Here is a 144,179-nt window from a genome sequence, read left to right on the forward strand (position 1 = left end):
ATCAGGAGAGCAGTGCCATCCTGTTTAGAAATGTGAACACTTCTGTGGGTGTTTTGTATTTTGTTTCCCTGGAATTTTTTTCTTACTGTACTGATGTGGTCCAATCTGGTCATAAAGCTTGACACATATCCCCAGACAAGAGGATAAAATAGAAATTTTAAATAGGCAGAACCTGAGCTTAGTGATTAGCCATTAGGGTTAGGATTAGACATAACAAATATTTCTGTAATACATCTTTTATTGTCATCTAGTAACACAGCTTCAGGTTTATAATTTCAAATGAGTGGTGTGATTCAGCATCAAAAGATTTAAACTTTTGGAAGTTTCACCTTTTTAAAGGGAGAATAGTTTCTAAGGTGTCTAAGACTTATTAGAGTACTGACTACATACATAGTCATGTGAGCATGAAAGTGTTCAAAAAGGTGAATAGAGCATGAAAATAACTTGATAGAACACTTGGGGCTTACACTCAAGTAGAATGGGGAAGGGGACAATGCATAGAAAAAATGGACAACTCACATTGTGTATTTTGTGATTGCTTAGTCCACTTAAAATAATATTGGGGAATATTTAATTTTTCAAGATATAAATTATTCCTTTAATTCCATGAGTATTACATAGTACTCTTAAATATGACAAGCTTCAGAATACTAAAAAGATTGTGGCCCATATACCGATAATTTTGTGAATCTTTTCTTTCTGAGGAAGTGAGTGGTTGCTATAGAGTCTTTTTGGTAAAATATTTCCTTTCTCCTGTGAACATTAAAGAGAAATAGAAAATAATTACTACCTATGATAAATATCTATGAAGGGAATTCATAGCAAAACATAGTGTTTTGTGATGATCTCTTGGGGTATGTCTCATGATGAGACTGCATCTCCCAGTTCATTTTTTTTTTATTTAAGAGGAAACAGAGAAAAACACAAAACAAAACAAAGCAGTGTAAGGTTACATATAATACAGAACTACAAAAAAAACATAACAGTAAGAAATCACCTGTTAATAGATTACATATTATCATCTTGGAAATAGTTGCTCAAATCACAGTATCAAAGAATACAAACTGGACATTCAAACAGAGAGACTGCAAACAGCTGTGTTCAATGATCCAAAAACATTAATATAGTCAGCTATTTAACACCCCTAAACACACTTGCTGTTATATCCGTTAGAGCTCTTTTTTTCCCCCTCTGTTTTTTACAACAAAATTTACACATTTTGGAATTGATTACTCCTTAGTTCTTATTACTTTTTGGGGGGGGGAGAATAAAGTCAAATATGGGAGAACAAAGCTGTCAGTCAAAACCAAGGATAGACATAGCACATGATGTACAACAGAGTACACGGTTATTAACAATGGTTATCAACGTTGTCTCTTGTTTCCTTAAAAAGATTGTCTATCCCATTAGATATTATAAAGTTGGACAAAACAGTAGAGAACAAGACCAATAAAACTTAGACATTGTAAACATTACAGGACTTCCAAAGGAGACAATAGTCAAACCAGAATGGGCATCTTAGTGAATCTTATTGCCTTTCAAAGTAGTTGCCTATACCCTCAGACTTGATACTATCACACAGAATGGAACAGAGTCTAATCAGTCAAAACAAGATCGTGGGAGTATTACAGGACTTCAAAACAAGTTAATAGGAAATCGAAAAGAGTTACTAATATATATCCTAATTTTTAAAATTTTTCCCTTAATTAAAATAAACATAAGAAATAACTAAATAATTTTTTTAAAGAATAATAGTTACCATAGTGTCTGTCTTTTTCCTTGAAATATTTGGATAAAACTTCATATACTCTAGCTTCAAATATTTCCATATCAAGAAGCCCAGAATAAAGCCTTTCTAATTAATAAGTGAAAATATTATAAGGCTTCAAGGCCACATAATGGGGAATCATGATTGCCACATATTTTCATATATTTGAATCATTACTTACATTAGGGAAACTATTCGGTATTCATACATGCGAGATTGATTTATTTCACTTATGAGTATGGTCTCAAGCTGTGCCCATTTATAGATAAATATCTCAATGTGATCCTTCTTTATAGCTGAATAATACTCCATTGTATAGAAATACCACAACTTTTTTATCCATTCCTCAGTTGATGGACACTTGGGTTGTTTCCAAGATCTGGCGATTACAAATTGTGCTGCTATAAACATAGGTGCACATAAATCACTGTGGTATGATGCTTTCAGTTCTTCTGGGAATATGCCTAGAAGTGAAATAGCTGGAATAAATGGGATTTCCAATCCCAACTTTTTGAGAAACCTCCAGACAGACCTCCACAAAGGCTGTACCAGTCTACACTCGCACCAACAGTGCAGGAGAGTTCCTTTTTCCCCACAGCTTCTCCAGCATTTGTTGTTGTTGGTTTTCTTGATCCTGGCCATTCTTTCAGGAGTAAGATGGTATCTGAGTGTGGTTTTAATTTGCATTTCTCTAATGACCAATGATGATGAGCATTTTTTCATGTATTTATTTGCCATTTGCATTTCTTCATCTGAGAATTGCGTATTCATCTCAGATGCCCATTTTTGGATTGGATCTTTGAATTTTGGAGGTCTGAGTTTTTTAATTCTTTATATGTTTTAGACAAGAGTCCCTTGTCTGAGAGAGAGTTCACTAAAATCTTTTCCCAGTTTGTGGGTTTTCTTTTCACTATGCTGGAGATTTCTTTTGACATGCAGAAACTTTTTAATAAGAAGTGGTCCCAGTTATTGATTCTGGGAAGTATTTCCCGTGCGGTTTGAGTCCTGTTCATGAATTCTCTACCTACTCCTATATCTCCAGGGTTTCTACCCAATTTGTCTTCCAATAGATTTAGTGTTTCTGTTTTAATATTTAGATCTTTGACCCATTTAGATTTTAATTTAGTACATGGTGATAGACATGGGTCTAGCTTTAGTTTTCGCCAAATGGAGAGCCAGTTTTTCCAGCACCATTTATTAAAGAGACTGTCGTTCTTCCAGTGAACCTGCTTGGCTCCTTTATCAAAGATAAGGTGGTTGAGTGTGTTTGTAGTTGTGGTTGTATCTTCTAATCTATTCCATTGATCTTCGCCTCTGTTTTCATTCCAATACCATGTTGATTTTACTACTGTTGCTTTGTAGTATAATTTCAAGTCAGGGATTGTGATGCCTCCTGCTTTGCCTTTGCTGCTTAGAATTGCCTTTGCGATTTTAGGTCACTTCTGGTTCCAGATGAAATTTAGGAGTGATTTCTCTAGATCTATAAGGTATGTTGATGGCATTTCTATTGGGATTGCATTGAATCTGTATAAGAGTTTTGGGAGAATGGCCATCTTCACAATGTTTGTTCTTCCTATCCATGAGCAAGGGATGTCTTTCCATTTTCTGAGATCATCTTCAATTTCCTTTTTCAGTATATTATAGTTTTCACTGTATAAGTCTTTCACTTCTTTCGTAAGAGTAATTCCTAAATATTTCATTTTTTTTGCTTGCTAATGTGAATAGTCCAGGTTCTCTTATTTCCCTCTCTGTGAATTTGTTGTTCGTGTATAGGAATGCTATTGATTTCTGAGTATTGATTTTGTATCCAGCCACATTACTGAATTTATTTATTGTATCTAAGAGTCTTTCAATGGAGCTTAGGGGGTCTTCTATGTAGAGTATCATGTCGTCTGCAAACAATGATAATTTAACTTCTTCTTTTCCTATCTTTACCCCTTTTATTTCTCTTCCTTGCCTAATTGCTCTGGCTAGTACTTCCAGTACTATATTAAATAGGAGTGGTGATAAAGGACATCCTTGTCTTGTGCCTGATTTTAAAGTAAAGGCTTTCAATTTTTGGCCATTTCGTATGATGCTGGCTGTTGGTTTGTCATAAATGGCCTTTATTATATTGAGGTAAAGACCATCTATTCCAATTTTCTGTAGAGTTTTTATCATGAATAAATGTTGGACCTTATCGAAGGCTTTTTCTGCATCTATAGAAATGATCATGTGATTCTTATTTTTGGCTTTATTGATATGGTGGATTACATTTATTGATTTGCGTATGTTGAACCATCCTTGCATTCCTGGGATGAATCCCACTTGGTCATGGTGTACAATCTTCTTGATGATTTGCTGCATCCTATTTGCCAATATTTTATTGAGGATTTTTGCATCTGTGTTCATTAGGGAGATTGGTCTATAGTTCTCTTTTTTAGTTGGGTCTTTCTCAGGTTTTGGTACTAGAGTGATATTTGCTTCCAGGAATGACTTAGGAAGGATTGCTTCCCTTTCAATTTCATTGAATAGTTTGAGGAGTGTCGGCATTAGGTCTTCTTTGTATTTCTTGTAGAATTCTGCAGTGAATCCATCTGGGCCTGGGCTCTTCTTGGTGGGTAAGGACTTAATTACATTTTCAATTCCAGTAACAGAGATTGGGTTATTCAACAGTTTTACATCCTCTTGATCTAGCTTTGGCACTTCATATGCTTCTAAGAATCTGTCTATTTCTTCTGTGTTATCAAACTTTTGAGAGTAGAGGTTTTCGAAATAGGTGTTGATGATCTTCTGTATTTCTATTGGGTCTGTAGTGATTTCTCCTTTTTCATTTCTTATTGCATGAATTTGAGCTTTTTCTTCCCTTTTTTTAATAAGGTTGGCTAGGGGCTTATCGATTTTATTTATTCTTTCAAAGAACCAACTCTTTGATTTATTGATTCTTTGGATTGTTTTCTTAGTCTCTATTGCATTGATTTCTGCTCTGATTTTTATAATTTCCTCTCTTCTTTTGGCTTTGGGATTGACTTGCTCTTCTTTTTCTAGCTGTTTGAGGTGTAGCATCAAGTTATTTACTTATATTCGTTCTGTTTTCCTGATGTGGGAACTCAGTGCAATAAATTTTCCTCTCAGGACGGCTTTCATTGCATCCCACAGGTTCCGGTAAGTTGTATCTGTATTTTCATTTTCTTTTAGGTATTGTTTGATTTCTTCTTTAATTTCTTCTGTGACCCACTGACTACTCAAGAGTGTGTTATTCAGTTTCCATGTGTTTGTGGGATTTTTGCAGTATCTTTTATCATTAATTTCTGATTTCAGAGCGCTATGATCCGATAACATGCAAGGGATGATTTCAGCTCTTTTGCACTTGTTTAAATATGTTCTGTGAGCTAATATATGGTCTATTTTAGAAAATGATCCATGTACTGCTGAGAAGAATGTGTATTCTGATGTTGTTGGGTGGAACATTCTGTATATGTCTATCAAACCCATTTGTTCACAGGTGTGATTCAGTTCTGTTATTTCTTTGCTCATTTTCTGTCTGGTTGATCTGTCCCTTGGTGTCAATGGCGTATTAAGGTCTCCTGTTACAGTTGTGTTACTGATAATTTGAGTTTTCATTTCTGTTAATAATTGTTTTATATAACTAGGTGCTCTGGAGTTTGGTGCGTATATATTTAAGATAGTTATCTCTTCCTCTTGGAGTTTTCCCCTTACGAGTATGTAGTGACCTTCTTTGTCCTTTATTGTCATTGTTGGTTTAAAGTTCATGTTGTCTGCAAACAGAATGGCTACTCCTGCCTTTTTTTGGATTCCTGCTGCATGAAGAATTGTTTTCCATCCTTTGACTTTCAGTCTGTGAGTATCCTTCTGGGTTAGATGGGTTTCCTGTGAACAGCATATGGTTGGATTTTGTTTCTTGATCCATTCTGCTAGTCTGTTTCTTTTGATTGGTGCATTGAGACCATTTACATTAATGGTTATTACTGTTAAATGCTGGTAGGAATGTTATCTCTCTGCTGTTGCATCTTTATCTTTCGGTTCTGTTTAATTATTTGCTTTGCTTAGTGGTTTTTTCCTTTGTGTATCTAAACTGTCTTTCAATATTTTTTGCAGGGTCGGTTTGGTGTTCATGAAGTTCTTCAGCTGCTCTTTGTCATGGAAGTATCGTATTTCACCATCTATTTTGAATGATAGTTTTGCAGGATATATCAGTCTTGGTTGGAAATCATTTTGCTTTAGGATCTGGAATATTTCACTCCATGCTCTTCTTGACTTGATCGTTTGTGCTGAGAAGTCTGCTGTGATTCTGATAGGTTTTCCTTTATAAGTGATCTGCCTTTTCTCTCTGACAGCTTTTAATAATCTATTCTTATGTTGGATTTCTGGGATGGTGATTATTATATGTCTGGGTGTAGTTTTATTTTGGTTATGAGTGTTTGGAGTTCTATATGCTTCACTGATCCTGATGTCAGTTTCTGATCTCATGCTTGGGAAATTTTCAGCTATTACTTCTCTAAATATCCTCTTGACATCCTTTATGTTGTCTCCCTCTCTTTCATTAATCCCTATCATTCTTATGTTATTCTTCTTTGCATCGTCTTGCAGTTGTTGAATTGTTGTTTCCTGATTCCTTGTTATTTTCAAAAGATCTTTCCTTTCCTGTTCACTAGCTGCAATCCTGTCTTCAAGGTCTGAAATTCTATCTTCACTTTCATTAAGGCGGTTTTTACAACTTTCAATGGAGTTTTTTATTTCCTGTATATCTCTGTGCATCTGCATTATGTATTCTGTTTGTTTCTTATATTGCTCGTCTAGGGATTCTATCTTTTTGTTTAGTTCCTCCAATTTTTTATCTGTGTTTTCTTTAGATATATTTAGAATCTCTTTCATTTCTTTTATCATTTCTTCTTTTATCTGGGAGATTATTTCGAGTTTGAATTTCTTTAAAGCTTCCTGGAGTTGCTTGTCAACTTCAGTAGCTATTATGTCCGATATATGAGGTGGATGGGATATATTTTCTTCTATATACATCACTCCTAGGGTTTCCTGAGATGGGCTGGAGGTTTGAGATTGTAATTTGGTCTTTCATTTTGTCATTTTCTATATTTCTGTGTTTCAAGTGTTATTTGAAAGCTTCCTCCGGATCTGTTGAAAATCCCCTTCTATGTTTGGAGCTACTGAGACTCTGACACCGCGCTACCCCAAGCCATTGGGCCTACAGAACCAGTGGCCCTCCTCTGCCTGCTCAGAACTCCGCAGTTCCAGACAAGCTGGACCTCAGGGACACTGTGCGCCCACCTGGCCCTTGGAAGATCCACAGCTCTTCAATCGCAGCCGGGTTAGGGTGCTCACCACAGGCCGCAGTGCCTCAGGAGCCTGTGATCCCTCCCTGCTTGCAGAGATATCCACAGTCCTCCAGACAAAGGAAGGGACTTCTGCAGGCACTCCAGATCCGCCCAGCTCCTCCTCTGCATGCAGATGGCTAGGCGCGGCTGGGCTCAGGGGTTAGTGTAGGCCCGCCCATCCGTCGGAGCTCAGCAGAGCTCCAAGTGTAGCTGGGAGGGATGGGGAGGCGGCTGTAGTGGCCTCTAACCCACTGCTCCACTTCACTGCACCCAGAAGCCTGGGGGGTCCGGAACAGTCTGAGATTTGGGCAGACTGTGCTGGGCACTCACCACAGGCTGAGGTGCCTCAGGAACCTACGATCCCTCCCTGCTTGCAGAAATATTCAGTCTTTCAGACAAAGGAAGGGGCTTCTGCAGGCACCCCGGATCCGCCCAGCTCCTCCTCTGCAGGCAGATGGCTAGGCGCGGCTGGGCTCGGGGGTTAGTGTAGGCCCGCCCATCCGTCAGGAGCTCAGCAGACTTCCAAGTGTAGCCGGGAGGGATGGAGAGGCGGCTGTAGTGGCCTCTAACCCACTGCTCCACTTCACTGCACCCAGAAGCCTGGGGGGGTCCAGAACAGTCTGAGATTTGGGCAGACTGTGCTGGGCACTCACCACAGGCTGAGGTGCCTCAGGAACCTGTGATCCCTCCCTGCTTGCAGAAATATTCAGTCTCCCAGTTCAGTTTTAAAGTTCTGCACTTCTTTGTGGATAACTGGCTTACAGCACACAGCAAATGACTCACTTCCTATAGCTTGAAAACAGCCAATATGACCTGGGTGGCATAATAAGGGAAAAATAAGTCTCTTATTATTCTGTGCAGGAGCACAGATGTTTGTCATTGCCTTAGGATATTAGCTTCAGGTTTCTTCATGCTCTCAAAATCAAACCTTCAACCATGCAGTGGAGATTCTTCAGCAGAGAGAGAGCCTGAGAGGCAGGGGCCATGCCACATCAGGACCTTTCTTTCCTAATAACCCAAATGTCTTCAAACTCACAAAATATGACAGTAGAATTATAACCATCATAGGTGTCAAGTAGAATACTTTACTTTGGAAAAATTAGAAAGCCACAGTAGATTAACTTTCAAGCCTTGAGAAAGAAAAGGATACTATGGAAAATTTACCATGCTAAGTCCTTCCTTCCTCACAGTAAAGGGATTGAGGTTGGGGCTCCATGGAGCCCTCATTCTGTGCTCCTGCTAGAATTAGTTTTCATAAGTCAGGATTCCCTTGAGATGTAGGGGGAATTTCAGAGGACATTGTTTTTGAAATGTGTCATATAAAATTTGTGATTTGATCTCTCACTCTAAGAGTATCTTAAATTTTTTCTGCTTTCATTTATAATCTCATTCCAATATTGTATAAGACCCTGCTTTACATAACTTCCACTCCACTGACTGTTACATTCTGTATTGCTGCTTTGAACCTGGGCCACAAGTGTGAATATTTCATAGCTTGTTGTGAGGACAGTGTGCTATGTTTTTCTGAGAAAAAATGTTCAGTAGAATATATCTAATGTGTTCCTTTGAATAAATACCTTGTTGATTTTGTGTGTCAATTCATAGACTGCTCTGCCTCCTTGAGTGGTCTTTCACTGATGGAGTTTTTTATGAATTCTTAAATACATACTTATAAATGAATGATTTTCCCCTTCCAATCCTGTTTATGAATTTCATTGCTCTATGTAGTGGGATATGTGTTAAGAAATGATATTCATTTTTAAAGAACTGACGATTGTACATGTAGAATAAAGTCAAGCTTATTTAGCTCCAGTAGATTTTATTGAATCAGTGCCACCCAGGTATATCCCTTTACATAGCTTTCTATTTAATCTATCCTCATCAGTGTCCACATAATAACCACTTCTATCCTGGTGGTGAGATTATTTTCCCATTATTCAGGTTTCTAGCCATTAATTAGCTCTGACACCAGTTTTCTTATTCCCTTTTAGTCTGAACTGTTGTCCTGAAACATCACCTGATCTCAGGAGAGGCTGACCTGTTTTCCTTTTGGTGCACTTAGTATTTCAAGACTGTTAACTGAGGATTTCTTCCACTGATAATTTGCAGTTGTAGGTTGGTTATCACTATCTAATATGGAAACTGTTTCATCATTATATGTCTGAAAAAGATAAACAGATATAAATCAGTAAGTACCTGTATTGCAATTTATTGTTTTAATCCTTTAAAGAAAATCTTATTCTCAAAAGTTTTTTTGTTTAGATTTAATGATAACAATGAAATTCTCCCACATGTATTCAGAAGGTGTCACCACCGGGTCTTAGGCAAAGTGTGAAAATAACCAGTTGATAAATTTCCTTCAGCTCAGAAGGTATTATTTCATGATTGATGACAACTCTCCTTTGGAAATTTTCCACCATTTACAATGCCTGGTTTTCATGGAGACTGTTCTTTTAGCTTTTTCCTTTTAACTTTTCAAGAACTACAATAGAATTTGCAGAGAGAAATATTTTATGAGGTTGTGTGGTATTTCTCTATTTAGTAATTTCTTACCATTGTTCACAAGGGCTGGTATGTGAATTGAGGCCAATGTATTTTCTCATTTAGTCTTTTGATCAAAGTTTATGATTCTTTAATTTGACTTGAAGAGAATCATGGGTAATCCCAGGAATCATAGCATAAAAGTATTTTCTACACATTGAGTAAATTTCTTGTCTGTCGATTTTCATAAACTCCATAGTAAAAGAGGTTGTGGAATTTAGGAGCTGAGTATTGATTTAGTGAATCTAAGTATTTTATTCTTCCTCATTTCAATATTGTTTGGTGATTTTCACAAATGTGATTTAGATTTTCTTTTCTATACAATATTTCTCCCGAGTATAATAAATTCTGTTTATTTTTATATTTGTGCTCGTTGATCTTAACTCTTTATATAAAATCTTTGCATTGTGTTCCCAATAAATATTTTCTTGTTTAATTCCTATCTTCATAGATTTCAACTTTTTCTAATTTTCATGGCTACATGATTTTCCTCTGAGGAAAGTTTTTCATTAACTGAGAGTTTTTTAAACTGCACAGTCATTCGTGTTTCTCTTTCCCAGTTCAATAGTTCACCAAATCAGCTAGGCCAGGCAATTGTACAGTCCAAAATTTTAAGGACATACCTATCTCTCTCTGAATCTAATTCAAACATATGTTGCTTTCTTCAGGAGAAGCGTAACATCAGCTGAATCATGAAACTATATTCTACTTTCACATGGATGCATTGAGGTTGTCTTCCTTAGCTGAGATCCACCTATCATTATCATTCATCAAAGGATATAATATAAATGTTGAAATTTGATTGTTTTTCATGTTTATTATGCAAACTGTTTCCTTGCTCACAAGTACTGAATGTCTCTAGGCTTTCCCCCCATAACTTTCATCTATAATTGTTGAAGTAGTCAAAGGTGTGTTTCTTTTGTTTCTTTTTGGTATTGGAAATTCAACTCAGGACCTTGTAAATGTCAGCCTTGGAGATTTTACAACAGAGATATATCCATGGTACAAAGGTGTGATTTGTAAATGACTGTGAATGAATTTTAATTTTCATTTGGTGATGCAGTTTGATGAATGACTTCACTTTATATTCTGAGCTGTTCTTGTTGCATAGCCCATCCTGGACACTGTATGCATGGCAGCCCTGAAATTCCTCGTTATCCTCTTACCTCTCCAGTGCTGGGAAAACAGGGCTGTGCTACCCCACTGGTCTGAACTCTTCCTTTTGTGTATAGTAAACAGTTACTTTTCTGTGCCTTGATTTTCATTGCATTTAAAGCATTTTATGTATATTAGTTTCCATATTATTTTCCTTTACATCCTAGTAGAATTTCTAGTAATTAAGTAGAAGCAGATAATTTGGTATCTTGGACATGTAGGTTTATTGCTTAACTTTCCCTTATTTTCTGTCTATAATATGTGAAATAAACCTTTACTTTTATAAAATTTTAAAACTCATGAAACCTCCTGTCATATTCAACTAAATATTTATCTGTGAAACCAGTTTCAAGATTCTAAATGTTGTCTCAAAACAAAGATGAACTCAGTGTTATGAATAACTAGGTGACTTGTGAATGCTAAATGGCAGGCTTCCTCTTTGAGCTCTGCTTTAAGAGCAGTGAAAAACTACATTATGGTTGGCCCTGCAGGACAAGCCTTGCTACAGTTCCATGATTCTTCAGCAGTGTATTATAGTCTAACATCTGTGTTACTGAGTGACTATATTTGAATGTACTTGAGTTTTGAAAAATATGACATGCAGTCAATACTTGAAAGTATTGAAGAATGAACTTCAGTTAGACTGTAACAGGAGCTATGATATAACAGATTGTGTATGTCTGAGCTTCAGGACACTTGTCATTATTTAGGAGGCAGTGAAATTTGAGGATGTAGCTGTGAACTTCACCCCAGGAGAGTGGGATTTACTAACCCCATCCCAAAAGAAGCTATACAGAGGTGTGATGTGGGAAACTTATATGAATATTATTGAAACAGGTAAGAATGATATATTTTATTTATTTATACCAAAAGCATTAACTATTGCTCAGTGATATAGTTTAATATATTTGATAATTATAACATTTGACTGCATATCTCAGGCCTGATTATATTATATGATGAATATAACTGAAATCAGTGATGTTTTAATGTAATGTTGTAGTGAATTTTTTTATTTCTCTTTCTGTAACACAGGAAAAATATGGAATAACCAGCAAATTAAAGAAGAGGACAAAAATTGCTCAAGAAATCTAAGGTGATTAACACACACAAGAGAAAAGGAAAATCTCTTAAGTATCATTTTATGAGTATAAATATTACAACAAAGAACTTGAAGAAATGAGATCATATTACACTTTATTTAAACTGAGAAAAATATAAAGAGATACACTTGATTTTACTTTACATTATCTGAGAACCCAAAGAAAAGTGTCCGAATATAGGACTTAGAGGTAGTGTTGATTCTATGTGAAAAATGACACTATCTTAAAATTTGCCTCTATGATCAACATCATGGAAATATATGTACACTTAAATACTGTATTCAGATTGGTATGAAATGAACTAATTGTGAATTTTGAAAGAAACTCATCTTCAAAATATCCATTTATGTATATATGTGAAAACTAAGTTTCATGATTAACAACTTTTTCACGTAGAACCAATATTCAAAATGCAAATGAATGATACTCTTATAATAAGTACTATGAAAATATCCTCTAGAATTTTGGGCTTGTATGTTTAAAATTCCTCATGAATTGTTGATAGATACATCAAATGGAAACATGGTATTCAATATTCAGAGGTCTGAAAAGTAAAATGTTTCACATTGTTCTACATATACATCCATCAGTATACACTTCTGCTTATTTTATTTTACTTCAAACCATCATTTTATAGTATAGTTTGCATTGACTTTGAACTTACTATGTAGCCCATACTGGCCTAAAACTCAGAGAAATCTTCCTGTCCGTACCTTCTGACTGTGGATAACATTGTACTATGTCATTATGTGCAATGACTCAGTGTACTGTGAAATACATCAAAATCATCAAGTGTTACTGATCCACACAGTGCATTTTCAATGTTGCATTTACAATATCTAATACAAGAATCAATTCACAGTAGCTAAGCTCTGGGAAGAGCCCAGATTTCCATCACCGGATGCCTGGGTAAAGAATATGTGGAGTCAACTCACTATGGCATGTGTATTTTTGCAATCCAAGCACTCTAGAGTGTGAATCATCAGGGTGACAACTGTAAGTTCAGCCTGAGCAAGTTCAAGGTCAATATGAATCTCTCTCAAAAAACAAATAATAGATCAGCAAATGTAATTCAGTCAAAGACCTGTGTTTAACTCTCTGTACTAAAAAAAAATACTGTATTAGGAATCATGCTACCATTTTCCAAGAAACAAAATGAGTTGGATATTAAGTGAAATAAATTAGACACAAAATTGGAAAATCACATGTTTTCTCTTAAATGGCAAATTAAAAGCATATGTGAGATGTAAAAGAGATAATATGAGACCAGAAACCCTTACTTTCTGAAGATGAAAAAGATGATCAGAATAAACAAGGAGAACAAAGACCTGATGTGATGAAACAATGATCAATATTTCATAGTCATGGCCTGCATCGGCCTCTCCGTGTGTCTGGAGCACTGTGGATATCTCTGCAAGCAGGGAGGGATCGCAGGATACTGAGGCACCGCGGCCTGTGGTGAGTGCTCAGCACACTCTGCCCAAATCTCAGACTATTTTGGACCCTCCAGGCTTCCAGGTGCAGTGAAGTGGAGAAGTGAGTTTGAGGCCTCTACATCTGCCTCCCCATCCTGGCTGCACTTGGAGAACTGCTGCACTTCCGACAGGTGGGCGGGCCCACACTATCCCCGAAGCCCAGCCTGTTTTGCTGCCTTGCCTAGCCATCGGTGTGCAGAGAAGGGGCTGGGCAGATCTGGGGCGCCTGCATCAGCCTCTCCCTGTGTCTGGAGGTCTGTGGATATCTCTGCAACCAGAGAGGGATCGCAGGCTCCTGAGGCACTGCAGCCTGTGGTGAGTACCCTAACCCGGCTGCGATTGGAGAGTGGAGCTTCCAAGGGGCAGGTGGGCGCACAGTGTCCCTGAGGCCCAGCTTGTCTGGAACTGTGGAGTTCTGAGCAGGCAGAGGAGGGCCATTCATTCTGCAGGCCCAGTGGCTTGGGGTAGCGTGGTGCCAGAGTCTCAGTAGCTGCAAACATAGAAGGGCATTTTCAACAGATCCGGAGGAAGCTTTCAAATAACACTTGAAACACAGAAATATAGGAAAATGACAAAACAAAAGACCAAATTACAACCTCAAACCTCCAGCCCATCTCAAGAAACCCTAGGAGCAATGTATATAGAAGAAAATATATGCCATGCACGTCAAATATCAGACACAATAGCTACTGAAATTGACAAGCAACTCCAGGAAGCTTTAAAGAAATTCAAACTCTAAATAATCTCCCAGATAAAAGAAGAAATGATAAAAGAAATGAAAGAGATTCTGAATATATCTAAAGAAAACACAGATAAAAAATTGGAGGAACTAAACAAAAAGATAGAATCCCTAGACGAGCAATATAAGAAACAAACAGAATACATAATGCAGATGCACAGAGATATACAGGAAATAAAAAACTCCATTGAAAGTTGTAAAAACCGCCTTAATGAAAGTGAAGATAGAATTTCAGACCTTGAAGACAGGATTGCAGCTAGTGAACAGGAAAGGAAAGATCTTTTGAAAATAACAAGGAATCAGGAAACAACAATTCAACAACTGCAAGACGATGCAAAGAAGAATAACATAAGAATGATAGGGATTAATGAAAGAGAGGGAGACAACATGAAGGATGTCAGGAGGATATTTAGAGAAGTAATAGCTGAAAATTTCCCAAGCATGAGATCAGAAACTGACATCAGGATCAGTGAAGCATACAGACTCCAAATAGTCATAACCAAAATAAAACTACACCCAGACATATAATAATCACCATCCCAGAAATCCAACACAAGAATAGATTATTAAAAGCTGTCAGAGAGAAAAGGCAGATCACTTATAAAGGAAAACCTATCAGAATCACAGCAGACTTCTCAGCACAAACAATAAAGTCAAGAAGAGCATGGAGTGAAGTATTCCAGATCCTAAAGCAAAATGATTTCCAACCTAGACTGATATATCCTGCAAAACTATCATTCAAAATAGATGGTGAAATACGATACTTCCATGACAAAGAGCAGCTGAAGAACTTCATGAACACCAAACCGACCCTGCAAAAAATATTGAAAGACAGTTTAGATACACAAAGGAAAAAACCACTAAGCAAAGCAAATAATTAAACAGAACAGAAAGATAAAGATGCAACAGCAGAGAGATAACATTCCTACCAGCATTTAACAGTAATAACCATTAATGTAAATGGTCTCAATAAACCAATCAAAAGAAACAGACTAGCAGAATGGATCAAGAAACAAAATCCAACCATATGCTGTTCACAGGAAACCCATCTAACCCAGAAGGATACTCACAGACTGAAAGTCAAAGGATGGAAAACAATTCTTCATGCAGCAGGAATCCAAAAAAAGGCAGGAGTAGCCATTCTGTTTGCAGACAACATGAACTTTAAACCAACAATGACAATAAAGGACAAAGAAGGTCACTACATACTCGTAAGGGGAAAACTCCAAGAGGAAGAGATAACTATCTTAAATATATACGCACCAAACTCCAGAGCACCCAGTTATATAAAACAATTATTAACAGAAATGAAAACTCAAATTATCAGTAACACAATTGTAACAGGAGACCTTAATACGCCATTGACACCAAGGGACAGATCAACCAGACAGAAAATGAGCAAAGAAATAACAGAACTGAATCATACCTGTGAACAAATGGGTTTGATAGACATATACAGAATGTTCCACCCAACAACATCAGAATACACATTCTTCTCAGCAGTACATGGATCATTTTCTAAAATAGACCATGTATTAGCTCACACAACAAATTTAAACAAGTGCAAAAGAGCTGAAATCATCCCTTGCATGTTATCGGATCATAGCGCTCTGAAATTAGAAATTAATGATAAAAGATACTGCAAAAATCCCACAAACACATGGAAACTGAATAACACACTCTTGAGTAATCAGTGGGTCACAGAAGAAATTAAAGAAGAAATTAAACAATACCTAAAAGAAAATGAAAATGCAGATACAACTTACCAGAATCTGTGGGATGCAATAAAAGCCGTCCTGAGAGGAAAATTTAATGCACTGAGTTCCCACATCAGGAAAACAGAATGAATACAAATAAATAACTTGATGCTACACCTCAAACAGCTAGAAAAAGAAGAGCAAGTCAAGCCCAAAGCCAAAAGAAGAGAGGAAATTATAAAAATCAGAGCAGAAATCAATGCAATAGAGACTAAGAAAACAATCCAAAGAATCAATAAATCAAAGAGTTGGTTCTTTGAAAGAATAAATAAAATCAATAAGCCCCTAGCCAACCTTATTTAAAAAAGGGAAGAAAAAGCTCAAATTCATGCAATAAGAAATGAAAAAGGTGAAATCACTACAGACCCAATAGAAATACAGAAGATCATCAACACCTATTTCGAAAACCTCTACTCTCAAAAGTTTAACACAGAAAAAATAGACAGATTCTTAGAAGCATATGAAGTACCAAAGCTAGATCAAGAGGATGTAAAACTGTTGAATAACCCAATCTCTGTTACTGGAATTGAAAATGTAATTAAGTCCTTACCCACCAAGAAGAGCCCAGGCCCAGATGGATTCACTGCAGAATTCTACAAGAAATACAAAGAAGACCTAATGCCGACACTCCTCAAACTATTCAATGAAATTGAAAGGGAAGCAATCCTTCCTAAGTCATTCCTGGAAGCAAATATCACTCTAGTACCAAAACCTGAGAAAGACCCAACTAAAAAAGAGAACTATAGACCAATCTCCCTAATGAACACAGATGCAAAAATCCTCAATAAAATATTGGCAAATAGGATGCAGCAAATCATCAAGAAGATTGTACACCATGACCAAGTGGGATTCATCCCAGGAATGCAAGGATGGTTCAACATACGCAAATCAATAAATGTAATCCACCATATCAATAAAGCCAAAAATAAGAATCACATGATCATTGCTATAGATGCAGAAAAAGCCTTTGATAAGGTCCAACACTTATTCATGATAAGAACTTTACAGAAAATTGGAATAGATGGTCTTTATCTCAATATAATAAAGGCCATTTATGACAAACCAACAGCCAGCATCATACAAAATGGCCAAAAATTGAAAGCCTTTACTTTAAAATCAGGCACAAGACAAGGATGTCCTTTATCACCACTCCTATTTAATATAGTACTGGAAGTACTAGCCAGAGCAATTAGGCAAGGAAGAGAAATAAAAGGGGTAAAGATAGGAAAAGAAGAAGTTAAATTATCATTGTTTGCAGACGACATGATACTCTACATAGAAGACCCCCTAAGCTCCATTGAAAGACTCTTAGATACAATAAATAAATTCAGTAATGTGGCTGGATACAAAATCAATACTCAGAAATCAATAGCATTCCTATACACGAACAACAAATTCACAGAGAGGGAAATAAGAGAAACTGGACTATTCACATTAGCAAGCAAAAAAATGAAATATTTAGGAATTACTCTTACGAAAGAAGTGAAAGACTTATACAGTGAAAATTATAATACACTGAAAAAGGAAATTGAAGATGATCTCAGAAAATGGAAAGACACCCCTTGCTCATGGATAGGAAGAACAAACATTGTGAAGATGGCCATTTTCCCAAAACTCTTATACAGATTCAATGCAATCCCAATAGAAATACCATCAACATACCTTATAGATCTAGAGAAATCACTCCTAAATTTCATCTGGAACCAGAAGAGACCTAGAATCGCAAAGGCAATTCTAAGCAGCAAAGACAAAGCAGGAGGCATCACAATCCCTGACTTGAAGTTATACTACAAAGCAACAGTAGTAAAATCAACATGGTATTGGAATCAAAACAGAGCTGAAGATCAATGGAATAGATTAGAAGATACAACCACAACGACAAACACACTCAACCACCTTATCTTTGATAAAGGAGCCAAGCAGCTTCACTGGAAGAACGACAGTCTCTTTAATAAATGGTGCTAGAAAAACTGGCTCTCCATTTGCTGAAAACTAAAGCTAGACCCATGTCTATCACCATGTGCTAAATTAAAATCTAAATGGGTCAAAGATCTGAATGTTAAAACAGAAACACTAAATCTATTGGAAGACAAATTGGGTAGAAACCTTGGAGACATAGGAGTAGGTAGAGAATTCATGAACAGGGCTCAAACCGCACGGGAAATACTTCCCAGAATCAATAACTGGGACCACTTCTTATTAAAAAGTTTCTGCATGTCAAAAGAAATCTCCAGCATAGTGAAAAGAAAACCCACAAACTGGGAAAAGATTTTAGTGAACTCTCTCTCAGACAAGGGACTCTTGTCTAAAACATATAAAGAATTAAAAAAACTCAGACCTCCAAAATTCAAAGATCCAATCCAAAAATGGGCATCTGAGATGAATACGCAATTCTCAGATGAAGAAATGCAAATGGCAAATAAATACATGAAAAAATGCTCATCATCATTGGTCATTAGAGAAATGCAAATTAAAACCACACTGAGATACCATCTCACTCCTGAAAGAATGGCCAGGATCAAGAAAACCAACAACAAATGCTGGAGAAGCTGTGGAGAAAAAGGAACTCTCCTGCACTGTTGGTGCGAGTGTAGACTGGTCCAGCCTTTGTGGATGTCTGTCTGGAGATTTCTCAAAAAGTTGGGATTCGAAATCCCATTTATTCCAGCTATTCCACTTCTAGGCATATTCCCAGAAGAACTGAAATCATCATACCACAGTGATATATGTGCACCTATGTTTATAGCAGCACAATTTGTAATCGCCAGATCTTGGAAACAACCCAAGTGTCCATCAACTGAGGAATGGATAAAGAAGTTGTGGTATTTCTATACAATGGAGTATTATTCAGCTATAAAGAAGGATCACATTGAGATATTTATCAATAAATGGGCGCAGCTTGAGACCATACTCATAAGTGAAATAAATCAATCTCGCATGTGTGAATACTGAATAGTTTCCCTAATGTAAGTAATGATTCAAATATATAAAAATATGTGGTAATCATGATTCCCCATTATGTGGACTTGAAGCCTTATAAAGTTTTCACTCATTAATTAGAAAGGCTTTATTCTGGTCTTCTTGATATGGAAATATTTGAAGCTATAGTATATGAAGTTTTATCCAAATATTTCAAGGAAAAAGACAGACACTATGCTAACTACTATTAAATTGGGTTATTTGGTGGTGAAGCACGAGGTTGCTGAAACAGTCATGCTTTGACCTCTATTGTTATATTGTTATGTCCTGTTTTAACTCAATCTCTCCCTTACTCTTTAAAAAATTATTTAGTTATTTATGTTTGTTTTAATTAAGGGGAAAAATTTTAAAAATTAGGATATATAATAGTAACTCTTTTTGATTTCCTATTAACTTGTTTTGAAGTCCTGTAATACTCCCACAATCTTGTTTTGACTGATTAGACTCTGTTCCATTCTGTATGATAGTGTCAAGTTTGAGGGTATAGGCAACTACTTTGAAGGCAATAAGACTCACTAAGATGCCCATTCTGGTTTGACTATTGTCTCCTTTGGAAGTCCTGTAATGTTTACAATGCCTAAGTTTCATTGGTCTTGTTCTCTACTGTTTTGTCCAACTTTATAATATCTAATGAGATAGACAATTCTTTTTAAGGAAACAAGAGACAACGTTGATAACCATTATTGATAACCTTGTACTCTGTTCTACATCATGTGCTATGTCTATCCTTGGTTTTGACTGACAGCTCTGTTTTGCCATATTTGACTTTATTCTCTCCCCACCCCCAAAAAGTAATAAGAACTAAGGAGTAATAAATTCCAAAATGTGTAAATTTTGTTGTAAAAAACAGAGGGGGAAAAAAAGAGCTCTAATGGATATAACAGCAAGTGTGTTTAGGGGTGTTAAATAGCTGACTATATTAATGTTTTTGGATCATTGAACACAGCTGTTTGCAGTCTCTCTGTTTGAATGTCCAGTTTGTATTCTTTGATACTGTGATTTGAGCAACTATTTTCAAGATGATAATATGTAATCTATTAACAGGTGATTTCTTACTGTTATGTTTTTTTTTTGTAGTTCTGTATTATGTGTACCCTTACACCACTTTGTTTTGTTTTATGTTTTTCTCTTTTTCCTCTTAAATAAAAATTTAAAAAAAAGAAATGTAATTGGTGTAAGACACAGCATGTTTAACTTCTTTCTTTTGTCTTCTGTCTTCTCATTCTCTTTTTTTATTTTATTAATGGATTTTTAGTAGTACATCTTTGCAGGGTATAATGATTACATCTACTGTGACGTGTTTTACATGTACATGACACATATTCTCTTTATTTTATTTTATTATTTTAGTTTTTAGTCTTTCTGTGACACGAACTTGCTATGCAGCTCAGGCTGACCTTGGGCTCACTAAGTAGCCCAGATTGGCCTCAAACTCACAACAATCCTCCTGCCTCAGCCTCCTGAGTGCTGGGATTACAAGTGTGCACCACCATGCCTGCAATTAGTTTCATCTGAAGATGAATCTCTCAATAATGTGTTTGAGGAATGTTGCCTCTTAATGACGGAGCTGTCCGTTAATATCAAGTCCCACCTCTCAGAAGCAATAACCATTCTTTGAGGGGCTCTGCATGGCATGTGGTTTGCTCCTGTGCCCATGAAAGTGTGTCAGATGATTCATGGTTTAGCTTGCCAGCATTACTATAATCTTGCTGGGAAAGGCCTCACAGCAGTCTGCTGAGAAAATACCCTTTCGATGCGTGGTTAATCATTGTTAGACTAGATTTTTTAAGGATAAGAATTTTTAATCAAAAGGTCACTAGCCTCTTGCCTGATTTTAACTGAATGGTGGGTGATTCATTTTCGAGAATGAGTTCAACCCCCTTCAAGGTCATCAGAACAATTACTAAGCACTTTTTAGTATGTTGTTTGCAGTTTGTACAGTAGTACACGGTCAGCTTGGGAGTGGTTGTGTGTACATATTATGGCTTTTTCTTCTTTTTAATCCCCTTCTCTTCCCCTCCCCTTCCTTTCTCCCTACCCTCCTTTTCATATTTGTTGATATAATGTGTGTCAGCCTATAACATGTAGCATTTATATTAATTGGGCTTAGTAAGTTCCCATACATAGCTTACTTTTAGTCTTGTTTCCCCTTCCCCTCTTCCTCACCCCTCAACCTTGTTCCCTTGGACAACCTTGTTCCCTTTTGTAGGCGGTCTGTCCCTCGGTCCCTTTCTATCCACCCCATATCACTTTCCTCCTTTGTCCCTTGTCTCACTCAAAAGACAGATGTCACACAGTATTTAAGCTGGTGTGTCTCATCTATTTCACTCAACATTGTATTTTTCAGGTGCGTCCATTTTCCTACAAATTTGTCATTCTTTGTAGCTGAGTAGTATTCCATTATACTTAGACATTATACTTTAGAATCCCATTAGACTTACCCAATCATATATTGAGGGGCATATAGGGTGCTTCCAGGATTTAGCTATTACAAGTTGTGTTGCTATAAACATTAACATGCATGTATCACTTTAGTATGAAGATTTAGGCTCTTTAGGGGAGGTACCTTGCGGGGAATAGCTGAGTCTTGGAATTTCTAATTTCACTTCTTTGAGAAGTCCCCATAGTGATTTTCATGATGGTTGTACTGGTTCACACTCTCACTAGCCATGCAGAAGGGTTCTCTGTTCACCATGGCACTGCCAGTCTCTGCTATTGTTTGATTTCTTAGTGCTTGCCATTCTGTCCAGAGTAAGATGCAGTCTTAGGCTTGTTTTAGTCTGGAGTTTTCTGATGGTCCAAGTTGTTGGGCATTTTTTCATATATTGTTGGCCATCTATATTCTTTTTTTTCTGAAGTCTCTATTTCTTTTGCCCTTTTCTAGGTCTTCTATTTTTAGGTGGCTTAATTCTTTGGGAGTTGGAGATTGAGAAGAGATGGCGGATAGATAACAGCAGCTACAGAGGCTCTCTGAGATAGCCAGCTTAGATTCCAGGAATGGTGTGGTGTGGGGAATCCCAAGCAGAGGGAGATATACCCTGCCAACCCAGGAATGAACTAAGCTGAGAGAAACCAATTGGTAAAGGCAATCCTGGTACTACGACTGGAACAGCTAAAGTCTGAGTGCTGCCGCTAGAACTCATTGCTGCTGCTGCACCTGAATTGGCGCAGCTGGGATAGGGACATGAACGCTCTAAGAGCGGGAATTGACGAACCAAATTGAGAGCAGAGCTGGCAGGGAAACCTGCATCAACCTGCGGTGAGTGAGAGAAATAAAGACCCTTGCAGAGACAAAGAGGCTCCAACAGAGGACATTCTGGGACCAGGCAGACTGTCCAGAACAGTGACTTCAGTCACATATTCCCCTCTCAAGTGGGATTGGTGGGGAGTGCTTGACCTGGGTGACACCATGGACTGACACCCAATAAGCTAGCACAAACCGGGTCCCTGCACCTTGCAGTGCACCCTAACGCAGTGAAGCCTTCAGCAGGTTGACCTGGAGGGGTGGGCCCTTCATAGGCTGCACGGGTCTGTACCTCCTAGTACACTGCAGTGAGTGAGAACACCTACTCATCGCGCTTCAGACAAACTAAAACCAACAAAGAAAGAAACTGGGCCTCCTATATATGTCTGTATGGAGGGAACAAAAAGTATGAGAAGAGGAGGCAACAAGAAATGGTCCTCAGTCCCCAATCCTGAGAACACTGATCCAGGAAAGGTAAATGCAAAGGAGAATGAGGACAGCAAACATGCAATATCAGACACAGCACCAATAGACATAAAGCAATATCTCTGGGACCTCATAGACGAGTTCTAAAGTGAAATATTTAACCAAGTAAAGCAAGATGCAAGTAGAATAGTTAAAAAATGCTAAGCACCTCCCAAGGAAAAAGAGATGACAGAATAGAAGAACAAAAAAAGGGGGACAATTGTTTGATGGAGAAAATAGAGAAAACATAGAATACATAAAGCAGGCTCAAAGAGATTACCAGGAAACTAAAAACTCTATTGAAAGCTGGCATAACAGCTTGAAAGAAACTAAGGATAGATTAGCTGAAATGGAGGACAGATTTGTAAAGTGGGAGCATGAAATGAAAAATTTCTTAAAAACAACAAGGAAACAAACAGCAATAATACAAAGGCTAGAAGATGATAAGAGGATCTATAACTTAAGAATTAAGAACATAAAAGAAGAAGTAGGGACACAAACAAATGAACTACAAAGGCTATTCAGAGAAATAGTCCAGGAGAATTTCCCTAATTTAGCAAAAGGTAAAGATACTCAGATGTATGAGGCATACAGGACCCCAACCACCTACAACCCAAACAGAGCTACACCCAGGCATATAATAATAAAAATTCCAGAAATCCAATATAAGAACAGAATATTAAAAGCCATCAGAGACAAGAAACAGATCACTTACAAGGGAACACCCATCAGAATTACAGCAGACTTCTCGGCACAAACCATCAAATCACGAAGAGCGTGGGGGGAAATAATTCAAGCTTTGAAAGATAACCTCCAGCCAAGATTGATATGTCCTGCACAACTGTCCCTAGAAATTGATGGAAAAACAAGGTGCTTCCAGGATAAAGAGGAACTAGGGGAATTTGCAACCACCAATTCAATCCTACAGAGAATACTGCAGGATATTCTAAAAAAGAAAAATACCAAGATTCCAGAAACAGTGGCAGAGAGGCCACAATGAATGGAGCAGAAAGCAAAATGAAGAAGACAAACTGACAACTAATGACAGACAAAGAGCTCAACAGAAATGAGGCATAGAAGGTTGGATGGTAGGAACAGCTATTTTGGAGAAAACAAGACATGATAATAGCTAGTGCTGATTCAGTATCATCTTATTTTGAAGTCCCATCAAGCTTTTGTTCTTGTCTCCATTGGTCTTAACATGTTGTATCTTACTGGATTTTATTATATGTGATAATATAAACAAAAACTTTTATACACAAGATTATACAGAAACCATTGTTCATTTTCTGTTAGTTGATTCTAAAAACCCTGTAATACTGTCACTCTCTTGAATGGTTTTACATTGTCTTGATATGTTTGATGCTACAGTACACGAAGTTATACTCAAAGATTTCAAGGAAAGAGGCACTATGGTAACTACTTTTATGTTGGGATATCTTGTGGTGAAACACTATATTGCTTAAATGGTTATGTTTTGACCTGTGCTGTTTTGTTGTTATGCCCTCTTTTATCTCAGTCTCCTTTTTTTATTATTTACTTTTTTATTTTTATCTTTTTAAGGGAAAAATAAATAAAAATAGCAGAATATATTATAGTAACCCACTTTGATTTCCTACTAACCTGATTTGAAACCCTGTATTGCTCTCACCTTCTTGTTTTGACTGATTTTCCTCTATTCTGTTTTGCTTGATAGCACCAAATTTGAAAGTATAGGCAACAACTCTGAAGACAATAAGATTTATTATGATGCCCATTTGGTTGACTATTATTTTCTTTTGAAGTCCTGTAATGTCTCCAATGTTTTGGTTTTATTGGTTTTGTTCTTTACCTTTTTGTTCAATTTTATTATAACTGATGATATAGTTAATTCTTTTTAAGATAGCAAGAGGCATTATGGTAACCATTATTGATCACCTTGTATTTTGTTTTTACATTATGTACTATGTTCATCCTTTTGATTTAACTGACTCTGTTTTGTTATGTCACATTTGGTTTTATTCTCTTCAAAAAAAGTAATAAGAACCGTGGGAGTAATCAAACCCAAAATGTGTAATTCTCATTGTACAAAAGAGAGGAAAAGAAAGTGCTCTAAAGGATATAACTGCATGTATATTTAAGTGTATAAGGTAGATAACCATATTACTGAGTTTTGTTGGGTCATTGAACAGAACTGTTTGCAGTCTCACTGTTTGAATGTCTACTTTATATGCTTTAATTTTGTAACTTGAACAACTATTTCTAAGATGACAATGTGTAATCTATCAACTAGTGATTTCCTACTGTTTATTTTTTCTGAAATTCTGTATAACTTGTAACCTTTTTCTGTTTTTTTCTTTTTCTCCTTAAATAAAAATTTTTTTAATTTTATTTAAGGAGAAAAGAAAAAAAGTAGAGAAAGGGTACAAGTTATACAGATTTACAGAAAAAAATGAACAGTAGGAAATCACTAGTTAATGGATTACATATTGTCATCTTAGAAATAATTGTTCAAGTCACAAAATTAAATCTTGTAAAGTGGACATTCCAACAATGATACTGCAAACAGTTCTGTTCAATGATCCAATAAAACTCTGTGATATCGTTTTCTATCTTATACACTTAAATATACATGCAGTTATATAGTTTAGAGCACTTCTTTTCCTCTCTTTTGTACAATGACTATTACACATTTTGGGTTTCATTGCTCCCACGGTTCTTATTACTTTTTTGGAAGAGAGTAAAACCAAATGTGACATAACAGAACAGAATCGGTCAAGTCAAAAGGGTGGACATAATAGATAACGTAAAAACATAATACAAGGTGATCAACAATGGTTACCATAATGCCTCCCGCTATCTCTAATAGAATTGCCTATATCATTAGTTATAATACAATTGAACAAAACAGTAAAGAACAAAACCGACAAAACCAAAACATTGGAGACATTGTAGGTCTTCAAAAGTAGATAAAAGCCAACGAGAATGGGCGTTATAATGAATCTCATTATCTTCACAGCTGATGCCTAAACTTTCGAACCTGATACTATCCAGCAAAACAGAATAGGGGAACATCAGTCAAAAACAAGATGGTGAGAGTAATGCAGGGCTTCAAATCAAGATAATGGAAAGTCAAAGTGGGTTACTATAATATATCCTACTATTTTTTCCTTTAATTAAATGGATAAAAATTAAAAAGTAAATAATGGAGTGGAGATTAAGATAAAAGAGGGTATCACAGCGAAACAGTGCAGATCAAAACATAACCGTTTAAGCAGAATAGTGTTTCACCACCAGATAATCCCGACCCAAAAGTAGTTACCATATTGTCTCTTTCCTTGAAATCTTTGAGTACAACTTCATATACTGTAGCATTAAGTATATCAAAAAAATGTAAAACCATTTAAGAGAATGACAGCATTACAGGGTATTTAGAATTGACTAACAGAAAATGAACAATGGTTTCTGTATAATCTCCTTGTCTTTAAAAGGTTTTTGCTTATACTATCATACATAATAAACTCCAATAAGATACAACCTATTTAGACCATTGGAGACAAAAGAACAAAAGCTAGATGAGACTTCAAAACAAGATGATACTAAATCAGTATTACCTATTAAGATGTCATTTTCTCCAAAATAGCTGTTCCTATCATCCAATCTTCTCTGCCTCATTTCTGTTTAGCTCTTTTTCTGTCAGTAGCTGTCAGTTTGTCTTCTTCATTTTGTTCTCTGCTCCATTTGTTGTGGCCTCCCCGCCACTATTTCTGGATTCTTTGTATTTTTCTTTTTTTAGAATATCCTGCAATCCTCTCTGTAGAGTTGAATTGGTTGTTGCAAATTCCCCCAGTTCCTCTTTATCCTGGAAGCACCTTGTTTTGCCATCAATTTCCAGGGACAGTTGTGCAGGATATCTCAATCTTGGCTGGAGATTATTATCTTTCAAAGCTTGAATTATTTCCCCCCACGCTCTTCGTGATTTGATGGTTTGTACAGAGAAATCTGCTGTAATTCTGATGGGTGTTCCCTTGTAAGTGGTCTGTTTCTTGTCTCTGACAGATTTTAATATTCTGTTCTTGTATTAAATTTCTGGAATTTTTATTATTATATGCCTGGGTGTAGCTCTGTTTGGGTTGTAGGTGGTTGGGGTCCTGTATGCCTCATACATCTGACTATCTTTACCTTTTGCTAAATTAGGAAAATTCTCCTGGATTATTTCTGTGAGTAGCTTTTGTAGTTCACTAGTTTGTGTCCCTACTTCTTCTTTTATGTTCTTAATCCTTAAGTTATGGATCCTCTTATCATCTTCTTGTCTTTGTATTATTCCTGTTTGTTTCTTTGTTATTTTTAAGAAGTTTTTCATTTCATTCTCCCATATTACAAGTCTGCCCTCCAGTTCAGATAGTCTGTCCTTAGTTTCTTTCAAGCTGTTATGCCAGTCTTCAATAGACTTCTTAGTTTCTTGATAGTCCCTTTGAACCTGCTTCACGTATTCTATGCTTTCTCTGTTTTCTCCATCAAACAATTCTCCCCTCTTTTTCTGTTCTTTCATTCCACCATCTGTTTTTTCTTGGGTGGTGCTTAGCATTTCTCTAACTATTCTGCATACTTCTAGCTTCAGGTCGTTGATAACTTCATTCCTGAATTGGTCTATGAGGCTCTCTATATGGCGCTTTATGTCTATTGGTGCGGTGTCCACTATTGCCTGTTTCTCAGAATTGGGGGCCGAGGAGCCTTTCTTGTTGTTGCCTCTTCCCATATTCTCTGTTCCTTATATATGCAAGCTTATATAGGAGACCCAGTTTCTCTCCCTGTCAGCCACAGCCTGATCGAATTGCGCTGGTTAGGTGTTCCTACCCACCGCAGCGCACCAGGGAGTTATGGACCAGACAGCCTACCCGGGGGCCGCCCCTCCGGGCCACCGTCAGGCTCTGGGATCTGGGTTGGGCCAGCCTACGGGGTCCGCCAGCAGCATCATGCAGGCCAGGCTCTTTTCACCAATCCCACCCAAGAGGGGGATGTGTGGCTGGAGTCGCAACTGCGCCCTGCTCCCGCAGGACTGCCCAGGCCCAGAAAGTCCTCCACTGGAGTCAAACTGTGGTAGAGTGTCAGTTTCTCTCACTCACCTCACCACAAGTCAGTGCACGCCTCCCTGCCTGTCCGGTTTTCGACTCTGCTCGCAGACTCCCGTTCTCAGAGCTTCCGCGCATCTCTCTCCTTGCCGAGCCGCTGTAGAGGCAGTCGCCGCACAGTGGGAAACCCAAATCACGACTTCCAATGGCACGGGGTCCAGCCTCCACACCGAGGCTTTTCTGTTCCTGTTTTAGCACCAGGACTGCATTCCAAGTTGGTTTCTCTCAGCCCAGTTCGTTCCTGAGTCAGCAGAGCATATCTCCACCTGCTTATGTCTCCTTAGTCCACACCATTCCTGACTTCTGAGCCGTGTCTTTCAGAGAGCCTCCGTAGTTGCTGTTATCTGTCCGCCATGTTCTCCCAGAAGTCTAAATAAAATTTTTTTAAAAGTCCCCACTATGATGATGTTTATTTGATCTTTTAATTTCAGCATGTTTGTTTTATGAAGATAAGTGATGCAGTATTTGGTGCATATATGTTTATCAATGCTATCTCTTCTTATTGGATTGCTCCTGTAACCATGTAGTGACCTTCCATGTGTCTTCTAATCAGTTTTAACTTGAAGTTTACCATGTTTGATATTAGAATTTCTATCTCTGCTTGTTTTTGGGGTTCTGGTGCATGAAATGTTGTTTTCCATCTTTTAATTTTTAGTCTATGAATATCTTTTTGGAATAGATGAGTTTCTTTAATGCAACAAATTGTGGAATTCTGTTTCTAAATCCAGTCTGCCAGTCTGTTACTTTTGATCAGAGAGTCGAGGCTGTTAGTATTGAGAAATATTACTGAGATGTGTTAGTTATTTACTATCTTTGCTTTCTTTACCTGTTGGTGTATTGTTTGCTTTTCTTTTCCTGATGCTTTTTCTTGCTACTCATCCATTGACCTCGTTAGTTTCTTTTGTGTTTTTACTTCTGTCCAATTCATTGTATGTATCAAGAATATTGTTGAGAATTTTCTCTAGAGCTGGTTTAGCACTTAAACATTTTTTGAGCTGGCCTTTGTCATGGAAATACCTAATTTCCTCATCTATTTTGAAGGATAGCTTTGCTGGGTAAATTAATCTGGGTTGGAAGTTATTTGTTCTTAGGGTTTGAAATACTTCACTCCAATGTCTTTTGGCTTTCAGGGCTTGTGTGGAGAAATCTGCTGTGATTCTAATTTTTATTTTTCTCTGGTTGTCTTTAAGATTCTGGTTTTTTGCCGAGTATCTGTGAATTTAATAAGCATATGCCTTGGCGAACTTCTCCCTTCATTGTAATTGTTTGGTGTAAGCATCACTTCCTTGTATCTTAAACTCTTTTCTTATGTTTGGGAAATTTTCTTCCATAATTTCTGCAAGCATGTTAGTAACTCCATCTGTGCTGTCTTCTAGTTTTTCCTCTAACTCCAGCTAGCCTCAGATTGGTCTTCTTGTTGTCATGTAGGAGCTGTTGAATAGTCTTCTGTTGTTCTCTTATTTTCTTTTTGGCTTCTTTCAGTTCTTTATCCTAATTCATTCTTTTGTTCTCAATACGAAACACTCTGTCTTCACACTGGTCACTTCTGCAGTTTATGGACAGGTCTTTATTTCAGGTATTTCTTTCTTACATCTTTGAGGACTTTGGAGCCTTGCTGAATCTGTCATTCAAACCTTTGAACTGTTTTGCTGAGCTTGTTTAATTTTTTGCCTATTTCCCTAAAATTTACTGTGGTACTGAGTGTAATTATGGTGAAGTTTTGGTTCATTTCCTCTTTGAACTCATCTATTTTCTCCATTCCTTCTAAACCTTTTTATAGACTTCTGTTGCCTGATATGTATTTTCTTCTCTTTTGTGGCCCTGGCTCTGCCTTGGGCAGGGAAGGGTCTCGGAGTTACAGGGTTTCAGGGATCTTCTATTTTCTTGTTTCCCCCATCTCCTATGTATATCAGTGTTTGTTTGTAAATATATGCTTTTACAATTACTTATGGCTCCCTCTTTTTTCTCCTCTCTTTTTTTGATGTGGGGAGGTCACTGCAGGTTGGTATTAGAGAGGTAAGGAAAGTTTGTGGCTTCTGTGGAGCTTTTTAGTGGGATGTCACCTTCCTGTGAATAATTCTCAGCTTTGTATATCCAGTGCTAGTATTTACACCTTGTATTATGTAAGTGATATTGAATCTGTCCTATTTTGCTAGAAGAAATGCTTCTGTGTGTAACAGTGCCCACAGCTTCAGTCTGGCAACACCAAAGTGATCCTTGCAGTTCTGCTTCTCCTCTGCCTGTTCTCCGTGGATGCTACCACTGTTTATTGTTTGTGGTTGCTCTGCAAGGAGGTAGGTGGGATGGAGCGGGGACAATGGAGGTGGCTGGATGACAGGTGTTAGGCCTAAAGCAGAGGTTTGAAGGGAAACATAGTGGTGCCTGCGAAGAAAAGGCTGATGTGGGGTCTGTTTGTACTGAAGTATTTTTGGTTGAATTTTCAGAGGATGTGTTGTGGGGCTAGGGTGAGATATGGGAGAAAGAGGGTTCACTCTGATGGAGGACAGCACATGGCTGTCAGGACCGGCCCGCTGGGAGCACAGGAAGCCAGGCAGTATACAAAGGAGCTGAAGGCTTAGTGTGGGGAGGATCCAAAATGCATCCTGGAGTAGATAGGAGCGACTGGGAGGGAGCTGAGTGCGGGGAATTTAAGCGGTTTGTGAGTTTGGAAAAGGGATAAAGATGGATGTTAACTTTGTCATCGGGATCTGAGGCAAAGTCACTAGACAGGGAGCCCAGACAATGGGGGAGAATCTAAACATCTTTACATCAGAGCCAGTGTAAAAACAGATACCGAAAAGTAACCTGTAAACATGGGGAACCCTAAAAGAACAGAACACGACCCCACATTGCTCAATAAATCCGGAAACGCACAGGTCCAAGGAGCCTGTACGATGTCTGGTGGGGACACAGGTGACTTATTCCCAGGAAACGCTGCACCTGCAGTTCCCAGGCAGCATCTTCACCAGGGCCTGAGCACCCAAGCCCAGAGATGCCCCTGTTCCCTCCCAGCCACACCAGAGCTGGCATAGACCCGGCCTCCTCCTGAGGGGCCAGGCCTCCTGCAGTCTGCTCTGGTTGAGTCCTGGGTTAGGAGCTCCACTGCCCCGCTCTCTCCCTGGGGGTGTGGGGCATTCAGTAGACAGATTCTCGGGTAGGAGGCCGATCACACAGTCGGGATTATCCCCAAGCCATCAACTCACCTATAGCAGTGACAGACTAATGTGTTGCACCGCTGTGGATCAGGGCCAGCTGGGACACAACAGAACCATGAGCCCCTAACCTGGGCCTCGCTTTGGCCCAGAGGAGAAACATGCCTTGTGGTACCGTGAGCATTGTGACAGCCCGGGTCTTGACTGAGAGGCTACAAAATGCAAGGTGCATCTCCTCTAGTGACAATCAACAGCACTGGACAGCAGTTTTATAAATCATACTAAAGCCCGGGGGCTTGGGGGCTGGGTGATGCCAGACGGGAGAAAAGAAAAGAAAAGGGGAAATGCTTTAAAGCCCTCTGCTCTGTGGTAGGGGAAGGAGGAACTAGGAAGGGGTGAAGCCGCCTGTGGGGATCGCTGTGTGTGTGGGGGCTTGATAAAAAAATTTTTATGATCTGATCTGGTCGGAAAACAGCTGTCGACATTGCTGGGTGTAGTGGTCCAGCTCGGTAAACCCAGCACCCTGGGAGGCTGAAGCAGGATTGAAAGTTCAAGTCCTGCCTGGCCATCTTAGTGAGACACTGTCTCAAAAAATAAAATAAAATAAAAATTTTAAAGAACTGGGTACCAGGCCTGGTGATACACACACGTAATACCAGAATGGTGGGTGGTTCAAACAGGGGGAGGCAAGTTTGAGGTCATTTAGCAACTTAGTGAGACCTTGTCTCTCAACAAAAAATAAGGATGTACTCAGTGTGAAGGCCCTGGCCCTCGGTTCAATCCTCAAACAAACAAGTAAACAGACTCCTTATTAAGTGGCCAGTAAAATTAGAGCTATAAGATTTGAACCAGAAAGTTAAGATTCCTTATAAATTTTTTTCTTTTCTTTCTTTTTTCTTTCTCTCTTTTTATTTCTTCCTTCCTTCCTTTCTCTCTTTATTTCCTTGCTTTTTCATTTTTCTTCTTTCTTTTTTAAAAACAATATAGGAAGTCTTAGGGGCTGGGGATTTAGCTCAGCGGCATAAGCGCCTGCCTTGGAAGCAGGCAGTCGTGAGTTCGATCCCCGGTACCGATAAAAAAATGAAAAAGACAAAAAAAAAAAAAAAAACAATATAGGAAGTCTTTAAACTACATATGTAGTTCAGGCTGGCTTTGAACTTGAGATCCTCCTGCCTCAGCCTCTGATTACAGTCCATAATCCCTACCTGTTGCCTAGAAATTCTGTAAAGCCCCAATGTTGTTTCTATTTCTCCTACAGTGCAAGAAATACTTTCTGCTGACCTTACCAGTAAATTGGCTCTGAGACTGAGACATAAAAACTAAAAAACACCTAATCCTTCTCCCCAGATTTGATTCAAGTTTCCCAGTGTTTGTGGCCTGCCTGGAAGTGGTGACCTTTACCACCTATAAGGCTAGGACTCCCTGGAGGACTTTATAGTGTCAGTGGCATATTTGAAGTGTTTTCCTTGCTCCTTACCTGTGGGAAAGCTTGAACCTCATTATAGAAGAAATTTCTCTTTAAATTCAACTCTATGTACTTGATTTACCTAACCCCATGCTGGTAGGAAGAAGAACCAATTTTTCCTGAGCTGGTTGTATAAGTCACCCCCATGGAAAGCAAAGAGCCCTTGTGGATTGGGGGAGTTTGCATACTAAGGGGCTACAGAAGCCTTCACATACCATTTCAAAAGGACCCTCCACAACCTCCCAAGGGGCCTCTTTATCAATGTGGCGTGATTACTTGCAAGTACATTTTAGTCAGAATACAGATTTTTTTTGGGTACTGGGGATCAAACTCATGACCTTGCACTTGCCAGGCAGGTGCTTATGCCACTGAGCTAAATCCCTGGCCCTCAGAATATTTTTTTCGAGACAGATATTACTATGCAGCTCAGGTTGGCCTTAAACTTACTATTGCAGCCTGCACTGGTCTCAAACTCACAGCAATCCTCCTGCCTGAGCCTCTTGAGTGCTGGGATTACAGGCATGTGCCACCATGCCTGGCTAGGATATGGAAATTTTTAAAGAAAATTTTATTTTGCTAAGTTTAAAAGGTTTTACAATGAATTTCATTTTAGGGGTATTACTTTATTCCCTTGGCTCAATTTGCCATTTAGGGTTTTCTCCATGGTCTTGTCTTTATGGGCAGGATGCTCATGGACTCTAGGGTATATGATAGTGTGAGTAGGTGTTCTAGGCTTCTGGTCCCTCATTTATGAGAACTAGGTGACTTGAGGTACACAGTATGATTGTTTCATGGGTTTTGAAGGATTGTCTGAGATAAAATGCCAACCAACTGGAATGCTCTCCAAAGCTAGTATCAGGGAAATGCAGTCCTTCTGAGGACTTGTGCTGAGAGACAGTTTCTTTCTGTGTGCATGGCCTGCTAAATGGATGGTTAGAAATGGAACAAAAAAGACTGGAGAAACTTTTACTATGCCCAGCAGAATTCAGAGTATTAAAAAAAAAATACCAAGATCCCAAGTCGATCACAATCCAAGTCCCATCCTTGGTGTCATTCAGTCCTGCCCCACGCATGTGCTATGCACGGTTCTTGGACCATAGGTCCATTTTTACAACACTATCTGCTTCTGGATAAAGGGATCACATAAATCTGGAGACTGAAGTGCTCTGTTGCAATCCACCAGGTGTCCATTCACTTGTAACCCAAAGTTACCTCCGCTGAATGGCCTGAATTTGTACGTTTACTCCCTGCAGTGTGGCCAGTGGGAATGCAGAATGGTGCAACTGCTTTGGAAAATGATGGTTTTAAGTGCTGAACATGGGGTTACCATGTGACCCCGTAAGCCTGCTCTTTGGTACATGTGCAAGAGGGATGAAAACATCTCCACACAAGAGCTTGCATGTGAATGTTCAGAGCAGCGTCTTTCACAGTAGCCAACAAGTGGAATCAACTGATAAAGGAATAAGTAATGGAAATTGTTCATTCATAAATAGCAACGAAGTATTAACATATGCATCAGCACCTGTGCACCTCTAACACTATTATATAGAGACAGGCATGGCGGTTGCACACTTGTAATCCCAGCACTCAGGAGGCTGAGGCAGGAGACTTACTGTAAATTCAAGGCCAGCCTGAGCTACATGGTAAATTTAAGGTTAGCTTGCAGGAGGTAGTGAGATTTCGTCATTTAAAAAATCTATTACATATATTTTAAAAAAGCAAGTCATAGAATAACACATATGGTATGATCTAAGGCCCCACCTCCTAATGCCATCAGCTATAGTGCAACTATTGTTCAGTCAGCTTCTAAAGGTCAGGGGACATCTAGATGTAAACAACAACAGGGTACCACAATCACTTTCCATGAATGAAATTGCTAAAATTCTGGGGGGAAATCTTTGAAGTAAATTTACTGACAGCCCTTCCACGTGAACAGAGCTATGTTCCTACCGGATGCAGGACATACACTGTTGCCCAGTGTATTTCTGCGATGGCCCTCGCACTTGTAGAGCGTGAAATTCCCAGTTGCTCCAGATCAATGACAGATCAGGGTCATTGCCTTCTTGGTTTTGGCTCTCTGATGGGCAGATGCTTTCATCTCCTAAATTGCTTTTCCCTGGTACCTCATATGCCACTGGCCTTTGGGTATCTTCGTCTGAGGAATGTCCAACTCACTTCCCATTGAATTATCTGCCCTGTTTTAAATTGATTTGTGACAGTTCTTTATATATTCTGAAAATGAGTCCCTATGCAGATACACTAATAGTTTTCTTTTAGACCATATTTAAGTCCCCAAATTTAACTTGTTCAAGTGTTTGTCATGATCAAAATGAGTAAGCAAACGTAATTTTATTCAGTTCTCTTATATTTATCAAGTAGGAATGCAACTTTTAATATTTTGGTATAAAAATCTTACACAGAAAGACTTCTTAGGGCTGGTTTAACACCTGGCTTTTCTTTTGTGGACTCCAGGAGCCTCTTAGAAGATGGCCTTTCTAGTCTCTCTCTTCAAGGTCACTCTGTCCTATGGGTCCATGACGCCTCTACAAGTTCTACCCTGGGATGGAAAGAAATCCCAGCTTCCTGAGGCAGAGTCTATTTATGCATCTTCTGTGTGTGTGTGTGTGTGTGTGTGTGTGCGCGCGCGCGCGCGCGCGTGCGTGTGTGTGTGAGATCTTGTAGTCCTGATTTACAGAAAGGAGCAGAGGAGACGTCAGGTTCAGAAGCCAGGAAACTGTCGCCACCTCCAATGACAGGAAGGGCTGTTGCGGAGCGCCCCCTCGTGGACATCTGATGCAACCACAGGCAGCGAACAGTTCTGCACGAAGGTGCACTGAGGCTTCTGGGGCTGCGAGCAGAGCTGGCACCCTGGCTCTGGCCTTGGGCCAGGCCAGTATGCGGCAGACACTTCCCATGTCACATGTCAGGTGGCATTGCCGGCCAGAGTACCGCAGGAGTGCAGTGGACCCGGGCCTGGGCCACCTTAACAACCATGGCTCTAACCATCTCCTGACCATTTCCTTTCTCCCTGGGCGCTGTGGAAGCCAAGCCTATCTGAATCAGAGCTGCTCCCCCACAGAGCCAGAGCGGGTGATTCCTGCCCTTTCCACTCGAGGTTTGGAGGATGCCCCCGCATCTCTACTTTCTCCCAAGCCTACCTCCCTTTGTTTCACCATTCCAGTCCCAAAGCCAGCAAAGCCAAGCAGTTCCTGTTTCGGTGAGTGGCCCTGCCCTTGTCTCTTCATTCAGACTTTGACCTGAGGTTGTTTCCCTGGTTCAGCACACACATACACACACACTCTTCATCAGAGGAGAGAAAGTTCTGGAAGCTTTTTTCTTTTTGAAGTACTGGAAATTGAACCAGGGTGTCATGCTTGCCTCTTACCACAGAGTAAGGTCTCCAGGTCTTTTTTTTTTTTTTTTTGAGACAGTCTTGCCAAATTGCTTATGCTGGCCTTAAACTTGTGATCCTCCTGCCTCAGCTTTCCAACTAGCTGGATTTACAGGCTTGTGTCACTGCCTCTCACCTCTCTCTCTCTCTCTCTCTCTCTCTCTCTCTCTCAAAGAAATTTGCTGGCAGTAGTAGGCGGTGGCTCTGTGAAGGGAAGAAAACAAGTCAGTATTAGACCTGTGAGGGGTTCAAGGCAGCGCTGGGGGACAGGGCAACCTGGATGAGCACAGGCTGTTAAAAAATAAGGGTGGGTAAGCCAGGCTTCCCAAGTCAAGGAGCTTCACATCCACTAGAGGAGAAATGGCACGAACACAAATAAATACAAAGCATCATACTTTAGGCAGCAGAGTTTTTCTAAGATGAAAACCCAGATGAATTAGGGTCGAAGATCACACTGTAAGACAGGATCCTGGTACTGAACTTGGTGAAGGGAGTAGAGAGCTTGGGGTCCCCTCTCACTTTCATTGCCACCAGATAAGCAGAATCCCTGAAATTCCTTCCTTTTGGCTTCTTTTCGGTTCAACACACATGACTTTGCCAATTATGCACACATTAGACAGTTTTTCTCAGTAACGCCACCCATGATAAATGGATGTCCCTGCATAGTAATGAAGGAGGAACCTGGAGAAAGACCTCAAATCCGTGGAAGCAAGAGCTCAAGCTTTGGAGAGAACATCTCAGCTTGACATTGAACAATGGACCCCATGGAGAGAGGAGGAGGGCATGAGGGCAGTCTCGGGATTGGACAGGATGTGCAGAGCCACAGAAACAAGGCGCTGGTCCTGGTCTCAAGGTTGTACACCGTGACGGTATCATTAATGAAAACAAGATTAGAAAGGAACCACATTGCAGCCGCAGGCTCGGTGGACACAGGACCATACTCAAGGGGGCACTAACGGTTATCAAAGACTTTCTGGGAACAACTTCCCCTGCCCATTTTCCCTGGGAATCTCCACCACGGGACCTCTCCGTGTGTAGGGTCCAGAATGGAGCGTTCAGTTAATAAAGGAGACAACGAAAGTGACCGAGCTTCAGTATCTTCAGGTGCAACACCTAGGTTTGTAGGGAGGCCGGGTGGTTAGATTGCAGGTGCTGCAGCTGCAGGAAGAAGAGCGGAACCCTGCTCCGCCGTTTACTAGCGGTGTGGACCTCCGAAGCCGCCAGTCCTTAGCTTCCAAGCTCAGGTTCTCTTTGGTGAGATGGTTGTGGTCCCTACCTCAGCCAGGTAACGTGAGGTTAGCAGAAGCAAGAAATATAAACTACACAATCAAGTCGTGGTACACAGGAAGAACTCAATAAATATTAGTCATCATAATGGCTAAGATACTGCAAAGACCCATATGATCTGTTCCTAAAAGAGTTGCTTTGCTGTTTTGGCTACCATAGTGCAAATAAACGACACTGGCATTGAACTACTTTAGTTAGAGCCAACCCAGGATGGCCCCGCTGGCAAGCGGACAGGCCCCGCCCACTCCGCGACTCTCAGGCCCCGCCCCCATGTCCTTCCTCGGCCCCGCCCATACGCGCTTGCGCAGTGCGTGTGTGCAGCGGCCTCTGGCCAAGGCGATGAAGGTTCTGTGGCGCTACTGGTGGAGACCTGGGATGGGCCGCGGCGCCGCGGGCGGGACAGCGATCCCTCAGCGGTGGGTCGTGACCCGGCTCGGCGGCTGTCTTGACTGGGAGGACAGAAAGGACGCCCGAGGTCGCGACAAGCCGCCCTGGCGGGTGCTCTTCTTCGGCACAGACCAGTTCGCCCGGGAGGCTCTGCGCGCGCTCCACGCCGCCAGGTACCCGGGCCGGGCTGGGCCCCGGGCTGCAGGCGCGGCCGAGCCTGGGCCATCGGGTTGCGGACAGGCGGCGTGAGCCGGGCTAGGTGTCTCAGCGCACACCTTCCAATTGGCCCTGGGGCGCCGGGTCTGCGCCCACGCCTGCCCGGTCAGTCCCACCCCCTTGCCCCGACTGGCTTGCAGGTGTGGAGCCCGGGGTTCACAGGTCACCTCGCTGCCCAAGGTCATCAGCTGGGACTAAAACCAGCTCCGATTTCCAAGCTCCCTCTTTTCCAACGCTTCCTGCTTCTCCAGCCTTCCGGTGTGTGGATCCCAGGCCTTGCTCGTGTGCTTCCCGGATGTGCGGGTCCCCTGCACATCTGTGCCTGCACCTCCTGGTCTACGCTGGACTCAGCTTTTCCGACCTGGAACACCTTTCACAACAAGGGGCCTGTGCACTCTCTTTGCACCTTGCTACTTTAAATGTACATTTCTTCTGATGAGTCACTTGGCAGCACAATTAACCATACCTTTCTTTTAATGCCCTGATGCACAGTCCTTTTCTCCTAAGTCTTCAGCGTGTACGTGCAATACCCATTTACTAAATAAACATGCAGCCCTGCACATGAGGCTGTAGCTCAGTGTCAGAGTGTGAGACTGCCCTGGGTTTGATCTCTAGCACAATGAATGAAGGAATGAGTGAGTGAATGTACAGCCCCCCCGCCACCAAAATACTGTGCAGCAGGTGAAGTGAACGAGGTGTGCTAAAACTGCTACCACAGAAAGATGCCTATGTACCTTTGTTTTTTAAAAAGTGTTTAGGGGTCAGAGGTTTGCTCAGTGTTACAGAGCTTGCCTGGCCTGATGCAGGCCCTGGGTCCAATCACCATCACTGCAGAAAACAAAAAAGTAGGTGTTACCTGTGTTACAAAACTTCAGTGATTCAAAGCACAAGGAGTTTAGAGTTGTTTTCTTCCATCTCTGGCTTCCATTTCCCAATTCTGTCTAGAAACAGTCATTGATTTCAGTTTCTTATTCTTCGAGAACTGTTCGGGGCATGTATAAGCATTTGGATACTTACCACATTTTTTAAAGGTTCCTGTCGTAACATATATACCATTATTAAGAATAATAACCAAAACATGCCAAAGCATCGTTACAACATCCCACATGTATAAAATAACTGCTGTTTATGTTTTTGTATGCATAGGATATCTCTGAAACAGTACTGTCCAAATGGTAGCCAGTGGGCATATTTAGCACTTGAAACTTAAAACTAAATGAAAACCCAGTGATTTAAGAGGCTAATGAAGGAGGGTTAGTTGGTGAAAAATTTAGTGAGATTTAGTCACAAAATAAAAAGGCACTAAGGGTTTAGTTCACTGGTAGGGTGCTTTTTTAGCATTTAGGAGGTCCTGGGTTCAAGCCTCAGTGTTACTGGGGGACGGGTGTATTAAAAAGTAAAAGCTGCACTGGTTTTCGTCATTTAGCCCTAGATACTTCATGAGTTTAACCTATAAAAATGTCTTAACACTGACATGTTTTCCTTCCAATCTTTCTCACTTAGGGAAAACAGAGAGGAAAAGTTGATTGAAAAACTGGAGGTGGTCACAGTGCCGTCGCCGTCACCCAGAGGCCTGCCAGTGAAGCAGTATGCTGTGCAGTCCCAGCTTCCAGTGTTTGAGTGGCCGAATGTGGGCCCTGGAGAATATGACGTAGGAGTGGTGGCTTCCTTTGGCCGACTTTTGAGTGAGGCTCTTATTCTTAAATTTCCCTAGTAAGTTGTACTTGTAAGGAAAGAGTATAAAGACCTTGTTCTTTATAAATGGACCCAGTGTCTAAAATGCCACAATTTGAACTCAAGTATGTTTCCTTTAGTCTTTTAAAATAAATATCATTCTCAATGGGCTTTTACCTACCCACATTTAAATTCTGTATCTGTGTGCTGACAACTCCCTTCAGCTCAGCCTAGTTCCCACACCTCCATAGCCCAGTGTTTTGTTTTGTTTTTGTCTTTTTGAGACAAGGTCTCACTGTGCAGTTCAGGCTGGCCTTGAGCTCACTCTGTAGCCCAGGCCGGTCTCAAACTTGGAACAGTTCTCCTGCCTCAGCCTCCTGCGTGTTGGAATTGCAGGCATGTGCCACCACGCCCAGCTACCTGTAGCTCGGGTTTGATGTCCAACAGGCACCTTACATTCAAGTGTCCAAAACTTCCCAAAACTTTGCCTCAGTAAATGACGGCTGCCTTGGTTCACACCACTCCAGCCACACTGGTTTCCTTGTGCCTTGAATTGGTTGAGCATTTGTCTTCCTCCAGAGCTTTGTATTGATTTTCCTGATGCCTGGAAAACTTTTTTCCAATAGCCATTGTGTGCCACATAATGATACTTTAGTTAATAACAGGCTGCATATCTGGCATTGGTGCCATTAGATTCTGTGGGATGTCGTGGCCATCTGAGTTCGTGTAACTGCATGCTCTGATCATCACGCAACCAAATCCTCCTGCCACGTGTGTCCCCTGGGTTAAGCAATTGCTGACTGTCTGTGGTGTTTATTCTCTACCTCCTTCGGGTTTTTGCTCAGTTTCTTGTTGGTAAAAGCCACTTAGACTGCGATTGAAATTATAATCGCTCTCCGTCACTTCTGTCCCCTTCTCTGCTTTATTTTTCTCCACAGGCCTCAGCACCATCTGACAGACTTCCCCCGCCTGGCAGTTTGTTTTTTATTGCTCCTGCCCTGCCCTTTGCATATGAACTCCCCAGGAGCAAGAATTGAAGTGATGGAGATTATGTGACTGAACTACTGCATAAATATAATTTGCTTTGTCTGTGAGGTGCATATGAAAATTTGAATAGTTTTCAAAATAGTAATAAATGCATTTTAGAATTGTATCTTAACACCAGGCATAAGTTGCCAAAGCATCTTTGGAACACCAATAGTTGCCCTTGCTCTGTTTTTAATCGGGCATCCTGAGTTTCTTATGGTAAGAATACGTTTACCTCTGACCTTTTCTTTCAGGTGATATAGTACTAGATGGAGCTGTCGGCTTGATGAAATTTCTGGGAAAGTCTAATGCAAAGTAGTGCATTAGTGTAGGTAGCAGGAACTGCATGGCAAAGCCCATGCTGATGTACAGGTTTCTGTGTTTTACGACCCAGCGGCGTATTGAACGTCCATCCGAGCTGCCTCCCAAGGTGGCGGGGCCCGGCTCCCATCATCCACACCGTGCTCCACGGAGATCCCGTTACCGGCGTAACCATCATGCAAATCAGACCAAAAAGGTAGAGTGTATTTTCTTTCTTGAGAATTTTTTTTTTTTGGTTCCAGGGATCGAACTCACTACCTCACACTTGTGACACTAGGCTATACCCCCAGCCCTTTTTCTTGAGATTTTTTAAAAAATACTGGTAACAGTCTGTTTGGGGTATGTTTGGGGAAATGAGGGAAGGGACAGTGCTCAATAATCTTTGTCACTGTGGAGCAGTTCCTTTGCACCTATTTATTTATCTCATGGCACTGGGGATTGAATCCAGGGTCCTTAGACCAAGCAACATTCATACCCCTTTGTAAAAATAAATTCCTTTTTTTGAGGCAGGGTCTTGCTGAATTGCCCAGCTAGGCTCAAACTTGCAGTCTTCCGGCCTCAGCCCTCTGGAGTACTGGGACTGTAGGCATGTGCCTTCATGCCAGCTTCCTTTGCTTTGATACAACTTTGTTCTTGGTTTCTAATGTAAGCCTTATGTCTCTTGGTATATATGAGATATCTGTTTAACGTTTTTCTGGACTTCCTAATTTGTCAGTTGAAATATATTATCAACAACTGAATTTCTGTAAAGGACATTATGTAAACGACAGATTTCTATATGTTTATATTTTGAATCTCAGTTCTACTAACTTTGGTTTATAATTGTGGTTTTTTTTGATTTTTGTTTTTTGGTGGTGTTTTTTTTTTTGTCTTTTTCCTTTTTATCGATACCAGGGATCGAACTCACGACTGCCTGCTTGCAAGGCAGGCGCTTATGCCGCTGAGCTAAATCCCTAGCCCCAGTTTTTTGTTTTTTGTGGAGTTTTTTTTTTTTTTTGGTATCGGGAATCAAATTAAGGACCTTGTGCTTTCCAGGCAGGCACTTGTACCACTGAGCTACATCCCCAGCACCTTGGTTGTAAGTTTAAAAAACATTTTGGAGCCTAAAGGAATCATATGCTATTGTGTATAATGTGTAATATAATTGTCCTAAACATTGCTAATTTTTTTCTCTACATTTTAGAAAAAATTATTTAAAATAATTTGAGGAGTTTGGCTTAGTTACTTTTTTTGTTGTTGAGATAAAATACCCAACACCCAAAGTTAAAGGAGGAAAAGTTTATTTGATTCACAGTTTGTGAAGGTTTCAGTTCATAGTCAGCTGGCTCCAAGGCAGGGTGGCACATGGCACAGGAACAGCACAGAGAATAAACCGGCCACGGCAGAGCAGGGAGGAGACAACAAAGCGTGAAGCAGCCAAGTAGCTTCTTTCTGTCCCTTTATATTCCATCCAGTAGATTTGTGTTTTGGGTGGTGTCATCCAAGAGTGGGGCACCCCGGAGTGGGGTACCCTGAATGCTAGCATCACAGTTTAATCCCAGCATCACATACTCTAGATCCAGCTACCTCCCCAAACTCACACCTGTGATCACATGAGGCTTTGAGGGGAACATCTGAATACAAGCCACTGCAGAGTTAACACTAAATTTCTGCCTGTTGATGTCCCCAGAGAAAAGAATAATTTATGAGTTCACATGAACAACATGAAATTTACTTTGGAAAAAGGTGGGAGCAGTTCAAATACAGTGGCACATGCCTATAATTCCACTATCTAGGCGACTGAGGCAGGACAGTCACAAATTGGAACCCAGACTGGGCAGTTTAGTAAAATTCTGCCTCAAAATAAAAGTAAAAGAGGCCTTAGTGATAGAGAACTTGCCTGGCATGTGTGAGCCTCTGGATTCAGTTCCTAACACTGCAAAAAGAAAAAGAGAGAGAGTAGATGAAACAACAGTAGCAAAATTTTGGTACTTCTAAAATCTGTCAGAACTGGCTGATTCAGGCTGAGGATGTGGCTCAGTGGGCTAGCTCTTGGCTTCTATCACAAGGCCCTGGGTTTGCTCCTCAGCACAACAACAACAACAAAAACCAAGAAAAACAAAACTGGCTGATTTCCCAGGTGTGCTGTGTGCACATAGTCCCAGCTACTCAGGAGGCAGGAAGATCGGTTGATGTCACGAGTTCCAGACCAGCCTGGGCAACTTAGACTGTCTCTAAAAACACAAATTCACTGGCATAAAATACAAATGAAAACCACAAGGTTAAACTTTTTAAGCGAGGTATATTTCTAATGAAGGCTTATGGTCAACCTTTACAAAGCTCGCTGTAAGATTGATGGACATGCAAATACACTTGTGTCTGCTTATAGTCTCCAGTGGTTATCATCCATGCACAACTCTTGTCCATTGAAGGAGAAGAAGGAGAGAAATAGCTGTTAATTTTTTAATTAGAAAATAAATTCCTTATCTATGCTTTCTGTGTACTGATAGGAATTTTTCATACTATTTGTTTACTAATGGTAGACTTACTTGTAATTGCAATTAAATTCCTGATACATGCTGTATTCTTTCTTGCTTTAAAGCCTAAGGTGCAAAGTCTAAGTATGGACATATTTGGATCTTCTGCACAACCGATAAGTAGCCTGCAATACACTATCTCAGTGCGTGTAAATAGACATGCTGATCTTATAAAATAGTAATCATGTGGGTGCAATAGTGCATGCCTATAATTGCAGCACTTGGGAGGCTGACGCAAGAGGATCACCATAAGTTCGAGCACAAGCTGGGCTATCCAGTGAGTTCTAGGCTAGCCTAAACTGCATAGTGAACCCTGTCTCAAAACAAATAATGATAAAAAAATTAGTAAAATAGTAATCATGTTATTAACCTGCTTTTGACTTTTTGCCAGGTTTGATGTAGGCCCAATTCTTAAGCAGGAAACAATCCCTGTGCCACCCAGGACCACCGCCAAGGAACTAGAAGCCATGTTGTCAAGGCTGGGCGCCAGCATGGTACATACTCTTGGTGTTCCTCTGCTTTCCGTGTGTTTCGTGTTGTGCCAAGTGGTTCTTATGAAAAGGCTACGTTGATGACCCATAATCTTCAAACTTCTTAAAAAAAAGAACATGTGGTTTCTTGTCCTTGGCTTCCTAAAAATGAGCCCAGTTCTTGTGATCTTGTGGAAATCCTTTGAGGATTTGCAGAGTGAAACCAGCAATCGTCCACTGTCTCCTCATTTCATAGTGTGGCCTGGGCGGCCTCCTACCCAGATCCCCTCTCCTCACTCTCATCGGCACCTGGTCTCCCGTCACACTGGCCTCATGGCCCCTCCCAAAGTGGCCCTTAGCTCTTCAGCCCCTTCAGCATGAGGTGCCAGCTGTTTGTATCTGTGTACCCTGGAATTCTCCAGACAAATGTGCCTACGGGTGATACCTCTGTCTGTGTCTTTGTGTAGCTCCTTGGATCTGCAAACGGGAGGCTCTGGTAAACGCTTCAGGAATGAATTTGTAGTTCAGCTTTGAGCTAGTTAATTTTATACAGTGGAAACTTTCTTTCCCCAGGATATAGACAGTACTTCCTGTTCAGGGCCCTCTCTTGGAAGTGATCTCTCACAGTGGCTGCCTTGGCTCATGTGCCAGGACCATTTCACTTTCCCTGCACACACTGGAGGAAGTTGTTGATTGTTTCAGCGATCAAGACACTGAGGGCCACAGACAAGTTAAATAATTTCCACGCTAAGACAGGTCTTAGCTGGTGGAACTGGGTTCCAAGCCCAGAGCCGTGTGACTCCAGAGTACACTGTTCAGTGAGGCTCCAGTGCCTTCCCCCATTCCCTGGGGTGCCTGGGTCACTGAGTGCAGGCTGTCCTGGTGCTGATGGCTCGCACAACCAGGCAATGTTTACTAATTGTTTACTAATGCATATGTGCAGTACCACTGGGGAGAAAATGAGTGACCTGTGCAGAAGGGGGTTGCAAGCTAGGGGTCACTTTGCAAATGGCCATGTGTCTGCTTTGTGCTGTCTATCTGACTATGCTTTCTCCCTCTTTGTAGCTTATTTCAGTTTTAAAACATTTGCCCGAAAGTCTCAACAGTGGAAGGCAACAGCCCACCGAGGGGGTGACGTATGGTGAGTACAGGCTGTGACTGAGCTCCAATGCAGAGGGCCCTTCACACAAAGGTGTCTGGATGACAGAGGCCTCTTCCCTGAGCTTCGTAGTTTGGGGCAGATCATGTGCTCATTTCCATGCTCTTTCCTGGGAACAGTTAGGAAGGTTCCCTCCCTTGCAGTAGGGAGCCTCAGCAAGGAGTTAGCGTTTTTTTTCAGGGTTTTATTTTGAAAAGTATGAAACAGAGATAAAATAAAAGGCTAGTCTAACAGACCTGAGTTTACCTCAGGCTCAGCAATTATTGTATTTGATCATATTTTCTTTTTCTGTTTGAGTTTTTGAGACAGAGTCTTGCTATGTAATTCAGGCTGGCTTTAAACTCACTGTGTAGCCCAGGTTGGCCTTGAACTCACAACGATCCTCCTGCCTCAGGCACTGGCATTACAGAATTGTGCCACCATGCCCAGCTGTGATTGTGTTTTCTGTGTACGTATTTAGTGTGTGTGTATATATATATATATATATATATATATATAAGTTTTGCATAATCATTTGCAAATTTGAGAACCTTGTATCTCTGAGTCCTTTAAGATGTGTTTTACTAAGAAAAGAAACAGTTTCCAGATAGTGGGATAATTCCCTGTCCATAGTGGTTTTTCCTCAATGTCTTCAAGTATGTTTGATAGCTGGCTTTTTTTTTTTTAAAAGGTAGGACACAAGGAATGCATTCTGAAGACTTGGAATTTGTGTTTCTCCCAGCTATAATCCTCATTAGCTCCCAATAGATACAATTTTCTTTGAAACAATTTTAAAAATAGAAAAGTGCTGACACTGTAGTTTAGCAGTAGATCACTGATATAGCTAGCATGTGCAGGGTCCTGGGTTTGATATCTCTAACATTGTCAAAAAAGTGTTTTTAATTAAAGCAGTGTTAGGTTCTAGTCATTAGTTGTTATATCTCATTTTGTCTCTAAAGTAATTATTATCTTTCCTCGTTTATGACATTTGGAGGAGACCAGGCCACTTGGCTAATTTGTTCCTTTTATGGTAGTTGACATTGTTTCCTGTCCCTTTTATTTCCTATAGATATAAATTTTAAAGGTTTAATTAGATTCAGGCTGAATGTTTTGGTAAGAATATTTTATAGATACTAATGTGGTTCAGAAATATCTGTTGTAGTTTGGGGATTGCCTTTTATTTTTCTTTACAATTTAATTTTATTTCTTGAATATGTAAAATACACACCTGATTCAAACATTAAAACTATTTAAAAGGATAAACTGAAAAGTCTTGCTTTTGCCACACAGTCTTAAAAAGGTCACTTCAGTAAGTTGTTTCAGGTGACACCATAGCTAGGGGAGCCCGATCTGACCACCAGGTATTTGTAGTGGGAAGGTATTTCCTTTTACAGTGAGCAGGCCACTGGTTGGGGAATGCTTTGGCACTGTGCAAATATCCCCATTTGGTATAATTCCATATTATTATTAAGAGTAAAGTTAAAGAGATTTAGGATTTCTTTATAATTTTTTTCATTTTCCTTAAAATGCACCCTACAAAGGGTATACAATCAAATTAGTATGAAAATCTGCTGGTGAGAATGTTTTTCCAGATAGTTTTGTTACGTAGTTTGAGATCTTGTTAGGCTTATTTATTTCAATTTGTTTCCAATTTTAAGAGTTGCTTTACCTCTTTGTGATTCACTTTGATTTTTTTGAACTGTGTAAAACAGGTACCTAGCTCAAAAATTAAGCCATGCAAAAAAGGCGCACTCAGAGACATGCCACTTGTATTTTGGATTTGTCCGATCTAGCATTTCTCCTTTCCAAAGCATTGTTTTTTATTAATTTCTGACTTTAATCTTCTAGTATTTGCTTTTGCCAACATAATGTATGTAGTTTTTTTCCTTCTTTTTTTTTCTTTTATAGAAAAGTAGCATAAAACACACGCTCTCCCCCCACTCCATCCTTTTCATGTCATAGTGTATCTTGGAGACCACTTCCTGTCCGTAAGAAGGGGTTTTCCTCCTCCTTTTTTATGGCGGCTCGTTCTCAGTTATGGTTATATCATAATTTATTGAACAGATCCTCTAAGGCTGTGCATGTGAGCTGTTTCCAATTTTTTGCTATTTCAAATACTACCGTTAAGACTAACTCTATATGTATGACCCTTCTGAGTCTAACAGGTGAGAGATGGTGTCTCAGGGTAGTTTTACTGTGCGTTATTCTTGTGACTGAAGTTGAGATCTTTCCCTATGTTTCAGGATTTTTTGTATTTCTTTTTTTCTGGGCAGAATCAGCTCAGAATCAGATTTTTTCTATCAGGGTTTTGGTCCTTCCAGTTTCTAGGAGCACTTTATATAATCCAGAAATTAGTCATCTGTGATACACTGCAAATTCTTGCAGTTTGTCCTTTGATTTTATAGTTTGTCTGTCTTGCATGCTGCCTGACCTGGACCTTGAGTCATAGTTAGAAGGACATTTTCTGCTGTCAGGTTATAGTGTGGTTCATTTTGTTTTCTTTTAGTATCTGTTTGGTTTATTTGTTTTTAACTTCTTTTTGTGGAAAATGGTAAATGTATAAAATGTTGAGAGACCGTCATAGTATCTCCTGTGCTTATTATTCAGCATCAGTATGTGTTAGTTTGTGGCTCCTGAACCTGATACTCACTCTCACTCTTGGCTTTGTCTTTAGCGCCTAAGATTTCTGCTGATACCAGCTGTATAAACTGGGAAGAACAAACTTCAGAGCAGATACTCAGACTTTATCGTGCCATTGGAAATATAGTAAGTTGAGAAGTCAGGTTGCACTTTTACTGAATGGAGTTTTTTGTGTGTAATTTGCTCTCTGAACATCTTTATTTAGAAATACATCTCATAAACTAAATATAGGAAACCTGAAATTTTTATAATCAGATTCTTTTTTTTTTTTTTTTTTTTTTTTTTGATTTTCACTACATGGCCCAGGCTGACCTTGAACTCATAATGATCCTCCTGCCCCAGCCTTCCAAATCCTGGGATTGTAGGTGTATACCACCACACCAGGCTGTAGTCAGATTCTTAAGTCATTGATTTCCACATGTGGTATACAAAGAGAAATTGTGATTTCAAAGTTTGTTAAAATATCTGTGTTAAGCCAAATAAGTGCCAGCTTGGCAAGTGTGAGGTCATGAGTTTGATCCCCAGTACCTGCCCCCCCCCCCAGTCTGCATTGAATTCTCAATTCCTTCACAGATATATTGGGTTTTTTTCCCTTTTATTTGGATAGCCACTTACATTATTTGAAACCTGGGCTGGGCTCACCAAGTGTGTGGCTTTTCATGGACATCCTCTAACATTACTAGTGTTGGGTAAAATAGAGAACTACCATTAGATGTCCATAGCATGCCAAGCTTATCAGTGAAGATTATAAATCATGTTATAGTTATTATTGTCACATTTTACAGTTGAAAAAAATTAGTCCAGTGTGGTGGTACATACCTGTAATCCCAGTCCCTTGGAGGCTGAGGCAGGAGGATCAGAAGTTTAAACCCAGCCTGGACAGTTTAGCAGTTTAGCAAGATCCTAGCAAGAAGTTAGAGTCATTCATAGCCCTTTGACATTTGGGTGATAAGAAGGTCCAGGGAGGAACAGTTGAGTGTGGGGGGCTGGGGAGTCAGTAGTTCTGTGTTGGCCGAGTTAGGTTTGAGATGTCCCTGTAGATGCTAAGCAGACCAATTCTTGAGGTGCATCTGAGCCTCACTGGAAACCTCCCGCTGTCTCTGACTTAGTACACAGTGATGCGAGCCTCGTGCAACTCCCCTTGCCCAGCCTTTGAAACACTGAGCGCTCATCTTAGAGCCCCAAGTTGGGGTTCAAGTCCTAGAGCAGGCCTTTCCTAACCAAGAGCAGGACCCTTACCTTCTCTCAGCTTCTACCTTCTCACCTCTGATGGGGCTCAGAATACATCGTCCCATCCTGGTGCTGCCCTGGGGAAACTACTGCATTTTCCTGATCCTCCCTTTCTTGATCTGTGAAATAGAGGACTGAATTACCATCCAGGAAGAAATTACTCAGTGCAAAAAGTTGAAAGATTGTGAGAACTTATATCCTGGTACAAGTTAACCCCCTTCTCTCCAGCACTGAACCCAGGGGCTTTGCACTGAGCAAATCTCCCTACCCCCTGCTTTCTTTTTTGAGACAGGGTGTCCCTAGTTATCTAGGAAGAATTCAAACTTCAGTTTTTCTGCCTCAGCCTCCCAGAGTGCTGGCTTTGCAGGCATGCACCAGCACACTCAGCTTATGTTCATCATTATGAACCTAGTTGAGTCGAGTTCTAGGATCTTGGGTTAAGTGATAAAGATGCTGTTTCACACTAGGGCCCAGGGTGAGCTAGGCTGTCCAGTACACAACACAGGACAACTGGCTAGCCAATACTGCCTCTTAAAACCCCAGGAACTGCTGTACAACAGTGTAGTTAACAATACCATATGTCTACAATTTGTTAATAGGGCACGATTCATGTTGTGTGTATTTTACCACAATAAAAAAAAATCAAAATCTAGATGGATCAAAGGTTAACTTATGAAACCACATGACTGGAAGAAAGCGTAGTTGAATAATTTTATAATACTTAATAATCTTAAAGTGTAGCAAGACCTTTTAAAGCATGACATGAACTATTTTGGTCGTGAGAGAAAAGACTGGTAACTGTAACTCCATAAAAATAAAAGGCTCATGAGTGGAAAGTAATGACTGTCCCTAAGACTCAAAGGGAAAAGTATTCATATAAGTTAGAAGGCTAATTTCCTAAATATGAAAAAGGTTTCCTTTTTTCTTTTTTTTTTTTTTGTTTTAAAACAAAAAAATGGTCAGAATTTCAAAACAAAAATAGAAGACTGACAATGGCGTATTTTTCATGTTATCTTCAAAGTAGTGCTCAGATTACAAGAACTAAGCGTGAAAAAAAGATCAAACATGAAAGCACCACTATTCTTTTTGATGAGCTAACAGAGATTAGTTGTATAATTATCTATCTTGTGTGTATTTTCCCTTCTTTGCTCCTTTCCCCCATCCTAGTTGTTCTGTTCTTTTGAGCAGTTTCTTCCCCAGAAAAGGTTTTCATAAAATGGTAAGAGCTGAACAAGCCAGTTTTTAAAAATACAGGCCTGATGACTTCTTAAATTCTGCCTAATAAACCCCCTTTGCACCTCTTAAAAATACAGGCATAAATAAGCAGATAAATATATTGAAAGTGTAATAAAATACATGACAGCCCCATTAATCAGAGAGCAACAGATTACCTTGTCAAAGCACTAGAATAGTAAGCTGTGATCCTCTCTAACCCAGGCATTCTACTTAAAGGAACAAAATTAGAAACTCCCGGGGCAGGGGATGTAGTCAGTGGTAGAGCATTTGCTGACCACACACAAAGCCCTGTTTTAGATCTCTAGCACTGGAAAAAAAATTAATTCTTCAGGAATATATAAATGTTCAAAGATATATCTATAAGGCAATTTATTGCCATGTTTTACAATTTTATAATACTAAGAAATTGGAAATTACTGAAGTATCCAATTATTAAAGAATTGGTTGTATCCAAGTGACAATGCGGTTGTAAAATGAGACACTGCTGTAGGTACAAGGTGACACAGGTAAGGTGAAATAAGTAGCAATCAGAGACTGTCCATGGCTGTGGTTAAGTAACAAAAGTCCCTTATAGAAAAATACATTCGACTCTAAGCCCAGCATTTGGGAGGCTGACGCAGGAGGATCACCACAAGTTTGAGGCCAGCCTGGGCTATAAAATGAGATCAAAGCCAGGCTGAACCATACAGTGAAACACTGCCTCAAAAAAGACAGAAACCAAAACAAACAACAGGTTCTAGATTTTTGTAATAATACTTAAAGAAAAAAATACAAGGAAATGTCCCTCAGACCATTAAAGTGGTTACCTCTGATGCTGAGAATAATACCACTTTCTCTGTTTTGTTAGCATTTATGCTGTAATGTTTGCATCTTTCATAGTGAGCATAAATGTTTTAGTGGAAACAGTAATAAAGACAGAAACATTGATTTTAAAATAGTGCTTACGATCTTGTAAATCCTATTAAGGCTGATGTAGAAAGTCCTGTTTATGTTCTGTTCCTTAAAATTTACTGGTGCAGACCCAGTCCTCCTGTAAGCGGGGAAACGTCAGACGGGCACTCCACAGCAGGGCTGAGGAGGCTGGGAAGGACATGCCGGCCTCTGCAGCCCTTCTTGTCATTTCATTTGCAGGTTCCGCTGCAGACGCTCTGGATGGGGAGTACTGTGAAGCTCCTGGACTTCATAGAAGTTAACAGTTCAGTCCTTGCCGGTACTAACTTTTGAATAGCTGACACAGATGATCTTTTCACTACAATTTACTTGAAAATATGTCTGTTTTTACCACAGGTTACATTTACTAAAAATAAGCATTTTTACACTGTAAATTTTTGGGTATCTCCAGGTGCTGCAGAATTGCTTGTCCTACCTTATCTCCTTTCCTGTGTTTGCTAGGGTAGCCTCAGTGCCCAGCCGAGTTCCCTGCAGAAGGCAGTCCTGCTAGCTGGCAGGCCCTGGGGGTGGGGGAGTCAGGGCAGGTTGGAGACTCTCAGGTAGAGCAGAATTCCTGTCTTATTTAAGCTGCGACTTCCTGCATTAAGCTTTTCTGGGACTGCGGTGTGACTGGTTAATTTTATCCTAGTAAATACCACAGTGAGACTGTCCGGTAGGGAAAGTGCAGCCCAGAGTATAGCTTTCTGTGCCCTGGCTCCTTCTGAGGCCTGTGGGTGCACCTCACAGGGTGAGGAAGAAAGATGAGCCGCAGTTGGCGCTGCTGAGCCCAGGGGTCCAGGAAGCCAGGCTTGTTTGGGTGGGCGTGGAGGGCAGCTTAGGTCCTAGCATGCTTAAATCATAACATGGTGGCTGGCTTTTTCCCTTATCCAGCAGCACAGAATGTGCAGATTGAGCATTTTAGCTGAGCCCTGGGAGGCTGAGGGAAGAGGGGCTGGAAGCTTTGTGTGTGTGGAACATGTTTGTTTGGGCCTGTGATGTGCACAGAGTGCCATGGCTCCCTCATGGATTTGAATGACATCAGCAAATGTGACCTTTCCAGTGTGAGGACCGCCTCCCAAGATGTTTTCATATTTTTAAAAAGTAGCATGAAGCTGCATACTTTCTCTCTACTAATTTTCTCTCTCTCATATCCCCTGCCCCCACCCATCAGACCCAAAGTTCCCAGGACAAGCCGCCATCCCAGGATCCGTCCTGTACCATAGACAGTCCCAGACACTGCTCGTCTGCTGTAAGGTACGTCTTCCTTTAGTTTCGAATTAGCCATGTTTGTTTTGCTGAGTTTATAGTTTATATCTTTTGAATTAGAGCTTTACTGACCTGGCTGCCCATCAGATTGGACAAATACAATTAGTTAAATTTTTTTGAGACAGATTTTCACTATGTGATTTAGGCTGGCCTCAAACTCTTTTGTGTAGCCCAGGTTGGCCTCAAACTTGTAATGATCCTCTTATCTTAGCCTCCTAAATGCCGGGATTACCAGGCTTATGTCGACACACTGGGCTGGTTTAATTTTGTTAAAATATTAAACGGAACGTCTAGCATGCTTTTTTATTCTTAGTAATCCAATTTTATGCTTAGTTAAAAAAATGTCATAGCAAAGTATCTGGCTGAATCACTGCACATCATATACGCTACTTGCTTTTTCTGTTCAATGGTAGATTTAAATCTGCTGAACAATTTAAAATGACTTGGTTTTCTAAGTCAGTGGTGTGTTCCTGAGCAGTGTTCTGCACGCCTTCCGTTTCCTGAGTATTGTCAACGTGGTGCTCATGCAAGATGACACACACACAGGAGGGGGTTTAAAAACCTCAGAGCCTGGAGACGCAGGGTGCCCCTTCATCTTCCTCAGCCTCTCCTGGATCAGTGTTGGGTGTGCCCTCCTTGTCTGGGTCTCTGTGTATTTCCTGTCTGCAGTTTGCCCTCATAAAAGAAGTGGGCTGATTCCAATGTGGATTTGGGTTGTCTTAACTTGGGGAAAAAATTCTCGCGCCTACTGGGGCATCATTTCCTTTTCTAAAATGGAAATAGTACTGGATCTGCTGCCTTTTAGATTTGTTGTTTTCATGAACAGTCCCAGTGAGAGACAGACAGACTGGAAACTGAAGCACTGTGCAAATCAGCAGCTTTTTATTCTCCTCCCTCCTCTGTGGAAGTAGGTTTGTACAGGTCTGTGTATTTGCCATCTCTCTTTGGTAATAAACTTTTAGAATCAAGGAATCATGTATGTTATTTTCTATGCTGCTCTTTGCAGTTAGGCACTTAGTGAAGATTTGTTTCCATGATGAAAATTTTATGAACTAAAATGTACTTAGTTTTCCTGTTTTGCCACCACTGCCTGATCACTATTGTCCTTTCCTCCCCAGGATGGCTGGATTGGTGTCCGATCCGTAATGCTTAAGAAAACACTAACAGCTACAGATTTCTACAATGGATATTTGCACCCGTGGTACCAGAGAAATTCTCAGGCTCAACCAGTGCAGTGCAGATTTCAGACTCTTAGACTTCCTACCAAGAAGAGACAGAAAAAAAATTGTTGCTATGCAACAGTGCATTAAGTAGTTAGGAAGAGGACAGATAAGAATCTATTACATATTTGTAATGTATTAAAAACCTTATTTACAAGGAACTACCTTGTCTTTCAAAGAAGATGACTCAAAGAGGAGATTGTTGTCAAAAAAGATGGATCGCTTCACTTTCCATTTTTTTGTTTAGTAATCCTTAAAAGCAGCCTTTTCTACTTACTTAACAAAAGAAGCTTAAATAAATTTGTATTTATAATGTCACATTCAAGGAGGTAATATTTTTTCTAATGAACAAGAATACCTGGGATGTGTATATTTTAAGGGATTTTCTTTTAAAAAGGGTGCATCTGTTGAATTTTTAAAGCCTGTGTTCTCTGGTTACGTTATTATTTGGGGAAGATCTAATCTGTGTTCCTAAATTTCATTAAGTAGTGAAGTCAACTCTTTAAATTCTTCTGCCATCTAGATCTCATCAAATAGTAAACATAGATAAGGTTTGATAATCTCTGCCATGTTGATGTGTACTGTAAATTCACATGAAGCCTCAGAGCTTTCTTGCTGTAGGAAAATGTAATGCTTTTCATGTTTTTTGCAGTGAAAGTTATTGAGCTCCAGGTCTGCAAGTGCATCTGCTCTGTCTGCAAGAAAGCAGTTGAGAAAGAGTTGTGGCACTGCTGTTTGGTTGAGAGTCTGTCTATTTATTTATTTTGGAGACAGTGTATCACCATGTCTGGCCATAAATTTACTGTGGCCATAAATTTACTGTGTATTCAGGCTGGCCATAAATTTACTGTGTAGCCTAGGCTGGCCTCCAACTCACAGCAGTCCTCCTGTCTCAGCTTCTTGAGTGGTGGGATTACAGGAGTGTGCTATCACCATGCCTGGCGTTTGAGTCTTTTTGTCAGCCTTTCCTGCCTACAGTTTATCTGTTCATTCCAGTGTTCACTGGTAAGGTGATCTAAATTAGGACAGTTTCATGAGTAACAGGAAGTGTTTAGGATAATTCCCTCCACACAGAAGGCAAAGGCTGGACTCTCAGACAAACCAGGCAGTCTAGGCATCATGGTTATGGAGCACTTAAGAGTAACTGGCCTCCATGCTGATTGCTAGAGATTCAGAGATTAATATTTGGCATCTTTTTTTTTTTTTAAGAGGAAAAAGAGAAAAACACAAAACAAACCAAAGCGGTGTAAGGGTACACGTAATACAGAACTACAAAAAAACAAAACAAAACAAAAAAAAAACAAAACAAACAAACAAAAAAAAACATAACAGTAAGAAATCACCTGTTAGTATATTACATATTATCATCTTGAAAATAGTTCCTCAAATCACAGTATCAAAGAATACAAGGTGGACATTCAAACAGGTAGACTGCAAACAGCTGTGTTCAATGATCCAAAAACATTGATACAGTCAGCTATTTAACACCCCTAAACATACTTGCTGTTATATCCGTTAGAGCTCTTTTTCTTTTTTTTTTTTTCCCCTCTCTTTTTTACAACAAAATTCACGCACTTTGGATTTTATTACTCCTTAGTGCTTATTACTTTTTTTGGGGGGGGGGGGAAGAATACAGTCAAATATGGCAAAACAAAGCTGTCAGTCAATACCAAGGATAGACATAGCACATGATGTAGAACAGAGTACAAGTTTATCAACAATGGTTATCAACGTCCCTTGTTTCCTTAAAAAGACTTGTCTATCTCATTAGATATTATAAAGTTGGACAAAACAGTAGAGAACAAGACCAATAAAACTTAGGCATTGTAAACATTACAGGACTTCCAAAGAAGACAATAGTCAAACCAGAATGGGTATCTTAGTGAATCTTATTGTCTTCAAAGTAGTTGCCTATGTCTTCAAACTTGATACTACCATATAGAATGGAACAGAGTCTAATCAGTCAAAACAAGATCATGGGAGTACTACAGGACTTCAAAACAAGTTAATAGGAAATCAAAAAGAGTTATTATTTATATATCCTAATTTTTTGAATTTTTTCTTTAATTAAGACAAACATAAGAAATGACTAAATAATTTTTTTAAAACAATAAGGGGGAGATTGAGATAAAACAGGACATAACAGTATAACAATAGAGGTCACAGCATGACTGTTTCAACAACCTAGTACTTCACCACCATATAACCTGACTTAATAGTAGTTACCATAGTGTCTTTTTCCTTGATATATTTGGATAAAACTTCATATACTATAGCTTCAAATATTTTCAAATCAAGAAGCCCAGAATAAAGCCTTTCTAATTAATGAGTGAAAACTTTATAAGGCTCCAAGGCCACCTAATGGGGAATCATGATTACCACATATTTTTATATATTTGAATCATTACTTACATTAGGGAAACTATTCGGTATTCACACATGCGAGATTGATTTATTTCACTTATGAGTATGGTCTCAAGCTGCGCCCATTTATTGATAAATATCTCAATGTGATCCTTCTTTATAGCTGAATAATACTCCATTGTATAGAAATACCACAACTTTTTTATCCATTCCTCAGCTGATGGACACTTGGGTTGTTTCCAAGATCTGGCGATTACAAATTGTGCTGCTATAAACATAGGTGCACATATATCACTGTGGTATGATGCTTTCAGTTCTTCTGGGAATATGCCTAGAAGTGGAATAGCTGGAATAAATGGGATTTCCAGTCCCAACTTTTTGAGAAATCTCCAGACAGATCTCCACAAAGGCTGTACCAGTCTACACTCCCACCAGCAGTGCAGGAGAGTTCCTTTTTCCCCACAGCCTCTCCAGCATTTGTTGTCGGTTTTCTTGATCCTTGCCATTCTTTCAGGAGTGAGATGGTATCTCAGTGTGGTTTTAATTTGCATTTCTCTAATGACCAATGATGATGAGCATTTTTTCATGTATTTATTTGCCATTTGCATTTCTTCATCTGAGAATTGCGTATTCATCTCAGATGCCCATTTTTGGATTGGATCTTTGAATTTTGGAGGTCTGAGTTTTTTTAATTCTTTATATGTTTTAGACAAGAGGCCCTTGTCTGAGAGAGAGTTCACTAAAATCTTTTCCCAGTTTGTGGGTTTTCTTTTCACTATGCTGGAGTTTTCTTTTGACATGCAGAAACTTTTTAATAAGAAGTGGTCCCAGTTATTGATTCTGGGAAGTATTTCCCGTGCGGTTTGAGTCCTGTTCATGAATTCTTTACCTACTCCTATGTCTCCAAGGTTTCTACCTAATTTGTCTTCCAATAGATTTAGTGTTTCTGTTTTAATATTCAGATCTTTGACCCATTTAGATTTTAATTTAGTACATGGTGATAGACATGGGTCTAGCTTCAGCTTTCGGCAAATGGAGAGCCAGTTTTTCCAGCACCATTTATTAAAGAGACTGTCATTCTTCCAGTGAACCTGCTTGGCTCCTTTATCAAAGATAAGTTGGTTGAGTGTGTTCGTAGTTGTGGTTGTATCTTCTAATCTATTCCACTGATCTTCGGCTCTGTTTTGATTCCAATACCATGTTGATTTTACTACTGTTGCTTTGTAGTATAACTTCAAGTCAGGGATTGTGATGCCTCCTGCTTTGTCTTTGCTGCTTAGAATTGCCTTTGCGATTCTAGGTCTCTTCTGGTTCCAGATGAAATTTAGGAGTGATTTCTCTAGATTTATAAGGTGTGTTGATGGTATTTCTATTGGGATTGCATTGAATCTGTATAACAGTTTTGGGAGAATGGCCATTTTCACAATGTTTGTTCTTCCTATCCATGAGCAAGGGATGTCTTTCCATTTTCTGAGATCATCTTCAATTTCCTTTTTCAGTGTATTATAATTTTCACTGTATAAGTCTTTCACTTCTTTCGTAAGAGTAATTCCTAAATATTTCATTTTTTTGCTTGCTAATGTGAATAGTCCAGTTTCTCTTATTTCCCTCTCTGTAATTTTGTTGTTCGTGTATAGGAATGCTATTGATTTCTGAGTATTGATTTTGTATCCAGCCACATTACTGAATTTATTTATTGAATATTTGGCATCTTCAACCTAATGGGGAGGTGAACACATCCCAGGTATAAATGCTGTGATGAACACATAACGGAAGTGCTAATGGCCTTTGGGCAGCCAGTGGAGACTTTCCACAGGAGGTAAACTGAAGCTCCAGAGGGTGAGTTCACTAGGCAGATTAAGAGTGGCAGCTTAGCACGAGCAGATACATAGAGGCTTTAAGAACACTTATCTTTTTTTCTTTTTGTTGAGCACTTGCTGAGACAAGGTCTTGCTGTGTAGTTTAGATTTGACCTTGAACTTGCTGTGTAGCCCAGTCTGACCTCAAACTCACAATCTTCCTTCCTCAGTCTTCTGAGTGCCGGGATTTTAGGCACACACCACCAAGCTCGGGAAATGGTACTCTCACAAGGGGTCTTAGAGATGGTGATTCTTCATTTGGATGAGGGAAGCATGACTGCTCTTCTGTTGCTGTTCTTGATTATTACGGTTTGTGTCTTGATGTACCCTCCAAAGCCTCAGGCAGTCATGGGGGGCTTTCAAAGGTAGCTGAAACTAGAGTTTGTGATTGGTTCATTGTCTAGTGCTGGGATTGGCAGTGTGAGTGCTATACCCGCTGCCTGCCTGCATACAGTATAAGAAAGTAAAAGAGGCATACTGTCCCCACCTCTTGTTCTTGTTGCTTTGCTATCTTCTGCTGCCTGGAAGTATTGCCCTATGCCATGCTAGCCTGCCTTGGAGCTAGCTGATTATGGACTGAAACCTCCACAAACTGTGAGCTAAATAACATTTTCCTTCCTTCATTTTGGGCATCAGGTATTTTGTCCCAACAACAAAAGAAAAGTAACCAAGCTACAATTTGGTGCTGATAGTGGGGTCATTGCTGTGACTATGCCTAACCATGTGGTTCAAGAATCTTTGGGAAAGTTTGGGAAGGTTCAAAGATGTCACCTGAAAGAGTAGCACTGGAACAGCTCAGGTTGTTCTGTACGGGAGATTCTGATCAGAGCTCAGAAGACCAGAAGGCTGATATGAATCCTGCCAGTAAAGACCAGGCTTGAGAGGTTTGTGCTGAGGGTTACTGCATTGGGTGCTAGACTCCAGATGATGTGTTATAATTTGGCAAAAAGTTTGTCTCTATTTTGCTCATGTTCACAGACTTTTTGCCTGAGACTTAAGATTAAGGGTAGTGGACTAATCAATCTGGTAGAAGAAATTTCAAGACAGTCTAATGTTGAGGCATGGCTAATGTTGGGGGCCTTTAGCCAGATCTTTGTTGAGAATCAAGAGCAAAGAGCCCAGCAGGATGATTTAAAACATTGTGAGTTTGGTCAGAAAGAATGCTCCAATAAAGCTGTGGACTCAAAGATAGAGCCCTTGGGGGCATCAAGAGAGGCAGCATATCTCAACACTTTGTAGCCTCAAAACTGCAGAAGTGAAAGACTGCTTTAAGAGAAAGCTGCAGAGTGCCATGTTCTATAATGGCAGCAGCCACATGAGATTCTAAAATGATGGTGGCATGGAAAATTTGTTCCTCACAATAGGTTCAGAATGTTCAGTGATCCATGCACTAGACCCCTACAACCAAGAGAGAGGTAAGCCTGGCTACTGCTCCAGCTGGCAGCAGTGCTTGGCATCATCCACATGGTGCTGGTTTTAGGTGTGTACAGAATGCAAGGGTTCTGAGGTTAAGGCAGCATCCACCCTTGTTTCAAAAGGCCTGGGAGCCCAAGCAGTGTGCCCCTGAGAAGACAGTGTGTGAAGCTGTGAGTGTCAAGCCAAAGGTGCCATGGAGATCCCAGCAGTTTGGGAAAGCCCACGAGAATGGTTTGGCTAATGAAACCTGCAAGGAGGGAGCAAAGCCAGCCCAAGAGAGAAGCTCTGGGAGCTACAATCACCAGAAGTGCCACAGGGGCAAAGTCACATACGTGTTTTGTTGTTTACAGTTTGCCAGAGATTACTTAAGATGCTGGACCCCCAACTACAGGACTTAATGTTTGCCCTGCTGGATTTTGAACTTTTATTTGTCCCCATCCTTTGTAGCCTCCTGTTTGTAACTTTTGAGATGAAAATGTTTATCTTGTGCCATTGAATGTTGAAAGTGTTTAACTTTCTTTTCATTTGTACATGGGGTTATAGCTAAAAGTTTGCCTTTATTTCAGAGAAAACTTGGGACTTGGACATTTCAGCAATGCTAAAACTTAGGATTTTGGCAGCTCTTGCAGGTGGACTAAATGTCTTTAACATAAGGGATGTGTATGAATCTTTGAGCTGGGGTGGAATGTTAGGGGTTGTGTCAGGATGTCCCCCCCCAAAGTCTCGTGTCACCAGGGGCTTTCAAAGGTGGTTGAATCTAGAGTTTGTGATTGGTTCATTGTCCAGTGCTGGGATTGGTGGTATGAGTGCTGTGTCCACTCTGTGTCCAGCCTGCATACAGTATAAGGGAGAAGAAGAAGTGTGCTCTCCCCACCCTCTGCTCTGGCTGCTTTGCTATATCTTTTGCTGCCTGGAAGTACCGCCCTGGTGCCATGCTACCCTGTCTTGGAGCCAGCTCATTATGGACTGAAACCTCCACAAACTGTGAGCTAAATAACCCTTTCCTTCCTTCATTTTGGGTGTTGGGTATTTTGTCCCAGCAATGAGAGAAAAGTAACCAAGACAGTGATACCATGAATTTGTTGTTTATGAGTTTTATACTTAGAGTTGTATATATAGTTGCTTGGGGGAACCCTGACAATGGATCATGGGAGAGAAACAAATAGCATGTTAAAGATGGGGTGGGGAAAGAGGGCATTCTTTTGGGAAAAAACTTGCAGGTGATGATAGAAATGGAATAGGATGACATGGAAAGCTTTGATAGCAGAAAGTATGAGCCTTCATCGTGCACGTTACGGATTTAACGGATGTGACCGGATTTGCTTTTTGGAAAGTTAACTTTCACAATGGTATGGAAGAGACATTGGATAAGGCCTGGGCTGGAAACTTTGTTAGAAGGTTGGAAAAGTAAAGATCTGCCATAGTCACATGTCACATGGATGGGGGAAAATGATTCAGAAGATATTTGCCATAGAAGTGAGAGATTTTGGTTGTTAAGTTTAAATGGAGAGTTTCGGCACCACCGACGGACCATGTGAAAGTGTTTTACTGTTTCATACTTGATTTTTACTGAACATTTACATCCTCTCTAAGCTCATGTTCCTGCTGGGGAAATCAGAATGTCTAGATGTAGCAGTCTGCTTGCTGCCATACTCATCAAATAACCTTTGCACCACAGCAGTAAGAGCGGGTCCTCTCCTCGCCTCTCCTCCCCTCCCCTCCCCTCCATGTAATCCATGCAGCATGGCACAGACTTGAGGAGGAAGCAGTGCTTTTTTTTCTTTTTCTTTTTAATCCTGGGGCTGTGCATGATTTGGTTCACAGTGCAGTCAGTTGTACATAGGAAGTATTTATTTATGTATCTTTTTGAGTATCTATTTATTTATCTTTATCTCACTATGTAGTTCAGGCCAGCCTTGAGCTCACTTTGTAGCCCAGGCTGGTCTCAAACACAACAATCCTCCTGCCTCAGTCTCCCGAGTGCTGGGATTACAGGTGTGCACCATAGCACCAGCTTATAGGAAGCTTTTAAAAGAAGGATATTGGAAGAGTTGGCATTCGTCTGAAAAATCTAGTGTTTCTGGATCATAAGTGAGGGGAATTCACAACAGTGACTCCAGGGCAGGGAGGCAGTTTGGGTGGAGGGAAGAGTGCATACAAAAGTCTAGGGGCCTGAGACACCAGGGCTGCTGGGGCACCCACAGGCAGTTAATAGAGCTAAAGTACATGGGGCCATCAGATAGCTGAGTAGAGCCTTGAGGTGTGTGTAAGTCTGTGTTTATTTTTCTCAACACATAAAAATAGTACATTCATGTATGCACATACGTACAGAGAGGTTATTTAGGATTCCTTTGTATGTGTGTTTTAAAATAATTATTATCTTGTCAAAAGTTCAACTAGGAGCCAGGGTAGCTCAGTGGCATAAGTGCCTGCCTGGCAAGTGTGAGGTCGTGAGTTTGATCCCCGAAAAACAAAAAAAAATTCAACTAAGAGGAACAAAATTGGGTTTGGGCAGCGGGCCAGCTGGACATCTGTTTGCTTTTGCTTGGTGTACATGGCAGTATCTGTGAACATGCCTGGTTTTTAGGGAGGTTTTCCCACGGGACGAGGTGCTTGGGGAACCAGCTGGCTGACCCCAGCCAGGACAGCTGCAGATTCCTAGCGCTTTGCCCACCAGGTCTGCCTGCCTGGGCCTGTTGCTTGCTGCCTGCACTTGTGCATTTCAAGACAGCTGGAATCACAGCTATCAAAGGTTCCTTGTTAGGGCCAGGGAGTGGTCAGTGCACTTGGTATGTGTTATGGAACCCCTGAGGGCACACACATGACTGTGGAGGCTTTTTTTTTTTTTTAAAGAAAAAGCAGTCATTATTTTTGGTTTGGTCTTTTATGTTGTGGTACAAATAGATATGTAACAAAGCATACCTACACTGTATCTTTTTTTTTTTCCTGGTACCAGGGATCAAACTCATGACCTGGTGCTTGCCAGGCAGGTGCTTATGCTGCTGAGCTAAATCCCCAGCCCAACACTTCATCTTTAGTATCAACAGTTAAGCAAAAAATTACTATCACACTTATCTATACAGGTATACCTATGATTTCGGCCTTGTTACTAAAGTGACAGGGGTTTGGGGGTCTAAGAGAGAGTTTTAGGAATAGACTGATTTATCCCTTATTAATTCAGTATACATTTATGGCCAGATCATGTGCGAAGGCATGGGTTGGTCACTTGTTCTCTTTCCTCTATAGTAAAGCTCCCAGTCTGCCTGGAGAGATTGATAACCAGTGCCAGGAGTGTCCACAATGACTTTTCTTCTCTGCTTAGGGATGGAACCCACAGTCTCTCACTAGCTAGGCAAGTGCTCTATGACTAAGCTACATCAGCTGTTTTACAACCACCCACTGGCTTGACAATTATTCCATACACTAAGCCACTTGCAGTTACTCCACTTGCTCAACTAGTCCAAATTTTTGAGAAAAGTTTCCCAGTATTAATATGTTAAGAGAAATGTCTCACGCATCTGCGAGAGGTGATCAAAATACACACTAAATGTTTAAATTTGAAAAAGTTATTACAGTAAAAGATACATTGAAAACCTCTTCAAAATCTTCCTTGCCTCATACACACTTACCTGTCATTCCTGGTGCTTTCTGAAGCAGTTCTGAAAGTTCTCTTTTGTGAATGTCTTCATGAAGTGTGACTAAAAATACAGAAATACAAGTGCCAACCAATGAAAAGGCTGGCTCATAAAAATAGTGTGTCCTCATCTACCGTATTTACCAAATCTGACCTTCTATGCCTTCAGGCTCTTTCTCAAAGTCACTATGACCTGGAATAGAAAATGTCTTGAATCAATTCAGTACACAGAGCCAGCCAACACAACACAACTAAAGATACAAAAGATTTCTACAAGTGCTTCAGGAAGTGGCAAAAATGAAGGGATGAGAGTATTCAAAGCTGGGAGGGGAGGTATTTTGAGGGAGAGTAAAGGCAACGTGTCTTTTATTGTAATAATTAAAAAATTTTCAATGTTAACCATATTTTTCAGTCATACCTAGATTGCTACACTAAGATTTAGTATCATTTCTTGGCTGGAAGCAGTGGCACAAGTTGTAATTCTAGCACGCCGGGAGACTGAGGCAGGAGGATTGTAAATTTGAGTGTAGCAGGCAACTTTGTGATTTAGTGAGACCCTAATGAAATTTTGAAAAAAGTTCTAGAGGTACAGGTGTATGAAGACCCTGGGCTGAATCCTCACTATCAGGATCACTTCCTATGACTGACTCATGGCTTCTCCCAAAGAGGTGATATGGGGAAAAATAGGTACATGTCTCACCATGGTGTTGGAAAATGCATTTAGGAGTTATCCAAGGTGTAGACTGGAATAAAGGCCCCTGAGCCACAGGACAGAGGTCATGAGTAAGGATACAGTTTAATTGGAATTTACCCTGACCTTAAACCCATAAACGGTTGCCAGGGTTTGGGCAAAGACCACAGGCCTTTTCTTTCTTTTTTTTTTAACTCACGACCTCACATTGCCAAGCAGGCACTTACGCCGCTGAGCTAAACCTCCGGTCCCACAGGCCTTTTAACAGTGTATAAATTTTCCCTTAAACATTGCAGAAAGGCATTTACAGCAGGAGCTTGTTCCAGGATTCCTAAAAACTTCAATCAAGATTTATACGTTACTCAGTCTTATATATGCAGCCGAGTGTGGTGGCACACGCTTGTAAACCCAGCACTTGGGAAGCTGAGGCAGGAGGATCGCTGGAAGATCGACCAGCCTGGACTACAAAGTGAGCTCAAAGCCAGCCTGAACTACGTAGATAGATCCTGTCTCAAATAGACAAAAAAAAAAAAAAAAAAAAAAACAAACTTATACGTGGAAATGTTTCACAAAGAAAGGAGACCTGATGGCTGCAACATCGTGCTTAAGAACAAACGATTTTAAATGTATTAACATTCTCTGCACCTGCAGGTAAAGGATGTGCGTCTCAGGCCAAGCCCTGTGGTAAGAAAGGCGGGGCGTAGGAATTTGTTCCCAGACCTCCTCACAAAGACGTCAGCACCTGACTGGAAAGGAAGGTGGGGGTTCTGAGTGGAGGACTGCGGAGAGCGTTCCTGGTTGTGCCAAAGCAAAAAACCCTAGCAAGAAAATAGACCTATTCATCAAAGCTCAGAAGCCAAAGGTGTCCCCTCAAGTCTTTCCACGAGGAGCTCAAGGCAGAAGCAGGTCCCCAAAGCCCTAGCATCCCCTTGTTATTTAGTTATTTTTTGAGACAAGGTTTCACTACGTAGTCCAGGGTGGCCTCGAAATCCCAGCGATCCTCCAGCTTTAGCCTCCCAAGTGCTGGGTTTTCAGGCGTGCATCACCATTCCCGGTAAAGCGCCTCTTTCTTCCATAGTCATAACTTTCTCCCGGGTGCCCAGGTCAGACAGGTGCGCTGGAGCTGACATAGATGTGACTCGAATCTCTTCTAGCGCTGCCAGGTCGCTCAACCGCAGCTACTCAGGGCGCCTGGAGACGCTCATTCCAGGTTCCGCCACCTCCCGGTCGCCATAGTGACCGCCCAGGCGCAGCCCCGCCCCTTCCTCGTGACGTGGCCCCACCCCCTTCAAACCCGGAAGCGGGAGCGGACGGCTCGGGAGTTGGGAGTGCGGCGGCCCGGGCAGCTCGGCCGCGCGCCCCGCCCCTCCGAGGCCGACCTCCCGTGTGCCCCCACCGTGGCTTGCGGGCCCTCGGCGTTCTGCTCCGGCCGCCGGTGTCACCCGCACCGGAGCTGCCCGGAGCCGCCCACGGCAGGCGGGAAGGGGACGTGGGGGTGGCCACGCAGGTGAGGGGTGGGCGAGGCCCCCGGAAGCCGGCATGTGGGTGTTCGGGGTTGCAGGGGGTGTGTAAGGAGCATGCGCGGCTGCCTCGGCCGGGTATGACTTTGTGACCGTAGCCCACAAGTGGGCCGGTCCATGTGATCCTGCACGTGATCGCACATCTGTGTGTGTGTGTGTGTGTGTGTGTGTGTGGCCACGTCTGGGTTAGTGAGGGTGGTCGGGGTGCCTGAGGCCCCACCTTTGTGTGGTTGTCACCAAGGGGACGAGTGCTGGGCTCGGAGGGCTCAGTTTGGGGGCCCAGGATCCCTAATCAGGGCCCCCAGTGTAGGTCTATGCTAAGGTTCTGGGGCCGTGGCCCCGAAACGTTTTATTTCAGTAAACTTTAAGAACAGTCGGGGAGAGCTCAGTTTTGGAGACTGGATCTCAGCCCGAAAGTAACAAATGTCTGTGTCATTGCTGAGCACAGGCCAGGGTGAGGTTTCAGAAAAGTCACAGGACCAGAAGGTCCGGCTTTTCCTCTTTTTGCCTGGGGAGTTGTAAGTCAGTGGCTTTCGCTGCTTCTTTGTCTCACCTGTAATGGTTCAGCTCCTCTCGGAACAAGGAGTCCGCAGAACAAGAAAGTAACATGATAGCGGCGTCCAGATATCCAAAAGCTCAAGAAAAGTGTTACAGGAGACTTGCCAAGTAGGCAGCTTTTCTTCTACGAAGTTTATAGATGATGAAGAGAAAAAGGGGTTGATCTTCCTGGAGGGAACCGTGGAAAGGGTAGTAGTAGGTCGGGTCGGGAGGGTTGGACCCTTGCATTAAAAAGGCAGCTGTGGACCTGGGGGTGGACTCAGTCGTAAAAAGGAGGCTTAGCATTTCCCAGACCATGTTCAATTCCTGGCCCCCCAAAAGTACTCCAATTATACTATACTGTCTAGAGACTCTTGAGGTCCAGTACTTTGTTTTTGCAGGTATTATGCATATGTAAATCAACTGTAGATTGGATCAAGGGTTCAAAATGCGTGACTCGTTAAGCTGGTTATATGGTTGAAATGTTTGTGAAAGTACTTTCTTTGATTGTGGACTGGCAGAATCTGTTGAAGCCTCAAAGGACAGGCATGACTTAACTGGCATGTTCGTTGTCTGGCAGTAGAGGGGAGTCGCAGTACCCCCAGAGAAAGGGTTTCCTTAAGATGAAGGCTGATCTCCGTGGCCCTTCACTCGCCAGCACAAAGTGCTTTCGTTTTTGTGAACCCCGGAATCACGGGAGATCCCATAGTGTTGGATCCATCGTCCACATGTTTATTTTAATCCTGGCCAGTTTTGTCACAATCTCAGTTCACCTTCTGTGCCATAGAAGAATGTTTCTCGGGTGACTTGGAAAAGTATGCCGGGTATCGGATGAAAGAGAGAACAGACTTTCCTTTTCATATGGTGCACAGCTGTTCTCCCTTTGCAGCAGGGAGACTTTTCCTCCTCAATGTCAGCTGGTCAGATGCAACATTTGGCTTGTGTCTCACCTTTCAATACTGCCCCACTAGCACAAGTGTTAAAATCACTTGGCCCTGCACAAAATTAGTCATAGTTGGGTGGCATCTCTCCATCCAGCAAGGTTAGCTGAAACGTGTTACCATACTGAGATGGTTGAATTGTACTGAGGCTGTTGGTAAGGAACATCTTTTTTTTTCTTGCTGTGGGGAAGAAGTGGATGCGTGAGTGAGTTTATGTGCCAGTGTGTTCATACGATTTGGCTTATGCTTTGTAACAAGATTCCAAAATTATGAATAATTTCTCATCCCAAATTTTTTGCTTCTCAAAGCAAACTTTTTAGTTTTGATTAGAAAGAAGGTTTGGAAATCTGTGGAGATTTTATTTGCTTAACATGTTTTCTTAACTTTCTGTGGAGTAATTGTTTCTAGAAAATGCAATAATAGAAAATATCTCCAATAGGAAATGTTTAGATGATAGGGAAGGATATCAAGCCTGCCCAGGTAGAAAATATTCTAGAATTAACTCAGTGTGCTAGTTGCCTTCATTTAATCAATTTAGAGAAATACTATCAATTTAGAGAAAGACTATCGTTAAAAATGGCTGATTTTTTAAACATGTTAATATTTTAAGATCAAATGGATTATGCAAAGATTGCTTTTCTTTGTAGTGTGACTAATAGTTCATTTATGGTTTTCAGTATAAGATTGCTGGTGAATTTCTTAGTACTTTTAAGCACCTTAATACTTTAAAGATACTATTTTAGTTTGGAGAGAAGAAGCATTATAATGGTACTTATAAATCGAGTTTAATGTTGTGCATTTACTGTCTCCTGGGATTTAATCACTCCTCAAGGTAGCAGTTGAGACTGCTAAGGGCCTGTGTCCCTGTGGGGACAGATCCTGCTGGCCACGGAAAGGGGAAGAGTTCCGTTTAGTGTCCCCTGCTCCCTGCCAGTCCGAGAACCTTTTCCATGATGACAGTTCAGAGTCAGCCCAGGAGTTCAGTTCTGGAGTCTCAAACTCAGCTCAGCTCTGTTGGGCCACTGGGGCTTGCCTGTGCAGTAGAAGACAAGTATTTATATCCTCCCAAGTGGATGGCTGGAAGTTCCTGAGTGGGCAGGAAGAATCTGAAATAAGGAACTAGAATTTCTGGTTCCTGGTATGGCATAACATAGAGAGATGCTGGAGCAAAAAGCAGATGTGTAATCGGTGGCAGGGTTAGGAGGGACTCTCGGAGGACCTAGTTCAGTCCCCTCAGGATGTAGGTCACCAGCTGATGTTTGCTCAGTGTCATAGAATATTCTAGGGTCTGAAATACAGTGGTAACTCATGAGAAAACAAGCCCAAAGGGAGTCATGGCTTATCAAAGGTCATCGTGTGAAAACTAGAAATCAGTTCAGGGGTAGAGTGCTTGCCTACATGTGTGGGCTCTGGGTTCAAGCCCCATACCACTAAACAAAACAACCCCCAAAAAACCACACAAACAAACTAGAGATCACTAAGCTAACAAAATTCTACTTTTTTTCCCTAAATATTTTATTGCTAGGTTTAGTGCCTTCTGTATTATACTGTTGATCTTCCAGAGCAACTTTTATGTAATGTTTAATCACACCACTAAAAATGGCAAATTTACCTATCCCTTAACTACATGTGAGTTCCTGAATCCATTAGGGTTAAGTTTATGAGATATTGTAAATTAATTTGGAAACAAGTATTTTAATACCTTTCTTTAGCATGAACTGTTGCCTGTAATTAGGAATATCTTTATTAAGATACATTCTTAAGGTCATGTTAAAAGATGATGGCACCACAGTTGGCAGTTGGGGCAGGCACTGTGGCAAGAGAGGATTCCTGTGTCCTCCTAGTTTGTGTTAGGATGTGATCTGTGGAAAGTCAGGCAAATTGTCTACACTAGATTCCTCTTCCAGAAGAACTAAAGAGATTGTAATCATTATTTCTCATGGCTCTATGATTACAGTATTTTACCAAATTGTTTTTTGTAATTTTAAGTGTGTACTAACAAGGTAAAATGGCCAATTTCTTTGGTTTTAAAGTATTGTTGGCAAAGCTAGCCCAGCCTGTACGTTTAGTTCTGATGTAAACACAAATTCATGACTTGCTTTTATTTCAGGGTTAACCTCCGTCTCAGCTAATCATGGGAGAGATAAAAGTCTCTCCTGATTATAACTGGTTTAGAAGCACAGTTCCCCTTAAAAAGGTATGTATAGTTTTGCTCCCCTTCTTTGTAAAACTCTTACCCGGTTTTGGGGCGTGACTTCCATGCTTTGCCTTAGTGATATTTGAGGGTAAGGTTACAGGGGCTGTGGTTCAGTGGGAGGGTACTTGCCAAGCCTTCATGCAGCTCTGTGTTCCATCCCAGCACTTAAAAAAAGAAGTTACTGAGAGTCTGAGAATTTCACCCCTGAACCGCCAGTGTCTCTGCTGAGAATATGAAAGGAAAGAGTTTTACCAATACTGTGACTGGGTTACAGAGCATAAAGTTCACCTCTTTCCTGTTTTCACGTACGATCAGTTTTTGTTTTGTTTTGTTTTTTGTTTTTGTTTTTGGGGTGGCTGCACTGGGGATTAACCCCGGGGAATACCGAGCTACATCCCCAGCCTTATATTTATTTATTTAAAAATTTTTTTGTCTTATCAGTACCAGGGATCGAACTCATGACCACACACTTGCAAGGCAGGCGCTTATGCCGTTGAGCTAAATCCCCAGCCCCATATTTATTTATTTTTGAGTCAGGATCTCACTGAATTGTCCAGGCTAGCCTCAAATCTGAGATCCTTCTGTCTCTGCCTCCTGAGTAGCTGGGATTATAGGTGTGCACCCCCAAACCTGGCAGAAGCGCTCCAACACCCAAACTTACCTACATATTCTTACACGTAGTGATAGGAAGTAGTTTCTTTGATGCCATTTTTCTCAGCTGTCAGTGAATTTGACCATGCTTTAATTTTGTGGTGCTCAATTTTAAATTTTAAACAGATGCAGTCCTGTGTTTTGTAGGAGAACTCAGTTACAGTAAATATGTTTAGGTATTTATGGCTTCTCTGTCCTTTTTCAGAGTCTGTTATTTCAGAACATGCTATCTGTGTTACTTTTCTCCCAGCCTGAAACGCTGAAATAATTCCCTAGACTATTTCAGAGATGTGATGGTCTTATTTTATTACTACAGGTTTGGGGTTTGTTGTTTCCACTGTCAAAGGGCATTGAGAATTTTGGGGGGGTTATGTTTTTAATCACAGTTACAACAGAATGATAGATGGAAAAGCAAAACTGTAAAGGGCAAAATACAAAGGTCAAAAGCTTGAGCATGAGATACAGCTTCCCCGTCTGTAACCCAAGAAAGTCCAAAGGGAAATCTTTTGGCCCCTCTGAACTTTGCCTTGCCTGGTCCTGGTGACAGCAATGACTCCCTCCCTGCCCCCCACTCAGTGCTTCGGCAGAGTCCCTGGTACTGCCGGCTCGCAGCTCTCGGAGCACAGTGTCCACAGGCCTTGGCTTTTTGCAGTCTAACAGTGGGTAGGCATTGGTTTGAACTGGCAAATGTCCACGTGGCACATGGTCACTGTGGCTGATTCATGCAGCCCAACAAGCGCCTGACTTCTTTGCGCATGTCCTGCTCTCTTTTTTCCCTGGAGGGTCCAGAACCACAAGGTCAGGGAGATTTCTAACATGGTTCTTGCCCTGTTTGCCCAAAAAGCCAGTTTTTTCCTTGTGTCCACTCTGTAGTCCCCTGGGACAGTGGTGCTGCTGTTTCCCTCCTTCCCTGAGGCTTTTTATGGATCAGAAGGCCCTAAAACATCTCTTGGGCTGAAACTGTTTCTGCCAAGCTTCTTTCCGGAACTGGGGTCTTGGCATCTGGTGGCCTCCCCTGTTCACCCCTAGGTACCCCCCCACCCCCATCTCAGCCAGTTTGGAGCCTGCGCCACCAGAGGGTGACTCTGCAAGTGCTCTCATTGTGTGCATCCAAATGCACGCACGCACACACTCACCACAGGCAGCCAGAAGCGAGATGCCTTTTACTGTTTAACAGCACACAAAATACACTTCTTCCTATTATCAAGGTTGGACAGGAAATGAACCAAGAGAGAGAGCAACCCCAAGGAAGTTTATAAAGCAGTTCTGTGGCATCTTTTGGCACTCAGAAAGAAAAGAAAACTAAACTGGTTTATTGTGCAAGCTGATCTGCTGTGATCTCAGTGTGTAAGGCTGCAGCAGTAAGGTTGTCAGTGAAATTATCGTCTCAGCTAACGACACCAGAGCCGTGAGGTGGCCTGTCTTTTTCCTTGTGCTTTTCCTCCAGATTATCGTAGATGATGATGACAGTAAAATATGGTCGCTCTACGATGCGGGTCCCCGAAGTATCAGGTGTCCTCTCATATTTCTGCCTCCTGTCAGCGGAACAGCGGATGTATTTTTCCGGCAGATTTTGGCTTTGACTGGATGGGGTTACCGGGTTATAGCTGTAAGTATTACTACTTCAGTGATAGAATTCAGATTTGGTGTTTGTGCTTCTATTTCTGATCAACTACAGTAACGAACACTGTTTGCTTAAATTGAGGTAAGATTGGTTTTTTTTTTTTTTGTGGTGGTACTGGGGATTGAACCGGAGCCTTCACACTGAGCTGCACCCCCGCCCCCTAGTATTTTTAATTTTAAGACAGGGGCTCGCTAAGTTGCCCGGGCTGGGCTTGAACTCGTGGTCCTCCTGCCTCATCCTCCCAGAGTGCTGAGATTACAGGTATATACCAGCATGCCTGGCTGTTTTCCTATTTTAAAGTGTGAGGCGGATCCTTTGCAGGTCTGTGTGCACAGGCACCCAGAGATTTTGAGGGGACAGACCTCAAGGCAGCCACCTCTGTCCCCAGCTGTTCTGTGTATCCTCTCCTGACACACAGCTCCTAGTGGCAGGAAACATGTTGTCCCTGTGTGCATCTTGGGATCTAGAGGCCCAGGTGGTTTTAGGGTTCCCCCTGTGTCACACAGCCAGTTGGTGGTGAGGGAGGAAGCTAGTTCAGTCTTGCGCCTCCATTTCCCTTACTGACTGTGTTTCCTCCACTGCTCCCAGAAGCGAAGCATGAAACAGGAGACAAAGGCATTGGCTAACTCAGGTGACAGCAAAACTGACTTTTCATGGAAATCTTGAACATTTGAGGTCAGGGTCTTCAGTCAGCACGTTGCCTTAGCATTTGGTTAAGAATGTTTTCCCTTATTGGCTTCTCATTATTTTACAGCTGAGTTTGGTCTCAGTCTGATTTCCTGTTGATCATGCTCAGCTTCTTAGGAAAAGAGGTGCATGCCTGAAAGGCGCTGTAGGTTGCGACCCAAGCCTGTGACAGCATAGGTCGGTGAAGAATTTGGGCTTGCGTCTTCCCAGGAAGGAAGGGCCTTTATTTAGCTTTGGGGCCCACAGTAGCTCTGGGACCTGGGCTCTTAGGGTGTTTTTTGTACTCTCTGTGAGGGTTCTGCTGCTCACTGGTTGCTCGCTGTCTTGAATGGTAGCTGAAAATTCTGCTGATCTTAGCACAAACTGGGGTGGCTCCAAACCAGTCCAAGTCCTCTTCCTGGCAGCCCTGCCTTGGAGAGAGCACCGTTTCTTGGAGTACGTTGGCTCTCTGTGGCCTTATCTCCACCCTGCAGCTAGGTTACATCGTCCTCCTCTGCACTCACATTCTAGGAGGGCAAGTGTTGTACCCCTGCAGCCAGGGAGGGGACACCGCTACCTGGTAAGATTTTGTCCTAAAGGTTTCCCTTCCTCTGCTATATTCTGAGTCAAAAGTCCAGTAGTGATTCCACCCCTGTCTCCAAGATTAAAACGCTCATTCTCAAGAAGTTTGGAAGCTGGACTAGATGTTTATTGGTACCTTGCAGTTAAAAAGAACTTGGATCTTTTTCATTTCAATTTTTGTTGAGGCGATTGGAGAAACCTGCATCTGTAAGAAATATGGAATGCTCACCTCAGTAGCACATGCACTAACGCTGGAATGGTACCAAGGTTAGCATGGCTCCTGCATGGCGACAACATGCAAATTTGTGAAGCATTCCAACATTTAGGAAAAAAAAGTTCCCCTTCCTGTTACTGGTAGTCTGAATTTTTTTTTTTCTGTAAGATCAAAAGTGTATGATGGCAGCTGGAAAAATAGAACTCACGTATTGACAGTTTTGTACTTTCCTTTGTGTGTGGATATTTAAATGTGGAGACAAAAAGTCAGAATGTTTCAGTGAACAAGTTGCAGCAGTTCAGGTTCAGAACAATTGCAAATTATTTTTCTGGACAATGGCAGTTTTGGGATTTTACTTATTATTACTATTATTATTATTATTTTGGAACGAGATCAAACTCATGACCTTGTGTGTGCAAGCAGGCACTTACCTCACTGAGCCAAATCCTCAGTGGAGGATTTTTTTTAAAGAAACTAATTTCATACAGCAACTAACTAATGTTTGTACCATTTATGCCATATGGTAGATTTTTTTTCCACATGGTAGATTTTATCCACTCTCTATACTTTTCTAAGTGAGTTGTACTACACGCAAGTACATGGGGGTTTTTTGTCTTTTTTTTTTTTTTTTTGTGGTGCTGGGGCTTGAACTCAGGGTCTTGTGCATGCAAGGCAAGAACTGTAGCCCAAGCACATGTTTTTAGTGAGGTTTGTCTTTGGTAGTGTTCCTGTAAGTGTGCTAATAAAATATATCAGACTATAGAAAAGCAGAAACAAGATGGGTTAGGAGTATAACTGAATGGTAGCACACTTGCCTAGCATGTGGCAGGCCCTAGGTTCAATTCCCAGCAATCCACATACAGCAAAGAAACATCTCATTTACACTGTGCTTAGATTTGCTAATGGTGACATTGTGCAGAAGTACAGTAATGTGTCACAACTAGAATACTGACGCTAATACACTTATTAGGCTTATTCAGATTTCCCATTTTATTTGTGGTCGTGTTTATGTGTGCGTGTGTGCTCAATTGCACACAACCTTTTCACCTGTGTTTGGTTTGGATCTTTTTTTTGGGGGGTGCTGGAAATTGAATGAAGGGACTTGCACACAAGAGAGTGTATCCTTAGCCTGGTTTGCATGTTTTAAAATTAAAGCCTTCATAAAAGTATCCCCTTTTGCTGAGCATGGTGGCATATGTCTGTAATCCCAGCTACATGTGAGGCTGAGGCAGATGGATTGCAAGTTTGAACCAGCCAGGCCAATTTCATGAGACCCTGTCTCAAAAAAAAAAAAAAAAAAAAAAAAGGCAGTGGAGGTGGGGATAGGAGAGGAAATGTTTCCTTTCTTTTAGTCTGTCATCTGACTGAAATACTCAGCTAAGAAGAACCAGTTCTCTGTTTTGTCTCCAAATGGTGGAAATCTTATCCACAAACAGAATTTTAACAATAAAAGTAATATGTTACATCAAATCCAGAGGTACCCCTATTCACAGTGCAGTGTCTATTCTAGTGATCTTTTTCAGTGACAAATCTTAAGATTACAACAAGTGTGTTGGTGAATTTTTTGTGTGTAAAAAGAGGAATTCTGAGGGCACACGCCCAGGTCCCCGGGAGTGAGTGTGAGTTGTACTTTTTCCTGTCTTTGCCGGCATTAATCAGTTCCTCAAAGTCAGCACCATGCTCTCTTGTTAATAATTGAAAAGTACAAGAAATCAGATAGAATGACTAAGTCAATTAAAAGAAAATTTTATTGAACACCTCCTTAAGGAAAGAGAGGAAGCTCAGAATGGATTATATTTTCAGTTCTCTTGAGTTCTTTGAGTATCATTTTCTCAGTTCAGAATGAAATTGGCCTTAAAAGGAAACAGCATTTCTTTGCTCTGTCTCACCCTTGAACCTCAGACTTTCTTAGCTATTTGGAAATGAAATTGGTATGAAATGAATTGTTATTCACGTAGTATAGCTAGGGTGTGCTTACTTTTTAGCCTTTATGAAATTTGGCCTGTTAGGTAAAATGTGAAGTTAGATTATTTTCACATATTTTGAAAAAGAAGCAAAACTTGAGTAAATGAGGCTGAGTATAGGGATGCATGCCTGTAATCCTGGCCTTTGGGAGGCTGAGGCAGGAGGATCGCTGGAAGTTTGAGGCCAGCCTGGTCTGCAGAGCGAGACCCCATCTCAACAAAACAAAACAAGCAAACAAAACTTGAGCAAATGAGAAATTCTGTCACATGAGTCCTAAACTTTTTAGATACGAGTTGCATTTGTACTTTTATTGTTCTTAAAATAAATTTTAAAATTGCTGTTTCAGTTGCAGTATCCAGTTTATTGGGACCACCTTGAATTCTGTGATGGATTCAGAAAACTTCTAGACCATTTACAACTGGATAAAGTGAGTGCCCTGAAACGAATTATTCACATATGATTTTAATGCAGCATTTGTCTCTAAAGCCCAGTGCTTTTTATTTTTTCAAATATTTATTTTGATATAATACACGTGCCACACAAATTGTCCTTTTAAAAGTGTATAATTTAATGTTCTTTAATAAATTCCTAGGTCTGTGCAGCCATCACCATTGTCAAGTTTTAGAATATCTTTTTACCCCTAACCGAAAGAAACCTCAGATTGGGCTCCATGGTAGAGTGCTTGTCTGGAATGCATAAGATCATGTATTGTGAAAGGAAAAGAGACCCAGATGTATTTATTAGCAGTCTTTCACTGTTTTCCCTCCTTTTAGCTCTGTGTCTCTGAATTTGTCTCTTCTGGATATTTTATATAAATGTAGTCATATCATGTGTGGTCCTGTGTAACTGGCTTTTTCACTTAGCATAATGTATCCAAGGTGCTTTCGTATTGCAGCCTGAGTTAGTACAGGTTGTACCTTACCTGAAGTGCTTGAGATCAGAAGTGCTTCAGATTCCCAAACCTGAAATTCAGACTGGCTCAAAATTTGAACTCTTTCGAGTGTCATGGTTTCAAAAAGTTTTAGGTTTTGAGATAAGTGTATAATTTGTTTCCCTTTATGGTTGTATATCTGTTTATTTTCCATATATCCATATATCATATCTTGCTTATTCATCAAAGTATACATATTCAATTTGTCTCTACATTTTGGGCTATCATGAATGATCCTGCCATCAATATTTGTGTGTAAGTTTGATTCCAACATGTCTTTATTTTCTTGAGTGTGATCCTCGCAGTGGAATTACTGAGTCATCATTTTTTTTTAAGTGTTTTTTTTTGGTGCAAGGTACGGAGCCCAGAGCCTCACTCCTCCTAGACAAGTGCTGTACACTGGGCTGTATTCTCAACCCAGGTAGTTTTCTCAGGCTAATTGGTTTCAGGTTTTTTTTTTTTTTTTTTTGGTCTTTTTCGTTTTTATCGATACCAGGGATCGAACTCACAACCGCCTGCTTGGAAAGCAGGCGCTTATGCCGCTGAGCTAAATCCCCAGCCCCTGGTTTCAGTTTTTGATGCCACTTGTGAATAACACTTTTTTGACTTGTGCGATCTGGCTCTATAGTAGTAGTATTAATGGGTATATAAATTCTACTTAAATACGAGGTTTCCTAATTTTCCAGTGCTGCAGATATCTCAGTCTGTTACCCAGCACACGTCTGGTGGTGACGTTCTGTGGTTAGTGATAACTGAAGCAGTTTGTAAAAGTAACACCCACGATCAGGATGGATAGGAGTTTCAGGAGCTGCCTTCTGTTTGTTTATGACCAGGTTCATTTGTTCGGGGCTTCTTTGGGAGGCTTTCTGGCCCAGAAATTTGCTGAATACACTCACAAATCCCCTAGAGTTCATTCGCTCATCCTCTGCAATGCCTTCAGTGACACTTCTATCTTCAACCAGACTTGGACTGCAAACAGGTACGGACCGAGACATTAAGCCAAAAATATGTGGATTTCTTGTGCGGTGGAATTTAAAAAATGTTGGCCTTAGGGTTTTTTGGCCTTAGTGGGGAAAGAAGGATTTAACTTGCATATGTCTTCTGCAGCTTCCCTGGCGTTTAAAATTGGAATAATTGCCTTGGCAAAAGAAAGAATCTTGAGTGAGCTCTAAAACCAACTATAAAAAAAAAACCCAACTATTTACTGTGAATTATTATTTAATGTTTTTGTACAATTTTGCTATTTTAGTGTAGCTGATTTTGCATTCTGCTGACCCCATGTATTTTATGTGAATGTTTTTGTGTTTTGAGTTAATAATTTCATTTGGTGTTTAGGTTTTCCCAATTTTTCAACACATTCTGTTATAAATCTTTGTACAAATTACTGCTTTTCTTCTCTTTCTAAGTTGTTTCCTATGTGGAAAGACTAAAACATATAATCTATCAGCAAATATTTATAGATATAAAAGTTGATGTCAAACTCTTTAGAAAGATGAAAATGTAGAGACTTTAGGGGCAGTCAGTCTTAAAACTGGCTCACGACATGTTTCTTCCATTGCCAGCAGGGTGAGGCTTTATCTTACAAAAAAAGTTTGTTATCATGCCTGGATTTTTTTTTAACTACTTGAAAAGGGCCCATTGAATTGAGGACAAGTTTTTAGGGCAAGGCAATATGTTTATTCAGTAAGCCAGTAACACCAAGAAGGACCGTGGACTTGTATACACAGGTTTAAGATCTTTTTATTTTTAGGAGGAAATGATTACAGAATCTTGGTAACTGGTGATCTTTAATTTGCACAGCCAGTTTACGTGAGGAACATGGGTTGCTCATGCAGGGAGGCACAGACTGTTCGGCTGAGATAGCACTACTTGCCCCCAGTGTTTCCTGCTCAGTGTCCTGCCCCACTGTCTTATAAGGATGGGAGGTGAGCACTCCCCCTGAAGGAGGGACTGCCTGACCTGGAGCTGGAGCTGGGGTCCCCTCAGGTGAATCCTGCTATAACCTCAGTTCCCATGCTTCTCAGAAGCGAGAAGGTACAATTTGTTACTCTTTCCCGACAAAATTGACCCTTCCCTGAATACCAACTCTAGGCCAGGTTGAACTAAGCATCTTCTTGGTCTGGAAGGCACAACTAATGCCTTTTTGGAGTACTGCTTAGGATTAAGGCGGGCTCCCATTTGGGATGGCGCTTCTGTTTCCTACGGGGTTTGGCTCCCTTTCTGGTAGATGGACCTCTTTGTAAGAGCCTCTCCATAAACTTGCTGGTTAGACCTCACAGGAGTCTGTCCCTGGGCATTCGTTGACACCCCTTAAATAGTAAACAGCCCACAAGTCCAGAGCTATAGGGCATGTGGAGAAGGGGCTGTTTTCACTGAAGCGGAAAAGTTTTCTTCCCAAGACCAGCCTCTGGTCAGACTTGAGAGGTTTCAGCAGGTCTGCAAGAGGGTCACCTTCCCAGCAGCGGCTGGAGGAGGGATATAAATATCGCCAGCCTACATTGCTGAGGCTTCACTTTCTCTTAAGAATTTGAGGTTCTCTATTAGGGTAACAGTCCAGGAATCTGACCACATCATTGGGAGTCCCCACTTCACCTGGTGATAACCAGCATGGTCCCACCTATAAGGGCAGAGAACTGAAATGGGCTACTGCGTAGCATTTTAGAAAAATTCACTTTGTAGCCATTGGCAGTGAGTGCCTTAGTCCAGGGTCAGTTGATTTCTTGGTGGATTTTTGTAGTAGCTTTTCCTAAAATGATTTGTCTTCTGTCTCTCCTGTCAATGACTGAACCCTCTGGAAAAAGTAATTTCTGAATAATATGCAATATTTTAGATACTGAATGACAGTTGGATGACAGCTGAGTCAAAGATTCGTTGTCATTTTGGATTGTGTTAGGCAAACTACAACTTGGAATAGGCCTCTATGTTTCAATCTTCAGGTGAAAGAAAAGGTGTCTGCAGAACTAACAGGTACTTGTAATTTAGGATGGCTGTGGGCCTTTCAGCAAAACCAATCTGCTCAGGTCCCGTCTGTGGAGGCCTGATAGTTGTGCCTTCCTTTGGATTGTTTTCTTGGTGCACTAGGTAATTCTGAGTGACTTACTGAGCAGTTCTTTTACATTGGCCCCCTGCTGTGTTTCTGGATTATTCATTGGTAGCATTTCTCCCACATGAGTGCAGTTATGTTTGTCACAGGCTTGAGAAGTGTGTCGGGGACCAGAATTATTCCTCAGTCATTGCATTGCACCAGGGACTGCAGGTCAGGAGTGAAACCCCAGGCCTTAGATCTTTAAAGTAAGCCCATTTGGGGAGCCAGGAATCCTGGTCACTAACTTCGGCTTAAGGCTGCTTCTGTCTGTAAATAGTTCCAGTGTGTCCGGGGAAAGGCTGGTCAGAGAGATCCAGCCGGCTGGCTGTAATAGGGAGCTAGTGCTCCCTAACTTGCAGGCCTTTGTGTTGGGAGTTGGGATCAAAGTCCTCACTGGGAGAGAGGTGGCCAGTTGGGATTTTTCAGCAGGGTGGTATCTTTCATCTTCCTGCCTTGAGCAGGACCTCCTTTGTATTCTGATAAAGAAAGCACACAGTGGGATGCATATACAGGCAAAGGTGGTGTCAGGGAGAATTTCGCTGCTTCCTGAGGAATGTGGTAAGAGGCTGTGACTGCTTAGAAGCAGGAGGACTATCCCTCCCTGAGCTGTCTAGTTTGGGAAAAGTGCACCACCAAATGCTGCATCTTTGTTAAGGGCTGAGTTAAAACTCCAAGCCACAGTGCTTGTTTTTTATGAACACAGGAGGAATGGGTTTTGCAAGTCAGGAAGCTGTTCAAGGCCTTTGGACATTCCTTAGTCCATTCCAGAGGCCCAAGATCCATGTCCCCTATGGGCCTCATGCAGTGCTTTTACTCTGAACCCGAGACTGGCAAAAAGCAACCCAGATTCTGCAAAAACCAGCCATTCACATAGTGCTCTCGGTGACCTCCTAGCAGGTTTATGGTCTGGCAAAGGTCTTTTTGCCTCTGGGACTAAGCAGAACCCAAATAAGTCATGTGTTGCTTGCAGGTTTGTGCCCCTGCCCTCTTTTAGGCAAAACTTTGTACCCACATCCTGCTAAATAATTGGGTCTTCATGGTGGCAAGGCCCTCATTTTATGTACCTTTTGCTGCAAATTGTCAGGAATCCCTGACCTGACTTGGGAGACCACAGATGTTAACTACAATTTCCCCAAACAAGGTGGCCTCAAGAGTTTAGCTAGAATTTTCCTGAACAAGGTAGGGAAATTCTTAAAAGCCTTGGGGGCCGGTATAGTCCAGCGGCATTGTAAGTTGGATTAGGTGTCTGCCACACCACTGCAAATAGTTTTTGGGATTCGTTTTCTACCAGAATTGTGAAAAAAGCATCCTTGAGTCTAGAAGTGAAACCACCTGTGTCCTGGGAGAGCTGGCAGCAGAGTGTGTGGGTGTGTGCTGTCGTTGCCTGGCTTTGGGGTGCTGGTGTCACCTTCCAGAGGTGATTTCTCTGTCCTTTCTGTCCTGGGCAAAGAATTGGTCAAGACAAGCACAAATGATAATGAGGTTTTGCATTTAGTAGAGGAAGAAAAAAACAGGCTCAGCAGAGTGAGTTGGGGTCAGTAGATGTAATAGAAGAAAGTCCACCCTGGTGAGGGGTGGGGTAGAGAGAGCAGACAGCAGCAGGAGCTCAGGGGCGGCTCTCCTTTCTTTAGATCGCCCTTCCATATCACTTCTGCTGGCCTCAGTCTGGGTCTTCCTATTGAAAACCTGCTCATATCCTTGCAAGAAGTCCAAGCGCAGAGCTGTGGGAAGCGTTCTGTGCATGTGTCCTAGGATTTTGTAATTAACAGGTCACACTTCTATCACAGCTAGTTTTAGCCATGCCCTTGCCTCCTGTCTGACTTCCCCGCCCACGAGATACTCCTATCCCCATCATTTTTTCTTTTTTTTTTTTTTTGTCTTTTTGAGACAGAGTCTGACCATACAGTTCAGGCTGATCTTGAACTCACAGCAATTCCCCTGCCTCAGCCTCCTGAGTGCCTGTGATATAGGGGAATGAAACTCCTGACCTACTATGTCCGCAAATTTGTGTTCTCTAAAATCGAAGAATAAATTGTAGGAACAGTGGAGGGTAAGAGTAGAATATATTTATTGAAAGAAAGAAAGCTTCTGTCCAAGAGAGACAGAAGGGGTCCCAGGTGGGTTGCCAAGGATTCTTGTCTTTTCCAGGGACTTTTATAGAGTAAAACCATGGGCCCAAGGTGGGGAAAACTGGGAACTCACAAGGCAGATGGGCATAAGGTGGGACAGAACTATGGTTAACCAATAAGATCAATAGTTCAGGTAGAATTGATTACATTAGGGACAAATAGGAAAGCGAGTCATGGGCCATGTGGAAAGCGGGCATTCTTAGAGAGCAGTGACTCTTTCCTAGGGAGTTGGGATGGTGACTCCTGGCTTCCTCAGGGTGGTAGGGAACTATTTCGAATCTCAGTCTTTAGGATGTGGTTGCATTTGTTTGATCCTTTTCTTCAGGTCTGACCCACAGCAGGAGGTGTCTGTCTCCCCCATTGTTGTAAAGTATCTAGGCTTCTGCACTGGCTCCATTGGGGACCCAACCCTGTCTCACTGCCTATGGTATTTCTAACTAGCTCAGCTGCCTGCAACACTGGGATTGCAGGCATGCGCCACCACACACCGGAGGCCCTCCCTACTGGGGCCTTTGTGCTCTGCAGTATTGCGGCTCACTGGCTGAATTGAAGATTCGGAAATAAAACTGTTAGAAGACAATGAGGGAAGGATAACTGTTGAGCTGTCTGTTTCATGGGAGAAAGAAACTAACATTACTATTCAATTGGGGATGTAAAGTTCAAATTATGAGGAACAGGTCAGAGTTCCACAATCACTGTGGAGGAGAAAGTGTCGCAAAGAGGGAGGTCACATGCCCTAGCAAGGTTCCACTTACTCATCTGTTCCTGGAGTAGTTCTGGAGTCTTTATATTTTGAAGAGAAACTCAGGTCTTCCACAGGTTCGCGAGGGTACCAGCCTTTTCCTTTGAGGTGATTTTTTCTTTTTTTAAAGATAGTTAAAGGGGGGCTGCTTTACCTTAGAAAGGTTAATCCAGTTATCTGCGTTCATCGTTACTGCAGTGGTTGTGGCCCTTCTGTTCTGGTCTGTATTGGTCTGCCCAGGTTCCCAGGTCGAGCGCTGGGGGTCCCCCTGGCCCTGGAGCTGGCAGGGCTCTGTCCCTGCATACCTGAATAGCCTGTTATACGTGGCCTACCTTGGTAAGATATAGTTAGATTCTCGTGATCTACTGCCATATCAGAGGATGGGAAAGGACCTCCATGTAACATCTCAAACCGATTCCTATTGAGCCTATAGATAGGGAAGACTGCAGTCCAGCCTGTAAAGGGGACAGTTTGGATGAGTATCTGTTTAAATCTCCCATGTGGTAGGATGTAAGTATATTCTAATAGTCAATCCTGCCTCATTATGTGCCTCTCTCTCCTGAATGGGTTCTAACAAAGGAGGTGGTTCTGGCTTGCCAGGGTTATTGTATTAGTGACTTTTCACAGCTGATGTAAGTTATCAGGGACCCCTGTAATAAGTCCCCCAATCTCCTGCCTGAGTTACTTCAGAGTAACCATGGCTTTGATTGCTTGACACCAACAGGACAGGAAAGTAGAGTAAAGATCGTGCTCAGGAATGATGGCCTCTGCAGGCGTGGCTTGTGAAGGAGGATCAAGGCACTCTTGCACCAAGTACAGAGGCTCCCGAATCAGATAGTGGTTTCATGAATGCTTTGATGTTTCAAGAACCAGCATCTTTGCCTGCTGGGAAGGTGATTTTCAGTTTGAGGCTCACACCTCTGCAGATTCCTTATTTCTTGTCTTAGCCCTGAGATTTCACAGGCACTTGATTGCACCTCCATTCCAGCTTTGAGGGGAGGGCTGGATTCTGGCTCCCATGCTGCTCCTTTGCTGCACTGAGACATGCTGGTGCTTTGGCCGGACTTGGTCACTTTTTGGCCCATTAAGGGAATACTTATCTCTATACAGCCAGCTCTGCACACACAGGTGAGCAGGGCAAAGATGAGACCTAGACAGAATGGAGGTAAGAAGCTTCATTTCTCAGGGGAACACGGCTTGGTTGTCCCCCACACTATTGTAGGTGCAGAGTGGGCAGACTTTGCAGACTTGAGTCCAAACTGTCCCCTTTACAGGCTGGACTGCAGTCTTCCCTACCATCTGACTCAAGTCAGATGGTTGTTGATCATCCTGGTCCTGTAAAAATTTGACCATTGCCCATGTAGCATCTCTTCCCATATGGAAAGACTCATGAAAGCTTTTTTTGTTTGTTTGTTTGCTTGGTTTTTTTTGAGGCAGAATTTCACTATGCAGGTCGGGCTGGCCTTGAACTCACTTTGCAGCCCAGGCTGGCCTCAAACTCACAGCAGTCCTTCTGCCTCAGTGTCGCAAGTGTTGGGGTTGCCTGCAGGTGTGCCCACCACATCTGGCATGTGAAGAGGTTTTTTTTTTTTTTTTTTTTTTTATAACCTTCCACTGTGTCCCTCTAGGAAGGACTAGTTTGTTCTCTAAATACAGTAACCTTTTGTCCCAAGGCCCAGAGAACTTCCCAGGGAGTATAAACTAGTTTTAATGATCCCTCAGGAACCAGGACTAAGGCTAGGGTCTTGCAGGGTGATAAGGCTGCCGTTTTTGCTTTCTTATCAGCCTTTTGATTTCCCAAAGAGACTTTAGACATGTCTTTTTGGTGTCCTTTACAATGTATAACAGCAACCTGCTTGGGAAGACAGGATGCCTCCAGGAGTTGTAGAATGTCCTGTTTATGTTTTGTAGGTGATACTGCATAGTTAAAAAGCCCCTTTCTTTCCAGATTGCTGCGTATGCATTAGTACTAGAAATGTATATTTGGAGTTTGTATAAATACTTAGTTTTTTTGCCTTTTCCTAACATCAGTGCCAAATAGGAGCTACATGCTGTACCATTTGAGCAGAAGTTCTGGCCCTGTGATGTGTTGTGAGCTGATAACTGCGTAGCCTGTCATTTGATGTCCTCCTTGGACAACCATACCTCCTCAAGGCCTTAGAAGGACAGGTCACTAATACCTGCCTGTTTCTCTGTCTGGAAGATCATTTGTTCTTAACGGGTAGCTGACTTCTTGGCCTACAGGCATCAAAGAGACAGGATTTAGTGTAGGTTTTTATAATAACCTCAGGAGCATCTAAGAGCATATCCTGATGCTTGGTAAGCTCTTCCCTTATGGAGCACAAGTAACCCTTTGCCTCAAGAATAGCCCTAACCTGATGGGGAGTCAGAAATTCTAATCTGTATCCCAAAGGTAGTCTCATAGCTTCTTTTGTTAGCATAGCTGTAGCTTCAACTGCCCTCAAGTAGCATGACTATCCAGTAGCCATTCTAACTTTTTTGAACAGTATGCTGACTCAAACCCTGGGGGTGGGGAAACCCTTCTCTGCTATAGATTAGAGAGAGATAGAAACAAAACAAAACAAACAAACAAACCAAAAACTCCTGATTTAGACTCTTGGCTGGCTATGTTAAATATATTACCAGGTTTTGGGGTGCTAGAGTCTCTTTCTAGATGTAATGTCTAGGTTCTTTCTATCCCAGGCAAAGAATTGGTCAAGACAAAAACAGATGGTAATAAGATCTCACACTTATTAAAGGTAGGCAAAAACAGGCCGTGCACAGTATGTCTGTGCCAAGTAAAAGTAGGAGGAAGAAAACTGTTAAAGTGTGTCCCAGAACATGAGGGTGGGCTCTCAGAATGGAAGCAATAGTGAGTATTCGGTGGTGGCTGTTCTTTTTGTGTTTCCCACACTGGCCTTACATCCAGGTTATCCTATTGGAAAACTGCCAGAGTTCTTGAGAGAAGTCAGCATGCAGGGCATTGAGAACTGTTCTGTGCACGTGTCTGGGGATTTTTGTAATGGGGATTTTGCTTCCCCAGCTGGTCTGTCACATTCCCCTGGGATTTTTGGTTTAACAGCCCACTTTCCCAGCTAGTTTTGGCCAGGCTCTAGCCACCTGTCTCACTATGAACGCAGGACCGGGTCACATAGGTTTTCAACTGGGAGAATGGAGATGTTATGTGGAGACTGGCAGGATCCAGTAAGTCGTGTGGTAAGAAACTTTTCAAGAATGGGCTTCATCTCTCATCCAGCCTCCTCCTCTTTGTTTTTGATTGAGGGCCTTTGCCCATCTGTGACAGGAAGTTCATATTGGGGAGCACCCTTTCCCTTGATTCTCAGACGACTTCAGGGAGTATTTTTGTCAGGAGGGGCAACTTCAGGTTAGTGTTGAATTAAACTAGAGAAAAGGATTAGGGTTGAACATTTAATTTACAGAGGAGATCTCACCCCAAAAAAGGAATCGGGCACCCTGGCATATCCAAGAAACTGTTAGGATGCTATGCTAAAGGCAGCATTCCAAAGCTTACAAGAGGGGGCAGGCCCACCTTTTGCCTGGGGAAGTGGTCTGTGAATGTCTTATGCCAGCTTAGGACTGAATAGCTAGCACCCAAGTCCACCCAAAAGTCAGTTACAAATTACAGTGGACCCTTGAGTTATGACTGGCCTGACATACATGTAATTTGGGTTATGACTAGAATTTTATATATTTTAAATTCATTTGTTTCTGATAAGGCAGTGTTTAGTCTTTACACCAGTGGACTGTTGTGAGATTGCTCCTTAAAGACCACAGCCTTGAGTTTACAGAGAGCTTAGTTTATATGGAATTTAGAAGTGAAAGGTACAAAGCAAGTGACAAAATGGTACATAATTATTTACGTGCATTGAATCATGTAGGGACAGGCAGGCTAGTCTTGAACAGATTTGTTGAAACAAAGGAATTGTTAATTATAATATAGAAATGTTCTAGGAACAAGGGCAGGGGCCCTCACAGCATGAGCATAGTTAAAGGTGTCCTTGACTTGCCCTGTCAGTGTAGAGACAGTTACTGGAATCCCAAATTGTGTGTGTAGTCATCCAAGTATTATAACCCCTTTTCCAGTCTTCCTCACAATCCAAAAAGTTGTATTTATAATCCCATTGAGATGTTATTGGAATCCCAGCAAATTAATTCCAATCTACCACCTCCAATGCAACCCATGGTGAGAGTGAAGACATCAAGACATGTTCCAAGTGAAGGGCAGCCGAGGGGTCCTAAGTCCAGTCCCCATGAGAATGTGTGGACAGAGGCCCTGACCCAAGGCCTCTCCCAGAATTACCGTGTGAAGAAGGGAGTGGCTCCAGGATGAGTGACAGTGAGGAACTAGGGAGTAACTTGAGCTGGCTGACCAGGCAGAGAAAAGCATCTTGGCAAAATGCAAGTATAACGATATGCCTGCGAAGTATCAATCTGCATAATTCAGTTAAGGTAGCAACTGAATTGTTTTTGGAGGCTGTTGCTTCAGTTTCTAATATGCAAACTTTCATGCCCTGGGGACTCAACCTCTTTACCTTGAGGCTCATACCCAGTTGACATTCCTGGAGCTGATTGCTCTACCATCCCGCTGTGCCCATATCTATTACAGAGAGCACTACTCTAGGAAACAGACTGTCTGATGGCTTTAGAGATTGCACACCAGTACCTCGGCTGGCCTTATTTGCAATGCTTACAGCCAATTGAAGAGAGAAGGAAATACACTTGTCAGCTCTGTACATAGCAGCATAAGGAAATAAGTCTCCATATAGTCAAAGCTGCAGCAATTGTTCTGCATTCAAGGGGAGTCACCCAAGTTGTCCCCCACCTTCTCAGAGGTGGGCTGGGCTAGACGCTGTATGACCAGAATTTGAGTGTTAACTTATGACAGAAGTCTTGAGTTTTGACTAGAATGCCAGCTACTTATGCTTCCAGATGGTCTCAAGATACAGATTTAACCCCTACAGAGTTCTGGAAGGAACATTACCACATCCTTTCCTGTGTGGGGTTGAGAAATCCTGGGCTAGTGTCTAAGGACACTGAGATTGGCCTGTGCTCAGAGAGAGGAGCCTTCCGTTGACAGCTGAATTACAGCCAGTCCTCAGGAATAAATTAAATTCATTAGTGAATGGGTCACTGTACTTAGTTCTCCACTAACAATGTAACAGATGTAAGGGGGTCCCTGAGACCCTTCCTGTTAGCCTCCCTCTCCACCATCTTTAGCCCCCAATCTTTCCTTTTTCTTCTGCTTGTCCCTGTAGCTACTCGGGGGTAGCTTTTAGAACCACTGCATCTAACTTAATCACACACAAATTCCATGGATACATTATAACTTTGAGTGACTTGCTCAGACCCTTTAGTTTTATCTTTTCCCCCCATTTTAGAATAAATCAGTCATTCTAGTATTGGGGAAAATATTTTATTGCACAAAAATCTCTATCCAAAACAATTCTCATTGTAACCTTCCTCAGCAAAAATATATCTTCATACTTAAAACTTTCTTTATATCTTTAAAATCAACATTTTGAAAAAATCCTTACAAAATCTGCATTTAGAGAAAATCACATTTTTTTTCTCAGTAGCATGTTCTGTGTGTGTTTTGTTGTGCAAGCTTTTCAAGAGCAAGTTGCTAGAGCAAAGAAAGATTTGGTGAACCAGCATGGCTAAGAGTGGTGGAACAAAAGACTATAGTAACACAAGTTGTGAGCTCCTTATCTTTAGGAGAAAAGGACTAAGAGACCTGGGAGCTGAAATCTGTTGATTTGCGCTGCTCATTTAAATGAGGGATGAGGGCCATGGGAACAGGGAGACCAGGCCCTTTCCAGTGCAGCAGGAAGCCCAACTGACACAGGGGAATGAAACTCCCAGAATGAGTTCATGTTTTCTAAGATCGAAGAATGAATTTTAGGGACAGCAGAGGTTAAGAGCAAAATATATTTATTGAGAGAAAGAAAAGAAAGCTTTTGTCTGAGAGAGAGACAGAAGGGATCCGGAGCAGGTTGCCAGGGACTCTCTTTTCTAGGGACTTTTACAGAGTAAAGTCATGGAGTGATATGGGCTCAAGGTGAGGAAAACTGGGAACTCACAAGGCAGGTGGGCCTAAGGTTGGGCAGAACTATGGTTAGCCAAAAAGATTAATAGTTCAGGTAAAATTGATTATATTGGTGACAAATGGGGAAGCGAGTCACATAGAAAGCTGGACTCTTCCCAGGGAGTTGGGATGGTGACTCCTGGCTTCCTCAGAGTGATAGGAAGCCATTTAGAATATTGATCCTTAGGATATGGATGCATTTGCTTGATTTTTGTCTTGAGGCCTGGCCCACAGCAGGAGGTGTCTGTCTCCCCCATAACTGCAAGGTATCTGGGCTTCTGCTCTGGCTCCTTTGAGGATTCAGCCCTGTCTCACTGCCTATGGTATTTCTAACGCAGCTGCCTGTAACACAGTGACTGCATAACTGTCTGTATAATCAGGTGAGCTTGCAAGCGCTGTTGTGAGTCAGCATCATTGTTACTGAAGATTGCAGTCTTGTTACCTTTAGGCCATTTCTGCATGTTGTTTCAGTGGTTCTGCTCAGCATTTGGACAGCAGTTTTTCAGGCACACTGACGCTGGAAAGCTTACAATGAGCAGTGTTGTGCTCTTGTGTATATCAAATATCTGAGCACTTCGTGTGCACTATACAGAGGGTACGGAGGTGAGCAGAGCCGACAGCCGCCACCTTTAAGGGAGAAGAACCCCAAGGTGCAGCCGAGCTGCAGCGTCCTTAGCACACACGGGGCCCTGGGTTCCATCCCCCGCCTACAGGAAAAGAAGAGGATAGCAGAGGGTTTAGAAAGGGAAGGAGAAAAAAAGCCACACTGCTCTTTTGAGGGAAGCTTGACTTCTACCATGACTTTGCTGCAGACAGCGCACATGAGAATGTGCGTGCTTTATAGTTTTTAGCATAGATTTTGAGAAATGTCTTTCCCTTCCATGATGCAACATTTATAATTCACAAAATAAATATCAGCTAAAGAGCACATGTAGAAATCTGTAATGATTGAATTTCCCTGAATGAGCCTTACCCACCTTACTATATTAAGTAAAATAGTAGCAGATTTGGGGAGGTATTTTTGCTATTTTGAAATGTGTTTTGAAGTTATCAGTTGATTGAAAGGTTATCAACTGAAAAGAAAGGCTATTAATGCTCAGTTTTCCAGAGGTACTAAAAAGGCCAATTAGGAAAACAAGAATCTTGAAGGTATTTTGAAATATTGCTTATAGTTACCTGTTTTTTGAGATAAGGTCTCCCTATGCAGTTCAGACTGGTCTTGAATTCACTGCAGTTGAGTGCTGGGAGTGCTGGGACCACCAAACTCAGCTCTTGACTCTTAAGAGCTTGGGAAAGCATACATGGGAAGGAGGTGCTGAGCTCCCTGAAGAGAGGTCTTTTACGCCTGGATTCCAAGAGAACAATTACAGAGCGTCAGTGTTGAGTGAATATTTGCCATTTATGTGTACTCTTGGCAAGCTCAAATCACTGGGTCTGTCTTTGCTTTTCAGCTTTTGGCTGATGCCTGCATTTATGCTCAAGAAAATCGTTCTTGGAAACTTTTCATCTGGCCCAGTGGACCCTCTTATGGCTGATGCCATTGACTTCATGGTGGACAGGGTAAGGATCACAGCGCTGGGTGGGGACACTCATACTGGGAATGTTGACAGCTACTGGGTTCTTGAGGCTGCAGCTGTGTCTGGGTGTCTGCTAGATATCTCTGCCATACTTCAGAGTACTTCAGCACTTCCAAATAGACCCTGCTCTTGCTGCTACTGCTAAGAGCTTTGACAACATTAGTGTTTCTGGCAGTTGTTTATCAAAATCACATAGGAGGAAGCCTTCAGAAATAGATTTCAAGCTGGGTGTGGTGACACAGACCTGTTATCCCAGCACTCTGTGAGGCTGAGGCAGGAGGATCACACGTTGGAGCCGTCTCAAAAAAAAACAACTGGCAATGAAGTTCACTGCAGACCTGGAGTTCAATCCCCTATTCTGCAAAACAGAAACAGATTTCAGGGTGACTAGAGATAGTAATGTACTATACATTTTAAAAAGCTAGGAAGCCAGGTGTGGTGGTGCACACCTGTAATCTCAGTAGTCCGGAGACTGAGGCAGGAGGATTGCCAGTCATTTGAAGCCAGCCTGAACTACGTAGGGAGACCCTGTGTCAACAACAACAAGTTAGAAGAAAGATTTCTAAATTTTTTTACTGTAAACATTACAAAATATGTACATATATACAAACACGTTTTCCCTATTACTATATACAATACGCTTTTATGTATCAGCTAAGTGATTTAGATATAAAAAATGGAACTGCCAGGTAGCAAATGCCTGTAATCCCAGTTACTTGAGAGGCTGAAACAGGAGGACTCCGGGTTGTTTTCATTTTTTTGAGACAGGGTCATACTATAAAGTTCAGGCTGGCCTTAAACTCACTCTTTATCCCAGGCTACTCTCACATTCATGGTGATCTTTCTGCCTCAGCCTCCCAAGTTCTGGCATTATAAGCATGTGCCACTGTGCCCCAGAGCAAGAGGATTCCACAAAGGCCAGCCTGGGCAATTTGTAAGTAAGACAGACCTCATCAGGGGCTAGGGATGTAGCTCAGTGGCATGGCGTCTGCCTGGCAAACCTGAGGTGGTGAGTTTGATTCTTGGTATCAAAAAAAAAAAAAATCAAATCAATCTTATAGGAAAGACCTCATCTCAAGAAACAGATTCCAAAGCCTTGAACCAGACCATCTGGAATCCTTGGGCTCGGGGCCTGGGAATGTGTAGTCTTACGTCACCCCCTCCTCTTCCTCTCAGATACATCTATCTCCTCAGAGCTTATATGTAGGAGCGAGGGGCAGATGACTGCTGAGGTGTCTTCAGATTCTAAGCTCTGAGGAGCATGAATTGGCTGGCTGCCCACAGGCGCCTGGGTTGAAGTGGGCAGGTTAGATTGAGGCTGCAGAAGTAGAAGAGAGCGAGAGCCCAGGTCAGTCTTTCAAATACAGTTTCCTCATCCGTCACTTCTTTGGCCCCACCGTGTTCACTAGCACTTCTACAAACCAAACATTGTCTGTGGCTATAATACAAACATAAAATTATTTTTAAAGTCTTAACCTGTGTTCCTTTTGGCAGCTGGAAAGTCTGGGGCAGAGTGAACTGGCTTCAAGACTGACACTGAATTGTCAGAATTCCTACGTGGAACCTCATAAAATCCGGGACATCCCTGTGACCATTATGGATGTAAGTGTGCTTCCTTTTAAGACCCATAGATGCGCTACCCATCTAAATGCACCTATCAAGATATCATTAGTTTCTGACTTGAAACGTGCTTTTCCAAATGCTATCATAGCTTTTGTTTTTGCCCCTGGCTTTCTCAATTCCAGAGTAATCGGTTTATTGCTTCCCTGAAATATAGTTTGGGCTGAGCGTGCAGCTCAGTGAGAGGAAACTGGCCCAGCATGCACCAGGCCCTGCCAGGCCTCACCCATTGTGGTACCTTTCTGCTTTCTCATCAGTAGATGTTATTCTTCACTGTTACACACTGGGCAGCACAGAGATGCTGCTCCATGACCATCTTTAACAGATTGTAGTGAAATATGATAACCAAGTTTACCAGAGTAACCACTTTGACGTCTGCATGCCAGCGGCATTAGGTACATTCTTGGTGTTGTGCGACCCATCAGTCTACAGCCGTTCAGTTCTCCCCTTCCTCCTGTTCCCCTGGCACCTGGCAATCAGGAATTTCATTTCTGTCTCCATTGATCTGCCCATCCTAGGTGCTTCTTCCGTATTTATCTTGGTGTGTCTGGACCGTCTCTAGTATGTTTAAGGTTCACTGATGCTATCGTGTGTCCATGTCATTCCTGTAAGGCCAACTAGTTCCAATTTTATGTGCCGCCTTTTGTTTATGCATTCATCTGCCAGTGGTCATTTGGGTTGTTTCCAGCTTTTGGCCACAGTGCATGCATCTGTGAACATTAGGATAAAGGTATCCGTATCCTACGACTGGAATTGCTGAATCGCATGGTAACTAACCCTTTAACTTTTTGAGAATTGTGGTATTGACTCCCACAATGGCTCTGCCATTTTCCCTTGCCATCATCAGGGGTTCCAGTTTTCCCATGTCCACACTAGCCCTCCTCACGGGTGGGAAGTGCTATCTCACTGTGGTTTGTACTCCTTTTTTTTTTAATGCCGAGGATCAAACCCAGGGCCTTGAGCCTGGTAAGCAGGTGCTGTACCACTGACTTATGCTTAGTTTGCTTGATAAATTGGTTTAATCTTCAACCCAAGTAATGATTTGTTTTGGTCCGCAAATTATCTGTCACAGGCAAAACTTGAATGCACATTGAAGTATGCCCAGAATTACATAGAATTCGGAAGCATTGGGACTTTTTCACTTTTAAACACATTCTGGAATTTTTTTTTCACTGAGCATACATGACTTACATAATTGTTTTCACTAATAAGTTCTTTTGAGATTCCATGATCTTTTCTGAAGTTGGCATTTTCAATGATTGTTCACTATTAATACTCTATTAAGTAAATATATTCTGAGGAGAAAAAATTCCTAGTAGAATTTCTCCCCAGAAGAACACAGGCTGCCAGATGTGGTGTCACACAGCAGTAATCGGGGCACTCCAGCAGGCGGAGGCAGGACTGCAGGTTTGGGTTCTTTCCCAGTTCCAGGAAAAAAAACAAAATAAGAATGCAAGAGACATTTTGCAGCAAAAAGTTGTAGCTAAGGTCTTAGGAGTCTGAGGAGTAACCAGGGATCAGTGCCGGGTGGTCGCGCAGGCTGCTCCAGGGCTGCATGGGAAAGGAGCTCTCGGGTGGCACTTTCCATATTGTGAAAATGCCAGCTGGTTTCAGCTCTATTGTTTTTTGAAGGTGTTTGATCAGAGCGCACTTTCAACTGAAGCTAAAGAAGAAATGTACAAACTGTACCCTAATGCCCGGAGAGCGCACCTTAAAACAGGGGGCAACTTCCCCTACCTGTGCAGAAGCGCAGAGGTGAATCTTTATGTACAGGTAAGTATCGTTTGTAACAGAAAACTGTTTTTTTTCCCTCTGATGCCTGATTAAGGGATTGGCAGAGTTGTCTGTGGGAGGCGGTGTTAAGTTGACTGGTTTACATTTATAATATATTTTTTTAAAAGGACAGATACAGGGTGCACTCAAGACTGGAGCACAAGTGCTCAGAGAAATGAGGCTCAGTACTGTTGGGAACTGGAGCTCTTTTAGGGGTCCTCGATGGTGGAAATCTGCGGACTTTGGTGATCTATCTGTAGTGTTGGCTAGTGAGTAGGGGAGGATGACCTGCTCATACTGAGATAAAAGAGAATGGGCAGGCCCATTTATTTTTTAGGCTAAAGGGAGTTGCCCAGGTTTGCTATGTTTTGGAAGAGAAAAAAAAAGCTTGTGTCCTGAAGCTGCAGTTTTTCTTAAAAGTACAGTTTTTTTTTTTTGTTTGTTTTTTTTTTTGTTTTTTGTCTTTTTGAGACAGGGTCTCACTATGCAGTTCAGGCTGGCCTTGAGCTCACTTTGTAGCCCAGGCTGGTCTCGAACTCGAAACGATCTCCTGCCTCTGCTTCCCCCAGCAAAAGTACAGTTTTTAAAATCTTCATTTCCTTGTTTCCTATGTGGTTTTTATTTCTTCTGCCTCATTTCTCACCCTGAGACTTTGGAATTTTGTTCACAGCAAAGGTGTGTCAGCTGAGTTGTAAAAAAAAAAACAAAAAACTCCACCTTTTTTTTTTTTTGGTCTTTTTTGAGACAAGGTCTTGCTGTGTAGTTCAGGGTGGCCTAGAGCTCAGTTTGTAGCGCAAGTTGGTCTCTAATATGCAGTGATCCTCCCTGAGTACTGGAATTACAGGTGTGTACCACTGTGCCTGACTCCTCTCCTTTTTTTAGCCAAGTTTTTGATATTATTACCCTCACTATATGTAATTTTGTTTATATTTTCCCTTTGGGTGTTTAAGTCCAAGTCAAAATGAGAGTTATAGGGTGTTGGGTTGCTGGAGTCTCCTCTTCTGATGGTGGCTTCTGGCTTCTTTCTATCTGAGCAAAAAATAAGAGAGTGGGCCTACCTTGTAAGAGAAAATGCAGGCAAAAACTCAGTGTGAATCATCTTTATTACATCATCAGCGCCTTGGGCTGAGGTCAGGTGAGGCGCAGGCCATTCTATCGGAAGCCTGCGCAGGTTCTTGGGAGAAGCCTATGTGCGGGCCTTGGGACCTATGCAGTTCGGGCTTTGGGACCTGTTCTATGCATGTGCTCTGCTATACCCCACTATGCCCTAGTCTCCTGCCTCAGGGCCTATGCTAAGATCAAAGTCAGTGTATCTTTTTCTAAATGTACATGGAGAGCTCAGGCTTCTTGAGTATTACTTTAGGGACCATGGGCATAGCCTTTTAACTCCGTCAGTGTCATCTGCTGGAATGGGTCATCACTAGTGTTGTAGGATCCTTTAGAGAGGTCCCTTTATGTCCTGGGTCCTTGTTGACCTTGAAGGGTGAGGGCCAAAATATTGACTGCACTCTTAGCCCAGTTACTGTTCTTTATGTTTGTTCCCCAAGCCTGAGCTGTTGAACACACAGGAGGTCAGTTACACCAGTACTGGAGTGGGAGCAGCAGGCGTAACTGCCATAGTCGTATCAGGGCATCACACCCTTGGAAACGAACAGAATAGCCAGAGAAATGCTATTTTTTTTTTACCAATCATGATTAATTTAGGAACCAAATTCCTATGGAAAATTAACGGACAACAGCTAAAAATTTTTTCTAGGAAAATTTAAAATCAAGTGCAAACACAGCACCTGAGTTTAACAATTACGATATCATTATACTGGTGATATAGGGGAATGAAACTTCCGACCTACTATGTCTGCAAGTTTGTGTTCTTTAAAACCGAAGAATGAATTTTAGGAACAACAGAGGTTAAGAGTAGAATATATTTATTGAGAGCTGCTGTCTGAGAGAGAGAGAGAGAGAGAGAGAGAGAGAGAGAGAGAGAGAGAGAAGGAGACCCGAGTGGGTTGCCCAGGAATCTGTCTTTTCCAGGGACTTTTATAGAGTAAAACCATGGATTTAAGGCTGGAAGGAAGACTGGGAACTCACAAGGCAGATGGGCATAAGGTGGGACATAATTATAGTTAGCCAATAAGATCAATAGTTCAGGTAGAATTGATTACATTAGGGACAAATGGGGAAGCGAGTCACGTAGGAAGCTGGCATTCTTGGAGCTGTGACCTTTCCCCTAGGGGGATGGCATGGTGACTCCAGGGTGATTGGGAACTAATTAGAATATGAGTCCTTAGAATGTGGATGCGTTTATTGGATCCTTTGTCTTGAGGCCTGCCCACAGGGGGAGGTGTCTGTCTCCCCCACAGTTGTAAGGTATCTGCACTGGCTCCTTTGAGTACCTAGCCCTGTCTCACTGCCTATAATATTTTTAGCTAACTTGGCTGCCTGCAACACTGTTTTTCAGTTTTGCATCTTTGAAGGCTTGTGTATACTTGAGAAACGCAAATACATTTAATATACAGTGAGATTAGCAAGAATTAGCATCACAGCTACACAGAAATCTACATATATTTAGTTTTTACTACTGAGTTAAATTTAGATTCCTTTAACAGATTTTAAGGTTTTAACTGCACTGATAATCAAAAACGTCTTTACAGCTCTTATAAATTTAGTAAACCGTGTTAAAACCACAAATAGACTTATTACCCAGTAGGTAAGTGTATCATTTATACAACAACAGAATGCTTAATTAAAGCTAATAGATGTACATCAAGTTTTAAATGGCAGGATCAAATTTAAAGAGATGCCAAAAGTTTGGTTTGGATATATAGTATATAAACGAGAGAACTTACTACTTTGTACTTATTATACCTAACTTCAAAGCTTAGACTCACAGCATGTCTCTAGTCCGAGATACATAGTGAGTTATAAACTAAGATCATAGTTGTTCATTTAATCAAACACTGATTATTGAAACTATAAGTCAATCTTTTTCTCTTAAAGTTCAGAAACCTAAAACCTAACAATACAAAAGACAAGAAACTATCTTTGCTTTTTAATCTAGTTTTGCGAGTGCAACAAAGACCATCTTATTTTTTAAAAATCCTTATTGTTTTAGACAAATAGCTTAAGCCTTTAATTATAGCCAATTTACTTGAAATTTAACTTTTAGTCAACCCAACATATTAACCCTTAGTTAATAAATATATCTTTCATAAAGCCAACAATACTTAAATTTACATTTAACAACCGATGACTTAGATGTCATTAAATATAGAAGCATTTTTTACATTTATTCAGTGTAATGTACTCTTTTTTCTTAATGGTTAATCTTAACCATTTACAGTTAACATTTTAAAGATATATATTTTTTTAAGTTAACTGTCCACAGGCAGTGATCAACGTTGTGTAAAATAAAAAACTGACAACCCAGTGATACAGAACCCCTTTCCTACCTTGTAAAACACATCAACCCAGTGATACAGAACCCCTTTCCTACCTTGTAAAACCTAGCTTGAGGCCTTGCCTTTATTCTTGAATTTATCTTTGGAAGAAATAAACCTCCTAAATCTTTTCAGTTTGGTCCCAAGTATGTAAAATGTAACCTAGAGATTATGTTTTCAAGGCTGGATGTTGAGTTACCCGGATCCACTCTCCACGCCTTTATGCTCTGCTCAGGGGAACAGTCAGGCTCTGGCTTGGGCCCCCAGGCCGCTGAGTGAGCCCAGTCCCTGGCAGTGCTGAGTCCTGTTTCCTGCTGAGTCCAGAGCAGACGTCCTTGTTCCTCTAACATGGCTGTTCCAACGACAGCCCAGGGAAGACAGATGGAAATCGGGAAGAAAGGCACAGGGGGATGGGTCTTTCTCAGAGGGGAGAGGAGGAAAAGGCAAACCATCTGGCCACCGCTCGGTCCACAGACATCCCCACATCCTGGGGTCAGCTTTGGCTACCCCCGAAAAGACCACTGAATCTACAAGGCGCAGACACAGTGTAGCCCTCAGAGAGGGGAGTCGGGCCCATTGGGGAGCCTGAGCCTGAGCCAGAGATGGAGAGAAGAGGAAAGAGAGAGAGGGGAAAGAAGCAGGCAGGGGAAGGGGGGAGGGGAAGGGGGGAGGGAAAGGGGAATGGTTCCTGGGCGCCCATGTTCCTGCTGGAGGTGGTTTCAAGCTTCTTTGTGTCCTGACCCAGATAAGCGAAAATGGTAGCAAAATTTTATTAAACATAGGAAAAGAAAAAGGCCCTCCAGGGAAGGAAGTGCAGCATGAGGGTGGGGCCAGCACTCACGGCATGCTGGCCTCCCCTGTCACCTGCTCTTCCCTGAGGTCAGGCCCAGGCCATCTACAGAAAGGGCTCTCAAGTTCCCAGAGGCATGGAGTGCAGGTTCGGGAGAGGGCAAAAGAGGTTTCCCGGCTGTGCTGGGGGACACTGCAGTCCAGCCTCCTGAGAGGCTCTGCAGGGCCACTGTGAGACACACCCCACCCCCGTAAGCAAACCAAACCAGTTTGGAGAAAGCCCCTGAAACCAAGTCTGGATTCTGCCGCCTCTAGCATGACCGAAAGGCCAGTTCCCTCCACTGTGTCCAGGATTCTGTCTCCCAAGCCTGAAAACTGCTCAAGACCCTGTGTGGGGAGCCTCATCCTTATTTTGTGTCTTCCTGGAAGGGGAAGATTTTCAGGGTCCCACCTAGCCCAGTGACAGGGTGAGACTCCCGTGGTCCTGGGCTGTGCCGCCTGGCAACCCCCCACCCCATTTCCAGTCGGAGCCCATGCCTTTATGTGCAGGTTGGGAGGTCTGGGGGGCGGGAATCTCTGACTGCTGGAAAAGAAAGAAAAAGACCCTAGAGCTGCAGAGGAAGTGGGGAGGGAGACACTGCACCTCAGAGAAAAACCCTGAGGTTCCAGAGGACCAAGGGCATGGGGGAAATAAACTAAGAAACCACGTCACCTCTTCATGGTTGCTGAGACAAATGTCACTGGGCTGGGCCTAGGGCTCCTAAGGGAGCCTAAGGGTCCCCAAGGCCAAAACAAAGAATTTAATTCATCTTTAAAGTAAGTTTATGGTTTCACTGACTGTTATGGAAAAAGAATTTTTGGTAGAGCTGCAGGGTCTCCCTGGAGCGGAGTGCAGGTGCTCAGGGAATCGAAGCACCTCCATTTCTGCTTCATAGGTGACTTCAAACAGCTGTCTTAGCTGAGACTTACGTGGCTCTGCCTGCCTTCCTTGTGGTAAAAAAAGTTGTCCTCTGTCCACGCCAGCAGTGGCCACTGGCGTCACCCGGCTTTGCCACCTGTGCACAGTGAATTCAGCCACTGCACAAGGCTAGTCCTAGATGAGGGCCCACTCGGTCTCATCAAGTGGGCTCATGATCCTGTTTTAATGCATTCCGTGAACAGCCCCCTTCCCCACATCCTCTGCCTAGGCATTGGGATAGCAGTGACAAGTGATCAATTTGGGTCAATTTGGCAAAAGCCAGTTATGTCCTTTGAACCTTCCAGCTACCCAGGATCCTGAGGAAGAAGGTAGAAAAAACAGGTGCCTGAACCTACTGGTACCAGCAGTGAGCAGAGGAGTGGAAAGGAAGCGGGGGAGAGGAAGGGGAGACATACCACACACTACACACACACACACACACCAGGTGGAGCGCCTGCAGCCTGTGACAGGGCTTTGCAGGAACGAGGAGCCACTGGGTCCTCCCCAAGCAGTTTGGGATCAAAGATCCTACATTGTGGATCTTAAAAATGCTTCTGTGACTTTCTTGAATTTACCAGTTCTTCTCTAATTGGTCCACTCTAGCATGTAATTTTAGAGTAAATCATTGATGTACTACAGGGACGCTGCCCTGCACAGCTCCCTATGGAAGGCGATGATGCTTTCTGTTCTGCACGGCACCCATTTAAAATGAATCAGGCCAGTTGCAGTGCTGCAAGCCTGTCATCTCAGCTGCTTGGGAAGCTGAGGCAGAAAGGTTTCAAGTGGAGGCCAGCGTGGGTAACTTAGTGAGACCTGGTCTCTAAAAGGGCCTAGGTGCTGCTCAGTGTAGAGTGCCTGCCTAGTACTGTTGACGCCCTGGGTTTGATCCCTACCTCCAAACAGATTCTGCCTGTACAGTGATCAGAATGACTTTGCCTCGCTACAGATACATTTGCTGCAATTCCACGGAACCAAATATGCCGCCATTGACCCGTCCATGGTCAGTGCCGAGGAGCTGGAGGTGCAGAAGGGCAACCTCAGCATCAGCCAGGAGGAGCCGTAGATGTGGCTTTCGCTGAGGCCAGGGTGACTCAGCGACCGCCGTCAGCCTCAGTATGGCCGGTTCTCGCTGTGCTCTGGAAGTGGGACTGATTGTCACCTTCCTGATAGAGGTGGTGACTCTTCTAAGCCAGTGCCGGTTCCCTCTTCGGTATATATATATATATATATATATATATATTTTTTAGCTTTTCAATTTGAAGAAGTACTTTTGAAGAGTCATTTTAAGAACAGTGAAAATTTTGCTACCAGAAGTCCTCACTACTGTGTTCTTAAGTGAATGTTGATTTCTGAGGTTTGGGGATTTCTTTTCTTTTCCTGTCCTCTTTCTTGCTTTTTATGTTATTTACTATAATGGCATCCATGAAGGTCGGGCATCAGAAGGACAAGGGTTATTTCTGTGCTTTTGGGGCATAACCGTTGTCAGTGCCGGTACCGGCCTCCTGCTGGCGGCTCACCTGTAAATCCCTGCTTCTCCTTCCCCATGCAGGGCACTGTCTTGCCGTCAGCAGTTGTCTTTCTAGACATGACAGTCATTTGGAATAAAAATTCAATTTCAGTGAGTGGCCTTTGTAATTACTGTTGCTGCACATCAAGCTCGATTAGTTACGCTTTCTGCCAGTTCTGTGTGGCTTTGGGTAAATTGTAAAAACTCTCAAAATTGAAGTTTACTGATGGGAAAAATCACAGTTCCTGTTATATAGAGAGCTGCTGCCATGTTCCAGGTAATTTTTCCTTCATTTTTTCTTTCCTTCATGTGGAAATTTTAAACACATGAAGTTAAAAATGAGCTATGCCCCTGTCAACTAGTTTTAAAAATTATTATTATTATCATTATTATTCTTTTTGAGACAGAGTCTTGCTATGCAGTTCAGGCCTTGCACTGATTTTGTAACCCAGGCTGGTGCAAACTTGGAAATGATTCTCCTGTCTCAGCCTCTCAAGTGCTGGGATTGTTACAGGCATGCGCCACCATGCTCGGCTAAAATTCCAGTTCTTGGAGAGTCTTGTTTTATCTGCTAGGAAACCTGCTCTCACTTCTACACACACACACACCATCAGTGGATTATTTTAAAACCACTTCTAATACCATATCTTTTCTCCATATGTGCTCAAGAGATCAGGTTATTTGATAACAGGTTGACATTTCTATACACGTAAAAGATTACATTCAGGCAAGAGGAGGATCGCTGTGGGTTCAAGGCCAACTGAATTGCATAGTGAGACCCTGTCTCAAAAGACATTAAAAAAAATAATAAAAAGAGCTAAGGATTTAGCTCTGGCCCAGAACCTGCCTGCTTGGCAAGCGTGAGGTGGTGAGTTTGATCCCCAGTGCCAAAAAGTAAATAAGTCTACATTCAATCTACCTGTTGAAAAACTATGATTAATCAAATTGTTGGCAGTTATACAAAGAACAATAACTTTTCCAAGTCTAGATTAATTTTACCTAAAGCTAGAAAAAACACATTAACTACGATCATAAAAAAATAAGATTATGAGCTGGCCAGGCAGTGGGTAGAGGTACCCAGCGCTCCAGCGCCTCCACAGGGAACCAAAGCCACGCAGGTCCAGCAATGCTTTGAGGCCAGAGACCCAGGGAGAGACCCCGGGACTCGCAGGGAAGTGAAAACCCTGTCAGCAGCCACACGGCAAGTGAGACGGTGCCCTGAGACCTGTAGCCCCGAGACCTGCTGCCTGGCTCCATAGGGGCAGAGGCCCAGCCGGCTCAGCACAGGGAGTGACAGTTGTAGCTGTGGGAGAAGTTTCAGGGCCCTTGCAGGTTTGCGGTATAAGTATAAGCAGATAAGAGACTTTGAGTCTGCACCGTAGTCTGGGTTTGGAAAAGGAGCTCGCTTCATCTCCCAGTGACCACCCAAGGGTTCAGTGGCCAGGAACCATCTTGGGTGGGGACCTATGCTCTGAACTGGGACTGCTTTAGGGGTCAGAATGCACCGCCCACGCTGCACCAGGGTCCTGAGGCTCCAGGTCCCTTGCTGGCCTCCAGAGCAGCCAGAACAGACAGACATGCATTGGAGCGGGAGCCAGGAGCCACACGCAGTCCCTGGGGAAAGTCCTGCTGCCCGCCAGGGGGCGCGCTCCCATTGTGGAAGGAGCCACACGGGCTGCAGCCAGCCGCAGCAGCAGACGGTGGGGTTCTCTGACTCCCGTGCAGCATGCGGTGTGCCCAGTGTTCACAGCTATGAAAAGATGCCGGAAATGAGCTCCGCACGGCACAACACAACAGCACCTCCAGATACATCCCTAGAAGAAGCCGCTTACTAAGCAGGGTGTTGGATCACAATGGGAGAGGGACCCACTCTGCCAGATGTGCAACCTTGACATAGGGAAGGACATGAAATAAACATGAAGTTTGTAGCACTAATGGATTGCAGAGATACCGAAATGAATGAAGAAACCTACTGATAAAGAAGTCGAAAAGCCATTTATGGTGACACATGCCTGCAATTCCAGCTGCGCAGAAGGCGCAGACCACAAGTTGGAGGCCAGTCTGAGCCACTTAGGGAGACCCTGCCCCCCAAAAAGGAGGGAGACGGGGATGTAGTCAGCATATCCTGGGTTTAATCTCTAGTCTGTATCTTTTGTCTCTTTCTCGCTAAGAAGAATAGTTACCAATAGTTCAGTGAGATTCAAGATAATACAGATTAATAGTTCAGTGAAACTCGGAAGACAGTTTAGGATATGGATGAGAAATTCAATAGAGATTTTTGTAAAAGAACCAGTCAGAAATCTTAGAAAAAGCTGGGTGTGTTGGCACACATTTGTAATCTCAGCAGTTGGGAGGCTGAGGCAGGAGGATCACTGAGAGTTTGAGGCCAGACTACATAGCAAGTTCAAGGCCAGCCTAAACTACTTAAGAAGAACCTGTCTAGGTTCACTGGAAGAACGACAGTCTCTTTAATAAATGGTGCTGGAAAAACTGGCTCTCCATTTGCCGAAAACTAAAGCTAGACCCATGTCTATCACCATGTACTAAATTAAAATCTAAATGGGTCAAAGATCTGAATATTAAAACAGAAACACTAAATCTATTGGAAGACAAATTAGGTTGAAACCTTGGAGACATAGGAGTAGGTAAAGAATTCATGAACAGGACTCAAACCGCATGGGAAATACTTCCCAGAATCAATAACTGGGACCATTTCTTATTAAAAAGTTTCTGCATGTCAAAAGAAATCTCCAGCATAGTGAAAAGAAAACCCACAAACTGGGAAAAGATTTTAGTGAACTCTCTCTCGGACAAGGGACTCTTGTCTAAAACATATAAAGAATTAAAAAAACTCAGACCTCCAAAATTCAAAGATCCAATCCAAAAATGGGCATCTGAGATGAATACGCAATTCTCAGATGAAGAAATGCAAATGGCAAATAAATACATGAAAAAATGCTCATCATCATTGGTCATTAGAGAAATGCAAATTAAAACCACACTGAGATACCATCTCACTCCTGAAAGAATGGCCAGGATCAAGAAAACCAACAACAAATGCTGGAGAGGCTGTGGGGAAAAAGGAACTCTCCTGCACTGCTGGTGGGAGTGTAGACTGGTACAGCCTTTGTGGAGATCTGTCTGGAGATTTCTCAAAAAGTTGGGATTGGAAATCCCATTTATTCCAGCTATTCCACTTCTAGGCATATTCCCAGAAGAACTGAAAGCATCATACCACAGTGATATATGTGCACCTATGTTTATAGCAGCACAATTTGTAATCGCCAGATCTTGGAAACAACCCAAGTGTCCATCAACTGAGGAATGGATAAAAAAGTTGTATTTCTATACAATGGAGTATTATTCAGCTATAAAGAAGGATCACATTGAGATATTTATCAATAAATGGGCGCAGCTTGAGACCATACTCATAAGTGAAATAAATCAATCTCGCATGTGTGAATACCGAATAGTTTCCCTAATGTAAGTAATGATTCAAATATATGAAAATATGTGGTAATCATGATTCCCCATTAGGTGGCCTTGAAGCCTTATAAAGTTTTCACTCATTAATTAGAAAGGCTTTATTCTGGGCTTCTTGATATGGAAATATTTGAAGCTAGAGTATATGAAGTTTTATCCAAATATTTCAAGGAAAAAGGCACTATGGTAACTACTATTAAGTCGAGTTATATGGTAGTGAAGTACTAGGTTGCTGAAACAGTCATGCTTTGACCTCTATTGTTATATTGTTATGTCCTGTTTTATCTCAATCTCCCCCTTATTCTTTTAAAAAAAATTATTTAGTCATTTCTTATGTTTGTCTTAATTAAGGGAAAAAATTTAAAAAATTAGGATATATAAATAGTAACTCTTTGATTTCCTATTAACTTGTTTTGAAGTCCTGTAATACTCCCACGATCTTGTTTTGACTGATTAGACTCTGTTCCATTCTGTATGATAGTATCAAATTTGAGGATCTAGGCAACTACTCTGAAGGCAATAAGATTCACTAAGATGCCCATTCTGGTTTGACTATTGTCTTCTTTGGAAGTCCTGTAATGTTTACAATGCCTAAGTTTTATTGGTCTTGTTCTCTACTGTTTTGTCCAACTTTATAATATCTAATGAGATAGACAATTCTTTTTAAGGAAACAAGAGACAACGTTGATAACCATTGTTGATAACCTTGTACTCTGTTCTACACCATGTGCTATGTCTATCCTTGGTTTTGACTGACAGCTCTGTTTTGCCATATTTGACTGTATTCTCTCCCCCCCCAAAAAAGTAATAAGAACTAAGGAGTAATAAAATCCAAAATGTGTAAATTTTGTTGTAAAAAAGAGAGGGGAAAAAAAAAAAGAAAAAGAGCTCTAACGGATATAACAGCAAGTGTGTTTAGGGGTGTTAAATAGCTGACTATATCAATGTTTTTGGATCATTGAACACAGCTGTTTGCAGTCTCCCTGTTTGAATGTCCACCTTGTATTCTTTGATACTGTGATTTGAGCAACTATTTTCAAGATGATAATATGTAATCTATTAACAGGTGATTTCTTACTGTTACGGTTTTTTTTTTTTCGTAGTTCTGTATTACGTGTTCCCTTACACCGCTTTGTTTTGTTTTGTGTTTTTCTCTTTTTCCTCTTAAATAAAAAAAAAAAAGAAGAACCTGTCTCAAAAAAAAAAAAGAAAGAAAGAAAAGAAAAAGAAAAAGAAAAAAAGAAATCTTGGAAATGTGATGTCCTGTAAGTCAGATAAATTCAGTCAAAAGTCTTAGCAATAGATTAAATCAGGTTGAAAGAATATCATAGTTGAAAGAAGACTATCAAATACAGGTCTTTTGATTACTGAAACAGAAACAAAAATTAAGAATGAGGATACATTTGAGTTCTCTGGGACACTACTAAAAGATCAAATGTCTACCTTACTGACATACCCAAAAAAGAAAAAATAAAGTTTAAGGACATAAAAAAAAAAAGTCCTGTTCATGGAATAGTAGAAAACTTACCTAATCTTGGGAAAAGCACACGTATTCCTCAGCAGGATGCCGATACAATCCCAAAGAAATGGTCAGAGAAGAGGTCGTACCATGACATAGTTGTAGTAAACTGTTAAAAGTATAAAAAGAAAGACAAAACTTTACAGTCTGCAAGAGAAAAGTGCCAGTATACATTTAAGGGAAACTTCATTAGACCAACAGTAGAAATAACAGCAGATTTCTCAGTGGAAACCCTAGAATGTCAGGAAGCATGAATTGATATATTTCAAACCCGAAAGATTTCTGTACTCAAAATATCCTGAAGAACGAGAAGAGAAATTAATGTCTTGGAAGCTCCTTAAAAACGGAAGGAATTTATAACCACCAGATATTTGAGAGTATTACTACTATAAACTCTCAGACCACAGAGATGAGTAAGAGGAACAATCAGAATATTCAAAAGAACTGAAAGAAATTCAACAAAACAACAGGCACAAGTCCATACTTTTCACTAATTACTTTGAATATAAGGGTCTTAGCTTTCCAGCTAAAACAGATTGACCTGACCAGATTAAAAAAATAGGATCCGACAGGTTGTTTCACTTTAGGACACACACTGAAAGTGAAAGAATGGAAAACAGTCTGCTAAGAAAATGAAACCTAACAACAGTTGTAGCTATATTTACATCTTACAAAGTAGATTTTAAGACAAAAACAAGAGGAGGCAAAGAAGGTCTCTATGTAATAACTGAAGGATCAATCCATGAAGAAGATAAAAGAACTATAAATCTTTGTGCACCTAATAATGGAGCAGGCTGTTTTGTTAGAAAATCCCATTATACTTAATGGGAGATATAGATAAAATCCAATTTTATTAGGTATAATCTTATTAAACCTAATGAGAGATATAGCATTGAAATTAAAAAGTAGTTGGAGATTTTAATAATCCACTGTCAATGATGTAGGCAGAAAAATTAACAAAGAAACACCAGAAGCTGGAATAGTGGTATATGCTTTTAATCCCAGCTACTTGGGAGACTCTTGCAGGAGAACTGTAAGTTTGAGACCATCCTGGGCAATATAGCAAGACCTTCTAAGAGAGAAAGAAAAGAGGCCGGGCATGGTGGCACATACCTGTAATCCCAGCTCTTGGGAGTCTGAGGCCAGCTCAGACTACATAGTGAGCTCAAGGCCAGCCTGAACTATATAGTGAGACACTGTCCTCCCTTCAAAAAAAAAAAAAAAAAGAAGGAGGGAAAGAAGCTAGAGGGGGAAGATCAGACTTAAGCTATAATAGGGATCAAATGGACTTAGTATTTCCAGAATGTTCCAGCCAACAACTGCAGAATACAGATTCCTTGCATCCATGCGTGCAACTTTCTCTAGCATAGCCCACATATTAGGCTAGAAAATAAGTCTTCATGAATTGCAAAAAACCCACATTAATCTTTTGTTACCACAATGGAATTAAACTAGAAATCAAGAGCAAGAAAAACTTTAGAAATGATACAAACTGTGGGAGGCCTGAGGGGGACCTGAGGTCTGACTGACCTCCTCTGTGAGGCAGCATGTACTGCAGGTTCTGGGGAAGAGCAGTGCAGCTGGGATTAGGCTGTTTCCCTGGGTTTGTGCTAATGGGTAGGGGAAGGGAGGTGAGTCTAGTGCTACTTTAACTGCTTGTAACCGTGTTTGGGGAAAAGCAGGATGAGCCAGATGCCTAGGGCTTCTCTGCCTACCTGGCTGCCCTCCTGCTAATCTGACCCCGGGTCAGGGTCATAAACTAGCAGGACTAGGTCCCTACAGGTGGTGCCTGGGTGGGGAAAGACTGGAATGGGCTGGTTCCCCATGGGTGGCACCTGGACAGGCACCTGAGTAGACCAATTCGCCACAACAAATATTGTCTTGGTTACTTTTCTTATTGCTGAGACAAAACACCTGACACTCAAAGGAGGAAAGATTTCTTTAACTTGTTTGTAGCGGTTTCAGCCCATAATCAGCTGGCTGCAAGGCAGGGTGGCATGGCAGACCAGCATCACAGAAGAGAAACAGTTCATGGTGGGCAGAAGGTAGCAAAGCAAGCAAGCAAGCAACCAAAAGTAGGCACAGTAGCTTTTTTTCTACCCCTCTTCTATCCTATCCAGGTTCCCTGGCTTAGGGTGAGGGCTAAACCAATCAGTGGACTAATTCAGTAATCACACACCCTTAACCCCAGCATCAGACATTCTAGATCTGGCCACCTCTGAAAAAGCCCTAGCTATGACTGCATGAAACTGCATGAAACTTTGGGGCAACATGGAGACACAGCCATAGCGTAGAGGGAGACTAACACACTGGACGTGAACTCACTATGTAATCCACGCTGGCCCCAAATTCATGACAATCCTCCTGCCTCAGCCTTCTGCATTCTGGGGTTACCAGCATGCACTATGATGCCTGGATGAATAGCACACTTTTGCACAAACAGCAGGTCATTAAAGTAGGGAGGAAAATTTAGAAATTTCTTGTAACAAGATGAAAACACAACAGAAGAAGTTCTAAAAGGAAAGTTACTAGCAGTGACTGCCTAGATCAAAAACAACAGCAAGATACAAATAAATGACCTGATGATGCATCTCAAGATCTTAGAAAAGCAAGAACAAACCATGCTCAAAATTAGTAGAGGGAAAAAAGATAAGTAGAGGAACAGGAATAATAAGGATCATAGTAAAGATAAAGTGGTCTACAGGTATAATTTAAAAGTCAATGAAACAAGGCATTGAAAAGACAGACAGAATAGCAAGAAGAAAATGGCTGAGTGGTGACCAGTATCAAAACACAGCCTCTCTGAGACCCAGAACCCAAACACTGGAAAACAGCAACCTGCTGAAGAAAAAACAGCAGCAGATCACATGAATGAGGAGGGAACTGACAGGAGAAGCTAGAAGCTAGAAGCTATAGAGAAGTTGGAAAGTCATTCCACATGCAGAGAAAAGAAAAAAATGACACAAATACTAATCGAAGATTAATTGGAATTAGTGGACAATCAGAAGACAGCTCAAACGAAGCGAAAAGGTGTGTGAGAAGGCTGTGATTTTGGGATTAAGGGTGTGAATAATGGAAGCTCCACCGTGTGGGTGGCACCAATCAATCAGTTTATACCCTGGATGGAACGGAGAGAGAGAGAAAAGCCAGGCGGAGGCTGTGGCTGCGGGCTGCCTCCTGCCTGACATTCCATGGAAAATTTTTAAAAATTAAACCTCCCCAAATAAAAACTCAATCAAAAAATGAGTAAGTGACATGAACAAACACTTCTCAGAAGTACAGATGATCAATAAATACATGAAAAAATGCTCTCCCAAAGAAAAGCAAACGAAAGCTACAGTGAAAGACCGTCTTGCCCCAGAAAGAGTGGCTGTCATCATCTAAGAATCTAAAAATACCAAATACTGGTGAGGATGTGGGGAAAAAGGAACTTTAGTACATTTTTGGTAGGAATGTGAACTAGTCCAACCACTATGGAAACCAGTGTGGAGATTCCCCAGAGAACTAAAAGAAATTCCAGTTTATTCAGCTATCCCCCTCCTAGCTGTTCCCCCAAAAGTTAAAATCATCATATTACAAGGATACATGTATACCCATTTTATAGCAGCACAATTTATAATAGTGGAATCTTGGAAATAATCTATATGTCCATCAACAGATTAAAGATTTATACATGATGGAGTACCACGCTGTAATAAATAAAGATAAGCTTGAGGAATTTATAGGTAAATGGATGCAACTTGAGACAACAATATTAAGTAAAATAAGTCAGACACACAAGCTCAAAGATTGCCTGGAAATAGGAGAAATATATGCATATGCACACAAATAAAGATAAATAGGAAGTAGGGATAAATTAAAATATTTCCTTAAGTTACATATTTGTTGGTTGTTGGGGGCTGGGGATTTAGCACAGTGGCATAAGCGCCTGCCTTGCAAGCACATGGTCATGAGTTTGATCCCGGATACTGATAAAAAAAAATTACATATGTGTTGTTTTAAAAACATTTCAATATATACGCTAATTTGCTTCATTTATAGTAAAAGTTTATTTTAGTTCAATAAAAGAAAATTTGTGTTGCTGTTTTTTTAAGACTCTCTGGATTATATCTTATACTGCATGTTATTTTAAAGATAGTGATACACATTGTAATAAGTATTCTTATTCTCATTTATGAAAATGTCTTATTGTTCATAAAGAGAAAAAAGTGCTACAGAAAGAACAGGGCAAAAAATAAGACCACACACTAGCCAATAAAGCAAGCTTAAATAAATATAAAACAACTAAAATTGTACTATGTGTACTATCAGATCATAGTACAATGAAACCAGATGATATGAGATATATATGAGTACATATATAGTACATACATATATAGTACAATGAAACCAGATATCAATGATAAAACACAGAAATTATATAAATGCATTGAAAATAAACAATATATTTGTTTATTTATTGTTATTCTGTAGTTGACTGGCCTTGAACTCACTATGTAGCCCAAGCTGACCTGGGCTGTGATTATAGTTGTGCCCTGCCATGCCCAGCCCTAAATAATACACTCAAATAAACAATTGGTTACAGAATAAACAAGGAAGGAGTAAGACGGTTTCTAGAACTAAATATTAATGCCAGTACAAAGTACCGGAACTCGTGGAACACAAGGAAAGCTCTCCCAAGAGGGCAGTGTACAGCGGTGAGGGCCAGCGTCACAAGAGCAGAATGAGCCCAAATAAATAACCAAACAATACATTTCAGGATCCTAGAAAAGAACAAGCCAAACGCAAATCTAGTACCAGGAAGGGAATTATGAGGATCACAGTAGAACTCAATGAAATTTAGACCAAAAAAGAAAAATACAAAGAATCAATGAATCGAAAACTTTTTTCTTTGAAATAAAGTAGACAAACCTTTAGCCACTCTAACAAAAAAGAGAAGACTCAAATCAATACAGTGAGAAATGAAAAAGATGAAATTACAACGAACATTGGCAAAACCTGAAGAGATTATTAACAACTACTTCACAAACCTGTGTGCCAATAAATTGGAGAATTTAGAAGAAATGGATAATTACTAGATACGTATTAATTATCCAAACTCATCCAAGAAAATTTATTTTTTACAATTTGAATTTTGTATTTCAGAGATAGAAATTAAGGTAGTGAATTTAAATTTCTTCCCCATGGAAGGCCACATAAGGGAAATGACCATTTGCAAATCTCTTCTAGGCTGAATTCTGAGTTGTTTGTTGGATGTTAAAATTTTTCAAAGTCGAAAACAAAAATCCAGGGAGTTCAATGTAGGCCACAGACTATAATTCCTAAGACTGAGGCTAATCTCTCATTTGTTAGAATAACTGGCACCCAGGACACTGCTTCTACTCAGACCCTGGGTCTCCCTAAAGCAGGCACCACACACTGCCAAGAGCCTCCATGCGTGGATGGTTACCCACCGTTATAGATTAAGAACTGGTGGTCAACTTAATGCCAGCTGGATTACATCAGCATGGCACTGAGTGTAGATGCTCTACCTGAGGAAAGTTTGCCAGCATAGAGAGGTGGAAAAGGAGAAGGAGGGCGTTAGGGCGTTAATGCATTAATGCATTGTGGGTTCTCCTTCGAGTTGCTGTTTGAGCCACTGGTTCTGGAGAAGTTTTGGTCCTCACATCAAGCATTGCTTCCTGGCTCTGGAGGGGAAGACACATGCCACTTGGTCTCCAGGATGAACTCGTCATTCTGGCTTCCTGGCAGGTACTCGACTGTGCTTGTTGCCAGAGGAGCTCGGGGCCTCCGTGTCACTGAGGATGGCGGTGGTGCCTTTCAGGACAGCCCTGGCCTTTGTTGTAAGTGTGGTTTCTTGGCTCATAGAACCCTCATCCCACCAACACAGCTCCTTCACCCTGCTGGCATGGACTTTCTGGCTTCCACCGCTGACCCAAAGCTTTCCCAGCACAGATCCCTAAAAGAGACTGGCATGAGTCCATCCTGTAGGTTCTGGACCTCCAGCTGGACTCATGGGAGGCACTGTCATGAGCTCTGGGTTTTCAGCTGGACTCATGTGGGACATTGCTGTGGGATTCAGGCCCTTGACTAAATAATCTATGTCTTTGGTGTTGCGGATAGATTTCCTGCATTTTCTTGTGTTAACTCCCGGTGATCATTATAAAAATAATATTATAAACTCCATGTCCTGATTCTAATTGTTCTCTATACAACCCCTGACTACAACATACCCACAGCCAACCCCCTGCTCTCAAAGGAAAGGCACCCAGAGGTGCTGCTGGCAAAGTAAACAGGACTGGCTCTGTGGACCACTCCTCACTACCCTTTATGCCCCCAAGAAGCACCTACTATTCTGAGTTATGTTATGTCAAAAATATCCTGCATTCTTAGGTTCTAAACCAAGAAAATTTAAAGACCCTGAATCCAATGACAGGCAATGACATTGCAGGGGTAATAACAGATCTTCCAACTGAGAAAGGCCCTAGCTCAGTCACTGCTGAATTCTGCAAAGACTTTCCAGGAAGATCTAACACCAATATTCTTTAAGCTCTAACAAAATTGCAAAGGAGATTGCACTCCCAAAGCCATTCCTGGAAGCTACCAGAATGATTCCAAAACCAGACAAGGATCCCACCAGAAAAAGGGAACTATAGACCATTCTCTTTAATAAATACAGATGCAATAACCCTCAACTAGTTACTGGCAAATGTAACACAACCAATGTTCAAAAAGATCATACATCATCTTCACATAGGCTTCATCCCAGGGAAACAGAGATGGGTCCACATATGCCAATCAATAAATGTCATACATCACATGAGCAGCAGCCGGGACAAAATCACATGATCCTATCAGTAAATACAGGAAGTACCTTTGACAAAATTCAACATCCATTCTTCCTAAGACCTCTGAAGAAAATAGGTATAGAAGTATCTTATCTCAATCTGCCAAACCAACAAGTATCATCATATTAAATGTGGAGAAACTGAAAGCTTACCCTGTAAAATAAGGAATAATGCAAGGATGCCAACTATCACCACTCCTTTTCAATACAGTCTGCCAAAACTTGGCAAGAGCAATTAGGCAAGAAAAAAGAGATACCTATAAGGAAAAAGCCAAATTGTTAATAGGGTAAATGACACGATCCTGTACATAAAAGACCTAGAAATTACACCAAAAGATGCCTAAATCACCACAGTCAGTAATGCAGTCAGTAACACAACAACACACAAAATCAGCAGTGTTCCTGAACACTAATAATGAACCCGCTGAGAAATTAGGAATAAATACCATTTACAATAGCATGAAGAAAAACTAAACATGTAGGAATTAAGCTAACTAAGGAAGTAAAAGAACTTTACAACAGAAACTGCAATATTCCCCCAAAAAGAAAAGAACCAGGCATGGGGGCACATGCCGACAATCCCAGCACTCAGGAGGCTGAGGCAGGAGGAGCAATATGAGTTCAAGGCCAACCTAGGCTATGTAGCAAGTTCAAGGTCAGCCTGGATTACATAGCAAGACCTTGTCTCAAAATCAATCAATCAATAAACAAAATAAAATAAGTTTAAAAAGGAAAAAATAAAAACAGACATTAGAAAGTGGAAAGGTATTCTTGTTTCTGAATAGGCAGAACCAATATAGTCAAAACAGCTGTACTTCCAAAAGTCATATACAGATGTAACACAGTTCCAACTAAAATACCAAAAGCATTCTTCGTGGAATGGGAGAAAGCAATCCTAAAATTCATGTGAAGCCAGGAAGATGGGGGAGTGGTGAGCAGCACAGAAAGAGCCCTTCCAAGATTTGGTGTCCAGATGCTGGAATACAGCAACGAGAGGAAGAGAAGAGGGAGGGGAGGCTATGAACCAAGAACTGAAGCAGCCCAAGGGGAGAGCAAAGGGTGGTCATTTCCTAAGGTTCTAAATGCTAGTGAATGCCAGAGGCAGTTTACCAGCATCAACCCAGAAATTAAACTCAAAAGAGTAGAAAATGAGAAGATGCTTAAACAAGATGCAACCCCACACTTCCAGCTCACCAAAGGCTAACCCAAGGGGCAGTGAGGGGGACAGCCTGAAAGCCACCCATCCGGCCTCTGTGCAGTGGTAACAGGGGAAGACTAATGAACAAAGCTGTAGAAAAAAATCAAATCAGAAATAATTTCTCAGATAACTACAGAGATGGTGACCATGATGAAAGGCATGGTTAGTGATTATAGAGCAGATGCAGATTTAAAAAATAGAGGAAGCTAAGGAAACAATGGAAATCATGAATGTCAAACATAGAGAAGAAATGGAATCTATAAAAGAGATTCAAACAGATATCCAGGAGATTAAAAATTCCACTGAAAGTATACGCAGCAGAATGAACCAATATGAGAACAGGCAATCAGATATAGAAGACAGGATTGCAGTTAGAGATCATGAAAAAAAAGATCCCTTAAAAATAGTAAGGGACCAGGAGAAATTGATCCAACAACTGATAGATGATGCAAAGAACAGTAATATAAGATTGATCAGAGTCGATGAAAAAGCAGAAGAGAGCACAATGACATAAAAAACCTGTTCACATCCATCACGGCAGAACACTTTCCTGGAAGGGAAGAATAATTGGACATACAGATAAGTGAGGCATATAAACTCTATTAGCCATGATCCAAAAAAAAAAAAAAAAATCTGGGGATTTAGCTCAGCAGCATAAGCGCCTGCCTTGCAAGCAGGCAGTCGTGAGTTCAATCCCTGGTACCGATAAAAAGGAAAAAGACCAAAAAAAAAAATCTGCACCAAGGCATGTAATTATCAAAATTCCAGAAATTCAACACGAGAGCAGAATATTAAAAGCTGTTAGAAAAAAGACATAAATCACCTGTAATACAAAGCCCATCAAAATCACAGCTGACTTTCCAACAGAATCCCTTAAGTCAAGGAGAGCCTGGAGTGAAGTAGTTCAAGGCTCAAAAGAAAACAACAGCCAACTGAGATTGATGTACCCCACAAATCTCTTTCAAAATTGGTGGAGAAATAAGATATTTCCATGGCAAAGAATACCTGAGGAAATTCATGACCCCCAAACCAGCGCTCCCAAGTGTTCTCAAAGGCATTATAGAAAGACATGACAAGGATTATAGCACCACGAACCCCAACAGAATGAATTCACCAAGCAAGGAAAGGAGTCGACAGAGAAGGGGTGGGGAAAGGAGCCAACAGCAGGAAAATAATATGACAAAGATAAACCAATACGTATCAGTTATAACCACTGTTCCTGGCCTCTATTCATCGAAAGACACACACTGGCAGAATGGATCAAGAAGCAAGATCTAACATTCTTGTGAAACCAGGAGAAACCCAGAATAGCAAAAGCAGTGCTGGGTATCAACAACAAAACAGGAGGCATCAAAATCCCACACTTCAAGTTACATTGCAAAGCCACCGTCATTAAAAATAGCATGGTACTGTACAAAAGCAGACATTAAGATCAACGGAACACAATGGAGGATTCAGAAACAACTCCAAGCACATTAAATTATTTGATGTTTGACAACAAGCCAAGAACTCACACTGGAAGACAGATAGCCTGTCTAATACTGTCAATGTGTTGGAAAAACTGACTATGCCCATGCAGAAGATTGAATCTGGAACAATCTCTCTCACCATGTGCTAACATAAAAATCAAAATAGAGCTGAGGACCAACTGTTGAAATAGAAACACTTAACCTGCTGGAAAACAAGATAGGTAAAATGCTTCATGTCATAGGCCTACATCGGGGACCTCTGAAGCAAGCCTCCAGTCTCCTTTGGGGTGTTATAGCACATGGGTGGGGAGGGGAGGAGAGAGACAAACAAAGAGAAAGAGAAAACAAATGGAAATGTAGTGGGGATCCACGATGACCTATTGTCCAGGAGCAATAGAAGGTCATGATGCAGCTTTTATTGGCTGAGGCATTTATTGATTAAGGAGAGGATTATTGGATGGCTCAGAGGGCCTTGGTTGTCTTATGCTGAGAAGGGCCTTGTTTTCTTTTTTTTCTTTTTCTTTTTTTTTTTTTTTTTTTTTTGTCTTTTTTGAGATGGAGTCTCACTATGCAGTTCAGGCTGGCCTTGAACTCACTTTGCAGCCCAGGCTGGTCTCGAACTCGCAATGATCCTCCTGCCTCAGCCTCCCAAGTGCTGGGATTATAGGCATGAGCCACCACACCCGGCAAGGGTCTTGTTTTGGAGCATCTCTGGTGTTGGTAGTCTTGGTCTTAGTGGTTTTAGCCTTTTGTACATGGGAGAGGACAACCCACACCTAATGGGATGATGGGAAATCTCAAAAGGGCAATTCCAAATATCCCAAGCCTCTGTTTATCCTTTAGGGAAGCATATAAAACTAGCCATTGTGAATTTGTGGTCCCCAACAGGCATACGCAAGGACTTTCTAAATGGAATTCTGGTTTCACAGGAACTGGTACCACAAGTCGACAAATGGAATCATATCAAATTTAAAAGTTTCTTCACAGCAAAGCAAACAATTAATGGAGTCAGAAGACAACTCACAGAAGGGGAAAAATTTTGCTAGCTATTGCTCAGACAGAAGATTAATATCTAGAAAATATGAAGAGCTCAAAAACATAGACCCTCCAAAATAAAAGGCTCAATCAAAATATGGGCAAGTGAACCGAACAGATACTTTACAGAAGAAGTAAAAAAGACCAGTGAAGAAATGCTCAACATCACTGGTCACTAGAGAAACACAAATAAAAACAACACGAGATTTCATCTTTCTCTAGAAAGAATGGTCATCAAGAAATAATATAATAGAGGATATACCTCAGCTCAGTAGCACATGTGTCTGGCAAGCAAGAGGCCACGAGTTCAATCCCTGGTACCAAAAAAAAATTGTGAAATAATAAAATTTTTAAAAGACAGAAAATAATAAATGCTGGTGAAGCTATGGGAGAAAAAACCCCTTCATTCTTAGTGGGAGTGTACACTGGTACAACCATTATCAAAATCAATATAGAGATTCCTCAAAAAATAAAACTAAGAATTCCGTTTGACCCAGCCAGTTCTCTTCCTGTTAAAGTTATCACATCCCAGTGGTCCAGTCCGTACCCACATTTATAGCAGCATAATTCATGACAGGTAAATGTTGGACGTGGCCTGTGTGTCCATCCACAGATGATTGGATAAAGAACTTGTGGTATTTACACGTTTTCTACACTTACCACTGTGCCATAGGGAGGAAAAGTGGGAGTCATCTGTAGGAAAACAGATGCACATTGAGACCATAATTTCAAGCGACATAAGTCACACACGTGCTTAAATATTGCAGGATTTCTCTTATATGAGAAACCCAAAATATAAATAAGGATCAAATGAAAAGATAACAGAAGTAGGGGGATAGATCTGTCTCAAATGGAGAGAGAGAAAGGGTGGGGAGGGGAAGGGGTTGAAAAAGTCATCAAGGCATGCTCTGTACATGGCCTGATTGCACGTACAGGAATGTAAATATCATGGACTGTAAACCTGGGCTAATCCAATTTTAAAAATGAATACATAAAAAAGAAGATGTAACATTTCTAAATGTACAAGCAATGAGTATCCATGTGCCCAGTTTCATAAAACAAACACAATTAAACATAAAGCTGATTTCACAGCTTCTCTCACCAATCATAGGCCAACCAGACGCCCCCATCAGCAAAGCTGAATTAAACTACATCATTGATTAAACAGAATAGCCACCTATGACTACAGAACATCCTCTCCAAGATTGATTGTATGTTAGGCCATAAAATGAGCCTTATCAGACACCTGTTATACTCTATGCTTATCGCCCTAGTAACCATGTACCTGGAGCACCGACCACATTGTTATAAATTTGTTATAAATTAACTGACCACATCATCATGCTGTTCTGTATGCATCGTTCCCTCCCACCTTAGTAACCTGTTTGCTGTGTCAACTTTTGTTCCCCTTGTAAGAGACAAATGATGCTGTGTCAACCATTGTTCCCTTTATGAGAGACAAATGTTTCTGGAATTGGCAGACCAAGGGTTATAATTGGCTAACCACCCACTGTGAAATGCCTCTGACCTCAAGCAAAGGGGAACAAAGGCCCACCTTATTTCTGTTTCTCATCACTGTGTACTTAATGATCAATGAGCTAATCATAAATGAATTATAAAAATCAGGCAAAATTCTAACTCAGTTGCACAGCTTTGCAAATTCCATCTGCACTGTGTCGCTGGGCCAGCTAAAATAAAGGCGTTTCTTTTAAAAAGATGTCCCCGTTTTTCATCTCGGGGGTCTTGCCCCGTTTTTCATGGAGCCTTGTTTTTCTGGGGGGGGCTTACAACAATACCAAAAAATGTAAATGATTTCTTGCATCTTCTCAGATCACACTGGCATGAAACTAGAAACCTATAGCAAGAGTCCCAACCAAAACCATATGAACACATTGAGGTTAAATGATCCACTTTTGACTAATCTAGGGTCACTGAAGAAATCGAGGAGGAAACCTAAAAATTCCTGGGGTCAGAGGAAAACGCAGACAGCCTGGCCCTGCGGACCTCACTGGACTGCTGTCTCCACTCCCGCCAGTTCTGTGGCAAGTTCTCCGAGAGCTGCAGGGGCCTGTGGAGCCAGGTGCATGTGACCAAATGGTGTCAGTGGCTCGCTCTGTGACACGCTGTGTGGGATCCGGAAGAGATAGCGCTGTCTCGGCCTAGTGAACACCCTCTCCCTCCGGGGCCCTGCCCCAAAGTCCAGGCCAGGTTGTGGCAGCTGAGGTCCTGGTAGCTCACTGGAAACCTGCAGTCCCTCAGACCTTCACATCTTGTTTTCTAGTAAACCCTGACTGAATCAGACTGGTTCAATAGCCCTAGAATTAGGTGGGGAGGCCCCAGTGGCACTCATGGGTCTCGTGGGACCAGTCTGTGGCCTTGGCTGCCTCCTGGATGGATAGGAAGATGGATAGATAAGATTTGCATGGTTACAAAGCAGCAGTGTCAAAAGTACTGACAAACCTGTCAATTTACCCCACCTACGACATCATGGTCCAGAAGTGTGTTCCACTGGTGTGATAACTCGGCCTCTGTCTCTACACTTTCCCTAGGATTAGAAAACGCCATGCAACATATCAAAGCCTTAGCTAACTATACACAGAAGGCCTCAAATGATGCCACAGCTTGTCTCTAAAAAAACTAAAATTAACGAAACAAGCCACCCTCCAAAATTGGATGGCATTAGACATCTAACAGCAGCACAGGGGCACTTGTACAATTATAGAAACTAGATGCTGTGTGTACATTCCTGATCCTTCTAATATCTCAATAGCTGTTCAAGATATTAGACAACAGATTAATGACCTGTCAGACTCTAAAATTCTCTGGGCCTTATTTTCTCTATGGGAAGCTATTACCAGGTCTTCCCGGAGGAAATCTTTGTTGACTGTTTTCATAATTATCCTGTTGATCCTATTATTTGACCCATACTTACTTACTTCGTTGTTTCTTTGGCTTTGTGGTCTCCAGCCTGAAAACTGTATGCCCACCCAAGATGAGAACGCCTGGCGTCTATCAAGGGGCTTTAGATAGACCCTCCATGGAGCATCTCTGGTTGCTGATCAAAAAACTATGACCACTTTCAGCCTGAAAAAGCCAGATCGGTCGTCACCCGTTACAACCTCATGGCAGCTTCAGAGGAGGGAATGTGACAGGCAGCTAAGTTAGGGAGAAGTATTATAGTTAGTCAGACACCACTGGGTCCTTGAAGGAGCCTGTGCAGAAGACAGAGAACCTTGCAACTGTTGGGGTGACAAGCACCTCCACCGAGGGATAGACTCAAGACAAGTGATGAAACAAATGCACCCACATCCTACGGGTAATCACCAGGGATTGGTATGCTAAACAGGTATCCATCAGCTTGGGAAAGCTAGGAACAGCCATGGACCCAACACCCTACAGAAAGAGCCTTGGTTCTGTTCCTTGCCTGCTTGTTATGTGACTTGCCTCCCTGTTTGATCCCCATTTAATCAATATTACCTGAGCAGTTATGCTCATAACCCTATTGGCTGAATGTAGTTTTGTCCTACCTCACGTCCACCGGGCAATTTCCCATTTTTCCCGACCTTACATCTGCCTTCCACTCCTCATGGCTTTGCTCTATAAAACTCCCTAGAAAAGGCAGAGTCCTTGGTAATCCTTTTGGGACCTCTTTTGTTTCTCTCTCAGATTTCTTTTTCAATATATTCTGCCCTTAAAAAAAAGAGCCAGGCATGGCGGCCTATGCCTGTAATCCCAGCACTCAGGAGGCTAAGGCAGGAGGATCGTTGAAAGTTCGAGACCAGCCTGGGCTACAAAGTGAGTTCGAAGCTGGCCTGAACTGCATAGTGAGACCCTACACACATACACACACATGACACCCCCACACCCAGGCTCAGCAGCAGCCCAACATTCCCTGCAGAAGGACACCCTTGTCCCAGCAGAGGTTAAGGCCCTGACCTACATCCAGACTAATCTGCCCTTCTCTGTGAGAAGACCACCCACTCTGGTAAAAAATGGGGGGCAGGGTCCTGTGAGGCTGGGTAGTGCTGCAAACGCCCACACTGACCCCAAGTGGGGTCCGATGCGAGGTTCCCATGTCCATCTGGGTATGCCTTCCCCCTTGGGGCCGTGGTTCAGCAGCACCCCTCCGCCTGCAGTCTCTGAGGTCTACTGAGAGCTCTGAGCACTGCAAAGTCCTGGCCAGTCCCATATAGGCACTATTGTAGCAGCTGGGTGTGACAGAAGAGTGTATCCCTGCTCACCAATCAAGATGCTAAGAGTGTTGGCCCTGAAAGGTGGACACCACTTGAAGCTACATTGAGGGTGCCCACCTATTGGCCAAGGCTGTAACAGTGACAGGCAGCCACCCCTGAGGCTGGTGTGGGGGGGAAAGGGCCTGTCCTGAGGTTGGGCACTGTGCTGTGAGAGCCTGGCCAGGATCTGGGCAGCCAGCCCGTCAGGCACCATGAAGGCTGAGAACACCACCGCCAGTGTCAATGACTTTGAGCATTGTCACACCTATCCCCAGGACACTTCCATGGCCCAGGAGAGTGGAGATGCATCACAAACTGGAAAAGTTTCCAATGCCTGCCCCGGCGCCCCCCACCCCGGCCCTCCCTGGCACAACTCTGCCCCCTTGCTGTCAGTCATCAAATTCTTTGGCCTCATCTACACCCCGAGTGTGGGTTCTGTGACATGGAATCCAGGGAGCCCTCCACCTGGTAAGAGCAGGGGCAGCACATCCTGAGGTGGATTTCAGGACCCCACACCCCTGCAAGCACAGACAGCGCTGGCAGAGGTGCCGTTAACCAAAAAGCTCTACAGATTTCTCCTCACACTACCCTGGTCTCCTGTGTTTTGTTGGGGTCCTTTTCCTGCTTGCTTTTCCTTTTTCCAAAGATCAAGCAAAACACTCAAGCAGGCACACTACAGCCCAGGCACCATGAGCCAGCTGGTCACCTTTCCTCCACGCCAAGGACTCAGGGGACACAGGGTGTCTTCCCTCAGTCCTCCTAGTCCTGCAGGGGCAGCAGCCAAGGCCCTGGTGGCAGACAGGCTGATCACGGGAAGATCCCTCGTGTCCAGCTGTCAGGTAGAAACCCCAAGAGTCCTATGCTGCTTTACTCTCACTGCCACCAATGTTCTGTTTCACACACAGGCATACACCCGCCCACCCGCAAACACAGACACATGTACACACACACATGCACACACATACACCTTTGTGAAACCCAGCACCAGCCCAGTTTCCGCACAGAATCGCATCACAACCCAGTGCTTGCTCAGGGGAAGCCTCGGTCCTTTTGAGGGCCCACAGTGCCTAGGAGGGCCTAGGACCCCCCACTGAGCCCACAGTGCCTTGGGAATCCTCGCTAGCTGCCCCTCAAAGGACCTTCCCAGCTGAGAGGAGCTCAGAGCTTGATGGCTGCCTCCTGTCAAGGCCCCAGAGCCTCAGGGGCTCCATGGTGGAGAAATGGGGCTGGGATGGGGACACTCTTCTTTCCCCTCAGGCCTTCTTTTCAATGTTTGTCTCTCTGACCTTTCATTTTTTTAAAAATGTGTTTTATGTAGAAAAATAAAGATGTGGGTCTTTTATTTTGCAGTAACATGCTGGCTAGATACTAGGAGGTAATCACCTTTTAACTTCTTTCAGGGGCCATATTTTGGTTATCAATGTACCTAGAGGAATATAAATTAGACTAAATTTCTCTTCTGAAAAAAAAATTTCGGAGACCTCAAATAAATACTCTCAGCATGCCTCCTGAGGTCTTAGGAAAATAGTAACAAACTGCAATGAAACCACCAGAGGGGAAAAACTAATAAAGACTGTAGATGAAATTACCCAACTAGAGACAAAAAAATACACAAGACCAATAAAACAAAGAATAGATTCTTTTAAAAGATAAAAGATGGGTAGGAATTTAGAAAGAGAAAATTCAAATCAATACAATTAGAGATGAAAAAGGGGTGTTACAGCGGACACCCCTGAAATCTTGAGGATTATAAAAAATGACTTTGAAAACCTATATTCTACTAAATTGGAGAATCTAGAAATGGATACTTTTCTTGACACAGCTGACTTTTGAAAACTAAACCAAGAATATTAAAGAAACAAAACTAAGCAGAACAAAAGCAATGAAATTGAGGGCCTAATAAAAACTCATCCAACAAAGGAAAGTCCAGGAGCAGAGTTCACAGCTGAATTTTACATCTTTAAAGAACTAACACCATGCTTCTCAAACTATTCCATGAACTAGAAAGGAAGGGACTCGTCCTAACTCATTCTAGGAGAAAACATCACCTCAATATCAAAACCTGTCAATAAAACAACAAAAAATAAAACTATAGACTAATATCCTCAATGATCATAGATGCAAAAACCCTTAATAAAATACAAACTAAAGTTGACAACACATTAAAAACATCATGCACCATGATCAAGGCAGTTTCATGCCAGGGATGCAAGGATGGTTCAATGTACACAAATCAGTACCCGGCATATACCACGTAAGCACAACCCAGGATATAAATCACATGATCCCTTCAGTAGATGCAGGGAAAGCTTTTGACAAAACGCATTATCTCTTTAGGATAAAATTGTTGGAGGAACGAGGTTTCAAAGGATCATTCCTCAAAACTGTAAAGGCCGTGATTAATGAACCCACAGTTTAGGTTACTCTGAATGGGTAAAAATCTAAAGCATTTCTTTGCAAGTCAGGTACAAAGCAAGGAAGTCCATGCTCACCACTCTTATTCAATATAGTTCTAAAATTAGAACAACTAGGCAAGACAAAATATAAAAGGGATACAAATAAGAAAAGAAGTCAATGATCCTTGTTTGCAGATAATGTGATCTCACATTTAGAAAACCCTAAGGACTCCACCAAAAGACTTTAGAGAAAATGAATTCAGCAATGTAGCAAAGATACAAAATCAACAGAAAATAAAGAGCTTTATTATACACCAATAAGGGATGAGTCGAGAAAGGAAAACAATTCCATTCACAGTAACTTTAAATAAAATGTAAACCTAGAGATTGATCAAACCAAGGATATAAAAGGCCTGTACAAGGAAAATTTTGTAACACTGAAGAAATAAACTGAAGATACAACCTGTAGGTCAGGGAAATAGAGGACAGAGACCATTATATATAGCTACAACCACCTGATTTTAGACATAGGAACCAAAAATACAAGGAGAAAGGACAGCCTCTTTAACAGACAGATCTGGGAAAACCAATATCCACTTACAGAAGACTGAAACTAGATTCTATCTCTTATCCTGTACAAAAATCAATTAAAGATGGATCAAGGTCACTGGAATAAGGCCTGCAATATTGAAACTGCATAAAGAAAATGCAGGGGAAACATTGTCAGTCATAGACACAAAACCTCGTTCCTCCAACAATTTTATCCTAAAGAGATAATGCGTTTTGTCAAAAGCTTTCCCTGCATCTACTGAAGGGATCATGTGATTTATATCCTGGGTTGTGTTTACGTGGTATATGCCGGGTACTGATTTGTGTACATTGAACCTATTCCTAAACAGGACTCCAGTAAGCACGGAAACAAAAATGCACAGATGGGAAGACATCAATTAAAAAGATGTGCACATCCAGGAAAGCAACCAACAGAGTGAAAAGTGAAGAGACACAGTGAAGAAATAGCCCACAGAATGAGAGAAAAATCTTTGCCATCTATTTGTCTGGCAGAGGAGTAGTATCTATAATATATAGATAACTAAAAAACCTTAACACACACACACAATCAAATATCCCAATCAGTAAATGGACAGAACAATGAACAAACACGGTACTGGGGATTGAACTTATGAGCTCATGCTTGTCAGGCAGGTGCTTATGCCGCTAAGCTAAATCCCCAGGTATGAACGTATGCTTTTTAAAAGAAGTACACATGGCAACTAAGTACATGAAAAAGCTGACAACATCTCTAGCATTACAGAAATGGGAATCAAAGCTATATTGAATTCTGTCTCACCATTGTCAGAATGGCTATCATGGAGAAGCCAGAAAACACTAAACGTTGGAGAAGATTCAAGGGAAAAGAAGCCTTTTCTACTGCAGTTGGTAATGGAAATTGGTACAGCTGCCAAGGAAACTGATATGACCACTGCTCAAAAAACAAAAAATAGAGCTGACACTGGGTCCAGCTTTCCCACTCAGGGCGCACCCAGAGCAAGGAAGGGGATGCACACGTGCAGTGGGCTCAACTCACCAGAGCCAAGGCATGGAGCCAGCCTCGGTGCGCACCGGCACATCACAGGGCAAAGAAATGGTGGTGCATATGGGCACAGTGGGGTGTTAGACCACCACAAGGAGCACAGACAGATCATCTGTCATGTGCAGCAAATGGATGCACTGGAGGCCATCATATTGAGTCCCATAAGCCAGACTCAGACAAATACTGCATGTCCTCTCACCTATGCAGAATCTAAACAGGACGACCAGGAAGAAGAAGGGAGACTATTATTAGACAAGAGGCAGGAAAGATGGGGAGGGGGTATAAGAGTTACTAACGAGGCACATGACCGAAGTAGATGCCTTGAGACTCCAGGTGTGGTGTCAGATGCTTGTCACCCAGCATTCTAGAGACTGAGGCAGGGGGATCTGCAAGTTCAAGGCCATCCAGTGTTCCCTCTGAGCTCAGGGCCAGCCTGAACTACAGAGGGAGAGGCTGTCTCCAAACAAAGGTGAGAAATGGGGGAGGATTACAAGGGATACAAAATAAAGCATATATGTGTATAAACAAGCCTGCCAGCTTGAAACCCATTAAATGTATAAAACCAATAAAAGAGGAAATGAAAGCTATAAAACAGTGAAAGAAAGAACTGAAGACACTAAAAGGTGGAAAGGCCTTCCATGTTCATGGGTAAGAACAAAGATTTATTTAAATGTCTGGCACAGGGTATAACTCAGTGGCACAGCACCTGCCAGGAAAGTGCAAGGTCGTGAGTTTGATTTCCAGTCTGGAAAAGAAAAAAGAGAGACGGAAATGTTCATACTACCTAAGTTTATCTGCAGGTTCAGTATAATCCTAATCAAAATGCCAGTGAGATTCTTCACAAAACTAAAAAAAAATTCTAAAATTCACATGGAAGCAGAAAAGATCAGTTCTAAGCAAAAAGAATAAAACCGCAGCCAGATGCAGTGGTGCAAGCCTGTGATCCCAGCACGGGGGAGGCTGAGGCGGGCGGATCACTGTGCGTTTGAGGCCCGCCTGGATGACATAGTGAGTTCAAGGGCAATATAAACTACGTAGTGAGACTCCAGAAGAAAAAACAAACGCCAAAAAGGTAAATAAATAAAGCTGGAGTACCTGATTTCAAGACATACAAAAACAGCATGTTGTTGGCATAAAAGCAAACACACAGACTAAAGAAAAGAACACAGAACTCAAACTGGTGAATCTAAAGGGCAAATGACTCAGCAAAGGTGCCTGAGGCGCACCCTGGAGAAAGGAAGCCTCTTTAACCACTGCTCCCGGAAAGACTGGATCCTGTCCACAGGCCTAAGTCTGAAGCTTTAGCCTTCTCCCTCGCCTTGTGCAAAACCCAAAACGGATCAAAGACCTTAATGTAAGACCTGAAACTGTGAAGCTACTAGAAGAAACATGCGGGAAATGCTTTACCATAGCAGTGAGGCAACAATTTCCCGAATAGGACCCTGATAGCTCAGGAAACAAAAGCAAGGACTGAGGAATGGGATTCCATCAAGTTACAGAGCTCCTGCACTGCAAAGGAAACCATCAACAAAAAGCACGGGGGAGAAAATGTTTGTCAGCCAAAGTTAATATCCAGAATACATAAGCAGCACCAGAAACTTTACAAAATGTAATTCAGCCCAAACTGGCCAATGGTCTGGACAGGCACTTTTCAAGACCAGGAACAGCTGACTGGAGTGGTGCACATCTGTAATCTCAGTTTCTTAGGAAGCTGAGGCAGGAGGGTTACAAATTCAGGCTCAGCAATTTAACAGGACCCTGGAGCAGGGACAGAGAGAGGGGGAAGGAGACAGGTGGAGGGGGGGGAGATGGGTGCAAGCCTGTGTTTACCACAGCGCTATTCACGATAGCTAAGATAGGGAATCAGCCTGGGACAACAGGTAAACATATGAAGAAAATGGAATACTGTTTAGCTAAAAGAATAAAATGCTGTAGTTTGCAGGAAATTAGAGGGAACTGGAAAACATCATGTTATATAAGATAATCCAGATATACATGTAAATATCACATTTTCGTGTGTGTGTGTGTGTGTGTGTGTGTGTGTTGGGGGGAGTGAACACAAACCTGAAAGTCGAAGAGGATTATAGGTTGGCAGGGTTCTGGGGGCCAGGGGAGAAGATCCATCACCTTGTGGGCATCTTGGAAATATCACAGTGAGTCCCATTGACTTGTGTAATATGTGCTCATAGTGATGAAAAAGCCGAAGTAACCACAATACCATTATCACACTTGAAAGTTCACCAGCAAACTGAGCATGGAGCCCACTTGGAGTCCTTGTTACTCAGGAGGCTGAGCTGCTCGAGCTCCTGAGTTTGAGACAGGCCCGCGCCACGTACTGAGACGCTATCTCAAGACCAAGCAAGCAAACAACACAACAAACACCCTTACCAATAATTCCACCTTCTCTCTAATGGCTAATTTCCCCTTTGCAAGCATGGAATTTTTATTTTAAAGAGAAAAAAACACAGAAAAGAAAAACAAAAAACAAGAGAAATAGAAACAAAAACTACATGAACAACAAAAACCCCCAAACAACAACAAAATAGGCTTTCAAAACAAGATGACAGGAATTTAACAGTGGCTATAATATTGCATATTGTTATCTTCAAAAGAGTTGCTTGGATTACCATAGACATGCAAAATTGATGTAATCATATTAGTATTAACTGTTCTTTTCCAAAAACTAGTAAGATTAATATAATCATCTTGGCGTTTAGGTACATATAAACAAATTTAAATCTTTTTCCACTTCCCTTCATTCTTTTCTCCTTTCCCCTATCCCAGTTATTTTCCCCTTTGGCCAGTTTCTTACCCTTTCACAGTATGTATTGTAGATTTTCAGTTTCTCATACTAGGGAGACAATACAGGGTCAAACAATGCTGAGATTCCATCTCACTCCAGAAAGAATGGCCAAGATTAAGAAATCCACCGATAAATGCTGGAGGGGCTGTGAGGCAAAAGGAACTCTCCTGCACTGTTGGCGAGAGTGTAGGCTGGTACAACCACTGTGGAAATCAGTGTGGAGAGTCCTCAAAAAGCTAGAATTAGAAGTCCCATTTGACCCAGCTAGCCCCTTCCTGGGCATTTTCCCAGAAGAACTGAAATCATACCACAGTGATATATGTGCACCCATGATTATAGAAGCATAGTTTATAATAGCCAGATGTTGGAAACAACCCAAATTCTCATCAACCAAGGAATGGATAAAAAAGATGTGGTCTTTTTATACAATGGAGTACTACTCAGCCATAAAGAAGGAGAACATTGAGGCTTTCATATGTAAATGGATGAGACTTGAGACCATACTCATAAAATGAAGTAAATAAGTCCCAAAACTCAGTCCCAAACGTTTTTAATAGCTGATTTGGTCTATTCAGATCTGTTGTAAAGTCTACACTTTTCAAATTGGAAGAAAAATAAAACACATGTATTTTGTCTCAGAGAAAATGACTTCAACCAAAGCAGTGACTCGGGCCACACCTGCCTTCACTTTAACTAACTGTGAGCCATTTTGAGTTGACTTTTGGATGTCTTAAGAAATTTCTGATGTGCAGTAGGGTTTGGGTTTTTGTAGGTGGCTGGCCAGTTGTTCCGGTATATTCACTGAGGGTACAATCCTTTCTCCACTGCATTGCTTTTGCTTCTTTGCCAGAAATCTGTCTGTTATGTGGGTGTCTATTTTGGGACTTCATACTGGTACTTTGGTGGTTGGTCTATCTTGATATCAGTGCCATTTTGTCAAGAGTGGTGTAACTTTGTGATAAATCACGGGATCAGGTAGGGTTGGAGCTCTCATTTTGTTCCTTTAGCACCGCTGTTTAGACTATTTTGAGTCTTTTCCATTTCTACAGAAATGTAAGAATCAAAATGTGAATCTTTATGAAAAACGTTAGCATTTTGGTAAGAGATTGTGTTTTCTGATCTTTATTATTTTCTTCTATTTGTTTTTGGTTTTATTCTGTCTTATTTTTAATTTCTCAAGGAAAGATTGGATATTTCATAACTTTCTTCTCGTCTAATAAATGTACTTGGTGTTTAAAAAAACCAAGTCCGTACTTTGCGTCTGACTGGACTGTGCCATCCAGCTCTTTGGAACGAGCCCCTTCCTCCGTGTGTTCCAGCTGGGTGCCCACCGAGGGGCAGCTGCTCTGCCCTGTGTGTCCCAGGCTGGCCCTGGCTTTTCCAGTTGTTACCTCTGGGCCTTCCAGACAGCAGCACGGCTTGGGCCCTGGGAGCTTCGCATCACATGCTCTTCTCTGTGGTCAGGACAGCCCAAAGGTTCAGGCTCACACTGACCCTGTCACAAGGGCACCCTCCTGACTGAGGGGCCACTGCTGCTCACTGTCCCATGTGTCAGTTCACTAGGGCTCCGGGATGATGACGAGACACTAATTTACCATTCCTCCGGCATTTCTTAGCTGCAATCTGCCACTTTATTGAAACCACCTTTCCAAACCCCTCCCACTGCTGGGCTTCCCTGTGGTGCCATTTAGAAAAGACATAAACCCTGGGGCATCTTACTCCTCCTCCTCAGATGTGGCCTCTGCCCTAGCCCTGAAGTCCACACTCCAGGGTAGAGCTGGACACCAACTTGGGTCTCACCGTCCCTCAAGGCCATGAGCTTCCCACAAAGGCCCCAAGGTTCCCCCACAGTCCCAGGCTGGGGAACTGCTTCACCTGGAGCCCTGAAGGCCAGGCTTGCCGGTTACCTGGCAGTCTTTGGTAATTCGGTGTGGCAGCCGTGGCTTCACCGTGGGTCTCCTGACCCCCAGCCCAATGGAGAGCTCCTCCAGAAGTGTAGGGCCACCCTGACTCTATTTCCCAATTCTCCCTGTGCCAGGTGACTCTGTTCTAAGCAACTTCTGGGTGATTGCAAGCTGCCATTGCTAAGCCCTCTTCCTTTTTTAAGGAACTATATCCCCACCCCCACCTTCACCTCTCTCTTTGAGATGGGGTCTTGCTTTAAGATCGGATAAAAGAAATAAAAGGCAGGTAAAAGGGAGACAAGGAAATCACAATTAAAAATTGTACTTTGTAAAAGGACTGCTACTTTTAGGGCTTAGCTGAAGTCACCCGACAAACACCGCCCTGTGTCAGCATTGTTAGTGGCATTTCTCTTTTCTTCCATTAGACCCATTACTGAAAGGCCATAAATTGACTCAATTTAAAAAGTAAGGTACAGGAGCCTGGCCCTCAGATAAGGACTTTCTCAGGGACAGCAGGTTTTGGCCAGATTTATACTCTTTTTTTTTTTTTTTCAACCACACCTATTCTTAGAAGGCCATTAATTGGCACAATTAAAAAGTTGAATCAAGCTAGAGGATATTTAAATCAACTACTGGAAGAAAGCAAAACTCACATCTGTGAATGGGCCAGTACCCGTTTGAGGGAGGGGGGAATGAGTGCCCCTTTTCCTTAGCTTTTCACCCCTACCCCGCCCCCAATGTGTTCAGTTCCAACTGCAATGGCCTCATTTCTCGGGCACCTCACTCCCCTCCTGAGTGTTCTGCACTGCTGTTTGTCTCACAAACCCTTCTGGTGTGTCTTTGTGCTGTGCTCTGAAGTTTTTTGCCTGCCTCTGTTACAGGCAGCTTAGTTAGAAATATTCCAGCAGTCAGACAGTTCTGGGTCCTCAAAGAAGCCAGCAGGAAGGCCAGATATCTTGCAGCCTTGGAAGAGAGAGTCACCCCCTGCTGTGGGCCAGACCAGAAGGCAAAAGGCAAAGCAAATACACCACATCCTAAGGATGGACAGTCCAAACAGCACTCCATCACCCCAGGAGTCAGGAGTCAGCGTCCCACCCCTTCAGGAAGAGCCCTGCCTGCTAAGCCTGCTCGCTTGCTACGTGACTCGGTCCCCCACTTGCTCCTAAATTAATCAATTTAACCTGAGCAGTTAATCTTATTGGTTAACCACAGTTCTGTCCCACTTTGCAAATTCCCATTTTCCACACCTTTGACCCATCTAACTTCATGATTTTACTCTATAAAAGTCCCTAGAAAAGACAGAGTCCCTGGCCAGCCACTCAGGACGCTTTCTGTCACTCAGAAGCGTTCTTTCTCTCAATAAATATATTCCACTCCTAACCTCCACTGTTCCTAAAATTCATTCTTCGATTTTTGAGAATAGGAACTTGTACTGGACAGAGTAGGTCTGGAGTTTCGTTCCCCGGTAGGTATCATCACTTCGGTGGGGTGGGTTAAGTCTGAGAAGCTCTCAGACCCCCTGGTGACATTTACCAGGCAGGAGAATAAACAGAGGCACCCAGGGGGAGGGGACTTCGGTGAGTCATCAGAAAGGCTTTTCGTTATTTCCTTCTGCCCCACTTCTCTCCGTCTCTTGCCCTCTGGAACATAGATTTTTATTCCCCTCTCTTCTTCTCTCCCTCTCTCTCCCTGTCTTCAGTGTTAAGTCTTTTTTCTTTCCAACAGTTAGAGACTCCCAAGGCCCTAAACACGAGTAGTTGTACATAAAAGCAGACAGAGACTCTGGCTTCCTACCAGAAGTGGGAAGAGGGGTTCAGAGGATGCCACAGCTTCCGTTTCTGAGTGGCAGGGACAATGTCACTTGAACCCAAGCCCTGTGGACTCAGGTAGCTCTTCAGGTAATAGCTGGCACTGTCGTGGGACCCGCTGAAGTCTACGACTTAAACCGAGAAGGATCCAGCGGATTCCTCCCCCCACCACACCTTCTCTCCCCCAAGAAAGCCCCGATCAGTCGATCTCTTTCTTGTCTCTTCTCTCCCACCCTGGCTTTCATCTGCCCAAACACTCATGGTGGGGGAGCACACGGCCTCTGTGTTTTACATCACATGTGATCTGTGGTTGCTAAGTGACATCCCGGACTTTTAAAGCCTTCTGAGTTCTGTGTGTGTGTTACAGGCCCGTACACACAGAGACCTTGGGGGTGGGTGTTTGAGTAATTCCCGGCTCTTGGGTTCTCCTACTTTTTCACCCAGCTCATACAGGCTGCAATAGCTATGTGCCAGAAACAAGACTGCGTCTTCTGTACACGAGCAACAGTTTGCAGCATGAGTAACAGGATTTCTGGGGTGTAGTCAGTGAGAAAAAAAGCTGCCTCCAAGGGTGTTGTGACTCTGGGAAATGGGGCGAGTTGTATCCCCAGCATGACCTGCCTCAGGCAGGTTGCACAGCTGGCCTGACCCGACTTAGGGTACCGGTGCTGGAAGCGGGGGGTCTGGTTGGAGGTGAATGGCTAATCCTAGGGACCTTGGTAGCCTTTCATCTTTTTCTCTTGGGTTTTTCATTTTTTCTCAAAGGCATATGGTGTACCTTGCTGGAGTACAAGCAACTCCACCTCTGCCCCTGAAACATCAATTTTATGTTAGACTTTGCAAGATTTGGACCATTTTTAAAACGGAAGGTTAAAAGAAAATGATCTTCCTTTACCACACAGTATGGGGTCAATACAGGTTAAAACGTGGGGAGACCTGGCCTTTGAATGGAACCCTAAATTTTACACAATATGCCAGCTTGATGGGAGAAAAAAATGAACAAAAATTCTATATGTCCAGGTTTCTATGGCCCTGTATCAAGTCCCCAAGTTACATGGGTCCTTTCTAATCTGTCATACCCACATGCCAATAGGACCTATTAAAATGGAACCAGACCCTATAAAAGATGAACTCGTGGGTGCCTCCAAACAGAACACCCCAGATGCCTAGGGGACCAATAGCAGTGCAACATCGGCTCCAGAGGTCCCTAAGGAGAGCTTAAAATCCAGCTTGGTTACTTCCTCCAGCAACCATCTCGTCTCATCTACCCAGCTACCCGGCCCCACTCCGTTACCAACGCTAACGTAACCAACGTAACCAACGTTAACAACCAGCACTGCTGGTGTGACAGGAAGTGACACTTCTCGTCACCCTAGTGATTCTGAAGTCACTATTCTGCTTCAAGAGGTCTCAGGGGGAACAGGATGGGTCACAGTAAATGTTCCCTTCTCCGCTGGTGATCTGTCCCAGACTAAACAAAACTGGGACAAGGGGCCAAGGATGTAGCTCAGTGACATAAGCACCTGCCTGAAGGCGAGAGGCCATGAGTTTGAGCCCTGGTACAAAAACAACAAAAAAAAATTGGGGTGATTTTCATAGAACCCAGATAAATTCGCAGACAAGTCTCAGACTTTAACTCAGACAGATCTTTGTTTTCTACTTGCTTCACCCTTTAAAAAAACAAAAAGAAGCCTCCATGTAGCCTGCACAGGCTGAGGCCAGTACAGTACAGAGGAACCTCGGTCACAAGCGTCATGCTTGCCATTGTTTTGGTCCCAAACTGAATAGGATGAGCACCGAATCCACTTTCCCTGTAAGCTCCATATTGAACCCAATCACTGAACTTGATTCAGTTCTCATCCAATTTGTTTTGCAACCAGAATCGTAGAAAGAATTAATTTCGTGAGCAGTACATACCCAAAATAGTGACAAAAAAATGTGTATTAGTGATTGTGTCTGTGGGGGACCCTGACTGACAATATCAGATTGAATATGAGATCACAAAAAATGTGATGAAGTGATTATTCACTGATTGATGGGATTTATGCATGAATAAATCAGCTCATTATAAAAAGATCAGGATGCCGGTGTAGGGGCGCACACCTATAATCCCAGCACTTAGGAGGCTGAGGCCTGCCTGAGCTATATAGTGAGTACAAGGCCAGCCTGAACTGCATAGCGATGCCTTGTCTCAAAATAAAGGGACTAGGAAAATCATCCAAGACCTCCCTAAAACAAAGCCCCCTTTATTTCTGGTGTGTTTAACCAAGAATCTCTGCAAATATATGTATATTGAGCCCAACTCACAAGCAGGACAATTTTATTGGCAACACATTTTATTAGCTAGTCCGCCCAAGAGGTTTATAAGCATCTTCAAGAGCAGCCTGTAGCCCTCAGGATCTCCATTCATAAATTTCTAACCTTAGTTTTTGAGGTTTTCAACAACTGGGACTAAGCAGTAGCACACGCTGAAGCTCAGGGGAGATAACACAGTTGCAAAACCAAGCCAAATTTCGGGCTTTAATATTCAGAACACAAAACCCTGCCTGCTCACAGAGAGAGATGGTTGCTGGCCCCTTGGGGTGCCTGGACCCCACAAGGTCTGCAGTCAGTAAGGCCTTCTTCCCCTACAACGCCCCCCCCCCCACTGTGGTGGGGAACATGGAATGCAAGACCGCAGCCTCTTCCAAAGGGAGGAGAGGGCCCCGCCTCCAGTTTGGTGGCCCTGGATGACCGCAGGTGTCCAGGGCCGCAAAGAGGTTCTCTCAAGTGCATGTCACTCTACAGGCACCATAGGAAACTCTTGATATGATGGATAAAATTTTAGTTTTCTTCTCAATACTGGGGCTGATATTGGCCCTTGCTTGAATCCCCTGAGCCCCTATTGAATAAGACCTGGACTGTGACTGGTATGATTCCAAGGGCCACCGTACAATGTCTCCAGCCTGCAGATTGTGGGAAATAGTTCTCACTCAGAATTTCCTACCTTTGTCAAAATGTCCTACCTCATAATTAGGAAGAGTTTTCTTTTTGCACTGGGAATGGAACTCATGACCTCATGCTTGCCAGGCATCATCAACTTTCTTATTTTTGGTCTCTTTTAGGAGGAACTCTGACACCAAAATATTCATCTCTTTTTGGTAAATGTTAGTATCAGGCTCAGCAGACAATATATTTAGAGATATACCTAAAAACATTTTACCTGAGATAGACTCACAGGTCTGGAATTCGAAAACCCTAGGAAAGGCAGTTATGCCCCAGCCTGCTGTCATTTCTTCAAAACAGCTTTGCCCTTAAACAACAATATTCCATTAAACTCGAGGCCTGCAGGGGGCCACAGCCTCTGATTTCTAACTTCCCCAACAAAGTTGATTGGTTCCTCACCAGTGCCTGTGCAACCTTCCCATCTCTCCTACTGAAACAACATGGAGAATATTGGTGAGGTCAAGATTTGCAAGCTAATAAAGCCACAATCCACTTTGTCACACAGTTCCTGATCCATGTATTAGTCTAACGCAAATACCAGGCGAACTATCTGGTTGAGTGTTTTGGGTCTTAAAGGTGCTTTCTTGTACATTCCGTTACATGGTGACCCTCAGTGTGTGTTTGCTTTTAAATGGACGGTGCTGCCGCAGGTTTGGAGATAGTCCCCATTTATTTAAAAATATTAAGGTCTCCAACTTTTAAAAATATGCCACTGGTATAGTATATAAATCATCTCCTTACCTAAAAAAGCTACACTCTGATAAAATGCTGTTACATTTCTCAGGGCCTACCGGAAACTACAGGCTCAGATAGTTCAATAATAAGTATTTAGGATGCACTTTAACTTCAGAGCAACAAACTCTTTCCCCTAAAGAAAAGGAGGTGCTTTTCAGACTAGGCCTGCCTCAAACTAGAAGACAGCTCAGGGCCTTCCCAGGACAGCAGGCTTTAGCACCATAGAGATTCCCAGCTGCAGACTAATAACAAAGCCTCTCTCTGAGGCCATGCAAGGCTATGACCCTGAGCTCCTGAAATGAACAAAAAGACAAAAAGCTTTTTAAAACTCAAAGACCTGGGCTGTCTGTTCTAGCTTTAAAAATTCTTGATTTACATAAGCTGCCTACCCCATGTATAACCAAAAGATAGGACATGGTGGGGGGTAATCCTTATTCAAAGACTGGGAACTATTCCTGGCCCTGTGACTCACTTTTCTAAACAGTTAGACGTTGTATCATTAAATTAACTCTAGGGTACCCAGAAGATGGTCGAAGAGTTTTCAAATTTGGAGGGCACTAGTGGCTACCTGGAGGGCGACCATCTAAATATCCAGCTCTACCTCGAATCCCACCCTGGAGGCTGTAGCCTGCTCCCTTCCTGGGTGGGCACTGCAGAACAAGTTTAGTCCAGCAGCCCTGATCCCAAAGATCAGCCCTCGGACAGCCCTGGCATGGGCTGCTTCACCCATGAGGAAGCTGATGAGTAACGGTGCTGGGGAGCGGGGTTCTACGGTCACCGGCTGAGACGAAGCTCCTTCCTTCAGACTCCTCAGCACAGAAAGAGAATATCCGAATATCCGAATATCCGAATATCCGTGCCCCTACCTAACCTTCGCAGTGGGAACAAACAAGGGAGATGACAGCTACACTGACTTCAGATGGGCTTCAAACCTACAGGGTTACAGAAAAAAGGGGGCCTCTTAACAACACCACTCTATTAAACGAGGGACTGAGAGTCTTTCCTCCCAGCATGGAAGCTGCCGGGCCAGCAGGTCCTAACACACTACAGAGGACATCAAAGGGACAACAGATCACAGTGCCAAGCAAGCAGCACTAAAAGAGGCCTCTGGCAGACAGCTTTGGTACTGGAGTACCAAATACGGAATCAAAGTCTCGTGGAAGGGAATAAAATAGGATAAAAGAAATAAAAGTTGGTTTAAAAAAAGGAGACAAAGAAATCACCATTAAAAAAAAGAAAAAACAATGGACAAAGGCATCAAGGACAGAGACAAAAAACGATGGCTGCTGGGTTGAAGAAAAAAATCCCCAAATTTGTCAGGCGTGGTGGTGCACACCTGTAATCCAAGCACTGGGGAGGCTGAGGCAGGAGGATTGTTGCAAATTCGAGACCAGCCTGGATGGCCTACAAATTGAGCTCGACGCTGGTCTGAATTGCATAGCAAGACCTGGCTCAAAAAGACAAAGATAAAAATAAAAAATAAAAAAATTAAATCCCCACTTCAGGCTGATCAATAAAAATTATTGAAGGAATCCATGATCTATGCCACCTAGGGAGAGAAGCACTGACCACCTAGAAAAACCTCAAACCCACTATTTGAGAAGTCACAAGGCTTGGTCCCCTTTGCCTCCACGACCACCCAAGAGGGAAGGTCAAGCCTTCACCTTCACTTAACCCAGTGCAAAGATGAGGTGCCTTCCCCAGAGCAACTGGACCTCACCCAGATATACCACACCAGGGACATGAATACCTCTTAGCTTTTGCTGGCACTTTCTTTGGATGGATAAAAACATATCCCACCTGATTAAAAAGGCCCCGAAAGTTGCTAAAGCTTTGTTAAAAGACACCATTCCTAAATTTGGACTTCCCAAGTCACCTCATAACCATCTTTTGCCCCTTGAGTGACATGAAAATTTCCACAAGCCTTAAAATAACTTATTATCTTTGTACTCTTGTCACCATCAGACCTAAAAATAAGGTCAAAAGCCACAATTTACATATTAAAACCACCCTGACAAAATTACACTAAAAAACCCCTGAGTCTTGGTTCAAACTGTTGGCTATTGCTTTGCTCAGGATTAAAACTGCTCCTACAGCTCTGTCCAGCTAAGCCCTTTGTAAATGACTTGTGGGAGGCCATTTCCAGCCTCAGATGTAGTCACTGGTCCTAAAACCCAAAACATGATGAAATACTTCATCAGTCTAGGCCACATGCGGAATCTGGCTTTATTAATATATGACCATGATGTCCTTCCCACAGCAGACTCTGCCACTCATGTCCCTAAATTCAACCCAAGGATGAAGTGTTAAAATCTGGGGGGAAAAAATGAAAAAAGAGTCTCTTTCAGTCCAGCTGCTCCCTAAATGGAAATGTCTCTCCCAAAGTTCTTTTAAACACATCCACAGCAGGCGGGATAGGAGGATGGACGCCACAGTTCAGCTGTCAAGAATTAAACCAGTTCCTGTTGAGATTTTTACAAGATCAAAAAGTCAAGGAGACAGAGACCTGGGATCTGTACTCCCATGAGCCTTTGGAGGACTTACAAATTCTATCCAAAAAGAAAAGGCTGATTTAAGATATGTTTACTGTAAAAATATAGTCTCTCACAGCTACACTATGTTTGTTAAAATCGAAGTCAGAGAATTCATTTTTCTCTTGACCCTTCTCCAGTGGAAAAACTAATGTTTTCCTTGACTGAGCCCAGAAATATGCCAAAACATTAACAAAGATACATCCCTGGTCTTTGGACAGTTGCCCACTTCTGGTACTTCTATGCTGCTGTGGTGGGGATCACATGTACAGGGAGATGAAGTATCCAAATGTTATATATATATATCAACTAAAAAGTATGACACCAAGTGTTCTTGTTTCTCTTTTTGAGACAGGGTCTTGCTATGTAGTTCAGGCAGGGTTTGAACTCACTATATAGCCCAGGTGGGCCTGGAACTCACAGTAATCTTCCTGCCTCAGCATCCCAAGTGCTGGGATTGTAAGTGTATGTCACCATGCCAGACAATAATTTTAAAGCTTGCTACCAGTACTAATGTCTCTCAGTGGCCTATGAATGCAACTCTTAATAAAAGGAGCTATGGGAAAATATTTTCTCTAGCCACAATGAATTGTCACATATAAAAATACAGAGTTTTCAATCTACCCCACAGCCCTAAGGTTTCCATGGTGAAAGAAAACCATTCATGGATAAATATTTTCAGGTCTCAGATAAACATAGCTGGCTGACATTTACTATGGGATAACTCAGCCAACATTCAAAAACAAAACAAAACAGCCCCATACTTTCATGATAAACAAAACAATGCCACCTAAAGTATAGAATAGATTCCTACACCAAGCTACCACCACACTACTGTGTTAAGAGATACTGACTTAGATTGCTGGTAAAAGGGGTACACTAAGATAGCCAGCCCCAAATGGTGCCTAGTGGCCCTGTGGCACAAGCCCACGGCCTTAGTTGCCTCCAGGGTGTCTACAAAGATGCATTAGGTCCCCATGGGTACAAGGGCACTGAGTTACAACTACAGATTGCCCGGTCAGCCTCCCAGTGTTGTGACACCAGTGAATGAATCACATCACTTGTCACTGATGTGATCACTTGGCCTCTATCTTTATTCCACAAATGACTTAAAAATGTAATGGGCACATTCTATGTCTTCCTAACGGTACCCCCAAAGGAACACAGTAGAGGGTATTTTCATTACTAAATTCAAAAGTAAAAATGATGAATTTGTAAAACTGTTTCAGAAGACCAAATGGTCCCAGATAATCTAACTACAGCACAAGTCGGGACCTGTGCCATCTGCCAAACACCATGTCATGTGTGTATTGCTGAAATCTCCCCAGATGGGTCCGTTGCATCACAAGATCTATGTTTCCAGATCGGTGTGATATCAGACTCCGCTGAGAGCATCAATGACTCACTGGTTTTCTAAAATAGTCTGGTAGAAAAAAGTTCTCATTTCTCTGACTGTGCTACTATGCCTTGAAGCTCTTTTATGACACAGGACACATTATTGTTTGGGCTAATGGCTCGTATGCCCCTGCCTCTCTTTCAGACTATGGAACAATGATGGTTTTACAAACAACAAAAACCTGACATTCCGGTGTCTCTATTGGATCAAAGACACTTTCAGGCCCTGGTGCTCAGAGTCAACACCCTTCCTCAATGTAAAAAAAAGTCATAGGGTGAACTTGGATGGCCACCCCTGCTGCACCCTCTTAAAAATACGGAATCAAAGTCTCGTGGAAGGGAATAAAATAGGATAAAAGAAATAAAAGTTGGTTTAAAAAAAGGAGACAAAGAAATCACCATTAAAAGTTGTACTTTGTCAAAAGACTGAAACTTGAAGGATTTAGCTAAAGTCACCCCAAACAGCCCCATGCCAACATTCCTTAGTTAGAGTTACCCTCTTCCCTACCAGACCCGTTACCAAAAGACCATAAATTGATCTCATTACAAAAATAAACCAAAGGTTAAGTAAATCTACATAATGTTTAAATCACCTATTAAAAAATAAAATCCACACCTGCTAATAAGGTGGTACCCTGCTTTTTGGGGGGCCTATTTTTGGGGGTATTCAGTTCTGTAATTTGTCTCATTTCCCATCTTGAATGTGTATTGCATGTCTTACGTGTCTTCCTGGCACGCTTTACAAATTCTTTTTCTGTGACAGGAGCCAGTATAGAGGTGTGGGTTCAGTCTGGGAAACTCTCAGACTCAGTCCAGTGACAGTTTAAATCCCTAAGTCGTCCAAGGTAGGCTCAAGTTTGCAATCTCCTTGCCTCAGCCTTCCAAGTGGCATTGCAGGCAGTGCTCTCATGCTCTCATCCCCGACTTCTGAAATCATGTGTGATATTGGGGATCAAACCCTTGGGCCCTGGTAAGCACTCTACCAATGAGCTGCACCCTCAGCTCAGCAAAGAATTCAAAGTGGGCTTCAATATACATTTTTTTTTTTGTCTTTTTCGTTTTTAATCAGTACCAGGGATTGAACTCACGACTGCCTGCTTGCAAGGCAGGCGCTTATGCTGCTGAGCTAAATCCCCAGCCCCCTCAATATACATTTTTAAAAAAAGAAGAATCACAATCAGCCAGGTAACCTGGACTCTGAAAGGAGAGGAATAAGTCATTTCCAAACAGGGAGTGAAACCAAACCATCAAATGGCAACTTCCCCAAAAGCTGTTCGAGCTGGCTCCTGCATGTGGACTCAGGACCCTGGGGCCTGCCGCAACCAAAGTCTAAGAGCGGAACCTGAGGAAGGGGAACCGGACCTCGGTTCCCCAGATGGGGTCCTCGTTTAGAAGTGAGGACTTGCAGGAAGCTTGGGTTGTGGCCATGAGTTCCACCGGGGCCTGTGACTTCCCAGTTATTACCAATCAATCCCCTATTTCCCCTCCCCAGGCCACAGAGAGGCCTTTGCTGCTGAGGAGCAATCGGACTGCAGCTGGACTCCCCACACCACCACACTGGCTTCCGGGTGTGTGGTCCAAACCCTTGGGAACAGGAGAGCCTGCCTTGTTATCTTAGGAGACATCCCATTTGTTTGTTTTCCATTTTTTTAGAAGATAATAAAGCCCAGCAAAATGAAACAGAGTAAAGCCAATCAAAACAAAGCAGTGAAATTAGTACAGAACTTCGGAGCAGGATAATAGGACATCAGCAATGGCTACCATAACCTATCTTGCCCTCTTCATGATAGTTGTCCATTCCACCAGACACAGCAGAATCAAACCAAACCAAACAGAATAAAACCAATCAAAACAGAACATTGAATAAAGCAAACCAATAGGTCAGAACAGATCAAAGCAGTGAGAACAACATTGGATTTCTAAAACAAAACAGAAGGAAATCCCCCATATTTGCTGTATTGCACACTGTTATCCTCCCTATAGGAGCTCAGACTGCTGGCCTCAGGCCTGCAAAGTCAACCAAACAATACTAGGATTCAGTTGCTTTTTGTACCTCAGTTGCTATCAACCCAACCTGCCACTGACCCAGCCGGTTGCCTATGGGGTTGGGGTGGATGAGTCCTTGATTCTTAGCCTGCACGCCCCTTGGCTCCCGGGAGGTGCTATCTGGCTTCTGTCTTCCTGGGCCCCGTATGGTTTGCACAGCTCACCCGAAGAACTAAATGGCGCCTTCTTCTTGGTGGGCTCCTCGCAGACCCAGCACGCTTGCTGCCCATTCACAGGAGGAGACATCCCATTTGTAATTGTAAGGCTGAATCGCCAACAGCCTTCTGCAAGCCTCTTTCCACAGGCCCTGTGCTCTAGATTCAGGGTTCCCCAAATCCATCCATCCACACACCTCTGAGTCACTGGTAGACTTTCCTTTCCACACTTGCATCTCCTCCATGAGCCTCTCAGGCCCCTTTCCCCAACCTCTCCAGAGAAAAGACAAACACTGTGTTCCTTAAAGTCACCCATTAATGCACTAGCCACATGATAGTCATTACTGGGACCCACGCCCCTCTGCTCCAGAGTCACCATGCTGCTAGGTGCAAAAGTTCACCCCAAAGCTGTCTACTGGTGGGGGTGAGTTGGGGGCTGAGCTTACACAGAACCAATCCAGGACAAGTAGCCTGCCTGGAGATTTCATCCTGGACTCCTCCTCTCTCCTCAAAACAGAGACTGAGGCAGGAGGATTGCAAGAACTCGGCCTAAGCAACTTAGCAACATAGCCAGGCTCTATCAAAATGAAAAGGAAAAAAATAGACCAAAAGGTAACTCAGTGTAAACCAAAGGCCTTGGGTTCAATATTCAGTACTGTAAACTAACAAACACAAAGACAACATACTCCCAAATCTTGCTTTTTACTCTCAAAAAAAAAAAATTCCTCTTACAAAATTCATCCAGGTAAGTAAGTCCCACATGGTACAAAATACGCTTTTCCATGGGATAGATGGATTGACTGGAGAGAGGAATTTGCTGTTTTACCCAGGCTGACCTTGAGCAATCCTCCCTCCTCAGCGTCCCAAGAAGCTGGGACTGAGGAGAGTGCACTACTGCACCGAGATGTTTGTTTGAGTTGGAACCCTGGCTGCACCACCTAGGCTGGCCTTTTCTCTGGGTGTGTGACTCAACCTTCTGTTGCTGTAACAAAATACCTCCGATAACCCAACTGATAGGAGAAGGACAGATTTTTGGCTCACGGATTCAGAGGTTTCAGTCGATGGTTACTTGGTCCTGTTGCTTTGGGCCATGGTGGCTTCAGGGCAGGAACATGTGCAGAGGAGGTATGTTCACCTCGGAGCAGCCAGGAAGCAAAGAGGAAGAAGAAACTTGCACCCTTATATCCCTTCCAGGGCACAAGACACCCCACGCCACCTAACTTCCTTCTATAGGCCACACCTCCTAAAGGGTCCACTGGTCCCCATTAGAGCCGTCACTGGGGCACAGGCTCACTCCTGATCCAAATGGCTGCACCTGGGCTCAAACGCTTCCCCAGCCCTCAGCCTCCCACACATCTGGGACTGCAGGTGAGCCCCCCCATCAGTGACTCTACTACCCCCCACCCACTGTGGATGGAACCCACACCCTGGTGCATGCTGGGTGAGCATGCTGAGCCACACCCCAGCCCAAACACCCTTCCTACCTCTGTTCTCTTGAATGGTCCTGGGGGGGTGGGACGCACAGGGGTGGCTGGATGGGAAGAAATGAGTCTAGGTTCTGAGCGGCTCCCCACCCACCGAGCCCAGGAGCCCTCTGGAGAGCTCTGCCTCTTCTCCCGTGGGCCCATGGAGTTTGCTGCCAGCCCTGCCTGCCTCCCCAACCCATGCCCCATGCCACGAGGCCTCACCCCCAGACACCTCTGGGAGTGGTTCAGAAATGAAGTGTGTTCTTTGCCAGAGAGGGAATTTGAGCACCAATGTGCTCACAAGAGGTGTGGGCGGGCCACCCTGTCAGGTCCCATCAGGTGTGTGCTGCGTCGGGTGCCAGTGCTGGCTGTTAGACACAGCACATGCAATGGGAAAGTGCCTGTTTTTCCCCAAAGACCTTTCGGCAATGCATCCTTTTGAGGATCCAGTCAGGATTCAGTTGCTTTCTGCAGAGGCAGCTGGGGCAGTCGCCAGCCAGACACTCAGCTGTGGCTGCTTCTGGGCACACAGGGAGAGCACATTTCGGGGCTGCCCTCATGGCTGGCGCCATGCCAGCGCCTGGAATCCAGGTGGCAAATGCCTGTCAGCATGATCTGTGTCACCTTGGGGCCTGGCTGTCACCTCTGGGCACTGTGCTGTCTTCTTCGCCTCTTCTCTCCCACTGGTCAGAGGTATGCAGCACAGCAGAGGAATCCTCGGGAACCTGGACGCTGGCATGCACTGAAGCCAGCTCCTTGTGCTGGCCTCCCGGCAGGCCACTGCCCACACTGGGCAGGAGTGGTGAGATGAGCTGAGGGCAGGCGGCCAGGGAGTCCCAGCAGTGGGTAGCAGGCCCCTGAGCAGATGCTGTGTGTGCAGGTGGGTCTTAATAGAACCCTAGAAGGAGAGGACTAAGATGTGATTTTACAGTGAGCCCAGGACAGATCAATGACAGCAGCTGGGTTGGCAGGTGGCTTAGCATGGGCGTGAGGTGTGCTAGTGCATGGAGCCCCACTGATAACAGTTGTGCCAGGGACAGCTCCTTGACACCGTGGGATGGTGGGTCTGTGTCAACCCATGCCGTGGTGGTGGTGGAGGATATTCCTCTGGGGAAGGAGGGGAGAAGCATTTCCACAGCTGACTGTAGTCTGCCCCTAGGGATAGTGGTGGCCAGCAGGGTGGGGGGTGCTGTGGGAAGGGTGGGGCTGGTGCAGATGGCCCTCTGTGGCAGCCTTGCCAGTGTAAGATGGAGACAGGCTGACAGTGGTGGGGGTGTGGTTTGAAAGTGTACCCGGCACCCACTGCCCTGCCCATCTGTGCATTGAAACTTGATTTCCCACCAACAGTGTTTAGAAATGGAGGCTTTTGGAGGTGACCAAGTCATGGGCTGGAGGGAATGGCCCATTTGGTCCCCCCCAGTCTTCTGCAGCTAGAGGGTCCTCATCACGTGCTGAATGCTGGTGCCTCGATCTGGGACTTACCAGCCTTCTGAACAATGAGAAATAAGTTGTTATCATCCATAAATGACTTTGTGTGTGTCTCATGTGCTACTGGGATTGAACCCTAAACCTTCACACTGAGCAACACCTTCTGCCCTTTAAATACTGATATACGGCCAAGAATATAGCTCACATGGCACAGCGACTGCCTGGAAAGTGCAAGGTCCTGAGTTCGATCCCTGGTACTCAAAAAAAAAAAAATTCTCAATGTTGAGACAGGGTTTTGCTGAGTCACCAAGTCGTTTGAACTTATGATCATATTGTCTAGGGAAGATTCGTTTGGATCTGTAGTTTCATGGTCAGTTGGCCCAGGAGCTTTTGGGCTCATAATGAGGTGACCCCTTATGACAGGACTGTGTGACAGAGAAAGCTACCCACCTCAGGGTGGCTGGGAGGCAAAGAGGGGGCCTAGTATCCCCTTCAAGGCACCCCCATATCCTCCTTCCTCTAGTCCCTGCCTCCAGGCTGGGGACCACAGTCACGGGCCTTTAGGGGACATGTCAGACTCAAGCAACAGCCCGTTCTGTGTTCGTGGTTCCAGATCTCTATGGAAGGAGATGGGTGGGGAGCTTCCGGGGTTCGCAGTGCTCTTGCTTCCTGGAGCTTCAGAACCAGCTGTCCACTTTGGGGAACCCGTGCCTAGCCACTGAGGTTCCTCTGCCCCTCCCCAGCTTCCAGGACTCAGGCTTCAGGGAGGCTGGGGGGCCCCTGGCAGATTGACAAACAGTTGGAGAGAGTAGGGTGGGACAGAATTTAAGGATGGATCACCTGAGTTGTACCCTACATGGGAGTTAGGGGAAGAAGGACCTTAGCTCCAGGGAACTCCAAAGCTCCCAAAGCTCCTGAGTGGGCACTGTTCCTCTGTGAAAGAGGCCATGCATGTGGCCAGCGACACACCTGCCCCTCCTCCACACCCTGGAAGGAGGACATCAGCTGGCCAGGCTGGTTTCCATGATCACCAAGAGCGTGAGGGGCTTCTCCCAGAGTGCAGGCAGCCTGTGGTGTAACAGCTCTAGTGGTGTAGTGACTCTTATTAGGCAGCCAGATGGTGTAAGGGCTGACTTCTAATGCAGAAACCGTAAACCAGCCCTTAAAGCGTGTCCAGATGACTGAGGTGCTTCATTCATTCTGCTGATGCATATTTTTTTAAAGTATTTTTTTAGTCACCAACACTGATAGAACAGAGATTGTACAATAAAAATCAAGGTCTGCAGCCTCTCTGGCAGCCCCCTGGATGGAACATGGGCTCCCTGGTTTGCTACAATCCCCACCCTTCCTTGCTTCTCTGTACTCTGAGTCTGGGGCCTCTGCCCCTTCCTGACCTCTGTGGGTCAGTGAACTCTAGCCTTAGTTTGTGCCCGCCTGATCTTCCTGGTGGCATCCTGTGACCCTAGCTGGCACTGTACTTAACTTGAGGGGCCATTGCTGGAAATCCTCGAGGGAATGGATCTTAGATTGCGGAGATAGATCCCCTCCCTGGGGTCTCCGATACAGAGCATGCCCCGTCCTGCTCACTGCAAGCTTCCTGTGGACTTGGAGACGGGGCTGAATACTGATGTGAAGTCAGCCCATGCAGCCCATGTGGCAGACAGCAGAGGCCATGAGGATCAGATTCCATGACCTGGCTTGGACATCGAGAGATGGTCCAAGGTGACTGGATGGGGGAGCTAAGGATGGCTCATGCTCCTGGGAACTCGAGGGACAGAGATGCCCTGACCACTATCCAATTATAACAGGATGAATGCAGGGTTGTAGGAGGAGTTGGATTGAGGTGCTGAGAGAAAACAGAAAACAAGCTTAGGTACAATGGCTAAGTGGCTGGTTTATTTGGGGGCTTCTGATTGTTTGGGGTGAGCAGAGTCGCTGGGCTCTGGGGAGCTTCCCCAGTGTCAGGGGGTGACTGTGGGCTCCTGATTTCAGCCCAGGGACTCTGTGGAGATACACAGCAGCCCAGCCAGGAGAGCCACGCCCACGACTGCCACAGCCACCAGAGCCACATCCCACCAGAACCCAGGCTGGGCCCAGGATGCCTGCAGCTGCCAGCCACAGTTGCCCAGCTGGTAGCCTGTCAGCTGATTCAGGGGGCGGTGGGCAGCACGGGCAGGGCTGGCACAGAGGACATCCTGCAGAGAGTCGGGCATATGGTCCTTCATCCAGAGTCGCAGGTAGGTGAGGCCACAGTCACAGTGCCAGGGGTTCTGCGACACATCGAGGATCCACAGCTGGGGCAGGTGGTCAAAGGCGCCCGGGGGCACGGAGCGCAGGCTGTTGTTGGCCAGCAGGAGGTGGCGTGTGCCGGGGGGCAGGGGTGGCAGGGCCGTGAGCCCACGCCCC

At 42.5% G+C, this 144,179-nt stretch overlaps 3 protein-coding genes and 1 long non-coding RNA gene across 9 annotated transcripts in view; 2 read left to right on the plus strand and 2 right to left on the minus strand.

The window, feature by feature from the left end:
- Positions 1-37,255: 37,255 nt before the first annotated feature.
- On the plus strand, positions 37,256-53,550 carry Mtfmt (mitochondrial methionyl-tRNA formyltransferase). The gene is given in 10 exon segments (XM_003462049.5): positions 37,256-37,522; positions 39,069-39,278; positions 40,660-40,782; positions 43,494-43,596; positions 44,638-44,713; positions 47,385-47,476; positions 50,948-51,026; positions 51,918-52,000; positions 53,131-53,298; positions 53,300-53,550. Coding segments are annotated over 10 exon segments (1,182 nt in total). The 5' UTR covers positions 37,256-37,301; the 3' UTR covers positions 53,327-53,550.
- A 10,936-nt stretch (positions 53,551-64,486) lies between these two features.
- Positions 64,487-117,800, plus strand: Spg21 (SPG21 abhydrolase domain containing, maspardin). Of its 6 annotated transcripts, none has more exons than XM_063254244.1 (9): positions 64,487-64,703; positions 68,305-68,391; positions 70,490-70,651; positions 74,440-74,520; positions 75,858-76,003; positions 88,538-88,646; positions 90,158-90,265; positions 91,916-92,056; positions 103,414-107,842. In XM_063254244.1, the coding sequence occupies exons 2-9, from the start codon at positions 68,329-68,331 to the stop codon at positions 103,525-103,527; spliced, it is 924 nt and encodes a 307-aa protein (XP_063110314.1). In that variant the 5' UTR covers positions 64,487-64,703; positions 68,305-68,328; the 3' UTR covers positions 103,528-107,842. The 6 variants fall into 6 exon arrangements, with proteins under 6 accessions (XP_063110314.1, XP_005000052.1, XP_063110315.1 ...); XM_004999995.4 differs by lacking the exon at positions 103,414-107,842 and adding an exon at positions 117,266-117,800 and having other exon boundaries at positions 64,488-64,703; XM_063254245.1 differs by lacking the exon at positions 103,414-107,842 and adding an exon at positions 109,501-109,935 and having other exon boundaries at positions 64,488-64,703.
- On the minus strand, positions 87,286-103,858 carry LOC134477215 (uncharacterized). Its single transcript, XR_010049104.1, has 4 exons — positions 103,759-103,858; positions 88,908-89,021; positions 88,263-88,431; positions 87,286-87,793 (listed from the first exon to the last, which is right to left on the minus strand). It is a non-coding gene; the product is annotated as an uncharacterized LOC134477215 (long non-coding RNA).
- Positions 117,801-143,647: 25,847 nt separating the features above from the next.
- The window catches only part of Gp9 (glycoprotein IX platelet), a 5,471-nt gene continuing 4,939 nt past the window's right edge, over positions 143,648-144,179 (minus strand). Inside the window, exon 3 of the mRNA XM_003462050.5 lies at positions 143,648-144,179. This exon is cut by the window's right edge and continues 140 nt beyond it. Coding sequence (XP_003462098.3) covers positions 143,762-144,179 — 418 coding nt within the window. The 3' untranslated portion in view covers positions 143,648-143,761.

This window comes from Cavia porcellus, unplaced genomic scaffold, assembly GCF_034190915.1.
Source record: "Cavia porcellus strain 051 isolate PalLab524CR breed Dunkin Hartley unplaced genomic scaffold, mCavPor4.1 scaffold_8, whole genome shotgun sequence".
Classification (NCBI taxonomy): domain Eukaryota; kingdom Metazoa; phylum Chordata; class Mammalia; order Rodentia; family Caviidae; genus Cavia; species Cavia porcellus.

Bases quoted from the DNA above. Each gene is read 5' to 3' on its own strand.
- Spg21 (XM_003462047.5), top strand. From the start codon at position 68,329: ATGGGAGAGATAAAAGTCTCTCCTGATTATAACTGGTTTAGAAGCACA. The intron at 68,392-70,489 runs GTATGTATAGTT...CTTTTCCTCCAG, and splicing joins GCACAGTTCCCCTTAAAAAG to ATTATCGTAGATGATGATGA. The intron at 74,521-75,857 runs GTGAGTGCCCTG...GTTTATGACCAG, and splicing joins ACCATTTACAACTGGATAAA to GTTCATTTGTTCGGGGCTTC.